The sequence below is a fragment of the Pyrgilauda ruficollis genome, unplaced genomic scaffold (assembly GCF_017590135.1).
Source record: "Pyrgilauda ruficollis isolate IOZ18807 unplaced genomic scaffold, ASM1759013v1 scaffold22, whole genome shotgun sequence".
Classification (NCBI taxonomy): Eukaryota; Metazoa; Chordata; class Aves; order Passeriformes; family Passeridae; genus Pyrgilauda; species Pyrgilauda ruficollis.
The window spans coordinates 192,897-337,075 of NW_024521428.1; the positions used below are offsets into that span (position 1 = coordinate 192,897).

At 42.4% G+C, this 144,179-nt stretch overlaps 1 protein-coding gene across 1 annotated transcript; it reads right to left on the reverse strand.

Moving 5' to 3' along the window:
- Positions 1-6,788: 6,788 nt before the first annotated feature.
- SH3RF3 (SH3 domain containing ring finger 3) lies at positions 6,789-99,319 on the reverse strand. Its single transcript, XM_041468403.1, has 10 exons — positions 99,293-99,319; positions 98,903-99,178; positions 92,128-92,223; positions 69,135-69,503; positions 54,062-54,162; positions 49,852-50,022; positions 46,374-46,621; positions 42,021-42,325; positions 19,743-20,080; positions 6,789-9,999 (listed from the first exon to the last, which is right to left on the reverse strand). Exons 1-10 carry the CDS (start codon positions 99,317-99,319, stop codon positions 9,831-9,833), a joined length of 2,100 nt encoding a protein of 699 aa, XP_041324337.1. The 3' UTR covers positions 6,789-9,830.
- Between the last annotated feature and the right edge of the window lie 44,860 nt (positions 99,320-144,179).

The following is a 144,179-nucleotide window of genomic DNA, read 5'->3' on the forward strand; positions in this document are numbered from 1 at the left end:
TTTATTAACATCTAGGATGTGGTAGGAAGGCTTCAGTACAAAAATTAGCAGAGGCCTCAGGAAAAAAAAAAATAAAATCCCCAGTGCTTGGATTACAGAGATGCACACAAGTATAATTCTGATATTTCAGTAAAATATAACCTGAGGGAAAAAAATCCCCTGAATTTTTTGATCACAAAAAAGTTAAAGAAAATTAATTTGTCCTCAAAAAGGTTAATTTAGTCTATTAAGCCAAGGAAATTAATGGTAGTGCAAAAATGAATATAGTTTAGAAACTAAGCATTAGAAAGCGAGATAAGGCTAATGACAAAATAAATCACTTTATAACCAAGAATGGTTCATGACTAATGAGGTACTGTTTGGGTGTCCCTTTCTGAGCTGTGCCCCTTCTCCTGCAAGGGTGGAGCAGCAGCTCCCTTGTCCCACCATCACCCAGCAAATTTGCATCTTTGCATCCTGCTAGGGCTGTGCTGAACAGGGGGGATGCAGTGCTGGGCATCATCAGCTGCGAGCTGCAGGGCTGTGAGACTAGCCTGCACTGCTGCAGGACCAGTCTGCACTGCTGCCAGCCCCACCAGCACTGAAATCAGCAGGACACTTCAGTAGAGGGGCTCCAGAGTGCAGTTTCCTCTCCTCACTGCTGAGAAGAGCAGCATGATAAAAGCTTCTCTGCATCTGTGTGAACCTGAAGTAGTTGGTGAGAAAATTGGCTGACCTGGGGAGCTCCTTCTCCAGCTACAGCCATGCCAGCAGTGGCCCTTGCCTGCACCCACCCTATATCCCAGAGGGAGTTTGGATGCCCACATTTAGGAGTCCTGATTTTGGCCTGAGCCCCCCAGGGGTGCCGTGGTTCAGTAGCAGTGACGGCTGTGCCCGGGCTGGTGGGTGCCAGCAGGTTGGTGTCTGACCCAGCACTGCCCAGGGTCTCAAACCTGACCTGACCTGCCCCCTGAGTTGGCACAGGGAAGGGGCTGTATTATTGATAGATGAGCCCCATCCCAGCACTCCTGGGGCTGGGCCAAAGTGCTGTGGGCTGCTTCATCCCTTCCTGCTTGTGCTGAACCTCAGGAGTTGCCTGGCAGTGCACAAGGGGTGGTGGGAGATGCTGCCCCACCAGCTGCTGGAGTATCCAGCCATGTCTAAGGTGGCTTTGCTTCAGGCACCAGCCAGTATTGAGGCAGTTATGTGATTTTCCATATCCTTGGGGCAGCCTCCTGAGCTGCTGGCTCCCCTCCCAGCACAGTGTCTGGCCCCCAGGATGGGGAATGTGGAGGCTGGGAGGTGCCTCGGGGCACTCACTGGCTCTCTGCTTCATGATCTGATCCCTGCCCCAGTTACTCTCCCTGGCTTTCTTGTGCTCCCCTCTCTCAGCTGATGAGTATTTATTTAGACAAAGCAAAGCAGTGCTTTTAACGTACTGTCTTGGGCAAAATCTAGCATTAATTTGGTGTGAGTTTCCAGAGCAATTTACTGTCCTATGGTCAGGGTAAATGGATGGAGATACAATATGGCAGCTGCTCTTCATATTAAGCCATGGGAAATGCTCAATAATGCATTTTACTGCCTTTAAATTTGAATGAGTGCTGCTCTATTTAATTAAGGGCTCTTCTGTGAGGAGTGGAGAATTGAAGGAAGGGGGACTTAATTTTGTGCTTCAGTTTCCTTTTAAAGTACCTGTTTCAGAGTCCTCTAACATTAATAGAAAGTTTGGGCATTGGATGGGATCCTATTGCTGCATCTCCAAACTGGTGGGAGGTCATCAGAGGAAATTCAGAAACTGACAGAATGGCCATGCCCTTCAGACAAGGGAGTCACAGCTCACACCTCAGGGTGGTTTTCCTCAACTTCCTGGTGTTGCTTTACAGCTGAAACTGTTCCAGTGCACCCCATGCTCTAGCTGCAAGCAAAGGTAGCTCTGGACCAGCTTAAATGACATCAATCAAGATGGCATGCAGCTCAGCAAGACCACCTGGCTCTTTTCTGGTACTGAAGGAGAGATGGTGATATGCAGAAAGAGATGTGTATGTAAATGCATATATACATGTCTGTGGTTTATGTACTACGTATATGTATTTACCACAGTAGTGAAGGCAAAGTCCGTCATAAGCTCACAGAATGTTCATGGAATAAGCTGAGTTGCAAGGGACCCATAAGGATCATCGAGTCCAGCTCCAGGCCCTGCACAGGACACCCCAAGAGTCACACCCTGTGTTCAGCTTGTGGAGCAATAACCACCATCTGGAGCAATAACCCTCATCTCGGCCGCTCCCAGGAGCTGCAGGTTGTCAGCCACGTCATCCAAGGCTTTGGAAAACCACCTGCTGTGTTTTCTAACAGCAGTAAGTTAAACAGGTTTTCTAAAATCAGTTGAATTTGTGAAACTGCCCATGGTCCTTCTTCTTCTGTGGTTCAGTGAGTTCCTTTCAAGGGATGCCCTGGCTGGTCCCTAAAAGTCTTTATCACAGAGGCAGTGGGTGAAATCAAAATCCCCCTCCTAAATGGGGCTACAGTCACTACTCACTGATTTCCCTTTCTGCAGATCCAGATTATTGTGGCCTTTCCTGTGGTGCCCACTTACATTCAAATATCCTTTTATTCATAGCTTTGTGTGAGTTATTTGGCTGGTCTACACCACGTGGTCTCCAGGCCCAACAATTTATACACAGACAACTTGTGTCACTTTCACAGATCTATTGCTTTTTTCCTGCCTTGCAAAGATTCACGCTCATTTTTTTCTATGAGACATATTTAAATGGGAAAATAAAAATGACACATTAATCCTTTCCTTCCTTTGCCTCCCAGATGAGCAAAACTCTTGGAGTAAACTCAAGCCTGCTTCTTAATTTATGGAGAAATGCAGAAGTCTAAATCAAGCTCCGAGAAGATTAGATTACAAACTTGGAGTGGAAAAACTTCAAGGAGACCAGTTCCGCAAGCTGCTGAAAGCTTCAAGTTATTGAAGGCCCCAAGCTGCCGTGGACACCTCTTCCCTCCCAGGACAAGACTAAATAAATCTATTTCCCTGTGGAAAATGCCACAGGGCACAGATGCCAGCACGGGCACCGCTGCAGGTGCCGGCCTGGCGTGCTGCCCATGTGGCACGGTGCTCTGGTAGCGCGGAGTGTTGTGCAGGAGTGCTGTGCTGAGCAGGTCTGAAAGTTTTGACTTTTGCACTGACTTTTTTTTTCACAACCAACTGGCACAAAAGCTGCTGCGCATCCAGCGTGGGGCATCCAGCAATGAAAGTAACCCCAGCACATGGTGGTGTCTGGGGAAGCAGCTGGTCGTGGTTGCATTTCACGTTTTCAGTGGTGTCCTGTAACCGTTCCTGTGTAGGAGCACTGGAGATACCCGAGCAGTGCTGCCATGTATAAACCTGGTAATCTAACAAGAGAAACAGGCCAGGAGTGCAGCAAATGTTTTCCTACCTCTTCGAGGCACAGCAGTGTGTTTCATCAGAGGAGAACAAGCTGGGAGCAATAGACATAACAGGATTAAAATGATGGCTGCTCTGTCATTTTCCACGCTAACCTGGGTGCCTGAGAATTGCTGAAATATGGTTGAAACGCCACCGTGATGCATCTCGTTTAAAAAGAGATTTGTTAAAAGAAAATCCATGCCAAATAACTGAATCTGCTCCATTAAAATAAAATGTAAACACTAGCCCCATGGTTTAACCATCACACTTTTTGATAGCCTTTAGGAGTTGAAAGGCAATTCTCTCCCCCCCTCCTTGCATTATTATATAACCTCATCAGAAGATAAACAGCCTCCTTACCCCCAAACACTTTGCAATTTGCATTTAGATTGTTTGATGCCAATGTTCAGGATAAGATACTTCCTAGCTCTGTCAAACAAAACCTGATTGTCATTTAGCAGAGTGGCAGTCAATTTATGTTTCCATTAACGCAGATCCCAGACAATTATCTGGGGAGGGGAGAAGGAAAAACCTTAACAAATTGCCCTGCTGTCTTCAAGGCTGATTTTCCAGTGGGCAGCTATAGGGCAAATTCGACACACCCATGAGGAGGAGAAAGGGAATGCCTTTCTGCTGTTGCTGGGGAGAAAAGGGTAGCTCCCAGACCCCTTGGCTGTGCAGCATCACACGTGAGAGCCGAGTGCCTCAAGGAGGCAGCAGTGATGTGGGGCAGGGTCACCAGCCCTGGGCCGGGATGTGTCAGACTTTGACTCCCAGCCTGATTCAGTGGCAAAGCCAGGGGTGCCTGTGGGTTTCCTTGGGCGTGTGTACACTCAGTAGCTGGAGATGCCTGTCAGACACTGCCCTGTCTCCAGAGTCCTGTGCCGGTGCCAGCCCTGGGGACCCTGGCCCTTAAGCACTCCTTGTGGTCCTCCTTGGCCTGGTGGGATGGCGGAGGACATGCCCTCCTGGCGATGGGATTGCCCTGCACTCCTGCCACGCACACCCCACAGCTGCACTCCTGGGGCCAGTGCGGGGTGCACACACTGGCATGACTGACAGCAGCTCTACCAAGCCCTTGTGCAGATGCAGAACGCAAATGTAATATGCTTTCCTTCTCTGACAGTAAGTTAAAGACACTTCTCCCTTCCTTCCTGTCTTAATGACTTCATTTTTCCTCTGCCCCCTTACTTATCTGTGCCCCATCACTCCTGTATTCCCCACGAGGATTCCATGGGTGACAGCAACCCCTCCACCAAAGGCAGCTCCCCCATGACTCATCCCTGTCGTTTGCTGGAGTGCAGCACCGATGGCATTGACCAATCCAAGGTTTCCCCTGGCCAGGCACTTCCCCCAAGGAAGCTCACCCTTAACTAAAGCCAGTCCTGTCCTTTCCGGTGCCCTTTCTGAGAGGGGTGGGCAGCTAGCACCAGTGCAGCCCCACTCCCTGGCAGCACTCCTTGCTCACGGGCTTTTCTGCATACACGTGTGTGTCACACAGGAGGTCACAAAGCTCAGAATCCTGTGTGCAAGACTATTCCTGTTGCCTTTGTAAAAGCACTGCATTGCATCTTGTCTGGTGCAAAAGAGCCATTTGTGTTGGAAACAGCTTTCAGTGACTCCCTGGCCAAGTCAGCAGGATGCTGGCTGTCTTTCTCTGGAGCTGCTGGGGTCTCCCTAGGGAGCAACGAAGAGACCCAAGTAGAGGTGGGCTCACCTGCAACTGACATGTACTGTAAACCTGGGGGACTCACACAGGCTGTCAGGCACGTGCTGCAAGGGGACCACCTTGGTACAAGCTCCTCGGTGTTCTGGCTTGTGGCCCCTTTGTGGCACCGTGGGGCAGGTGGTGCTGCTTGGTGGCTGAGAAAAATCAAGTGTTTTTCTGAAGGGAGGATAGACACCCACGCCCCAGTGAATGGAAATACATCTGTGACCACTTGGAAAGTTATTTTTGCTACATGAAAGGCTGGGGCACGAGGACAGGGCCTTCTCCAGACTGTAGCACCTCTTGGCTTTCCTTCCAGTACAGCTCATTTATTTGGTTTGGCACCAACTAACCAAGCCGTGTAGCTGCCAGGTTCACCATGTATAAGGAGCTGCTGATGTCAGGAAGAGCTTTTGGCTGCAGGAAAGCCCTGCAGATGTTGTCCAGGTGGTTCTGCTCTCGATGAGCATTTAGAAACAGTCAAACCATGTAACAATTTTACAATTATTATTTTTCTTTCAAAACACGGCCTAAATTTCAATCAGGCACTGGAGCAGAAGCACAGGGTGACATGCAGTATGAAGGCTGTGTGAGGTGTGCGGTATGTGCTGGCAGCAGGGCACACAGAAATGCCAGAGGAACAGGACCTGGCAAAGTGTGGAGGGGACTGGCACGCCAGACCAGCTCGGAAGTAGCTGGCAGGCTCCTCTGTGCAGCATTTTGCACCATGCTGCTTGTCAGACAGCCAGCAAGGCTTAGCAGAGGGAGAAGTGCTGCCTGCCCACATTTAGATTCTAGTGGTTTCCACATTTCAGAATTTTGACTCAGGATCCAGCTGGGGCAAAAAGAGACTTGTGTCACCTCTCATGCAGATGACCTGGTGAGTTAGCTGTGCCTCACTAACTGTGCAAAGAATCACCACCCGTAGGTGCCTTTTCCAGAGGTGTCTATCAGCCAAATCAAGGTAAACACATCCAGATCCGCTCATGGACTCATGTTCCACCTTCAGATGCTCTGCACTGTGCTGCTGAATGGGAATCTCAGGCCTTGTCCAAAAACGGGTTTACCCTTCTCACCAGAGTTGCCCAGGGTACAACCTGCTCCTTCCCTCTCTTGCAGTTCCTTGGCTGTACACTGCCTAGAGGACACATGGACTCTGCTGACCATGCCCAAGCCTACCCAGGCCATGAGGAAAGGGGTTTTCCTCAGCCCACAAACTTGCTCAACCCACCAGGTGACCTCAGAGCACCCCTGAAGCCCATTATCAGAGGCTGCTCTTTTCCTTGTCAGTTTTTTGCTTTCACATCCCTTCCTGGCTTCTCTGCCACAGCCTTATCCTTGCCACCTTGCTGCCTCTTCCTGGCCTGTACCCACTCTCTTTCTCTGGACCTACACACCTCTTCTCCACAGGTAAGTTGTTAACTTCTCAAGATTTTGAAGAAATCCCAGTTGTGCTAAAAGAAGAACCGAGATTCTGACTCCTGTTCAGTCATTTCTTACCCCTAACAGGTTTTTATGTGGGAATTACTACAGGGTTTGCAGACCAGTTTTCCCTATTTTCTTTGCAAACCTCAGAGCCGCTTGCACTACTTGTTCACCTTGTTGTCTAATAGAGAGAGAAACCTCAGTCAAGTTGCCTTAATACTTATTTTATTTAAAGAATCAGAAACACAGTCATTGTAGTTCATTTGTACTCATATCTGCCAACATTTCCTAAACCACGTTAACATTCATGTATAACAAAAACATTTTCTGAGCTGTGCAAAGTTCAAAGGAACTGTTCAATTACTTGAACCCATTTCTAGAATAACAAATCTGGCATTTTACAAACTGAGGCCACCAGAAGGAATCTTTTCTCCGCCCTGTTGCAGGAGATGGAGATGCCCCCTCCTCCCTCTTCCTGGCATGACAGGCAAAAACGAGACCACAGTATGAGTCAAACCTCTCTCAGTCCAGGACTTCCTGAATGGCACTGGGTCATGTTTTTCTATCACTGGGCTGTATTAAGTTGACCTTAATACTTGTGCTCCTGGCATGGAAGTGATTTGTCCAAGAAGATCACTCAGTAACCCAAACTGTGATAAGCAATAAAGAGGGCCCAGAAACAGCTGCTATCAAAACAGAACACCTCCTCCCCCCTGTCCCCATATTTTTCCTAGAAGAAAAATATGACTGGAAGGGTTGTCGACCATTCAAAAAATCATCATCCTCCTTGCAAAATGTATTTTAAAGCACTGATTTAATGATATGACATCTGCATGTTTTCCTTGATCCTCACACTCCAGCTTTTGTCCTGTTAGAGTTAAGCATAAAACAGTGGAAATCTGGAACCATTTTAGATCTGGCTAAACAGAATAGGCAGCATGCAAGTTGTCATCCTGTTTTGTTTTTCTGACTGTAGTAAATACACCACAGAACAGAATTTTAAGAGCATTTTAACGACTGTAAGTTGTCAGAAAAAAATCTCATCTCTGACAGATCTAAGCCAGAATTTTTTTTGGAATCAATAACACCCATTTTGGCATTGCTGACTGCCTAACTGTGCAGTTTACTGTTTGAGGTGCAATGACACCAGTTCTGACCTGGACCAAATAAGTGGAACAGATATGGCTCTAATCTCAAACAAGTCTTTCCAGAAGACGTTTCTTCAGTCTCTTATTGGTTATAAAAAGGCAATTTCCTCTTAACAGTAACTAAATTTTTAGTGACTGACTCATTACAATCTGGAATATCAACAAATGCGGCAACATCAAGTATAAAAAGAAACACCCTGAAAGTGATGCCTCCTGGTTTGAAGGTGCTATACTTGGCCACGAACTGTGTTTCTGGAATTGGTTTGTTAACATGTGACAGCAAGAAGAACTTATTTTACAGAGAACAAAGTCACAGAGCTGAACTTAAACATGAATGCTCACTTACATGGGTTTTGATATGTACTACACACAGCTTGAATGAAAACAAAACTTACACCTTCGCATATGAAATACTGGTAACGCAGTGATGATGTTCACCCACCAGGCCTCTTTGTTTTAATAAGATCATCTCCAGGTTACAGTGCCTCTGACACTTCTAAACACCCACCACATGTGGGCTTTGGCAAACAGCCAGCTGCTGTCAGAGGCAAGGTATGGATACAGTTATAAAAGGCCTTTCAACACAATTCACTCCTCAAGAACCGATGTCTTTTTAAATACTCTCAACAACTGCATTATGACCTTTTTTTCTCATTCCTTTTCATACAAATTACTGGCTAAACTCACATTTATTGCACCTTTAAGTCCCTGGTAGATGGAAGCTTATATTGCCTGATACAGTTTGTATTGTAGCTTGACGACATTAAGAAATCCAACAGTCTCCAGAACTGTACATTTCTACAGTAAGAAATCACATTTCCATAACACTAATTACTGCTGTCGCAGATCAGCTCTTGTCTCCGTCATGCAACGACAGAGGAAAACTCCACGGTCCCTGCGTGTGCTAGAACCTGCAGTGTTCTTCTTATTGCCACGAAAAAGTCAATTAAAATGACTCCTCTGGGAATTACTTCCAATTCTGGAGTCATTATCACTCTCCAGACAGAACGCTGTGCTTCAGCATGGGTCTTCAGCCACTCTAAATATGTAGGAGAGAGCAAGCATGTGTATGTTCCACAGGTGGCCCCCCCAGGTATATTTATCGGTGACCATGCAGCTTTTTCTCTTTTCCTCTATGATGCAAGAACAAGCAGTCTGATCTCTATCTTCAGGTATGTTTTTAATTTCATATGTTGAATGCAAATCTTGTTGCAGCCTCTCTGTTTAACCAAATCTTTAACAATTAAAAAAAATAGCACCAGATGTATGAAAAAGAGGAAATGTCTGATCTAGTAGGAATATATATAAAGTAGAGCAATTCTTACAGTAAAAAGGTACGTTGTACAAAAAAGCAATGGAAAGTGATACCGAAGGACAAAAATCCATGCTGCATATAATACGGGCAGAAGACAGGCAAAAGGGATTCTGCTCAAATAACCACAGTTTAATGGTGGAGCCGTGCTTCCTCCAGGACCTCCCTGGCAGCAGTGCCAGGACACGGGGTGGTGTGGCACTCTGAGTACTGAACACCGACACACACCAACAAACCTGCGCAGCGTATCTTTGAGGTATATAGAAAGCATGACATTAACATTTTTGACTCCTCATTCTTACTTGCATAATGATGCACTGATCTTTAGCTGGGGTTTTCTCCACCCTCCCCTCTTCTTCCCTTGGTAAAAACAAAATCCCAGTTTAGAGCTTCCTAGCACACCTCCTTGAACTCTCAAATCCATCTTGCATAGGCCAGTAATAAGAACACTGCAGCTCTGACAAATAAGTTACAGCAATATAACAGCTTTCCTCTTAATTTTTTTTAAAGATATCTTCTCTATAATTTACACAAAAGGTTAACAGCCAGAGTTTAGGTTACTACAGTCCAGATGGGCGTCCTTTCAGTCTGTGATTCCAGGTGGAAGGCACTACTTCAACATACCACTGTATGCACCGCACACGGTCTCGGGAGCACAGCGGGACACTGTGTCTCCAGAGCTGCAGACTGAAGGGCCTGGGGGAAGTCTTTGGAAATAAAAATGGCAGTGGTTATCAGTCCAGTTTCTCTTTGCTGTCTCTTCTTGTGCTATGCAGTTTCCCCTGAAAGCTCCTCAGTTGAGAGAGCGGCGATTTGTCCTCAGAAGCTCTCGACAAAGCTCCCGGGGAAGAGGCCTGTCCTGCCGTTCCTCTGCAACGTCCCCTTGTACCAGCCATCCTCCCGCTTCTTGTGCACAAACACAATGTCACCTTCCTTCAGTTCGATCTCCGCCTCGCTCTGCGGTGGGTATGGCACCACAACGCGGTACCTTTGGAGAGAAAAATGTGCAAACACTTGGTTAATCTGCACTTGATGGGAGCAGCTGGGCACCAGTACCAGAGGTCTTGGGAAAAAAAAAACAACTTTTGGAAATATCAGTAAGTTACATTTTCACACACTAGTTGTATGCAATGCAGCTACATTTTCTACTAAAACTGAGTAAGATGTAAATTTCTTGCCAGCTTGGTTGGACAATTGACCAGGATGACTCTGGAACCAGTCCATGAAAGCAGAAATGTCTTGTCAAATGGGTGGACCACTCATGGTATCTCTGCTCCCAGCTGTGTGCTGAGCCTGTGCCAGGACTTGGCTGCTTTATCCTAGTGTTGCATCTCTGCTGTAACACGTCTTATTCAGCTCTGTGTTTGCTCCATCCAAAAATCATAGAGTCATAGAATGACAGAACAGTTTGGGCTGGAAGGGACTTTAAAGGTCACCTAGTTCAACCCCTTGGCTAGAGGCAGGGACATTTTCAACTCAAGCAGGTTGCTCAGAGCCCATGTGTCAACTGCATAAATCAGCTTGGTGTCATCTGCAAACTTCCTGAGGATGCCCTCAATCCCACCATCTATGTTATTGATGAAGGTATGGAACAGCACTGGTCCCAGAGTGGACCCCTGAAGAACACCATGCGTCACCAATATCCATTAGGACATTGAGCCACTGATCACTACCCTCTGGATGTGGCTGTCTAACTAATTCCTGATCCACTTAACAGCCCACCCATGAAATCTATCCTTCTCCAATTTAGAGAGATGTTGTGAGATGTTACAGAAGTCCAGATATATGATATGCTCTCTTCCTTGTCTACTGATGGAAAATGGGGTTTGCAATGCTCTCACCGCCTGTGACACCAGCAGATGTTAGCTAAAGCAGTTCACATTTTTCTTCTTATAATATGTCTTGAGAATGTACTTTGAGTCCCTCAAACCTGGAAGGGAAGCTAAAATGGAGAGGTATCAAGTGACTTTCAAAGCACTCTCCAAACCAACGGGGAGCCCCAGTCCTGAACCATTCCCAGGGCTCTCTGGGAACTTAGTTGTCAAGTGTCACTTCATTTCAATGAAGTAATGATGTGTCTGAGCCTGATACAGCTATTCTGCACTCAGAGCTTATCAGCAGGCGTCCTTCTGAGAGCACAGACCAGGCCATTTTATATCAACGCACTTGTATGCAGAGCAGGGAATATATTTCTACTGCATGGTTGTTTTTTTCCTTCAGCACTTCTGCAGTCATCTGGCATTTGGTTAACAGTCAATAAATGTCTTGCTAATTGCAAAGTAATGAATATAGTAAGATAGTTAAAAGTTGCCAATTGATTACCTAAAGTCCATCTCCTGAGAATTAATATGTTCACAACTGCTGCCTGACCGGCAGTGCTTGAGTCCTGTTTGTAACAAGGTGAGTACTTATTTAAGATAATACCCTGCCCCTGGGGACTTTAACACGCCCTGGAGGCTGTGGACCATGCCCTGAGGCCATCCCCAGTGAGACAGTACTAAAGCAAGGGGCTCTCCAGTGGCAGTCACCCATTTTATTTGCAGATTTTGCTCAGGTGCCTAGTGACTTCAGCTCTCAAACTAGGCACTCCACTTTGGCATGACACTGGAAATATCAGCTTTTACTCTGTGTCTGGACATCTCCACAGCCAAACAACCCATTGCTTGGAAAAGCAGTAAACTCCATTTGGAGCAGGGCTTCTGTTCTAATACCTGACCATGGCTATTTTATCTTGACAGAGCAACATAGTTGTGGAAAATATATGTGTTCAAGTGCCATCAAAAATTTGCTGATCCTCTCTGTACCTTGGTTAATAAATCTAGTTGTCACTTCCTTCCTCTGCGGAAAAGCAAATAACAGGGGTTGAAACGTGTGCAGGAAAATGGTCTATCAAGCTATCATCTGTGGAACTGCTACACTTATAATATGAAGCTTTGCCAATTACACTCATTATGCAAATGAATGCACACATTATTTCAAACACTCTGCTGCAGTGTTGATTAATTAAATTATCAGAGTGGAACAATTTCAGCTAAGATGATGCCAAGTTTCAGATCTCACTACTCTTATGCACAATCACAGCACATCGGAGCTCTGCATCAGGAACTCAAGAGGCCTTGAGAAACAAAAAAGGTTGGACCTCAACATTATTTGAGTGCTGTGGAGGTACTCACAGACTATTCTGGCAAGTCAGAAAACAGAAACTCAGAAAAAGGTGGTGTCTTGGGCAGGGTCACTCTGAAGACCCAGCTGGGACTGCCAGCACCTCATGTTATACCAAAAGCACAAAGATATCCTTTTAAAGCAAAACTACATCCTCAGAGTGATGAGCTGCTAGTCCCTAAATGGTTCACAAGAGGAGGCAGGTGACCACACTCAACAGGAATGTGCCCACTGTCATAAAAGGGGCTCTACACAGCATCTTCTTAGCAATTTAGAGAAATAAATCTCAGTCACTGCATTACAAAATGAGGCACTTTCCCCCATTCAGGAAACCCTAAACGCTATGGTTTAAATTTAATTAACTACAGTACCTCACAAGATAGTACCAAAGAGGTTTTTGATAGAATAACAAAATACTAGCTACAAAAGACCTTGCAAATCAGTTAAGAACTCCTGTGTGAGAGACGGAAAAAGATGCGATGCCTTTTCCCACGAGAGGTCTGAAGCAGAGCCTGGGAGAGGCAGCCCGGTGGGGGCTGCAGGGACAGCATCCCGGCACTGCGCTGGCACGGGGAGCTGTGCCGCCCCTCCACACCTCCAGGTGGCACCTCAGCCCCGCTTATCCTCGAGAATGGAATCCCAAGGACAGCTATTAGCTGTGTTTTTTTGGCAGAAAAGGTCTCTTCTCCCAGACATCCTCCCTCACTCCCAAAAAGGTAGTCCGGGATACTTCTATTTATATCTCCACTTTTAATTTCCCCTTTTCTCCCCTTTTCAAAAAGATGCTATAAAATTGTAGGTTTTCCTATACCAAACTGTCGCTTGGCATTTTAGATGAATCTCAGTCTTCTCAATTTTGTCTGTGTCACATTCCACCTCTAAATTACCAACTTTCAAAATGCTGGGCAACAATTATGATGACAAGTGTGGCAACCACCTCTGACCACCATTAACAATATTTGGTGTTTTCTGTTGTAAATTGTGTAAATCTGTCTATAGTTACAATTCTGACAAATGTTAATAATTTTGGCCCAAATTCTCCGCAGCAGTTGGCTGTATTGGGCTGAGGGTCCAACATACAGCCCAATGGCCTCATCACTTCCAAGAATAACATGAGGGGTTATGCAGCACCAGCAGGACCCATATGAGCACTTCCACAAACTGCTCTCAGGTCCTGTATTTGGGAGCAAAGACCTGTCCTGTGGTCCCACTGGTCTGTAAGGGATGGTGTTCCTTCCGAAAACCATCCACTCACAGCCAGGTTTAAAAACATTCAAACCACCCCAAAATGGCACATGTTTAGGCTTGTATGACCACTGAAAGTAAAATCCCTGCTGATTCATGCTCCAAGCTGTCCTTGCTCTGTGGGACCTCAGAGGCTGCATTTCCCTTCCTTTCTTAGTACTGGGCCCCTCTTGTATTTTTCTCTTAGGGGACAGACTTGATGTTTGTCATCCCCACTGCTGGCTGCTGTGGCATCCTTGGATTGGGCACTTCATCCCTGGAGGCTACTGTCCAGGATGGGCAGTGGCCTGGGAAGGGTCCTTGGTACACAAGAGATAATACCAGAGGAGAGGCTGCAAGTAGTATCAGCAAGGACAGGGGATGGGTTTTTCCTAGGCAGGGAAACCCCAGGGAGCTGGAGAGTGGGGTAAAGTAAGGGACGAGGTGGAGGAAGAGGGAAGCTGATGGGAGAAAAACTGTGAGCAGAGGAAGAAACGTGACTGTGATGAAAACAGAAAGCCCTGATAGAAGGTGTGGGCATGGCTGCTGAGGGGGGAAGCTCTGCTGAGTCTGGGAGAGCAAAAAGCCTTGGTGGGAGGGAGCCTGGGGCAGGGACATGACATCCCAAGAAGCAGGAGACTGCATCAGTAGAAGCTGGGATTGAGGCTGAGGGTGGGATGGGCACCTTGGCAGCAATTACCTCACTGAGCTGGGAATAGGTCCATCCTCTGCTGTCAGCAAAGACCTTGCAATCCCTCTGTCCCCTGTCTTCATAGCACTTGTTTTCACAGCCAAAAGAAACACCTCTCCCACCCAGCCCTCCTTTTGCTACTCCTACTGAAATCTGGAAGGTGCAAATAAGACTCCTAACCTCAAACAGATGTCACCTGATGGAAGCTCTGGTTTTGTTTCTTTTAAAAAAGCAAAATGATTAAAAATATCATGTGTAGATACATAAAGAAATCTACAACCTTACAAGAACGCCAAGTGTTTCACACCCATGCATCTGAGATGAAGAAAAAGGCAAATAAAATTGTCCATGACTTTAGTTCTGCTTGCAATATAATCTTTCATTATATGATTGCATACTATTTTTCCCGCAGGATGCCTGCTTCATTTAGTGCACAAGATGCTGCTCTGGATGTGAGTCAAGGCTCTGACATGGGAGCCATCCCACCTTTTGTAGAGGTTGGAATATCTCTAGCAAGTGACCATGATGAAATGCACTGAGTAGTGCAGATGTGGGGAAAGTGGCTTCTCTGACTCCTTCAGCTGCAAAGCCTCGTGCCACACTTTCCACAGAGAGAGACTCATCTCATGCACACTGGCTGCGTAGGAGTCCTGTCTGGACTGAATGACTCATACAAGCCCTCTGTCACTGTGCAGGCACGCACTGAACAGTATTGATCAGAACTGATCAGTAATTAATGGCTGAACTCAGCCATGGACACTAAAAAAAAAAACAACAACCCAAAATACTCACTGAGTAAATATGTGTATCTGGAACGCTGATGGAACTAGACTAGAGCAACTTAAGAAAATGTGCAATGAGGTAAATTAGGTCTGCAGGGCTAACCTCCAATTTGATCCCATTTAGAGTTCTTGAATTTGGATGCTTAATGCAAATTCTTGTTTCTCAAAGTATCATGCACTAAGGACAGGTCTAGTCCTGTGACTCCAACAGTCTCTTATGAATTAGGGATATGCAGTTTTGGAAGCAATGCATAATCAGTGCCAAAGGACCATCTAGCCCAGTTAACCATTGCTCTTGTTTACCAGTGAAGCTTTTTCATCCTTTCGCTGGCAAATTGCAAGGATCTGCATGGCACCTCTGTACACTACAAGCCAAAACCTGCTTCTCCATAGTATGGGGGCTGAATCAGCAGCCTTAGAAGAACAAGTCTTAATTGGGTCTTTTACCTTTCTGCTGGAAATATATTAGGATTCAATTTCTGAGACGGTTGATGGTTGATTCCCAGTCCTAAGGCAGGCATACCTACTCAGAGAAGCACTTAACCACGTGAATACATGTCACTGTTCAGTCAGAAATTACTCCTTGGGTCATTTCTCTAGTATCACTTTCCAGGAATGAAAAGAGCCCTTCCTCTGCTTTCCTTTTTGGCAAAGAAGACATATGAGCACAGCAAAATTGAAGTCAATGGGCGTTAAGCACATGCTTGAATGCTTCCTTGAATTGGGAGCTCAATTTCTAATGTGGCAGTGATTTGTAGAAAGATACATAGAAACATGGAGGGATCTATTTTAAAGGTTAAACTTACTGCTCCCATCTTATTCTGCAGCACTGTTGTGGTTATAACTGGGTTGAAGACTGCACAAAAACCATAGAAACGCAGCACAGATATGCCAGTCGTGACAATAAGTCTGGCCACAGCTGCTTTATCACAATATAACATGGCAGAGTTAGTGCCAGCTACTATAAAAGAGTCAACAACGCGTGACATGTTTTACTCAGGTTCGCCTCTGGGAACAGTGCCAGGCAGCGAGGGGAACATGACTCATGCACACACACATGCACACTCAACTCTCCTGTTTTGCTTAATGTACAGTCACATTTTCTTGAAGGGGGTGGCAAGGGAAGTATTTTGTTTTGGTGCTGCCAGGCACACAGCACACCCCTCCTGTGAGCCAACAGCGTGGTGGGATGTGGGCAAGGCTCTGGCCCAGTGCCTGCCTCACCACAGTGTGTCCCTGTACTGGTCCTGTTTCTCATACCAGCAGAAACTGGATGGAGCTGTAGGTGGAAAAGAGTGTGTGGGGCACACACAGCCTGATGGGGTATTCACTTGGCAGTCAATCACTGCCACATGAAGTGACAAGGATACCACCTGGGAAATTTCTCTGCTCTGCTGCTTGGATTGCTGGATGCTTTATGGCAGAGAGCATCTGAAGGAATGTGGTTTTATAAACTGGTAGTGGAAACTACACCCAGAAGGCAGAGATGGTCTCTGACTATCCTAGCAAACTAGACGAATTTGAAAGCTAAATGACAGGAGAGCTAGGAGCAATTTCCTTCCTAATCCAGTCACCCATAGCCAGGCTTTGGAATATCAAGAAGAAGATAATTGTTTTCCTCTCTCTGTAAAAAAAACCCCACAAAACAAACAACCAAAAAAGACTAAGAGTGCAAACATTAACAGCACCTCCAAGAGGGTGACGCTTGCTTCACCTTTCTGTCTACCTGGCTGCAACTCCCAGAAGGTCTGCACTGTCAGGCAGCAGAATAGGCAATTCATCCCTTAAATATGAGTGAGTGCAAGCAATCAGAGCCCTTTAATGCACCTCCTGGTGCACTGGGTTTGATCAGTAACCTGGATGTGGCGAGTGCTGGAGCTGCAAGCCAACCTCTATAGGAAATGTAGCAGTGCTTTGCTGCCTGCATGAGCCTCACTTTGAATGCCGTAAATATTAAGGAATGTGCTACTTCTTCCAACCTTTCAGTGCTCTGTTTCTGTGTGCACAGATGGGCGTTGGGAGACAGAAAGCCAAGTACAGCTAAGTGTACTGAAATGCTTTGCAGCTTTTTAAAATTTCTTCCAGCATCTGAATCTGTTTATCTAACCCTTTTTTCCCTCTCCTCCCTTTTCTTTCTCAGAGAATTGCTCCTACTGTGCGTATGAAATGCACCAAAATTCAAACAAGCAAAATATGGAGCTGAGTGACGCTGAATGCAAGTTGCTCCGTTGCCAGATGTGAAAAGAACAAGAGGTTTGAAAACCGTAATTTGTTTAAAAAAAAATATAATTTGGTACTTCTGAGAAATTTGATGATTTAATGAGCACAGATGGATGTGGGATGAATTTCTAGCAGACAAGTGTTTAATGTATCTGCTCAGATTATTCCAGGACTAAGCATTATCCTTCCTAGTGCATGAAGGTAATTAATATTTCCCATTATGGACATGAAAAAACCCATATGATCAGTTAAGGAATGCAGATACACCAATGATATGGAAGTTAATTCATAAATCAATTAAAGAATCTTGCCTGCTGTGTATAATTATGGTTACTTCAATTATAGCTTATTTTCAGATTTAAGACTCAGGAATCAAAATACGTAAAATCAGAGGAAGTTCCTTATCATCATACACTGCAGCTGGAAATATTTACTCAGTTTTAGCACTCTAAATCTATTTGCTCCTGATTCCCGCACAGCTAAGAGGATCCAGGTAACCTTCGTCTCTCTGGTTTTATTCTGCCACTTAAAATAGTCATCAGTTAAATGTTTCCCTACCTGGACCACCTGAGGTGGACTGAAAAATTCGTAGGGTATGGGAGTAGCCCTGGCATATTACACAATGTGTCTGGAGTTCTCTATAGTGAAGCTTTGAGAGCAGCATATTAACATCCAGCTCTGGAGACGTCAGGGGCTGTACTCCTCAGCTTCCCTTCATGGTTACATTTAACTAAAGGTGCAGCAGCCCACTGATTCAGTTACACTGGTACTAAATCTGGTTTATATTGATTTAACTTTTCTTATAGCATTAATCTGAACTGATGTAGACCAAATTAAGTGTGCCTAAATAGGGATTGGTTTTTCACTCCTTTTACTAAATTACTTTTTCATGGATTTTAAGAGCAAGAGACTACTGTGATAGTCTGTTCTCACTGCCTTCATTACAATGCTGAAGGACTTGCCTGTATTTATTTCTGCTTCAAGTCTAACAGCTGCACCTGAACAAAAGCATCTCTTTCAGAAAAAATGCCAAATCTAGTGTAAAAATATTCCCATGCCTATCCTGACTGCAGTCTCTTACAGACTGTTACCATGCATCCCTACACTCTTTACCAGGTATGCCAGAGTGACCTGTGACTCTCATTGCAAGTATATAGTTTTAAATCTTCCATTTTTCTTAAGATGCTTCTCTGAGTCCACTTCACTTTGCATTAGATTTGCCTCTTCTGAAATATACTGTTACTTTGTTTTCACCTGACCAGGAGCTGAACTAGCTCTGCACCAACAGATCTGCCCTACCCATCACCCACTTCGCACTTCAGTCCTCATTCTGCAACAGCAAAGGTTTTATGTCGACAGTTCAGGTCCAGGACCCCACTCCTGTTGGGCTGCACTACATACATTAATAACCATTTTCTAGTGATTTCTTACATAGAGTTAGATTTGATGCCAGTGAATCAATGTCCAATACACTTACTATCTGCTGGGTTGGTTGTGTAGAGTTTACTCAGGAAGGGGTTTTATGGTAACAAACCAGATGCCTTAGAAAAGTTTATGTTATGGTGTCACTGTCACCTTCTCAACTGAATTCCAACCTGCATTGAGTAAAACACTGTATTTGGACAGTCCTGTAATGTCTCTCATTATGCATCATCTGCTTCATGATCCCAGCAGGATTCAGGGTCAGGTGCCTTGCCCAATCCATTCCCTTCAGCCTCTTTCATATACTCAGACAAAACTAGTTTCTTTCCAACTTCTGTGATTTTAATGTTATTTCAAAATTGTTTTAAATACCAGTTCAAGTGTTTTCCCTGAACAGCTTTTTGAAAATTCCTCAATGGTTTTGTAAAGATATGTTTTTCTCAATCACCTTCTGAGTTAAAAGCATTTCAACAGCACTGTAGCTGTGTATTATTTATTCCCTTCCCAGTCTTCAAGCTGCAGTCTTGTAGAAAACATTTACCTGAAGCCAGTGTGACTCTGCACATAGAGACCTATCTCTTTTCTGCAACCCCCAGCTCTTTTCTGGTCAGTTATCCCTCTCTCCACCTGCTTTTGTATTTTGGTATTCCTATTCTTCTTTTTTCAGGTTTGCAAAGTCAGTTAATCTGAGGTACCAAGGTAGAGAGCAGGCTGCTGAAATGAACTCCAGAATCACTGGTACATCCCCCTCTAGAAATGAGCTACATTTTTGGTAACAGGTCACTGAAGATGGTATCTGTATGTATTCTAAACAAGAAGAATTTGAAACAGTCTTTGGTATTGCAGAACAGGACAGATGGGACATAATATGCCAATTTCTTTAACTTATTCCTTAAGTTAAAATACTGGAATTCCATTTAAAATGTGGCATTTGCCAACAGCATTTACACCATTTGGGCTTAGAAAGCACTGCTGTCCTCCACATTTAGACCAGAGCTGTGGAGTGTCATGGACACGTGCTCTTAAACACTTTAAACTTGCACGGTGTACCAAATTATTTTCAATGGGCAGAGATGCATGTAAGCCCTGTCTTCCTAAAAGACAGCTGAGACATGTACAGTCAATCCACAGGACACCAAAACTGCAACAACTCCTGAGCAAATTAAACTTTCATCCCTCCTCCAATTGCTCCCTGTGGATGCAGGCAACCTCAGGAGAAACACTACTTACCTTTCCCGGGGCAAAGGCTTGGGTTCTGGCCGAATAGCTGCCATGGAAGAGAGGGGTGGCCTGGCAGGTGAAGGGATGGAAAAATTCAAATCCAAGGAGCCTGTTTTCCTGTGCAGAGGCTCCAGCCCCATGGCTCCTTGCATTTCACTCTCGATGGGGCAGGAGCCGGCTCTGCCGTGACTGGAGAGGGAGGACAGCTCAGGCCCCACTGCCCCTTGCAGAACTCCTTCAATGGCTGTCTGGGGGTCGTGAGTGGGGGACACAGATGGTGGGGAGCGTGACTTCTTTTTTGTTGATGCTCCTGCTAGAAGTTTCAAGAGCCCGCTCTTCTTCTCCTTCTGCAAAGGAACCAAACAAAACAAGGGCAGTGAGCAGACATACCAAGTCTCTTTGCTTTCGTTTTGGAGAACCTCAATGTGTGAGGCAGGAAACCTCTCAAAAGTGCCACAGAGTTGGATCCAGGTAGAACTTGAACTTCCTATAATAAAGATCCTATGAAAATCCCACCCCATTGAAAAAGGCATCAACTAATCCAGTAGAGTAAGGACCAAACATACTGCAAAGATTATCCCCATTTTCAAATCCATCCAGGCAGTGATCATGTGCCTTTTGAAAGACAGAGTGCAGCTACACTAGTGCAGCAAAGATACAAACTTCCCATGCAGAGAGGAGAGCAAGCAGAGTGCTGCCCTCTCTCTTCAAGGAGAAGCCTGTCCCTCAATATAGATACATCTCAAGTAAGAAACCCATGGCTAAAAACCTCTGCTGGAAAGCACAATGGGTTGAGGAGAGATTTCAGATCCCAGCCCACTGTAAGAGAAGCATTCATCATTACTGCCTCTTACTACCTGATGCAGATTTACAGTAGGGAGAATGGAGGCATAAGAATCTGGTTTAACAACTCTTTCCAGAACATGCTACCCTTCACATCCTGCATCACACAGCAATAACTATTCACGTCTCCCTCCCAGAAAGGGGTCACTTCCCCTCATGTGTTAAGGTAAAGACATCACCTTGATGTTTGAAGACAGACCACAAAACTCACAATTGGCAATTGCAGTGGCAGTGCATGGGAGGTTTCAAAGTTCTACAAGGGTTTCTGACACAGAGAAATTAAAAGATGATAATAGCACCCTTTCAATTAATGGGAAGAAAAAAGTTTAGCCTGCGTTCCTGAGGAAACCTTTTGGATTTTACAACAGTGTGAGAAATCCTGCTGCACATTTACCTCAAGCACACATAAATACTAAATACTATGTCCTTAATTTAAAGTTTTTTGGCTAGAGGTTTATATGTAGAAATTGGCCATCCTCTGGCACATGCTCCACAATGCTAGGTTAGAGCTGCAAACCAGCAATGCTGTGCAGTAAATTTTTCCATTTTTTCAAAATGATACAAGAAGTTTTGCAAAGGTCTATTAGATTTTTTCCTCTTTTGTCAGAAGTGCAAGCCATTACCCAAACTATCTTCAGAGGCTCAGGGCTGTGAAGTTTAGCTGTATTTGATAATTTGTTCAATAATAGGATCCCAGGGGATAAAATCAAACCCAGAAACAGCAAGACTTATGGAACAGAAACTTTCTCTATATATTCAAGTAGGAAAATTTGTTGGAAATACAAGCCAGTAATTTATTTATTTATTCTCTGTAGACAAAATGTCCCATGCAAGGTTTAAAATTATGCTATTTTATGTTCTGACTGCTGAACTAATTTCTCAGAGCAGCTTTAAAGAATAGAAAGTCTACAATAAAATGAATATAAGATTTTAGAAGATGCTTCGATTTACTACAGTAAATGTACTTGGAGTATCTGGTATCTCTGCTTCTAAAGTTCTTGTCTGCACTCTTTAACTGTCATGGACTGGTTAGAAAATAGAAATACCTTAGATGCCAAGACACAGAAGACATAAAACGAAGCACAGTTGTTGTCACAGAGCCAAAGTCCACTGATTTTTGAAGAGCAGAGTCTGAACTGTTGTCCTAGGGCGATCTGTGCATCCGGATCCTGGTCTCTTGCATACCACTGGTCATGTTTTAAAAGAGTGTTTTGCACTTACAGGATGAAAGGATGCATCCTGTCAAGATGTTCACCCAGGCAGAATCCACTGAAGCTAAGGCAGGCTGGCCATATGGCTCTACCAGGTCAAAAAATTAAATCAATTCCACTGGAAACAACAGAAAAGCAGACCAAATGCCCCTGATGAATATCTTCTTTTCCTGATGGAAAGGGACTGTATGGAAAGTGTGCATTCTGGAATTCATCTGAAACACCAGGAAAAACGCTGCAGTTTTTCTCTCACTGTCTAATTAAGAAATATTGTTGCTGTCATCATTATATAAAATTTTAAAGCTCTTCATGAAATTGCAAAACTCTTCTTTCCCTGTGGCACACTGAGACAATAGCTCTAATGATCCCAGCATCCTGTGTCAATATGCATTTGAAGGTGTCCAAAGGTCAGTGACAGAATACAATAGCCATTGTGGGGCTCTGGAGAAACGGCTATTGTGCAGCAGTGAGCACTTTGAGCCTCTTTAATTGGCAGTCTTGCAAATGCAAAGCAACTATGTGAACTAAAGCCCTGTATAACAAACAATTAATATTCCTATGTGGTAGCAGCTTTTCTAACTTTTGCTTCTAATTTAAATAACTTGGCAAATTTTCACTAGAAAAACCTTGTGCAACTTAGACCATTTAAGGCACAGAAGCAGAAATATTTGGAATGAAGGAAGTGCATATACTCACACCCATCTACACATTAAAAAGCAGATGAGTGTGACAGTCATTCAGTTTTGTCTTCAAAAACAGCTTCCACTCTACAGGGTTAGCCCTGGCATAAATTTCTACTCTTAAACTGCTATCCCTTAGAAAACAGAAAGCTATAATGAACTTGCTGATCTATCCTTTGTTCTACTTTAATAAAAGGAAAAATAAAAAATTGATTTTTAGCCCCTGCTGAGCATTTTACTGAACTTCTGAAACGAAGATCTGTGGTCTTGGAAGAGAGAAGATGACTTAATTCAATTGCTAAGCCTAGTCAAAACCTGAGCAGCACCATCCTTCAAGTAGTGGCCTTGGGCAAGAGACTTAGAGGTGACCTGATACCAACCACTTTGTGTGTGTGGAGATTAGACAATATGTGCAGCTCTTCTCCCTTTGAGTCTGGGTCTCAGCTGTCTGGTTATCACATGGCCAAATCCTCTGCTGACGCTGCTCACAGCATTTCAAGCAAAAGAAGCACTGTCAGGAACTGATAATTTACTGTGACGTCACCCATGAGAAACAGATTGGGTTTGAACCTTCTGTGATCAGCAGTTCAACCTAAACCACTACATGCCTCTCTCTGTCTGTAAAATGGGACTAAGCTGAAACTCCTCCTTGTGCTGTGGGAATTTGTTCATGATTCTAGTGTTACAAAGCTCTACATTTCTTGGGGAACAACCAGCTCTTTTCCATGGTTTTAATATTAAAAAAAAAAAGGGAATGGGATAGTAGCATGCAGTCCCAGAAGTGATTTATTGCAAATGTCCAAGTATTATGAATTCATTTAATATTTAGTGTAATAGCAGCCATCCTTCACAAGAAATTAATATTAATATGTCTATTCAAGACAGTCCTTCAGCAGTTTCAGTGTAAATCAATGAAGCATTAATGGACATAAATGCTGTAGAGAAATCTACACCGATTGGTTACCGACTGTGTTGCTTTTGAAAAGAGATAAGAAGTTTACAGGGGAGATATCTGATGACTTTCAGAAATGTTTTGAATTAAAAAAAATAGTTTACTTTTTTTTCCATTCACAGATGGTTATTTTATTGTTTTCTAGGAAATCTGTAATCTACTGAAACAGCTGTGTAATTATTGAGTTTTCTTTGTCTAGTAGCTACATTTCCAATTGACTGCAAACTGTGTTTGACATCCCCACCCCCTGAATCTGCCAAGGTCAGACCTTCACATCTGTGTTGATAGATGGATTCACAGTGTGGACAGCACTTCTCCCATCTCCTGGTTACTGCCCACATGTTTATATGAATTTAAATCATCACCTTTGTGTTGCTCAGGTTTTATTCTAGGACGTTCAGAGTCAAAACTTCCAAACCATTAATTTCAAAAGGATTCAAAGGAAAACAAAATAACAAAATTAGCCCTTACAAATAAATTCCAGGCTGTTTCTAGTTAAGAAAAAAACCAAAACTGACTGGGAACACAGACAGTATAGACAATTCAGAATTTTTTCTCTGGCACAGCTGACAGTGGAGGCTCTGTTCCTACGGTGTAGCATGAAGGAATCTCAGAGGATGTCAGTCCCTAGCAGCACAAGGATGGGATGGGCAGCACTTCTGTGACCCTGGAGCATACCCTTAGGGAAGCCAGCACTTGGACAGGTGTAAGTTCCTCTTGATATGCCAGTGTGAGAATGTTTGGGAACGTGAATACTGTCTGAGCTTAAGAACTCATGAAGGATTAGATCAAAATTAAAGTCTGAGATATGTAAATGTTGAAATATTTTGCTTCACAGTAATTGGGGATGATTTTTCCCCTCATTAATAACTCACTTGAAGATAATAACTAGCTCTTCTTTCAGCTTCAGAGATGAGATGAGCACAGAATGCAGCTACTTCATTGATGACTGAGTGATAACAGAGTCCCCTGTCTGCAAAGCAATAATCATGCCATAATCTAAATACCAATTACATGTACTGGCTATATTAATACAGATATATTTTTTTAAGCCACCCAATACACAGAACATTCTGGTTTAGTTTTCTTCCTCTGAAGCTCCTGATACTTAATTTTCTGCCTATCCAGGTTCATTAAACAAATGAGGAAACCTTACTGCAGCTGATAGAAAAGCTGTCTCCGGTCACCGAAATGAGGTAATTTCTCATGCAACACCAGTTACATCAATAGATAAGACAGCCAGAGGGAGAAGAAGAGGTTTCATTTAAAAATGGAGAAAAAAGAAACAAAACTGCTTAAATGCTGCCCTGAGCCCTACGAGGGCCCAAAAGCCCTCACAAATCAGGAACTCATCTATCAGTCAGTACCCTCAAAACACCACTTTTATTGCTTGTTTAACTTGGTCAGTGCCTGCTTGAGTAAATGTAAGTTAGTGGCTGGAGAACAGTGCATTTTTATTCTGATTCCAACGTGGTTTCTGATGATTGATGCTTGCATTGAAACAGCAGATCATATTTTGGATTATGTCTCTGAGAAAGAAAGCTATCTAAGTTTTTTAAATCTGTAAAATTATTTGACTTGAGATTTTGACAGTCATTCAAAAAGCCCTGACAAAATCCCCAAACCAATAGCATCTCAAAGGGAAGCTTCAGGTCTGAAATATCTTTGGATATGTATTTATCATGTGCAATTTGCCCCTATTTCTCATGAAGCATTGCTGACATACTGAACAAGACAACAGCAATTACTTACTACACAATTTCTTCTGATTTTAGGGAAAGACTGGTCTGATATTATATATTGTACGGAAATACTTGCCAAAGATTTAGTTTTTAATGGAGACGACTGCTCCTGGCCACAAGGCTGTACATTAATCTCACTATACATGTTACAATGCCAAGAAACAAAAAGGATTTTAGGATCACAGTATCTTAAGCTTTTCAATTCCAGTGACAGTAACATGCAGATGTGCACAAAATATTATATTTATTTATTATTAATTTGAAGATAGATACTATTAAAACCAGGGGAAAATAAGTTAAATGTCTTGCTAGACCTGACTAGGAATTTTAAATGTTTTGAAAACAAAACTGAGAATAAGAAATTAGTGTTCAGGTCCCAATACAGCAAAGCACATAGGCACTTTATCATGTGCTTCTGTTGAGCTGAGGCAGATGCAAGGCTCTAGAGACTATAAAAAGAGATAAAGAGGGAATCTAAAAATATATTTCAATATTCAATTTAGATGGAATATTAGATCTTTCAAACACTGGAGTAAAGTTAAAGGCTAGCTCAAAGGAAAGAAAAAAACAAAACCAACTGAAGAGGAAGCAGAGAGTCTCAGCTATCGCTAAGCTTCCTGGAAGCTGCTGAATTCAGAAGAGGTAGAAGGTAAGAGACTCTGACAGGGTTAAGGGTGAATAAGGGACAGATGACCTGCTCCACTGACACTGTAGCAGTTTTAGGGCTACTTTTTCGTGGGAACAGCTGAAACACAGCACAGGGAGTTTACAACTACTGCTGTGATGAGGTAACTCAAAATTATGGACAGATAAACTGAAATGCAAAGAAAAGAAGTGAAACTGAAATGCATCACCAAAGAAGTGATGAGACCATGGTTCTCAAGAAGAATGTGTGACATTTCCACTTACTTCCAAGCAGTCACCTTCTCCACAACTAAGGTCAGATGGATGTGTTTTAGTCCTAATTTTAGTCCACCTCTTCCTCTGAAGTGTGAGCAACCTCTTTGGTGCACAAAATAAAGAAGCAGGTCTGATATCCTTGTACATTTGACATTCAGCTTCTTTCTTTGCTCAGCAATCTACTGGATTTCAACTATCCTACAAGTAAGGGAAATTGAGCTCAAAGCACAGAAATCTCCCCTAAGTGCTCCAGTCTCCTGCCCACCACACTGTCTACATAGAGAGGCATTAAGTATATACTCTCTTTGAAAGCAGAAGACTGACAGGAAATACTGACCTACAAAATCCCTTCCTGTGGAGAAGGTACTTGGGAAATGGATTGATTTTTTCCCACAGTACAGGAATTAGGGGGAACCTAAATGAGATTATCAGGCAAATGGTTGAAACAAAAAAATAGGAAGCACTTTTTCAAACAACACATAATTAAATGGAGACTTCATGAACATAGTATTGTGGAAGCCAAAAGTATGAAGAGGTTCAAAGGGGATTAGACAAATTAATGGAGAACAGACCTAGCAAGGGCTATTAAAAAGTGGTATGAATCCAAACTCTGCTTCAGTAAATCCCAACAGGTAAATGAAACAGTACTTGGAGCACACACAGGGTAACTCCACCTTGCTATAAAGAGATCATAAAAACAGTAACATTCTCAGAATTATTGCTATGCTAAAAAATTTAGGTATTTTGGCAAAAGTTTAGGAAACAGGACAAAACTAGGAATGAGCCCTCCCCTGTGCCCTCTCAGCTTTGGGAAATCAGCTGTTTAGGGACTTCCTCAGCTGTAGGGGTCTGAGAGAGGGCAAAAGGCAGCCATCAGGATGCAGTGTCAGCCAAGGAAGAGACACAGAGGATTGGGAACTGCAGCCCCAGAGCACTTTCACAGCCCTGCAACTGCTATGTGGATTCCTCAGCTCCATCTCTGCGGTGCAAACCTCAGATCCAGGGCTGCTGCACTCACACTGCACCAAGGAGCCACAAAAGTACTGGTGACAGGGCTGACAAGGCCCTATTCCTTCTTGGATACCAGTTTGCTTCCTAACCTGACATTGCACCACCTTTTCACATGCCAAGGGCTTCCTTGCGGCTACCATGGGGGTCTCCTACGCTATGATACACTGTGTCTTGAGGACCAAACCTAATCTGAAGCCTAGAAATGTTACACCTTTGTTTTAATACAAATCAAGGTGCCTAAATGATTTAGGCAACTGTGGTAGATGAACTACTTTCTAGAGAATTGCAGCAAAACAGCAGGACAGACCATGAGCATTCTTGTGAAACTTTAGGCTGATTTATTCAAACTAGAGGATAATCCATCACAGCTTGACTGACAGCACAGGATTCTGAAATGAGAAAAAGATGTACAATTAAATTAACTGCTAGATGAACTACTTAAAATTAATGTTTCTAAATAAGATGGTTTAGACTGACTGGTTAGCTTGCTGCTCCTTGTCTCTCATAAGGAAGTGAAAACGATTTACTGGCCCTGGGAAGCACTGGGAGCAACACTCAGATTTTGCAGTAAGCCAGAGCAACTTCACTCACTGAACACCTGAATGAAAGAGAATCAGTGACAGAAGTCACAATGTGCTTTGACATACTTTAGTCTTACACGTAGTTGGCTCTGGCTCTATTCATGAGGGATAGATTTTGTTTCAGAAGCAAACAGTTAAAATTGCTTGGCCTTCCTTTGTAATCTTGTTAAATGACAGGCAAGTGACACTTGTACTTTTATGGAAAGCAGAAACACGAGGGTAAATGGTTTGGATTAGTGGAAGCCATCTTGTGCTTTATCCCTGATGAATCTATTCCCACTTGGTTGATCTTGTTCGAGCAGCTGTGCCACCTCAGGCTGTAATTTCAGCACTTCCAACAAACCACATGGATTGGGCTGGCCTGCACTTAGAGGGAAGATTGCTTGTGGAAAGATCAGGTATCACAGGAGGTATATTCTCCTCTCAAAATCAATTCCCCACTGGAAGAAAAAGAAGGTCTGTCAGTGGACAGTGCAAAACTGCCAGAAATTGTGGTATACTCATTATGGTGAAATAATTCCTTCCAAGGATTAAACAGCTCCTAAACAATGCATTTAACTGGAGGCAGAGGAGTCAGCTGAGACTGACACACTTGCATGGACTGTGGCCTAGAGGGGATCAAAGCAGAAGCTCCTCTTTCCTATATTTCTGAAAATTATCTGGGCTTTGCACTGCTGCCCTGGACTGAGCAAGGGACAGAAATGAGAGGGTCCCTGATGGTCCTCAGATGGTCTGAAATTTTAGAAGCAGGTCCCTGACACCATCAAAGCCACAATCATGAAAATTTTTCTCTTCCTGAAGGCTGACCTCTAGTTTTGGCAGTTATCACAGCATCAAATCTGAGCATTCCCCAAACATTTCTGATTTATTTCATTCATTAAAAACATCAAGACTTGTACCTAATCCCTCCTATCATCATGACAGCACATCTCAAACAATGCAATACTACTAACACGCTCAAGCTGATGGCATCTGTTCTGGGTGTAAGAGAAGCTCAGCCCCTGAGCACACCGGGGTGTACAGGGAGTCACAGGTGCTATTTTTCCATGGGCATCACAGGCCCCACTGGGATGTCTCTTGCACAGGGACAGAACTGTTGTCTTGCACATTGATTTGTGATCAATTACTGAAGTGCATAAGCTTTACAGGCAAAGCAGCTGAGGTTTCTGTAGCCTCCCCTGTCAGCTGTGTTACAGGCATTTTCAGTCTTATTGTATGTCCAAGCAGCCCTGTGAATTACGCCCAGTACAAACTTAGATGGCGGAAGTAGTTTTATCTCATGAAGATCAATTGATCAAGTATACTCTTTAAAAATATGAAGAAAGAAACTCAGAATAATTTTAAAGTATTGCAAAGAAAGTGTCTGTCAGTGTCAGAGGAACGACCAGGTATGTAAATGACAATTTCATTGGTAAAGTCACCAAGGAACTGTCACTGTCTAAATGCCACAACACTTGGGTTTTAATTACTAGAGAACTTTGTCATGGCAAAAAGCTTGCTTTCTCAAGCATGTCATAAGAACATGTCATAAGAGCATCCTCTCTTCAGCAAAAACTAATATTTCATATTTTTTCCTAGTTTCATCTTTTTTTTCTGCTTAAAAAATATACCCTCCCCCATTTGCTTAAAATACTCTATACTAAATACAGATCTTTAGGAATATAAAATTCCTCTTGTTAAATTAAAGTGCAGAGCAAGAAGGATCAGCAATGAGAAACAGAGCTAACCAAAGGGAATAACTAGGGCATAAGCAGGGAAGGGGAGCCAATAGCGCTGTGACTTTTTTTTTTTTTTCACTTTTGTACTAACCCTGGTTTTACTTTGCTATCCTGTCTCTCCATTTACCTTCCCTTCATTTGTCTGTTTAGCCCTCTTCTTTTTCCCTGCCACATGACCTGCAGATACAACCATGAATGAAATGCAACTGAGTTACACTGATTTAACTAATTACCACTTGTCATGTGTGCTTCCCAAGCCAATGTTCTCCATTGCCTCATTCTATCCCAACTGTGAGACAAAACATGTTAGCTCAAACATCAGGCTTAGACTGATTTGGGTAACCCAAGATGTGTGAGGATATGCTTTATGCCAGAGCTGACAGTAGGGTAATATCAGTGATGCACCCAGTGAGAAGCAGCTCACACAGGCTGCACACAGACTCACATCTGTAACCTCAAGTGCTCTCTGAACACAAATTTGTTGCATGTCTGGATTCTATGCAATAAGGCAGTGACATCTGGTTGGTGTTTTCATTTGCAACTACTGCAGAAATAATTACCAATGACAGCACATACACAGCCAGCTAGTTGACTGATGCAGAAGAGGCCAGTGTGACCTAAAATAAATGGTGAATCCTGCTAACCAATGGAAAGAAATGGTCAATTTTAACATGTAAGTTAAAAATGCTTCTGTGAAAATGTTGGGCAAATATATCCCACATCTGAAAATGATGGAAACTATATAAAGATAAAATCACTACTGCACTGGAGCAGAAATGACAGCTTTGTCATTCCATCTCTGAGCCTGCCTACCACAGATGAAGATGAAACACCCTTTAAACAAGTCAGATAACGGTGCAAAACCGCAGGGATTGATTGACAGACTGGCAGGCTTTCTGATTTTCATTTTAGCAAAACAGAGAGGGCAAACATTAACTTATAATTGTCCCATCCTCAATTTGATCCTGGTTGATTGGAATGTCTCTGCCTATAAAGAAAACAGAATTAGTAGTCCATCAGTTAAGCAATCACAACTTCTATTCAAGGTCCTGTACTATGATTACTTTGCTGTATCTGACAATCTTCCCAGAGCAGAGTAGGCAATATGATGAATATCTTGCAGTCTTCTTCCTGCCAGAACAGCAATGTGTTTGTTTGAGGACTCCCTTCCACTCTCCTTCTTTTTAACTCAGCAGTATTCATGCTGCTTCAGAATTCCAACTACAGATAACCAGATGCTACCAGTTGCTTTGCAATGTTTTCCAGTTAATGATTTTCTGTCAAACCATGAGGACATTTCAAGTAGGTACCATCAGGGCTTGTCTCAGTCCCGGTGCTAGTCAATCTTTCCATTAGTTACTTGCTATGTGAGCTACTGAGTGTATTCTAAAACCAGCAGTGGACACTGAGCTGATTGAGTCCCCAAGTGTCCTGGTTTTACCTGGGACAGAGTTAATTTTCTTCATAGTGGCTTGTATGGTGCTGTATTTTGGATTTATGACCACACAATGGTAATAACACACCCTGTTTTAGTTAGCAAGCAGCCCTTGCACATTGTTAAGGCCTTTTCTGCCTCCCACCCACCCCACCAACAAGGGGGCTAGGGGTGCAGTCAGGGACAGCCAGGACAGCTGACCCTAAGTGACCAAAGGGATACCCCAGACCATATGGTGTCATGTTCAGCAATTGAAAGTCTGAGGAAGAGGTAGAAAGTGGGGCACATTTAGGGTGATGGTGTTTGTCATCCCAAGTCAACATTACTGTAACAAGAGCTGAAGATCTGCCTGTCAGTGGGAAATGGTGAGTGAATTCCTTGTTTTGCTTTGCTCGTGTGCGCAGTTTTTGCTTTACCTATTGAAGTGTCTTTATCTCATTCCATGAGTTTTCTCACTTTTACTGATTCTTTCCCTCTTTCCACTGTGGCAAGGAGTTGAGTGAGTGGCTGTGTAAGTCTAAGCTGCCTGCCAGGGTTAATCCACAACAGCAAGATTAACAGGGTAAAAATTCAAAACAATTTTCCTAAAATGGAGAAATTATCCCAAATCCCCATATTGAAATCTGCAAAGACAAGCATGATATGCAACTGCTAGGAATAAGAAATCAAATGCACACTGCAATATGAGGAGTGACTGGCCAGCCAGCAGCTCTGCAAAGTTACACTGGATCACAAACTGGGAGTTAGTCAAGATGCTGTTGTGAAAAAGACAAGCTTTATCTGTAAACAACTTATATATAAGTAATGGGAAGTGCTTATTCCACCCTAATTCGCACTAACAAGATCTCAGCACAACTCCACTCTGGGACGCTACTCCACTACACTACTTTAAGACTGCAGCAAGTTGAAGACTGCCCAGAGAAGAGATGAAAAGTGTAATCAGAGGTCTAGAAAACATTACTGTGAAGAAAGGCAAGGAACCGGGCTCAGTGAGGTTGCAAGAAGAGAATTCTCAAGGACTAAACACATTATTAGTTCTCTAACGTGTGAAAGGTTGTCAAAAGAAAGCTGATCAGAAGTTCCATCTGGAGCAAGACATGAAGAAGCAAGACTGAGTTATAACCATGAAATATTTGTTAATAGGGAATGGGGATAATAGGGAATTTTCTGACCTGAGGAATATGAAAGGACAGGAATGATGGTTCAGGAAGTTGCAGAACTGTCTTAACAGAAAAATTTCAAGAAAAGTTAGACATCTGTGGTGGGAAGTTGGCATCCACCTGATTTCCTCACGGCTGATGAATGGAAATCCATTGCAGGCCTCAGGGTCACCATCCTTACTACCTCTCCTGTGCCACTGTCTCTGCTGGCCAGTTGTATCTCTTTAAATCTGCCAACCAGGAGTATCTGGCTTGGATACAAAACCTGTCCAGAAAAAATTTAAAACTTGGAAGATCAGTTCCCTCTTTTATGTCCTGGTCAAAGTCTAGCTTATGCATTTCCCTTGCCACAGCAGCGACCATTGTGTTGAGAGGATCTGTCCGCCTGACCTCCTCCCTTTTCTGTCTCAAAACTAAAGATATGAAAAATAACATGACATTGTACAGGAGGGAATAGAGACCTCTGAGGTCATAAAAAAAGCCACCTAGTTCCATCAAAAAATATACCGGTTCCGGATTGATCATGAATTGGGACAAAAAACTACAGCACAGGAAATGTACTTTACTGCAAAATAAATTGGCCATGGACTTGCATTAAATTACTTCTCTACCTGAAGCATCTGGTGATGAAGCCCAATACCAATCTGCTTCCAGTCTGCTGAATACAGTGATCTGAGACTGAAGGTTAGTATTATAGCTTCAGTAGTATTAACTTACAGAAGCATGTCAGTGAGTATGAACCAAACAAAATATATGCAAAAAAAAAAGGCAAAGCAACAGGTTGAGTTCTGCCTTTATAATAAATTGCTTTTTAGAAGGTTGACTGCTTGACACACTAAATTAATCGATTACAGGCAGCCTGCAGATGTAGTGTCAGAAAAGTGACTTTTGCATGGTGTGCTTTTTGAATTCCTGAGACTGATCTTTTCTCCAGAGGGCAAAATAGTAATTTTTTTCTTTTTCAGTCCTTCAGAGACAGTCACTGACTCCATGTCTTCACTTGGTCTGAAGAGAATTACTAGATGCTTGAGACATTAGAGTCAGTCTGGGTTGTCATTTTTTTAACTGAAAGTGGCTTTACCATTTGGTAAAAGAAAGGCCGAGGGTTTGTACATTTTAATGCTACTTCTGCAATATGAATAATAAACAAAACTGTACAAAGTAAGATAAATATCCCTTTGCTATAACTTGGTTATGCCCTCAAGTTCCATAACAAAAATAGAAACATGCCACAGATATTTGTTGACTGTTTCAACATGCTATTCCTGCAGTATTGATGTTTTGTCAGAAACGGCAATTTCTTTCAGTTTACGTAATTCTTCTAGTAGAGATTGCTGGAAGATTTCTGCATTGATTGTAGATATTTTAACCCACCTAGGAAACAGAAACATGGGCACTGAAAAGTTGATTAGAGACAATTTTCACAGGAAATTCAGGCTTTGTCTCCATAAAAAAAACTGCATTGGCACTTAAATGTCTTGTAGCTTACTGAGTAATCTCTGTTGCCTCTTGGTGGTTTAAGACTTATTGGCTTGTGAATTCACAGTTGGAAAACCACTGAAGAAAACAAATGAGTCCTGAATGTGTGGGATGCCAAGATACCATCAACTCTGACACACTGCAAGTTGTTTCATTGTTTTCATGTCTTCCAGCTTCCTACTCTGTTTTTCTGTTGGAATGGTTTCATCCTGCATGTCTTCCTTCCTGAGAGTGGTGGGGTAGTGTCAGCTCATGCCAGCTCTGTGTGTTACTGCTTCAAGCAGAAAGGAGAACTATGGGGACAGGAAGATCATTCATACTCTGGGCTTTTGAACCCATGCATGGAGGCTGGGACCTTTATGCCATGATGGAATGAGAGACCAAAGCATGTTCTTCAGGAACAGGGCAGGGAGAGGGCAGAAGCCACGAGGGGATGCTCAGCTGCAGAGCTGTGTGGTCTGGGATAGGGATTGGCCCCTGTGATCCCGCAACAGGCGGAATGTGTCAGTGTCTCCCACTGATAGCACAAGAGTGCTTACATTTCACCCAACTAATCCAAGGACATACTTGCCATCCCCACCCACAGCCTGGCCCCATCCAGCCATCTGGTCCTGCATGATTTCTTCTGCAGGCAGGGGAATGCCATGGGAACGCCAGTGCTGGGATGCTCACACGCAGACACACACTCGCACACACATACGCCTCCAGCCTTCTGCTTCCAGTGCTCCCTTGCATGCTCTTTCTTTTGTCAGTTCTACTTTCTTCCTCAGGATTTAGCAAAAGCTCGTGGGTCCTCTGTGCTATAAAATTAGGTCTCTACAGGTGCCAGGAGAATTCTGTGCCTTGGCATCCAAACAGCTTCATCTCCAGTTAGTAGATAAACTGAATTTCCTCTTGAAGTTAAAGCACTCTCCATCTTCTCTTCCCCAGGATCCACTTCCCCTTAAGGCCATAGAATGCAGCACAGAACCACTCAAAAGAGTGTTAGAAAAAGAAATCCACTGCAGACACTTGAGAAATCCTGTGACAGCACTGTGAGGCAGATAAGCAGAGGCAGGAGGAAAGGAGAGAAAAAAGGAATAGCTTTCGGAGACTGCTTGGCAGCAAAGTCAGCGCTTGAAATATCTGTGGGGAGTTTGAAAGCATTTCCTAACATCAAAAATGTGAGGAAGAAAAAGAAATTTTGATCAATGACTTATTGCCCTTGATCTAAGCAAAAGAATCCTAGCCAGTCAGAAATAACAGAAATCTGTTTTATTGTAAAGCTTAAGTTTTCTATGTTTTGACAGCTGGGGCTCATGCTTTTGGCTGGGTAATTTGCCAGCTTTAAAATATTCATCACTGAGTTGCCAGGTTTTTGTCCTTTCAAACTGAGCTCTAACGATGAAGGAGAAGGTGCTGGAGAGATTTTAAGCATGAATTTTCTGCCCTAAAACATAACTTTGTGGCCTGAGTTCACATGACCAGAAAAAGAGGTTTCTGCTCCCTGGCCAAGTTTCTGGTGAATCACTTGCTGGTCACTGAGCCAAGATTCACTTTCTGGAGCATGGGGAGCAGTGGCTCATTTGTGATGAAGACAGCCCCCTTACCTTTGTTGAGAGGAAATGGATTAACAGTACGTATTCTGTGCACAAATCTTGAAAGAACTGAACTAAAATTCCAAACTAAAGCATCCTTACCAAGAAACAAACTGGAACACGTTACACTGAAAAGTCATAGCTGATTCTGAAAATGATCAGTGAAATGCTGGTGTTGGTGGCTCCTGGATCAACTCAGATGTCTTACAGAGTACTCAGCAAAATTAGTGTCAAAGAATTTATTCTTTTTGATGCAAACCTTTAGATTATTATTCCAATGTTGCTCCCTCTTACTGCATCCTACACTTACTCTAAAAATTCAATTCAGGCTTCTGGTCTTGTGCAATTTTTTTATTGCTATGTCTTGCACTGTGTTCATTTCATCACTCAGTTGTTATCATTCCATTTCACACCTGTGCAACTTAGTGGGCTTTCTTAGTTGAACATAAAGGAAATATTTTTCCCAAATTGAAAAATGTTAAATAATTTCATATCTGCTAAGAAGACTAAATTCCTCTTCCAGAAACTCGGGGTCTGCCTTATAGACTTGATATCTGAAAAACCTGCTTGCATCAACTCCGTCCTTAGCTTCCTCTACTCGTCACAGGTGACCACTATTTTTGTCACATCATTTTATATCTACAAAGTCCTTGCAAATGCTCAACACTTCACTTTTGAGACTGATCTTTCATTTTCTGGATAAGGAATTAAAATGTCTTTGGGGATATGAAGTGATAACAAATCCCTTTCAGTCAGGGACAAGTTAATACGAGAAGAAGCTGCAATGCAGAGACTAAGAGTAAGTAAAAACTGAAAGTGCAAAACTGTGTAGGATCTGGTTCTTCAGGCAGTTTCAGGTTGACCATCTGACAGCTTAATTGGACAGCTAATGTGAACTAAGGTCAAAGAGCATCTCAAGAGTTTACGAAGCCAAATTTCTAAAAGTCCTTTGATCTAGTCTCCAATACTTCATAAAGCCAGGGTGGGCAACTAAGTGCGCAGGCAGAAGGCCTGCACTGAGGGATGCTGCCAGGTAGGAGTGGACACTGGGCTGCAGTTTAGGAGAAGGATGAGAAAGGCACTGACAGGAAGGGGGAGTGGTGGAGAGGGAAGTCTCTCTGGTCATTTCTATTCTGGCATAAAAGACAAGGTCAGGATTTAGCAATAAACCTATGTCTGCATCCATTAGCCTTTGTGAGTTTGGCTTATATCAGCTTCCTGCTCTACTCTGCACTGTGCAGCCTCACCTGAATTTCTGTGTGCAAGTTTGGGCCCACAATATAAGAAACATATAAAGCTATTAGAGGACATACCATGAAGATGGTAAAGAGCTTTGAGGGGAAGTCACATGAGGAGCTTCTGAGGTAACTTATCTCATCCTGGAGAATGAGAGGAGACCTCACAGCAGTTTACAGCTTCCTCATGAAGAGCAGTGCAGGGGCAGGCACTGATCTCTTCTCTCTTGTGCCCAGTGAGAGGACCTGAGGCAATGGCCTGAAGTTGTGCCAGGAGAGGTCTAGGCTGGAAATCAGGAAAAGTTTCTTCACCCAGAGAGTGGCTGGGCACTTCAACAGGCTCCCCAGGGAAGTGGTCACAGAACCAGCACGACAGATTCAAGAAGCATTTGGACAGTGCTCCTGAGTAAGTGGTGTGCATCTTGGGGTTGTCCTGTGCAGGGCCAGGAGTTGAACTTGATGATCCTTGTGCATCCCTTCCAACTCAAGACATTTTATGATTCTATAAACACTCTCCCAGAACAACACAGGAGCATGATTTCTGTCACACCACTTACCAGGACTGTTCCTGATGAGCAGTCTGGATGTAGCCATCCTATTTTGGGCAGAAAAAAAGCTTAGAAGAATGGATACAAGTCATACAGGGACATCTGCAGGGCCAGAAAATAGGCTTTGGATTGTTCTGTTTTGCAATGTAGTTCTCACACCAGCATCATGCCAAACATACTGTATCACTTGAGGAATGCATTTATTCTGAGCAGGACCGATACTTGAGAAAGTGAGTGACACTGGTGAAAACAGACAGATGTTTACTGATTTAGTCTTCACATGCAAAACTGCTGGTGTGTGTTCAAAGTAATTTTCTGAAGATGTATCTCTTCTTATCTTACATCAGGAAACAGCAGCCTAGTGTATTTTCCCATTTGTTGTGACTTGTTAATCTAGATCCACTATATATTCCAGGGACACAGTTCCTAAATTTAAAGCTGCAAACAGACTTGTTCTCTCAGCATACTTGTAAGAAATGTTTCATTTTACATTGCCAATTTTCAAATATTTCAATATACTCTGGCTAGGTAAAACAGTAAGGAATTGCTGTAACACAGTGATGAATTAATGACTTGCCTGATAGCGCAAGCTCTTATTTTCCTCCCTGTCAGCTCTTGGGCCAGACATTTTGGAAGAGTTTAATCAAAATCCCCATCAAAAGCCAAATGACTGGATTTTAAAGAAAGTTTAATTACAGTGGTCAAACCACCCAGCATGATTTGCTTGATTTGATTAACATAATGAGGAGCTCATTTAACGAGAAATGCATTAATTCATTCAAACAAGTGGTTTTATCAGTGGTATTAAGCATCAACCCAGATTATGTACAGCAGAAACTATTAGAGCAAAAATTGAACAAGGTCAAAGCAGTAGTCATACCATAATTACAAGCTCTTAGCTGTAATCTACCAGTTGAACTGGGTAGTAGTCCTGCCCAAAAAAAGCAGGATCCTTATTTTACAAAGCCCCCAAACCACACAGTTTTGCTCCAGTTCCACAGCTGAGATCTCCATCTCTTTCTTTCAGATGTTCAGAAGATTTGGGAAGCAGGACTCAATTTTTTGACTTTCAGATCTGCACTACACATGCAGATATTAGTAACAAATGACAAAGAGCTCAAAGGAACCCTGATACCATTCCACAACCTTAAAGGAAATGGATGTTGTCCTTTTGCTCTTTGTTTTATCTCTCTCCTGACCCTATGATGTCTTAGGAATGCTCCCATCCCTAACCTGTCATAGAGTGACTCTGGGGAAAAATTAACATTTTACTTCTGGGGAAAGGAACCTCCTTTTTGGAAAAGGAAAAAAAAAAAAAAAGCCTCAAGTGGGAAGTATTTGAGAAAAAGAAGAAAGAGTCTCCTTTACACGTTCCTCTTTTCCACTGCCTTCTTTAAATACATTTCACACCCTATATTTCAACTTTTTTGTTTCAGTATGCCTTCCTCTGGGCTTTGCACAGCATCCTTCACCTGGACCCCCACTGGCACCCCTTCTCTGGTGCTCTCTGCTCTATCTCCCAGCAGCTGCCAATGCTATTCTCTCTCCTATGCTGCCCTGACCACCGTTACCTCCTTGACTTCTGCTGTGCTCCCTCACCTTTACTCAGGCCATTTGGCATTCCCGCAGTGTCTGTGCTGCCCCTGCGGGAGCCACCTTTCCTGCTGCTTCCTACTGTGCCCGTACAGCACTGAAACTTCTTTGATTTTCAAGTGCTCTACTTCTCAGCCTGCTTGGCTGCCAGACTACTTTCCAAGTACTGCAGAACAGTGGACTTCAGCACTGTCTATGGCACAGTTTTTCATCAGCTACTATCAGCAGCTGGTAAAGGAGACCATGCTCAAAACTGTTCCCTAAGGAGACAGGAGGCTGGTCAGGGAGATGAGATGTGGAGCCCAAGCCCAGTTGCAGATGGGATATTTCAGGATTAGATGATACCAACAAGTGAAGACTGGCATGGAGGCAGAATTTTACCTCCTGATTAAGTCAGCAGGAATGACAGTGAGACACTATTATTAGGGTACCTAAATGAATGTAAGTACCAAGGTTCACCTGCAGCTTTGGAAATTTGGATCAAGATCTTCAAGAAATAAGCTGAAGCAGAGAACTAGGGATGTCAAAAAATAGACATAAGGATTTATTTGCTATATTAATAGAAAATGAACAAGAAAATCATTCATGCTGATCTGAAAACCATAATCCTTAGGATTATTTCTGCCAGTTACCTTTAAACCACAAGGAAATGAGTAGAAGTTGGAATTCGAGTCCCTCGATTTTAGAGAAATCATGGGATTTGCCATGACTGCTGCACACCAACAGGAACCTGTGATATTGGCATATAAACATTTGCACAGAGGAAAGCATTAATAGTGATGACTGCACCATACACCGAGCAAGGCTACTTCCGAGCTGAAGTCAATTCCATCTTGGAACAAGCAACACAAACAGCATACATGGACTCACCGCAGAAGTTGCCCCTTGGTGTCACATTTAGTATCCCTGAGTGGAATTGGCATGGGAAATCATAAAACATAAATTTTTACAAGATCTTATCTTAAAACACTTTCCCCCACTATCTCCCAACCCAGCCTTCAAGCAGACAGTCAACATTACTAAAGTTATAATCTGAAGAAAATTCCCCAAGGACCAATATATCTCACTATACTAGAGTGATAAATGCAAAAAATGCAATTTATCTCCACAGCCCTCAACATAATCAGGAAAAACAATGGATCCTCGTCATGTCCATCTCTGAATGCAAACTACTTCCTGTGAACTATGTGTCCTCTGTACTACAGTGAACTCACACCAACAATTCCTGCATGAAAGAAAACCATGGTTAATAACAACAAAATGTCTCCTAAACCAGTTATTCTCTGATTATTCAGCTTTTTCCTCAATGATATCCTACAAAAGACACTGGAAAGACTAAACCAGGATTAAAGTTAACAACTTCATGGGACACCAAAAATTGTTGATTCTAACAACAACACTAATTTTATGACACATTACAATTTACATCACATATGACTTGCTAATCTCAGTTTCTCAGGAGATAATTACCTGTGCATTTCTTCCATCCTGTGTTCAATAGAGCTGAAGACCTTATTACCTCTCCTCTTACTAACTTCCCCTCTGCTCCTTTCATCTCAAAATACCTGACTGATTAATATAATGAAACTGAACTCAAAAAAATTGCTTCTGATCTTTGCTTATCTGGCAGCTTGCTAGCTACGCCCCTCCTGTTTTTCCTCCTTGATATTTTCTGATTTTTTTCCTATTATGGGTACTGATAACAGATACTGCCTTTCTCCACTGATATTCCCTCTGAGTGTTATGACACTTTCCTATTTACTAAAAAACCTGTCCAAACAGCCTTCACTCTGAAAATATCAAGGCCTGTTACAGATATGGTTCCAGTTCTGACTCACAGATGCCTTTCTGAATAGTTACATGCCTTTCCTTCTGGCATTATCCAAGCTCTCAATTTCTTCAAAGAAATATTTGGGCTTAGCAAAGAGTAAGACAACTTATCTGGCCAAACATCAGTCACCATTTCTAAAAGGAAAGGAAACATTGCTAATTCAGTTCTTTCTAAAATGAAAGTGAACATGGACAAGATTCAGGAATATGTTGTTCAGCTGGGGCAGTTATGTATTGCCCAACTGAGTCAGAAATTACAATTTTTACTGTCACTTCTCTCTGATACTTCCCAGATAGTGAACTGGTTTTTGGCAACACCCATTGCAATGATGTTGTCTATTATTTCCTTCTCCCCTTCATGCATGGAGATCAAAACCCTCTTAACTTTACTTCTCTGCATCCCAATTCAGTAACTTTAGGCTGTAACAGCTTGGGAAAGATTAACCAGTATCTCAGGACTGTCCTCAACATAATTTTGCCTACAGACTTGCAGTGTGCAGTATCACATGAATTAAAATATATGGACCTATCACTTAATGCATTTTAGGAAGTAATAAATAAGCCAGAACACAATGGTCTGAGGCAATGTGCAGCTCTACCACCTCCTCCACATGCGGCTCCCTTCCTTGGACTTGCAGAAGTAGCAGGTGTTCTGCTTCCACCACATGCTGACCTTGATGCACACTTGAGAGCTGTTCTTCGTAAGCAAGTACCTAAATGTCACATCTAGGGCAGAATTTCTACCCTTCCTCTTTCACCAAAATGCATTCAGAGAAAATTCAAGACAGGATTAAGGAAAGCATTTTAAAACTTGTGTTCCTCATTTTGTGCAGCTAGGGGTTGTCTGTGGCCTGGAGGACACATGAGACCGGCCACCTCAGGATTACCATGTACAAAGAAACTGCTTACTCCATACATGTCTGTCACCATGGAAAAGCTCAAGGAACATATGGAAAGGATTTTTTTCAGGTTCAAAGGAAAAGCAGGCCCCCACATCTCTTCCTCCTACTCAGATACAAACCAGGATCTTGCTCTGCTAGCCAGTACAGAGATAATCTTCAGCATTGATGTACGGGAACTGCTGACACAATGTAAACATTTGGGAAAAGTAAAATATTTGCCAAGAACCTAAAAGGCTGGGTGCTTAAAGCAGCCCTCCTCGCTGGCTTTCCTTAGCAAGGTGTGCCAGGGAACACGTACCCAGCTGTCGGTCCCACTGCTGGCCCCTAAGATATTGACACTACAGTACACTGTACCTGCATCCCATCGAGCAGTATCCCATTGCCTTCTTCTCTTTTGGCGGTGCCACTGCAATGAGAGTTTCTTGAAGAAACTGAGATCTTTCTAGAAGAGCAAAACAGCTCCTATCACTCAGAAGCCAGTGTTTTGCTGTGCCTGAGGCACCTGCTGTGTGGCTGGAGCCACCATCAGCCTCTTTGACATAGGGAGGCAGAGGGATTCTGACACAGCCATCCGGCTCTGACGGCCGAGAGCCCGCTACAACATCTCTCTGCACCACTGCAAATTTACAGATCTCGGCGCTGACCAGTGGAAGAAACACACAAATTCAGCCCATCCAGCCTTGTTTCCCATCCGCGAGCAGGCAACACGAGAGCAATGTTGAGTACGGTGGTGGGGGGAAAGATGAAGTGTGGAAATAGTGTGAGACGAGGATGCCCAAGCCGCCTGGCGATGGAAGCCAGTTTTTGCAAGGTACCTCCCTGTGGGAGGGCGATGCGGCAGCAGCACGAGGCACGGCCGAGGCACGGCGGCCCTTTCTTATTTCACTTACCTTCTCGTTCTTCCTCTCCTCGGCTTTGCCGGCAGGCCCGGGCGCGGCGGGGCCGCCCAGGGGCCCGCTGCCCACGTCCCCGTTGAGGTGCGCGGCGCTGACGTTGGGCGGGGTGATGGCGGCGGCGGCGGAGGTGAGCGGGATGAGGGGCCGGGCCCCCGGGGCGGGCGGCTGGTGGCCGTGCTGCGGGGACACGGCGGGGTGAGGCCGAATGGCCGCGGCGGGCAGGCGGGAGGGCGAGCTGGGCGTCCGCAGAGGCGAGACCGTGGCCGTGGGTCGCTCCGGGGCCGGCACTGCCGGGTGCGCTGCGGGAGGAGCACAGAGCACGGTTAAATTGCCCTCGCACTGCCTCGACGGGCCCTTCAGTGGCCACGGCTCACTCGGGCAGGGCACGGTGTCAACACCACCGCGGTTCGATCCCCTGAGGGACCATTCGCTCGAAGGGCTGGCGTCGATGGTCCATGTGGGCTCCTTCCAGCTCAGAATGGTGTGTGATTCTGTGAAGGTGCCAAGGGCCCGATGGGTGTATAAGCTCTGAGTCTTTGCCCAGGATATATCACCCTGCAAGTTTTTTTGGCTAATTCCCCTCCTGGCTGCAAAGCCCTGTCCGAAGTCAGCAAAATTGGCTTGTTTCCCCCAGTGATGCTACTGGTGAATGGCATTCACTATCCCTGCCCATGCCTGGAAATAAATACCTAACCTGCTGCCTTTTAAAAATACATTATCTCGTTCCAGCTGAGCTGTTTTCTGCACCCCCAGGCCCTCCTCCTAAGGTGATCGGTTCTGGAGCAATGCAACACGGGACCTACGGGGTTAGCCGAGATGATCCACGCTGCAGACAGCAGTTACAAAAGGAGGTGTCTTGTTTCAACCTTAACAAAATGATCAACATCACATCACTGTGCTGCACAGGATAAATTAAGCAGAAATTCACCAGAGGATTTCTGAGCTCAGCCTCCTCTCTGCCAGCAAAATCCCTAAGGGACTATGCAGTGCCTTTTAGTCTGGCTGCTCCTGCTAAGCAAACCCTGCCTGCAAGCAGTGGGAACCAGGAATTAGAACTCGCCCGTTTAATGGTGACTGTGACATGCTGATGAGGTCAGCTCCCCAGGGATGCCAGAGCATATTGCATGCTTCAGGATGCAAAAAATGTGACAAAGCTCTGGGTCTGTTTCCACAATGATCTTGTTGTCTATGACTTCCAGCTTGGTTGATTGCTCAGGTGTTACCTAAATACAGCTCCACTTCAAGTATGTGCAGCCTAAAAGCCGTGTCCATACTCAGACATTCCGTCACATAAATGATTCAATAATAGGAAAGTGCCTATTTCATAAATGATTTCAAGGTTTCATAATCTTGTTTAGTTCTGTCTCAGTGCAAAATTTTAACCTCTGAACATTTTTCTGAGCACAGCATGCTCACTCACCCCACAATAGACTCTATTTTGGTCAGGTTATTCACCTGGGATGTGAAAACATAGAATGTGATCATTGCACTATTCTCTTATGTGGAAAACAGCTCTGGAAAGCCATCAATTCCCTTTACATGAGCCACTAGAGCTTCGTGGTTGGTCTGGTTGAACTACATTCCTGACAAAAAAACTTTGACTCCAGCAAATCAGTTGCATTTTACTGGAAAACTTCTGACTGACTTTGATCTGTCATTTTCTGACGAATTCATCTGAAGGACAAACTTTTATGCAGCTGGAGTTCACTCAATCTAGAACTAAACAACAATGCTAGAACAACTCAAACCACTAGTTTCTATCCCTGTGGTTATCAGTGGCACCCATTACAGGGATTAGATTGATAGAGTGCCATTAATCATACTCACTACACCAGCTGAGCACTCCTGCCAGGAGGGAATTTCATCTCCCAGCCTTCCACCCTATTGTCTCTTGTGATACTGAGCATGATGGGCCAGTCATCATCAGATTAGCACCTCCAAAGTTTATATGATTCTCCCTTACAGAAGCTCCTTGACTCTATAACATCTTTTTTTACTAATGGTTATAGCAAATCAGCTACCTATCTTTAGCCACTCTGTAACTTGATATCACTTTACCATGTAGCATGGAAGGCCCTAAAAGTTCTTATTTCAGATGCCTTCAAGACTATTTTTACTATTAGTTATCATCATCCCCTCCCAGGACTACCAAGAACATGTACTGAAAGTGCAGCTCACTTCCAGAAAGCCAGGCAAAGTAGCCACTAGTTATCTGGAAGTGATTCCCTCCTGATCTTCCCATTTGGAACCAGAGTGATAAGCAATTTTGCTATGAGAAATCTAATTTTTTGGGGTTGGTTAAGTTTGTAGGATCTAGGTTTTGAACTACTGTTTGTAGGGAGCAATGGCTTTCCTAAATTTAGAGAGAAAGCACACTAAAGGAATTTCTCTGCATGCACCTGGATGTGGAACACTGATTTGATAATAATATTAGGTACATCACCTCTTTCATGTATGACTTGGTGTTTCCAGACACAAAGGAAACATAAAACATGAGAAACTGTAAAAGAGACGGCCTGTGAAAAACCAACTCTGAGCAGAGTTCTCACATTTTATTCTGTAGTTTCATCTGCATACTGTTACAATGTATGCCTTTGCTCTGGGATCTCTGGATCTGGACTGTGCTGCATCAAACATGCTATTAATTAGCAATGCTCACTGAAGGCTATTTTTGTTCTACACCACTCGTATTTCGTTTTGGGTGTATTCCTACATTAGTGGCCTTGTAGAAAATTGATTTGTTACTCATGTATATTTCAAGCCAATGGAAACGTGATTTGAATACTGTGCCAGCTTGCCTCTCTTGGAAAGCTTTTCCAGAAGTCAGTGCATTGACCTGTCCTGCATGGGCTCTGGTCCACAGGATGCTGGTGAGGACAGCCATTATGGAGATAATTACTGATAATCATGAAAACTTCCTTTATTTATCCTGGCAAAGATTTATTTAATTAAAACAACAATCTCATGAACCTTCTGGAAAGGTTGGAAAACTCCCTGCTTGGGAGGTTTTGGAATAGCTCTGTGGTCTCTTGATCACCCTGCCTGCCAATGCTTTGGTACTTTAGAGATGTCAGAGTGACCTAGAGGAGCAGTCTTAAATCAGGGAAGCTGCTGTAGGTGTGGAAAGAAGGTGTGGCGAATGCCAGGCCTGTGGGGCAGAGCAATCTGTCACCTTGGTTTCAGGGGAGTCACCTGCCTGTTGACATGGGCACAGGAGGCACTAGGAGCACCTGAACACTTGTGAGCGCTGCACCCAAAAGGGGACATTTTTGCCTTTGCACTGTGGGAGCAGGAGACCTTTTGGAAGGGTGTGACTTGAGAGGAAAGCAGCGCTTTCTGAAGTAGAGAAAAAGAGGATAAATTGATTATTCCCCAGTGTGACATGGATGCCATGTAAAGCCCTGCACTGTTTGTTGAGCAGAGGAGTCTCCACTGTTTGAGACTGAGATTTCCAAGTACTTGATTACGTTTTCTTCCCATTGGTCTGGACTGTGGAAGAGGTGAGATTAGATGGTCATCGTCGTGCCTTCTGGCTTCAAAAGGTATGAATTCATGACTTACCCTGCAGGGTATTTCTCATTTGTGTTTGCTCTGTTTTGTTTCTAAGACCTCAGTTTTGAGCAGTCACAGTCATTACTGATCTTTGTAAATACAATAGCTTACATCCCTATAAAATATCAGAAACAAAATGTTTTAAATTTTGCTGTATAAAGTTCCACCACAGGATTTGCTTTTACTTTATTCAACATCAGAAGCTGTTTAACATCAGGGAAAGGGGAATAAATTGTACTCTAGAAAATTGTGCTGTACATCAGAAAGGGAACCTAGAAAGAACAGAGGCCCCCTGGTGCAAGAAGCTCTTATTCTCACTTCAAAAAGGTGGCAGCAGTTTTCAGATCTTTTGCTTTACCACTAACACAGGGTCTCATTCTGCCTAATAAATACCTTTCATCCCTGAAGCCCAATGAAATGCTTCTTAATTTCAAGGCATGTATTACTTGCTCTGCAATAAGGGCAGTATTTTTTATCAGCAAGGCAACCGGACTCAGAACTGTTAATCTCCTTAGTATACAGAGTGTTTGCTTTCACTCAGATAGATTGTATAAATATTTGTAAACACTACAATCTATTTCAGCTGTAGCAACAGAACAATCTGATAAACACAATGTGGTTCCCAGAGATCAATAGAAACCCATAAATATTGCAAGCAAAGAAAACATACTCTATCAGCAATGGACAAACTCCACACTGCCTGGGCTAAAGCGAGGAAGAAAGCTGTGGGGACGGGCACATTCTAGAGGGTTGCACTGGAGGGGTACACAGCAGTCCTGCAGGGTGAGCACTTACCCATCTGCATGGCGCTGCGGGGCTGGCTGCCCGGCTGCTGAGCCGCGTACCTCAGGCAGTTACTCAGCTGTGGAGAGGCCGCCTGCAGCTGGGGATGCGTCGGGGGAGCAGTGATGGGAACAACTGGTCTGACAGCCGTGGTGGCGTTGCTGTGACCAGCCACAATGGGGTGGATGGCTCCTGGGGCTACTTTTGTTGGAGCTCCTACAGCTCCGCTGTTCCTGGGCTGCCCAGCTCCCACTGGCACCCTGCATGGAGACAGACAAGTGCACAGCGTAAGCATGCTGCAGAGACCCCAATACCCAACCACAGTGCTGATAAGTACCCCCAGTTACTTAGGGGGTTTAACATGACACCCTGTCAGTTGTTAAAGTAAACTGAGGTATTGAAATACTTATCTTTATAGGATCCATTTATAAGCACGCTGGGGGATATTTTCACCCCTTTATTCTACAGGAAGAAGTGCAGGATAAAAATAGAAAAGATAATTTTTCTCATCATGTCTTTTATTACTCTACATTTCTGTCTGAATAGTTTCTAGTAAAATCACAAATCTTAATTCAGAGGAAATGGGTATCTCCCAGATGTCATTTTGTGTGCCAGAGGCTATTTCACGTGGAGTGATAATTAAAACAGACTCAGATATCTTTTCTTTGGACCAAACCTGCATACGGCCCTACCGGGAGAAACAAAGAAGGATAACACTAAATTTGTGTCTGGCTATGGAAGGGGACTGAGAAGCTGCAGACTTGACTGGGCTTGGCTTGGCTGGACATTCACACTATTGATGTAACCAGCCCTAGCTTAGACTTGCTTGGGGAATGCAACAGGGACAGGAATGAAGCTGACCTGAATGAAAAAGAAGTCCAAACTGTTGTTGACGCCTCTCTCACTCCTCACTTTTAACTGCATGCATAATTTGTATTTCACCTGAGTGGACAAGTAGACCTCAGAGGGAAGGGACAAGACCTTTTCTCCTATGAACTGAGTTCAGACTACAGCATGTCTTGATCCTCTTACCACTGAGCTAAAAACTCTTGACTAGGACAGAAGAACACTTAGGAAGATAGAAAGACATCAATGGACAAACTCAGCTGCTGCTGAGGAGCTCTTTCTCTGTGTTTCATACTCAAGTTCCTGAATAATTTCCTTTCCCAGCTGTAGATGCCATGAAACAGGTGAGATCATTTTGTGCTGTTTTCTTCTTGTGGGCTACTTCTTGTGCCAAGGTCCTCTTCCAGGAAAGGACAGCACAGGGGATATGAGGCAGAACAAAGTAAGGTGGAGGAAATGGAAATGAGATAGTGCAAGGGTTTAGCAAGAGAGGAGAGAATAACAGAAAAACTGTTAAGAGTCAGCTATGGAGTATAGAACTGGGAGAAACTCTAGGTCCCCAAGATTGCATGGGAAGACAGAGAGAAGAGCAGAAAGGAGTATGTTGAACAATCTGGTCTAGTTCCGAGGACATGGGTGACAGAAGAAATAACCCTAAGAAAAGAGCAGAAAGCCAAAAGAGTGGAATTCTGATGGAAAAAGACCAAATCACAGGCTGGAGGATATGGTCCAAAAGGGCAAAAAATAGCTATGCCTTCTGCCCAATCCTCCCTCCCCCTAAAGTCACAAGAGGAAAGACAACACTGTGGTGTCCTTGACTTGACTCATCTCATGGTGTGAGGTTTGCATGGATTACATTTTGCTAAATAAATCTGATTTTTTATTTTCTTCAATTTTTTTTTCCCTATAAGTTCCCAGGTTGGGAAAAGCTGGGAATCCCACCAGATGGAAATCTTGACTGTCTGTCATCTGCTGTGAAGAGCTGGCAGGGTGGCAGGAAGGTTCAGCTGGAGCTGGCTTGGCCATCTGCACTAGATTCAGTTTGCCAGAAAAGCACATCTAACAGTCCACTGAGAGCTGTGTTCAGGCAAACATGCACACCAACAAGTACAGAAACTATCTGTGACTCCAACAGAGATGGATAGGTGTTGGATGTGGCAAATATTCTCTGCTGCCCTGTGCCTGTCTGCCCATCTAAAGAGTTTTGTTCTTTTTCCATAATGCTCCACTCACACATGTGTTATGGCAGCATATAAATCTAGTTCAGTGTCATTAAATTCACAAGTTCTTTTCCTTGGGTTTTGTAAGGTGTGGCAGAAAAACATGTATGAATCTAATCCTATGCTTTTCTGTCAAAGGGGAACAAAGTATGTTGAATGTAGTGCAAATAGGAGATTGTTGCTATCAGATTTTTATTGCTGTTCTCACTGAGGGTGATTTATACAGGAATTTAATTAGCCTACAGGATCATAAATATAATCATAATGATGCTTTCAGGTTTTGTGGAATGCACTTTTGCCCTTTAGCACTCCTCTGTCTTTTTCTAGCTGTGACATGCTGCATTTAATAAAGTCTTGCTGATTCAGATAACCGACCCTTCAGCACAAACATCTTTACTAATTAAGAGCTGAAGAGGCGAGGAGTGAAGGCAGCCAAGGGGCTCTATAAAATAAGGTAAATACATTTAGGTTGATGAACAGTGAAGAACCAGTGAATTAATATTTGGGGTTTCCTTACTGAAATCCAATATTAGGACTGTCAGCAGGCTTAGTTATTGCCTTCTATCTGTTCTTAACTTTTGGTGTTACTCAGAACACATGCGGCAGACTTGACATAAACTTTAGATGCAACAAATCTGGATCAATTTTTCAAAATCAGCAGCGTCTGAGTTGTGAGGTGCCGTTTTCTAGAGAGGAGTCAAAGATGGTGGAGACAGTGTGCATGTGGGAGGAGAGACTGAGGGCACATGAGAAGGAATGAGTTCAGTTTGCAAATCCACAGTTGCTCTAAAGGAGATATGGGCATACATATGCCAGCATTCACCTGCAAGGAACACGTAGGGCAGACAGTCTGGGACACAGAGATGGACTTTCTTCTCAGCTTTGATTTGGTATTGTCCAATACTGAACTCTGACAAATGGTATTTCTCCCTCAAATATGCCTTTTTTCCTTTTCTCATCTGCTGCAACTGAGACAGGGGTAGGTAAAATCAGACAATTTACTCAACTCCCCTACCACTTTAGAATTTTAACTGTTCAAACATTAGTCTGGATCCAAACCATCCCAGATCTCTGCTTTAAGAACAAAATTGACATGAGGAGCTACTGAAAAGCAAGACACAAGCATTTCTTATTTTGTTACACATCCATTAGTTTTATAACAATAAAATCATTAGCCAACAGATTATTTACAATAGTAAAACCTACACCTATCAGAGGTTATAAATGCCATAATCTAATACAACTAGTGCATTCTCCTGAGGACATGGATAACTCAAATGCCACAACCAGCAAGTCTCATTACTGAAGTCCACAGTGCTACCAGAGAATTTCTGGAAGGGGAATGTGACTTAAAAGCAGAGCTACACTGTTTTCAGTGCCATCCAGAATCCCACTCAGCCCCAGTACAGGCCAGTGGTCCTCACCTTGACACAGGTGTCACGTAGTTGCCTGGGAAGACACCGGACATGCCGCTCCTCAGAGACGTGCCCTTGAACCAGCCGTCCTGGCACTTCTCAATGACCCGGTACATCTCCCCTTTGCGCAGCTCCAGCTCGTCGTTCTTCTGAGGCTTGTAGGCGTACAGGGCTAGGTAGCTGTGGGGACAGGTCACACAGGGAGAAAGCACACAGATGACATCAACCACCACCTGTCCTGCTCCAACTCCAGCCCCACAGAGCAGAAAGTGCTGTTCAGAAGTTGTGGTTAAAAAGGGACATCGTTACATGCTGCTTCACAAACAAGGAAGGGCAGACTGGATTCTAAGACAATAAGGGAATAACTAATCAGAGTAAAAGGTAATTTAGAAGTTGATGAGACATGCTTCTCACTCAGGGCATTACCAAAGTGCCACAAAGCAGCACTGAAGTTAAGGACGTAGCAACGGTTTCAGAAAAACATGACAATTACAGTGACAGCCAGAGTAACAAGGGCTCGAGTAAGAGGGCTTTGCAAATCCTGACATCTGGAAGAAGTATACATTCATATGCTTCAGGATGGGATCCACCTCTGTTGTGGAGTTTAAGAAGAAAATTTTCTTGTGGGTAGGCTATTTCAAAAGCTTTTCTTGCAGCTTTCTCAATGCTATTTATGCTGGCCAAGTTTAGAAACAACACACCAAATTGTTCTGATCTGGTATGGTAATTCTTGTACTATGTTGGTAGAACAAAAAGTGAGAAAGGGCCACATTCCGCAGGGGTTTTTTTACTTAAGTAAGTGAAGGGGTAGAATTTGGTTTTGGATGTTTTGCATGCAAGTATTCTAATAAATCCTTAATACAGGATCCAATATGTAGAACTTTTTATTTATTTAATTACAGCTTTTATTTATTCCCTTTGTTTAGAACCTTTCTATTTATCTCTCTTTTGTTCTTCTGTTACTACTTCAGGGATGTGTCTAGTGTTGTGAAATGACTACAGCTTAAAATCCCGGCAGAGACTCTCTCTGTTTAGAGAGATTCTTGTTGAAAATTAAGAATGATTGCTTGCACTTTGGGAAATAATGGAAAGTCAGGATAGAATAGCAAGAGTGCACACACAGAACAACACTTTCTTTGTAAATACTGAGTTTTTTTGTATTGTCGTTTTTGTACAGATACAAAAAGGGATTTCTGGTAATTCTTGATCAAGGTTGTGCCTTCCTGAGTTTTTTTTTATTTGTCATTTACAGGCAGTGAACATAGAGTAAGAGAAATGGGAAAACAGAGAAAGTGCATTTACACTAGAAAGTGCAGCAGAATGCTCTTGGGCTCAGGGGTGGTGAGAAGAGGCTTGCTGCCCACCTTATAGCAGTGAACCAGAGGCAAAAAAATGATAGCAGTTGTGACTGTAGATTTTCAGCCAATAAAAATGATACATTATTTTTTACTTCTGCTCTCCAGGAAATATAATTGAGGAACAAATCCTGCTATTTTCTTGATTCTATTTCTTTATTGTACTGTAGATTTCCTTATTTTTGTTCTGAAGGTAGTAAATAAACAGCAGTAATGAGCAGAATATGAACTATTTGGTAGCATCTCCTTGGGGAATCTTAGGCTGATGTGCCTGGCTCTGTTTACCACATGCATGGGGTACAAGGACCTAATCAGAAACTGTGTTTCATTAGTCAACAGATGGGAGAAACCACCCTGTGCATCCTTTTTCAAGCCTATATAATTGGGTGGTCTTGAGCAGGTCTGTAGCAGTTCACCTGACGGAAACATGAGGGTACATATGATCTGAAGGACATTAAAATGCGTCACCCTGACAAGAAATAAGGTTGCATGCTTCAGTGCTAATCCTTCAGCAGTGTGCTCTGCAAGGACATAACAGAAAGTGCCAGACTGCTCACTTGAGGGAGCAGAAAGTGTGGCTTTGACTGTCCCTCTTGAAATTGCTGCTTACACAGGGTTCAGATTCAGAAACTATGGGTAAAGCAGGGGGTCAGGGATAGAGCATTTTAGATAGACTCACTTAGCCTTTTCCCCCAAGGGGCTACATGTAATAATATAACTTGCAAGTGGAGATCCTGGAAGCAGGTGCAAGGAAAATTACCCTAAGTGGATCATAGGCTGTTGTGCCTTGCAGCTATCTCCAGATCTCCTAATAGTTTCTTTTTCTTCTCTCCTACTAGCTTCACGCAGCAAATTCCCCCAAATCAGCTACCGGCATGTCTGAATATCCAATATCACAATAAGCCTAAACATCCTTTGGATAGTGCATTGAAATCCTTGCAGAGCTTAAAAGAAGGTGTACAACAGCCCAGCACAGACACCACACCAGAAAGACCAATGTCTGTATGGCTAAAGTGATGAAGGCTTGTGTGTGACAACCATATAGGGTGACCCTGGCACAACACAAGTGATCAGCAGTTTCTTTGTGGACCAGCAGTCCCATCTCCTGTGTGGGGGGTAGTGAGGATGCCCATCCCTGGGGGTTTTCTCTTTAGCTGCAGAGGCACAGGGCTCTCCAAACCCAGTGGCAGGCCCAGCCTGGGTCTGCAGCTCACCCTGTGGGCAGGCATAAACTCCACTGCTGGCAGGGAGGTGGTTGTGGGAGAGCTGGGGGGGATGCCTGCTCTCATCCATGGCTGAAAGCAATTTCATTGCAGGCAGCTTCCCTCCCCAGAATTTGTTTCTGGGTTTTTCTTCTGGCAGGAAATCAGGTCTAGGGGTCGCATTTGCTGAGGATGATTTTGCCTTAAGGCGAAGTCTTTGGATTTGGACACATTTCACCGTTCTCTAGATTTTAGGTGTGAAACTTCACCAGCTAACTCTGTACAGCCTAGAAGAAAGTGTTAAAACAACAGTCTGAAATCTTGCAAAATGTAGTATCAGATTATTCTGGGCTATGTGAAACAGTGAGGCTAAGGCTTGGAAGTAGGACCTAGAAGAACCCAAAATGTTTATTAGAAGTTCCCTGAAAAAAGGTTGAAGTGTGAAGTGTTCTTGGCCTTGGGTAGCTGGCTGTGACTCTGCTTACAACGCAGAAGCCCCAGGGCTTTGTCTAGAGTTGCACCTCCCCACTAGTGCTACAGCTTTCAAATAATGCATCCTCTTTGACTGGAACTTGGCTCGCAAATGCAGAATGACAGACCGGATTACAAGGCTGCTTCACAAGGGAGATGACAGGAGAAGCATGGGAGGGAGAAGGGGAGGCTTGCTGAGGCATGGAGTCAGTGGCGTTGCCAGAGAGCTGGAAAATGTCCTGATTCAGCAACCAGGTACTTCAAATATTGCCAATTACCACTTCCTAGTCAGGGCAAAGCTTGAAATAAACATGTGCCCCACTATGTGCCACACAGGCCATGCAGGGTGAGCACAGGGTGATGATGAGACCTCCCTGTGGGGCATTCAGTGATATGTGGCATCCCTCAGGTATAAAGATCTCAAATAAGTAGCTAAGAAGAAATTTGGTTCTGATCCAACACTCCTATTGTTCTTAAAGAAGATCTCTTCTATTATTCTTAGGATTTTGTGAAACCTAATTTTGTGAATTTTGTTTTAGCCATATCATAAAACCCAAAAATATGGATGTGCATATGTGCTTGTGTGTGTATAGTTGTCCTGATTTTATGAGGTATATGTGTTGAGAGGAAAGGATTTAGTAGTTAATTAGAGAAGTATCAGATAAACCAACCAGGCAGGAAGAGATTTGCTATAATGAAGTCTACTCTTTTTGTTCTCTGAACCTTCTGTTATTCTACGCACTGTTCAACAAGACCATATGCCAAAGATATGAAGTTCATTCATTGACTTGTTCATTCATTGTTGATGGCACCAAAAAAGCGCAACTGGGCCATTTTTTCTGGTTAATCGTGAATATATCAAGTGTTTAATTGCATGGGACTATACCTTTTTAAGAGCTTTAAATGAAAGAAGATTTTCTCTGTCTCAGAGGTACTCAGTTTTCTTCACAGTGATCCATACAGCTACAACAAATAAAGTCTAAAAGGGCTCATACAGAAAGGGGGAAGTCTTGCCCTTCTCTATTAATTTTTCAATTGCAGCAGGGGCTGCCTCATGTTTGAAATTGCAATCTCTCTCTTCTCAGAATGCACCTGAGCTGAGATTTGGGCATTCAGGTTTTAAGCACACACATGCACGCACACACACAACTGGAAACAAAGAGTACACAGTGACTGAGATGAGCTGCTTACATATTGAGGGGGAGCTGGACCTTCGGTGGTGTTCCCTGATCTCCAATTATTGCACTTGTCCTGGGACCAGCCACTGTGGCTGTTCCAATCAAAGAGGAATCCTGAAAATACACAAAGAAGAACACACAAGGATTTAAGATGAAGCCCATTATTTCCTAAATTGCTACGGGGTGAAGGCATAGAAGAATAAACCACATATTTTATAAATTCCTAGATTTTCTAACTTCATTATATTGCCTTAAAAAAGGCTTATTCTAGCATTACACATTCCAAAAATACATTTCTGACACAAAGAATTAGCAGAATTTCCATGTACCTGTCGGAGAAATTTTAGTTGTATGCACATCTTAAAAGTTTAACAATGTATAACTACTTAACTTCTTTGTAAAGTCAGCTCAGCATGTGCATCTGCAATTGTACCTTCTCTGATAAAAGTAACCTTTTCCCCTCAAAAACTTGTTTTTAAATTGGTACTCTTTTGGTAGTGGTTATGGATCTCTGGAGAAGAAGATATATTCAATTTCCAAAATGCACTCTCATTTCTATGTACTCTTTTTATCATCAGGAATATTCTTCTCCTTCAAAAGAAGGTGACTACCCAACCCAAAACTTTGGATGGAGAAAGTAGTTCACTCCACTTTTACCCCAGAAAATAAATCTCCACTCTCATATAGACAGCTGGACAGATCTTCTCCAGCTATTCATGCGAAAGGCAATTCTAAATGTAATCATTCATTTCTCAAAGCCTAATGCTCAGCCAAATTATATAGGGCAATCTCTTTTTGAGTTGTCTTACCAAAGTCCTCATTCATCTATGTCAAAAATGAATCCTGACTGGAAACGTCTCCTGAACTAATGCCAAGGCCTGTAGCAACAGATCTTTATTGCAGGTAGGGCAGAGCTGGGCTGATGGGACTTGTAGTGGTTTACTTGAACAAAAAGTTTTTTAATAAGTCTAACCATATGCTGTGTGCACGTCCATATGCAGAATGGCTCTACAAAGTAGGAACCAATACCCACAAATTGCAGGTTCAGGCAAGGTGTGTTATACTCAGCAAAGATTCTGAGCAGTTCACAGGCCTCCACTACAGCTTTTGTGTTTCAAAATCCTATCTAACAAACAGTAAATATTGATTTTTGGAACACAAACATAGGGACAATTTTTGCACTTAAAAATGACACTGAATTAAGCCAAGATACAGAGTTAAACCAAAACACACATTGTTACTTAATTACTGGATTTCAAGGTTATCTCACTCCAAAGAAGCCACATAATTATTAGTGTTCTGTCTTGACAGTGCATTGCTGAGCTATATTGCTTTGCTGTGTATGAACACATTATCATTAGGAAATTGTGCAGCAAAACATGGAAACACTGCACTGTGATTCTATAGCTTTTGGCAAAAAGCAGCAAGATGTCTCATCTCTCACCAACATCTACACTCAATCATGAAATTGTATTGACAAGTACATCTCCTTTTTCTCATTATTTCCTCAAACTTTCTGGCTGTTTGCTCAAACAAAGAAGTATCCAAGCAGCTCTTGGTCCTATGTGTAAAAAGCATTCTTTCCAGCTCTGTGACTAAGGCTTTATTAATACTGCCTGTCACGTCAGTGAGCTAGTATCAACTTACAGAAAAAACACACCAGCCCACTAAAAAATTTAGGGATAGCTGGAGAATGATCCCTCATTTGTTATGTTGAGCTGGTTAATGGGGTTAGGGATTGCAGAAGATGTTGGGCTGAGACACCTGGCAGCTGCCTCATCCAAGAGGTAAGTGAGAAATCAACTAGTTCAAACTTCTTCACGTTGTTCTACCACTGCATGCCTGCTCTGGATTAGAGAAACTGTCTTTAAGAAAACAGAAGATGCATCAGTCCCCACCCTTCCTTGCTAGGGAAAAAAAAATTAGATTATTACCTCATGAAAAAACAGATCTGAATGAACAGCCTCAGGGTGCAACTGTAAAGGCAGAGAAGATCACAGCAGGAAAGGACAGAATAGGACAGAATGGAATAGAGTAGAATAGAATATTTATATTGAAAGTGGCCTTCAACAAGTATCTAATCCAACTGCCTGACCACTTCAAGGTTGACCAATTAAGAACATTGTCCAAATGCCTCTTAAACACTGACAGTTTGGGCATCAACCACTTTTCTAGGAAGCCTGTTCCAGAGTTTTACCACCCTCTCAGTAAAGAAATGCTTCCTGATGTCCAGTCTGAATGTCCTGTGGGGCATTCCCTCAGGACCACTCCCATGAATCCTGCCAGTGGAGACCATGGAGAAGAGCTCAGCATCTCCCTCTCTGCTTCTCCTCCTCAGGAAGCTGTAGAGAGCAATGAGGTCACCCCTCAGCCTCCTTCTCTCCAAAGTAGACAAGCACAGTGTCCTCAGCTGCTCCTCTTAGGACATTCCTTGCAGTCCTTTCACAAGATTTGTTGTCCTCCTCTGGATGCTTTCAAGGGCCTTCACATCCTTCTTCCATGGTGGGGCCCAGAACTGCACACAGTGCTCCAGGAGAGGCCACACCAACACTGAATACAGCAGGATAATTCTGAGTGACTGTGATGCTCTGTTTGATGCACCCCAGGATGAGGTTTCCCCTCTGGTGTCTCACACTGAGCCTGCTGTCCATCAGCACCCCCAGATCCCTCTCGGCAGGGCTGCTCTTCAGCCACTCCTCTCCTAATCCATACTTATGCCTGGCATTACCCCATCCTAAAGGGATCAGAATTCAGCATTTTGAATTGTTGTATTTCCTCCTGCTAATCACTGGCTAATGCTCCAGTGTATCTACATCCCTCTGCAAGGCAACTTGTCCCCACTCAAGAGAGTCAAAAGCACCTCCCACTTTGGTATGATCAGCAAACTTGCCAGTGGTGCATTCAACTCCTGCATCCTAATCACTGATATATATGCATATGTGTGTATATATATATATATATATATATATATATATATATATGACAGAACTGGCCCTAGAACTGAACCCCAAAGAACATCACTGGTGACCTGTCAACAGCCAGCTGTAGCCCCATTCACTGCAACCCTTTGAGATCTGGCCTTTGGCCAGTTCTTCACCCAGTGCATCTCAAGTCCGCTCATTCCATGGCTAAGCAACCTGTCCAGAAAGATGCTGAGGTACAGTACCAAAAGCCTACTAAAATCCTGAAAAAAACTGTATCCACTGCTTTCCCTTCATCCACTAGGAAGGTGACCTTATTATAGAAGGATATCAAATCAGATAAATGGGACTTCCCTTCTATGAACCCATATTGACTGTTCCTTATGACTGCATCATTCTTTAAATGCCTTTCAGTAGTACCCAGTATAATAATCTCCATAATTTTTCCAGCAGCTGAGGCTAAATTAACAGGTCTGTAATTCCCTGGGTCTTTTTTCATGCCTTTTTTTTGTAGACTAGTGTAACATTGTCAAGCTTCCAATCAGCAAGACCTCCCTAAACCTGCAAGATCTTTGACAGATTATTGAGATGAGTCCTGCCATAACATTCACTGGCCCCTTCAGAACACTTGGATGAATCCATGAGGCCCCATGGACTTGTGAACATTCAGCTGATACAGCTGGTCCCTTACAATTCCAGTGTCCACAAATATAAAGTCACTGTTCCCACATTTGTGGTCCTCACTCCAACTCAGAGGACTGGAAAGCTGGAGGTCTACTAAAGACTGAGACAAAAAGTGCATAGAATGCATGTGCTTTTTCTTCTTTCCTGTTAGTCAGATTGACCAAGTACTATCAAGTATTCACCACCTTCACCAAGTATCAGCCCAATATTTTCTTTAGACCTCATCTGAAAAAAGAGCTCTTCTTGTTATTTGAAAACACTGGCCAGTTTCAACTCTAATTGAGCTTTGGACTTTCATGTCTTCTCCCTGTGTAAATGAACCACAGCTCTGTACTCAGGTTCCTGAGAAGCATCACCTTGCTTCCAGAGGTCATACAGTTTCTTTTTCCTCCTGACCACACAAGGAGTTCCCTGTTCAGATAAGCTGGTCTTCTGCTCTGCTTGCTTGACTCACAGCATGGTGAAGTTGTCTGCTCCTGTGCTTCTGAAAGGTGAATCTTAAATACTGACCAGCACATGTGAACTCCAAAGTCCTTAAAAGCACATTCCCAGGGCACTCCGCTAAGTAACGCCCTGAACAGCATAAAGTTTGCTCTCATTAAGTCCAGGGAAACAACTCTGCCATCGTTTTTTGTCTCTTTACAGTGAAAATCCTAAACTCAGCCATTTCATGAACATAGTAGCCAAGACAGCCACCTGCTGTTACATCCCTCATGAGTCCTTCTCTATTCATATATAACAAGTCCAGGAGGGCATCTTTCCTAGTTGGCTCACTAAGTATGAATGACAAGCAGTTTTCTCCTAAAAGCCTCAAGAATTTTCAACACTTGTCACAGAAGTATGATATTTCCAGTTGATGTCTGGGAACTTGAAATCTCGCATAAGGACAAGGGCTACTGATCCAGAGAGTTCTCTTAATTGCCTGTAGAATAATTCACCGGTGCTTACATCCCAACGGGGCAATCAGTAGTAAACACCCTCTACAATACTGCTTTGTTTTCCTTCCCCCCAGCCTTCACGCAGAGGCTCTTCACCACACCATCACTAACTCTAAGGGCTGTGCAATCAAACCTCTCCCTTACTTACAGTGTCACACCTCCCCCTCACCTGTCCTGCCTACTCCTGAAGCCCGTAGCCCTCGGTGCCAGCACTCCAATCACAGGACTCATTCCACTAGTAGCAATGATATCCAGCTCTGGGAGCTGACCAATGCTTCATGTTTATTGTAAGACACATGCTAACCCTTCTTTAGCTCCTATGATCCTCCCTCTGCACACTGCAGCAAAGTCAGTTTGCAGAGGTGCAGCTACCCCAGCCTGGAGTGGCCACTGCAGGCACCCTGGGCTGAGCCTGACTGACTGCAGAGTGATGAGTTCAAGCCAAGAGAGCAGAGCAGCAGTAAAAGCATCATCTATTTGCCTGTTTGCACTGACAATGGGGCCTTCTGTGTCTTCTATGTTACTGAAAGCGTGATCTCAAATGCTTTCTATTATGCTTGTACTAACATATAGTCCAAGGGATTAAGAAATAATGTAAGTGCCATTCACTGTTGCTGGATGACAATTTCACTTTCTTTCCTTGAATAATCCCAAAGATGTCTCCACAGTTCTGTATATATCTATCTACCTGATATTCAGTTTCATGCCTGTATCTGGTTACTCCAATATTACTGTGTCTGATGCCAGCCTGGAACCTACAAACCATTCATTTTTGCCACTTTGTACAGCCTAGTATCCTATACATCCAAACTCTAAATCACTGCTTCCTGATTGTGCTCTGGTTTTTCTTTAGCTGCTCTCCCTACAGACTTTGACATCACTGTGTGCTTTCCAGTTTGTCTATGACCCTGCATTTCATCATCAGGTTTTACTCCACAGGACCTGCTGGCCTTCCACACATTGAATTCAGCTCCTCTGTTCACATCTTGACATTTACTATCACAGAAGTATTCTGCTCTTCAGTTTCATGTGTCTCTGTGCTCCTTGCTGTATTCTCTTGTTGGCTGCTTGATTGCTACTATGCATCTGAATGTTCACCAGCTTTGCATTTAAACTACAGTCCCTGACACAGTTGGTGAAGTCTCTCTAAGCTGATTCTTTCAAGGTCCTGTTGTCTCCTGTATGTATCACTAATTAGCTCATATTATAAAATACAGTATTGCTAGATTATTTTGCAAGATTGTATTTGCAATAAGATTTTGAAGAAACTAGTTTTTGCAAAAGAATAATTTCCTTTATACTTCTGATATTACCTATGTTGGAAGTTTACCTTTCTACTCTTCACACAATTTTATGTGCATCTCTCCAGTTACCAGTAACACAAATAATCCTCCTGGAGAACACAGCAGACCTTTCTCCATCACAACTGGTAGAAGGACTTAGTACATTTTCCTTCTTTATTTAGCCCTGTAGCCAGGTTGTACTTTTGCTACTGTGATCTAAGGAACAAGGTACTAAATATGTCCACCTTTCCTCTTCATCTGCTCAGGGGAATGGGATCCAAGACAATGCTCTGATTTTCTTGTTCTCTGCTTTGATACCTTTTAGGAAGTCTATGTGCCACATCCTTGCTTTCTGATGGCATGTCCCTACATGATCCATCTTCCTTGTGTGGCATCAGACACACAAATAGAGCCATACACAGACATTACACAGGGAGGGCTCAAACACTGTAGCATTTGTGTCTTAATCCTTCTTCAATCTCTGCTACTCAGCATTGCTAAAGCCTTACAGGTAGGAGATGTCTCTGACAGCCAGGATTTTAAGAGGCACATAGGCACTTACTGATAAAAACAGGCACCTTGCAGAGTTTCTCAGGGTGGCACTAAGTACTTCACTGCCTGATTCCCACAGATTTTATTGCAATTTAAGTAATAGGAGTCACTTCTGAAAATACCATTTGGTGCTCCTCCCTATCCTTATAAGCCTCTAATGTCTTTAAACATTTGGCCATTGAATTTCCAGATGTGACCTCCTCCTGGGTGATCACATGTGCACACCTCTTGATTAGGAGGCCATTTAATGGTGGCATGCAGTTTTCTGAACCAGGCACTGCCAACTCTGATCCCATTTACTTAGGCCTGTGAACAGCCAAATCTGACTTCTTCATGCTCCCACTTCCATCTGGCATCCTCCAAGCAACACTTACCACTGTTTCAGCTCAACAGCACCAGCTCTTTTCCTCTGGACACTACAGACCCAGATGCCAGCCAGCAGGGAAAAGCAGCTGCACAAAGGCATGCTGAAAGCCACCTCCAGATCCTTCTGCACTAATTTCTGCTTCTTTGTGACTCTGGTAGCACCACCTGTACTGTGCAAGGCTGAATCTTGAGTAAAACTCCCAGACTATACACACAGGCACCACAGTGCTGCATGACAGGTATTTCACTTCCAGCTCATGCTGTGCCCTCTGTTTTTATCACCAGCTGCTCTGGTGTAGTAGGTGATTATGTACTCATGGACTGGAGAATAATATTAAAAGGACTTTTTGCTTTTTTTTTCCCTGTAAACACAACAGCTTCCTTATGACCACTGAAACATTACTCCCCCCAAACATTACTGACAAGCCCAGACACACCAGGAAATTAAAGGTAACAACTACTCATCTGGGCTGAAACATCTTCTCACATTCATTGCCTTTCTCTTTTCCCATCCATACCTTTATGGAACCTTTACTAGTTTGGACTTCCAGCATAAATTAAATTTTTCTTTCCCTGGCAGATTTACTTTAGATTTTCACCAGTACTTTAAGGCCCCATTTGTGGTTTAATTTGAAAAGACGTGGTGCCTGTAGGGATTAGTGAAGTGCCTTGCAAAAGCAAGGGACTCAGTCTTTTAGTGGAATAGAAGTCTAGAAGACAGTGATAAAACTAGGAACTAGAGTACAGTGATATTGCAGGTTGCAGTAGCCTTCACTGAAAAATAATTGTTGCTATCAGAAGAATGTTCTTATCATCTAGAAAATCAACCAGAACTCTCAGTTTTGACTTCAAAGAAAATCCAGCACTCTCTCACCACAGGGCACTTATCACATTCATTAATTCTCAGGAAAAATTCTTTTAATGTCTTGAATGCATATTTACAGCTTACTTTAAATTTCTCTTTAATATTACTTTAAAATAAGAGAAAAACACCCATTCAACTCATATAAATTGACATACCATCCTCTGGAAATATCATAAGAACAGGATAATGGTCTTTAAGATTCTTGTGACTCGTTTCTCTAATTTGCTGACTCCATAAAACAATGACTGTGGCAATCATTCTGAACCTTAATGTTCCTAGAAATAATGTATTAGCACTTAATGCATGGTAGTGACACCAAGTATTGATGAAAAGTGTTACATGCAAGATCAAGTAGCCTCATCAAATGCTAATTATCAAAGTGGGGGCTGAAATGGACTTATCAATTCTAGAGGAAAAATTTTTTTTCCGTAACAGTGTGTGTGAAAAACAAACAAATGTGCAGGATAACAGCTGCAGTTGCACAAATAGCTGCATAAATACCCAGTTCCTTCCTGCAAAGACTGGAGCTAAATTTATATGATTTACTGAGAGGTTCTTAAAACCTGCAAGTATCTGTGACTGTGAATGAAGGTGAGGCACAGTGTGATGCCAGCTTTTTCTAGGACCAGGTTGGACCTGATTATTTTTGGTTTGTAATAGACCAAAAACTCTAGACCATGTCTTCTCTCAGTAGCTCATAGAGCCATGCAGAGAGCTAGAGAAGTCAAGTAAATTAATTTCCTTAGCTTCTATTTCCCCTATCCTGCAATCTAATGATGCCTGAAAGTTAGAAGAAAAAAAAACCCAAATATTTTTGTCATTTTCTTCTGAAGATTCATCTGACATTACCATCCATAAAAGCACTGATTATTCTGGCTCACAGCTTCTCAGCTTCCCCAAATGAGGACTAATTAAGCATCACGTGGATGAGCATCATGAGAATTATATTTTATTCAGCCTTGTTTCTCTCAGACTATACTCAGGGTATAGCTTTCCACCACAAGGTTTTAAAAAGGTTTATAGTAAATAGTTTCTTGAAATTCTGGGATCAAAGAACATAAAAATCAAACATAGAGACACAGGAAGGCTTCAGGTGAAAGCTTGACCAGTAAAAGATCTTAATTTAATCCCACACTCATAATTGTCCTTTTGATAACTGTACAACAAACTCATCAGGATCCTGTGCAAAGCCTCCTGTAAGAAGTCCCTGTCCAGGGAGAAAATAATGGTAAACAAACAAACGAACCCTCCAAGCAAAAAAAAAAAAAAAAAAGAGGAAAATATACACTTTAGTAATTTCTGCTCAAATGTCATACATGTAGACATAGTGTGTGCTGGATGAACAGGATTTTATGGCATGGGATAAATACCAAGACAGTGTCTCACTTGCTCTTGAGACTTCCAAACCAGTAGTTGACTGGCAGGTACTGTAAAGTCTCAAGATTAGCTGTGTGCAAAAATTATTTTAGTGGCAAAATGTTTTCAGGTTACTACCCTGAGGAGCATCTGGGAAAAAGTATATTGTTTTTCTTTTTCTGGCAATGGGATTTCATGCACAGTTGAATAACCCTTCTAAAGCACAACTTTCTCTTCCTAGTTCCTGTAAAAAATTAGGTTTTATGTGGTTCTTGCAAAATCTTTCAAAATATATTTGTGATGAGGCATACTGCAGGAAAAGGGAAGATTTATGTGGTTCTTGCAAAATCTTTCAAAATATATTTGTGATATTTTGAGGCATACTGCAGGAAAAGGGAAGACACTGTCTCTAACCTGGTAGTTCCCTAAAGACAATTTTGCTTTGACCTGGATTCCTGGTAGCTTATGTAATCAGTTCATAGACTGAGTCAGCTCATGAGCCTCATTTGCCACAGTTTTGACAAACAATGTAATATATCCCAATATGCACAGAGTGTATTCAGAGACCTATTGGTAGCCCCCTAAAACAGCTGCTTACATTCCTGCCTAAACCTTTCTGTTTAAAAGAAGTTAACTCCTTCCCACGTACAACCATCCCCGCCCCCAACAAGATAAAGTTATTTAGAACAGGCAATGTCTGGAATTAAGTATGAATAGAACTGGAAATGTACAAAGAGAATTAGTTTATATTAGACCCTAGCAAAAGCTCTTATGCATTTTTTTGTGACATATTTTGATCTAAATTACAGAAAGAGGTTGGATGAGTATTTCTTCTCTTTTGCCATTTTGACTGGTGCCACCTCCTGAAATAGCTGCCCTTGATTTCACCTGTCTTGCTCTTGTATCCAGTCAGTTGTCCTTCACAGTCAGCAACAGAGCAGGTTGGACGGAACTTGGACTCCCAGCCAAAGCTGAAAAATACCTGAATTTGACTTATTTTCTCAGAGCTTGTTGTGCACTTAAAAATTCAAGGTTCATTTTTAGTCTCTGGATTTTAGGTATAATCTGTACGCTTCTCATGGTCAGCACATTTAGGTTATCAGCCAAGGCTCAACCAGAGTTCTGCTATTACATTTTCTCAGCTAAAATTCAGCACTTCTAAATAACTGATAAGGACACACTTCCAAATGATTTATATAGCAAGACACTTCAAGGAACATTTTTCATTTCAAATACTGTCAATCTTTGGGATTGGGAGTGTGCAAGACATTGTTCTCAGCTTTTCCTGAACATGTGTCCTCCGGTTAGGAGCTTGAACTAATACTTGCAGATACAAATTGACTTCTTGTGCATGGCGATGAGTTGTTCAAAACACACACAGAAGTTCCTTCTGTGGGGAGGGTCCTTTCTTCCTCACTCAGCTGTTACCCTGGTGTTCACAAAGCCATGCTTCATTATTCATGAGATGCTTTTCTGTCAAAATCCAGGGGATTTGGAGCAGTACTGACCCATGACCTTTTCAACTAGCCGGGACGAATAATTCATAAGGGGTGAAAATGGAAGCAAGACAAGCCATCTGAGGCCTAGGCATGATTACTTTCCAGGGGGACCTTCCCCACTCCCCAAGGAGTCTCAGTTATGAACCACTCCTCTGCACCCGTAACCTAATTCAGCTTCAGCTCCATCACAGGCCTGCAGCACTACTTACATCTTCAATAAAAATCCATTTTGCCAGTATGATAGGACATGCTGCACGATGGAAAGACACTATTACCTTTCAGATGGAGATCTTACATTTAATGAGTGATGCTCAGCATGCAGCAAAAATCATACAAGCAAATTTAGTTGCAGGCAAAATTAGGATTCCAGCATTGCCCCTTTTAAATTAAATGCTTCATATCCTGGCTGTTGTGGAATTCCAGTCACTATTTTATCCAGCTGAGGTGACTTCAAGTTGATTCTTCTACCTTTCAAGCATGCCAAAGTTTGTAGTCAGTGAAGATGTTTTTTAAGACCATCATTCATTTCAAAATACATCTTGCCTTTTGGAAAACAGCGGAGTTGGTTCTGCTTAAAGAACAATGAACACATTATGGACGGCCAGCAGTCTTCGATTATTAAATTAATGATATGCAGACCTGCTTTCAAAACATGTGATTTCATAGTCTGGTCTGCATGTCAGTGCCCAAAATGTAGAAATCTGTGCCTTCCTGGAGGCTTATAATAGTCTAACGACTCATAAAACAAAAAAAAAACGTGTCAGCTCAGTGTGGAAGTCTGGTTTCAATTCACAAGAATTGACAAAAGCCACAAGAATAAAGCACCACGCATGAAATAACTTCTAAGGGGTGGAATATATGCTACGTTTACTGAAACGTGTAAAATTTGCACCTAAATTTTAAGTTCCTGCAGTAACTTAGGCAGTAAGCCCTAGATGTCTCTGTTTCTTCTCATGTCAGCAGAGAGAGAGCAGGTGCTCCAGATGTAGGCGCCTCAGGTCTGCAGGGAAAACTGATGCTTGTTTAGAGGAGACTGCTTTGCTGGGCACCAGCCACTTGCCTTGAGGTAGGGGACTGGATGTCATTCAAGAACTCCTGTAATTGAATTCTGCTTGTTCAAAGGACAGGCTATAAGAAAACTGTGTTGAACTTTTTCAAAATGTAGAATCCCCCTGCAAGCTAAACACCAATCCTGATATGTTTCAGAGAAACTCATACCTTCTGAAAGGAATAAAGTTCCTTTATTTCTTTTTATGAAGAGATCTACTAAATAAGCAATGAAAAAGTGCCTGGAAATTTCAAGTGTGGGATATAATGACACAATAAACCAAATTTACATTCTAGTTAAAAAATAGCATAAAATTGCTAGATACTGAAACTGTAAATTTGTTGTTTCCCTTATAAGAAATAAGCTTTGGCTGAATTTGCTGTTGCAAACCAGTAAGGGCCTGAGGTGGTTAGAGAGACAATCACTCAAGGGCTGTGACAATGACATGCAGGACAGAGAGGTTCCTCTTCAAGTGGGGAAAGAAAAGGTGAGACATTTTCCTGCAGCAGAGCTCACGGGTGAGTTCAGCAGCTACATGCACAGCCTTCCTACAAGCTGCCCATGCTCTCAGCAACGCCCCTGAGCGCTTCTGAAGCAGCAGTAGAATCAGTTTGCAGATTTGTCAAGATGTCAAACGCTGAACAAGACATACAGGGCATTTACCTCAAAAACGCCAAATGCATTTTAGAGCAAAAAAATCTGAAGACAAGATTCTCACTGCCCTGAATGCCTTGATGTAAAGCTCATGGGGCCCATTGTTTATGCTACTCTGGCTGGCATTCAGCCATGTGAATAAAAGAAAAGTGCTGAACTGATATTCTGTCTAAGGCTGAAGCATCATTAATTGCTTCAGAGCCATGTCAGGTCTTAACAGATGGCAGAGAAGAGGCTGAATTTCTGACATTTTTAATTGAAATGTTACCCCTATTATTATGGGATTAATAGTTATATAAAAATAGCTGCACAATTTTAATGGACATTTGATAAGAACTAAATTCTGTATTTTTTGTAGACTTAACTAAGAAGCCTTAAAAACAGGTGAATGCGTGTTTGTAGCTCTTGTGATTTCATTCCTAATATTACAAGCATTTTTCTGAAGGTTGCTCCTACAGTCAAGAGAACGTAGTGAAAACTTCAGCCCTACCTTTTTTTCCCCTATAGATCTAAATTAATTGCAAAGCTTTCAAAGGAAAATGTTTAAATCCCTCAAATTAGAAAGCAAGGTTTCCATAAGCAGAGATATCTATTAAGACATGTAAATGCCACACTTGTGGTGACAGGGTGCAATGACACTTTTGACAGAGGGAAGCCTCTTTTCACTAAGGTTGATCTGAGCCACCAAGACTCTTCTTCCCTGGCTGGATTTTGGCCAAGACAGTTTTGACCAGCAGTGATAGAGGCATGTGCTCAGCTGCCTTGTCTGCAAACTGGCTCTATGCCCTGAGGCAGAACCACTCCCAAAACCTGTTTCCACCATGGGCTTCATTACACCCCAGCTTAGACGAGCTTTTGCCCATGGCACCAGGTACATGTCTTCCCATCTGCTGCAAAGGACCCAACCAAGCTTCCTGTGGGCTGGATTTTGATGATCATAAATTGTCACCAGCAACATCAGGCCCTTCTTGTCTTCTACCACTTGTGTGCAAATGACAAAATTGTTTGAGAAATGAGTGGGGTCTTGCATACCAGTTGTTCTGTTAAAACAGGGGAGAATAATCAAGGCACTTTTTGTTTCATGGCATAACTTCTGTGGTTTAGTAGCTCAGAATGAGTCTTCAACATGACTCTAACAAAAAAGGGTGAGTGTTGTGTTTCTCTTGACTAGCACAGGACCAGAAAAGTCAGTATCCTGTCTCTGTAAAGTCCAAATGTGTCACTCTCAGTGCCAAAAACATGGGTGTCATTTACTTGACGAGTTTGAGACCCTCCCTCATGTGTAGTGCTTATGCTGCTTCACAGATGTCCCAGTACATCTTGACACCCTGCTGCTTTGTGTAGGGGCTATATCCTCACCTTCATCCTCCTGCTGGGGGCTGAAAGCGGGGGATGACCTTACACCACGGAAACCCTTCCTGAAAAAGGCATGTGGAAGAAAATGGGTGCTATTACAGTTGGACTGAGCTTTCTCTCTGGCTCCTACATGTGGATGGGCAGCAGAGGGAGGGGAGCAGCTGAGTCAGGAGCAGAGAGTACTGCTCCAGTGTGACAGTATCCTCTCAGTACAGTTTTTGCTGGACCTGCATCACACATGGTGTGCATTCAGGCACCCTGCCTCCCCCAGAGCCCTTGCAAACCTGTGCTGCAGGGGCCTGGGGCTCATATCGTGGGTCACAGCAGGGCACAGCTACGAGGAGTGACTCCACGGTCTGGTGCACCACTCTGGCCTCATAGGAGAGACCCACCAGCACTACAGATGGACATAAGCAGGCATTTCTGCCCAAAGCAGCCCCTACAGTTTGCTGCTTGTCCCTCTCCCAGCCATCTACATGCATACCAGCATGGGCAGTGGCTATAACATAGATTGCCTCCTGCTCTGGGCCACCACAGGGTTGGCAAGTGATCCATGTTTGTCCCTGTATGGGGACATGGATGTGAGGGGACAGGGGGAGGAACAGGGCAAGGATGGTTTTTTTCAGCAGAGACATAATGTGTGGGAAGACCCTGTCATGCTGAGGTTATCTTGGCACTATGAGACTATGAGACACAGCCTATGAGGAACTGGTCTATAAACCACCTGTGGGTGCTCATCTGCACACACACTGTGTAGATGACTGGGCAGGAAGGACAAGGCAGAAGAGCTTTGGGACTGTAACTTTTCTCCCTTCTCTTCTACACCTTCAAACTGCAAATTGCCAGTTGAATTTCCTTATGCATAGAAACAGTGGGCAATTGCAAAGGGTTTCAGTGTACCCCTGGTGAGTTTGGCTTCTGTTTCTGCCAGGGCCCCAGAAGCAGCCTCTTGGAAGCTCCTTTTGGGACCTGTGGGGATGTCTGGGAGGATGCTCTTCTGCATCCTCTTTTGAGAGGAGGAAGGATGGAGAGTGCTGCACTCTCAGCATGTGTGATGGTTTAAAAACTCCTTGGGTTTTTCTGAACAGCAGCTATTTGCTGGGTACAACACTTGTCAAAGTGCAGTGCATTCGCTCGTCCTCCAGTGATCTGTACAGAAATAATTATTCCAAAAATCTTTTTTTATCCCCAGTGTGTGAATTTCATACTGACACTGCTACCCTGCAGAGTAACAGATATATTCAGGGTAATGGGATCACTCAAAATTATTCCCTTCTACAACAGAAACTTCTGCAATAGTTGCACTGCTTCTAACAGATTGTAGGATTACGTTTTGTTTTTTAAAGTGTTGCAGTATTGTGAATCCAAATTAGCCTTATCCTCTGGCTTCTCACGCCTGCCCAGTGATTAATGCAAGGATAGGAATGGCAGATGCCAAGTACTGTCACACCAGGATGACAGCACCATGTGGCTGCTTCATGCGAGGGTGAGCCATTTTGGAAGAGGTGACCCAAGGGCATGCCACCTGCTAAGGATGCCCAAACCCCCCTGCACCCCACCTTACCTGGGCTGGGGCACTGGAGGAGAGGTGGGTCAGGTCCCCGATCCTGGCAGCTGCCCGTGGGTCACTGGAGCTGATGAGGACAGGGGCACTGATCTCCATGGAGTGCCGGTTGCTGGCAGCTTGGGAGGATTTGTGTGTCATGCTGAGGGCGGTGAAGGAGTGGCGCTTCTTGGCGTTCTTCTTGCCTTCCACCTGCCTCTGGGCCGCTCCAGCAGCCCCCGCACCGGCCAGCGTGGAGCAGGGAGCCAGACCCACCGCCGCCGCCGCTGCCACCGCCACCGTCTCCGTCGCCAGCGGCATGTCACAGCCAGAGGCGGCAGCCGAGCACGTCTTGTCCATCTCCATGAGCTGCTTGGCAGATTCATTCAGCTGTGTGGGGAGGAAAAGGGAAAGATAAAAAGTTGTTGAGAGTGATAAGGTTCCCTCCACTGCAGAAAAGGAGGCTCAGTGAGACTTATCTCTCTCTACAACCACCTGAAAGGAGATTGTAGCATGGGGAAGGTTGGCCTCTTCTCCCAGGTAACAACTGACAGGACAAGAGGAAATGGCCTCACGTTGTGCCAGGGGAGGTTTAGAATAGGATATTAGGAAAAAATTCTTCACTGAAAGGGTTGTCAAGCACTGGAAGAGGCTGCCCAGGAAAGTGGTGGAATCACTGTCCCTGGAGTGCCAGGGGAGGTTTAGAATAGGATATTAGGAAAAAATTCTTCACTGAAAGGATTGTCAAGCACTGGAAGAGGCTGCCCAGGAAAGTGGTGGAATCACTGTCCCTGGAGATATTTCAAAGACTTAATAGACATGGCACTTCAAGACCATGGTTTAGGGGTGGGCTTGGCAGTACTGAATTAACAGTTGGACTGGATGGCCTTAGAGGTCTTTTCCAACCTAAATGATTCTATGTTTCTATGAATTTATTTGATTTATGAGGCCAGATGAATTATTCCCATCCACTTGTTAATGCCAGGCAGATCAAAAGAGGCAAAGTAAGCATCCAGAAGAGTTAAGCTAGAATCGGGCACCATAAATTGGTCCACATGAAGCTACAACATTTAAAAACACAGCATTTCCCAAAACAGCTTGTCCTGGGCTGCTCAGTCAGAGCCTGGGGAAGGAGGCAGGAGCCTCCTCATCAATGTTTTGCTATTCTCAGTTCCATCACAGGCCTGTGCTTGACGTTTGCCATACATGCTTTTGATCCAAGGGTACAGCTTCCAAATCTTCCCAGTTTCATTTCCCTGCCTCCTACCTAACACAGGTTATCCAAATGCAGATGCAAACTGAATGCATTTTCCCTAGCTGTATCACCTAAACTTTGGAAGAGCTTGATGGCCATTGCAAGATTTGCTCAGGGTCCAGCCTGAAAACATGGTCTCACCAGTTCTTTTGAAGGGTTTAACACTTGACCTACAGCCCCTGAACTCCACACTGGGAGGCTCAGGCCAGCTTTCAGCCCACTGCTCCTCATCCAATCCACACTCACAGATAACCTCGTGTCTATGCAGGCCAGAGGCATGCTGGGTGGCACAACGCTGTCACTGTAGTCTCTTACTTCCCATCCTTCATAACTCATCCAGGAAAGCTACACTGTACATGGCTGGAGAGATTTCAGGTGCACAGGGATGCTACCATCACTAATGATACATTAAGTGCGCTCTGAAGTCAGCAGTGCTTTCTGCACAGCACTCATTGCCAATACATCTTCCCTCAAGGGATGTTAACAGCTGATAGAAAATGCCACATTTTGCCAGCAGACCTGTATATTAAACCAGGATACACCACAATGTGTTTGCATTTAATGAATAAAAACAACATATGAGAAAGGGAGCCACAGCTAATGCACACATGCTTTTGCATTCCCTGCTATTCTGAGACCCACATAAACCAGAGGTGTATATAATACTATTCCGGACCAAAACGAGGCCAATTTTGTTTTTCTATAACTACTTTTATGAATTATGGCAGCATTCAAGAAACAGTTGAGGACAAGGTCCTCCAAGGCTCTAAATAATAATAAAAAAAAGAATAATTTCTGCTCCAAGCCAAGCCAATTTTGAAACCTAACACAAGTGGAAATAAATGAGAAAAAGAGAGGGAAGGGAAAGATAACAACAGAAACGTGCAGTTAAACAAACATGTAACTGCGTAGCTTTTATAACTCCCAACCATGCTGAAAATAAAAAAGTAGATGTTGCTAGCCTTAGGCCAGTCCTCCTGAGTTTGAAAGCACTTCTGACTCCATGAGGACTCATTCAGTGTAACAGAACACTAACCTAGAAAGTAAACCTCAACTTGCAGGATCATTCTTTCTGTGACAGCTTCCACTAAGTCAACCAAGAGCCTCCAATTAATGATGCTCCACTACTTTCAGAGCTGCTGGGAGTCCTGCAACCATTCAATTAGCAAGTCATTTTCCCAGCTGCACTGTCCAACTTGAGACTGCACTTACAGCCAGCATAGTGCACTGCACCTGCCAATTTTCGCTGATAACAGCTGATCCTATTTCAGATTCTTCAGAAATGTCCATTATTTCCCACTTCATCATGCTCTAAATTGGTACAACCTAATATTTGCCAGCAGGTTCCAAGTTGCAAGGAAACCAGATGGCTCCCCTCTCTTAAGTAGGTGTTACAGCTCTGCTTACCCCATTGATGAAGATAGTCTAGCTGAATTACTTGCAATATTAAGGAGTAAAGGATAAAGCTATCAAATATGTATGACTCTTCGACAGCAGAGGGTGAGGAAATTTTTGCTAATCAATAGCAAGAAGAAAAAGAATACATTTTAACTCTTTGAGATAGGAAAAAATAGATTTAAAAAAAAGAATTTAGAACTTCTGATTTTACAATGTGCTACATGTGGACAATGAAGTGCTCCTGCTCTTGATATCAAGTTCTGAATCTCTTGTAAGAATTAGATTATAAATCCAATTGTCTGGAATCCAATTTAACACTGAAGCTGTTCTTTTTAAAACAACAAAATCCCTTACTTTTTTGTTCAAAGTGGCAGCTAGTTGAAATGTCAATAAGAAAGCATGCATCTAAACATGAATTGATAAAAAATAACCCTGTATTGATATAAATGAAAGTAAATCTCTATATCAGTAGAAGATTGAAGACAGAAAGAAAACTCTTCCCCAAACAGTAAAGCTAATGAACTTTTGAGAATGTCAGAGGCTTCCTGAAATACTGGGAAAAAACTATTTTGGTCTGCCAAGATAAAAAATGCTTTATAGCCTTACAACTTTATTTTTGTAAAGAACTGTTTTTAAACAGCTTTGCCCACAGAGGCTGGAAAGTACTTCCAAAATAGGCTATGAATACCAGAGAAAAGTCTGCTTACTACTTTATAAAAGCAAACAGTTCTTCCTCTTAAAAAAAAAAAACAAACTTCTAGAAACCTTTTTTTTTCACTTAAACATGATTGCAAATTTCTTATTTTAACTCTGAATATGTAAACAAGCATTGCTTTCTGGTGTCTGTCATCTGATCTTCAGGCAGATTTGCTTCCAGATGAGAAGCTTAATGGAAAGTTCTGACCCACAGTCAGTGTCAGGAATTTGACATTTCTGGAAGCCTGCAGCTCATGACAATCTCTAATACCAGAACTCAACTTTCTCACTCAGTTTTGAGATCTTCTCTAGAAAGATCCTGTATTTGAATTTGTGGTGCTGCTAAGCCCAAAGTGACTTGAGACTTATGCCCTTGAGACTGCAGAGAGACTTATTTTACCCCAAATCCATTCTTTGCAAAGGGGATGTCCTAGAAAACTTGACATAGGATTTAGAAGGATAAGGCTTGGATTTGAGTGCCAAACTAGTCAAACATTTCCAGCAGCCCTGCAATCCTGTCTAGAAATGCAACATCTTGCAACAGCAAGCCTTATATTATCTGAGGGACTTTATCATGCAAGAGATGTGATGAGACGGTGCAGTAAAACTGTTCACAGTGTCTCAGTGACTACTGGCTGTGAGTCCTGCATGCTGAGATAAGGATGCACCAGTCTCAGTTCATGGACCTACTGTGCCTATTTCTCAGGAAGACCTTCCCCAGCTGTGAGTAATCGTTCTGGAGACAGCTCTAGCTTATCTGGTTTTGGGAGTAAAGAAGGATGGGAGTGGAATACCTCTGTGCACAGAGGCTTGTTCACCTCCAAACAACCTTTTCTTACAATGGGAGCAGTAATCAAGTGCTCTTCATTAAAAATTTAGTGGCCTTGATCAGGAAGCCATACTCTTCACCCTGCCACAATGCAAGCTGTTATGACATTAGTGTCCAGGGAGAGAGCCCATGCGATATGAACTAAGGGAGAGATTTTTTCCTTCTTCTGGCTTTTAGATATGACTGTCTTAGATACTCTACTTGTGACTTTACCACATAGGTGACAAATATTAAGCTACATCATTCAGGACTTCTCCACTGCCACAATATTTTTTTATTACTCTCCACATAAATCTCATTTTTTTTCTCTAGAATGTATTATGGTGAGTTTCTCTCAGTCTCTGTTGCACGTGCTTGCATGCACAGATATACACACACTTCTAATACATGTGGGTTTAAAAGGGACCACCTGTAAATGCTTTCAACTTATTTCTCTTTTAAGGATGAGTGGATACAGGAGAAAAACTGTCATCTACAGTGACAGTCCCATGTGGGACCAAATATGTCCTTTATATCCCAATATAACTTAATGAACTACAGTTTCAATGGGCAACATTACGCACCTACTTACATACCCCAGATGGAATGAAGAGTAAGGAAAACCTACTTTTTGTCCAGTGTGGATGAAAATTAACTCTAGGTTTAGTTCAAATAGCAAATTATTACTTTGGAATTTATTGTTGCTATTATTATGGAACAAGAGAGAAACATGGGAAATGTAGGTCAGATTTAAATAATTTATCCTTACTACATCTCCCTTGACAAATATGCCAGTGCATTTACTAATCCATGTTAGTGGCAAAATTATTCTATTCCAGTTTAGACTTCCAAGGGACACTTTGATACACTGTGCTCACAACAGCAGCTCCTGTGTTGTGGCGTTTCCTTGATAGTGCTGTCTTCTGTAAGAAGGAGGACTATTCTGGTATTGAATACTCTTACTTTCTAGTCATTTAGGTCTGGGTAAGGGATTAATTTCTGGCTGACATCTACCCTACCAAAGACAGGACCTCACTGTGTGTCTTACAAATATTCTTCAGCATGTACTTGACACTGTGCAGACCAAAGTGGTACTAATGTGTGACTAAAATGTCATTCTTCTCTAAATAAGAAAAGATTGCTTAAATTCTCAGTTTTACACATGTGATTCAGTATTTTGATAAACTGGAGCAAATTTGGACCAGAAAGTACACTTTATTAAGACTTTCACTTGCTACAAAATCTTTTTTTTCTGTCTTGATGGAAACTATTAGCTAAAGAATGGTGCTGTTCAAATACAGGTATAAGACTCAAACAAGTTTGAAAAGCAAAAAGTTACATATCCCCTCAAATCTCTACATATCCAATACAAAAGAACAAATTGGAAAGAAAAAATATCATGCTCAAGTTTTTAGAAAGGAACCACTGAGCAGAGCAGAAAACAAAATTAAAATTATTAATAAAACATCTTCACAATGTCCCCCTGAAAGATTGAAAATATTTTCACCTAGGGACTGCTGATTTTTATACTTTATGGTTCATAAATATTGAGAAGATCATGCACATCCCTATTTTATGCCTTGCGGAGACTTTGGCAACTTGCAGTCCCATATCTGATTTTGTGATTAAAATAAACAGTCTGAATTTATTACTGCATTTTCACTTCAGAGTAGGCACTTTCAGGAAATACTAAGTTCATAAAGTGCCCTCATTAAACTAGTTTGCTAGTATTATAATTTATGTTCTGAAGCACTGTGAGATTATTAAGTAACTAAGGGCAAAACTATACAAGATTCTTCTGTCTCTGCTGGGTTCCTGAGAGGACTGCATCTGTAAAAGCATTTTCAGACCCCAAAAGTGGTCTTTCAGAAAGCTAAACCAGCTTTTCCTTACTATTATTCCGGCAAATGCAGGATACAATCTTTCTTCTGCTGTAGCCAAGTAAAAAAACAGCCTTTGACTCAAATGGATATTAGGAGGAAGTACTTAAAGTACTTAATTTTCTTTACCTAATACTTTACATGTTCTTTGGTAGGTTAGTACAGAGGACACACAGCAATTCCAAGAGCTTACTAGTGGGATATTAGCAGACAAATTTGTGCCAAAAGCTCTTTGACCAAGTCATATTGAATGTATCTATAATTTTAATCTTTTATGTTTTGTTAATTCTGATTTAAAAGTGTTTAGAGAAAGCCTCCAAAATTCTCTATGGACAGTTTAAATTCATTCAACAAAACCTACAAAATCCTACCTCAATTATTCATTGAGGCACCATATTATGAAGAGTAATTAGTGAGGCACAGTTTAGGAGGAAATATTATAGACATACCAAAGCAGTACTTAATGGTTTTGTGTTAATCTCTAACAATCCACTATTGCCTTTTCTAATTTATTGCCAGAGAGAAACAAGAAAATTTGGAACAGATTTTCTGCAAGTGGTTTATCCATCATGGAAGATAGATTTCTGAAACCCACACTGTGATTGAGAGCAGAGTTATTCCATGCACCCAGAAAATATAAGAAGTGCAGTTACATGTGCTTGCTTGAACAGATTAAAATGAAATGATAGCTGCAGAAATACTTTCCTAGGACACATCTCAAACTTCAAGTCTTCTGTTCCTCCAGCCATAGGTTGAGGCATAGGTCTCATTTTCTTTTCCAAAAGCCTGCTAAATATGTTAGCATGTTTTCACGGAGTGAAGTCCCTAAAACCCTCCAGCAGATAGCCTTCCTAACCAGGGTCATCCACATACACAGCAATGTATAGTCCGGAAAAAGCAAGCCAATAATTTTTGTCTACAACAGGGGCCTTTGAAAGGCAGCAGTACTTAGCAATCTATTTGCCTGTCCTACAAGATCTTTCTCATTTAGCAGCAATGTCACTTCTAACGCACTGAGGGGCTGAAGGAATGTGGCATATTAGAACAGCATGTGCTTGGACGAGCGTGTCATCATGATCTTGCAGAATGAAAATAAATGATGCGTGCAGCAGAAGTAAACACTAAGCCCTGGGTGGTGAACTGGGATTTTTTTTTCTTTCCCCTTTTTTTCCAAATAGTTTTAAGAAGGAAAATGGTTTGCAGTGGTGGAGAACAAGTCTGGTGTGTCCCAGAGAAATGCATTATCTGCTGCAAAGTCTGTTCAGGAGTTAAGCACAGCAAGAAATCGTATGGAAACTAATGTCTAAAGAACTGAGAAGAAAGAAAATAAAAATAAATGCAATATCATTAAAAATAGATTACCTCACCAAAAAGAAGTGTGCCTTCTAGATCCCCCTCCACTTCCTGAAACAATGCTAGCTATTTAGCCTTCAGCTCCAAGTATGAGTACTCTCTTGCTCTGATCTGTCATCTCTGAATCTCTGATCTGCTGTGTACCTTCGATATGCCTAAGGATTTCCTTTTTCCTTCTATCTGTCCCCTATAGACACCCTTTTCCATAATGAGACACTCATGACTGCACCAAAGCTACTTTGAAAGCAAGAAGTGTAACCAAATACAGCTTTACTCAACATCAGAAAGAGTGGGAGAATACAGCCTATTTTTACTTATAAATTATTCAGAAAGCTAAATAAAAAGTGCAGTCATGAATTCATGGGCTTGATCCTAATTCCTTTGAAGTCAGTGGCAAAACTCCAGCTGCCTTCAACAGTGGAAGGACTGGTGCCCATCTGGCACAAATTTCAGTACCAGAAGAGTCCCTGTTGAAGTTTGTGTAGATTTTACTGACAAACTATTTTTTCATCAAAAAATGAAACTCACTGGAACTTAAGTATCTCCCAGGAACTTGTTTGTTTTGACAAGATGTCCATCAGGAAATTGTTTTGCAGATGATGTTTCTCAGCTAAGACAAGAAATTACCAAAGTCCCAGTGGTTTAGGAGTTCAACGGGGTACTTGGACTCCTGGCTGAAAGCCCCTGTGCAGGGGAAAGGCCATGGCAGACCTGAGACAACACTAACACTTTCCAAATAGAAAGCCACCAGCTTTCTGGCTATGCTGAGTATCCTTCACTCTTTTTCTTGTAAACTGCAAAACCTTTGTGACTCCCCTCCTGAGTCCAGGTGTCTGCCTGCACCATGAGGGAAGAGGCTGGTGCTAGCAGAAGTGTGAGCAGCCTTATCCTGGGCAGTGACCTTGCCTAGGGATCTGGGTGAATCAGGAGGCTTTGAGGAGCAGTTCAGATGATGTCCTCATTCCTCACCAAAACCTGGCACCTGTATGAGCCCTGTATCATTACAGCCAGTTACTGCAAGGAAAGGAAGCCCTCTGAAGGAGTTTTGTGCTGAATCTAGAAAGCCCTTCACTTGTGAAAACTTCCACTGTGAGCCAGCTGTACCTAAAAACTTCAGCACAGGCTAGGAAAGACTGTTTAGATCCTGGAGCAGACCTGTATGGATCACATACAATATCTTAAAAAAGGGTCAAGTTTTGTGGTTTTAGAGTTTTCAGGCAACTTTCTACCTCCTTCCTTCCTTAATGTTCCTGGTGCTATTGCTTACTCAAGTGATCAACAATACCTATAAAATTATGAATTAACTTAAAATTGAGAAGTTAAATACCACCAACTAAGGAAGTTAAATACCAACAACTAAGGGCAAAGGATGTCCTCAGAGTCATACTTCAAGCCTGGGAGTCTTAAAGTAAATGGCTTCCAAATTACGGTGTGTGGCCCCAAGTAATTATAAATGGGATTGTGAACCAGGAACATCATGCTCATGTTATTGCAGAGACCCTTCTCTTCCTGATAGCTGCACTGTGCACACGTGCTACCAGACATGCCATGGTGCCCTTCTGCTCATACTCTCAGATTTGTTCCTGGAAATATAGTTCTTGAAAATGCTGGTTTTGGAATGATCAGGGTTGTGGGAAAGGAGAAAGAATACCACATCATTTTTTTAAGGAAAACACTTGCTTCCAGCTTAATGAGACATAATGAGGAAAGAAAAAAACATATATTTGCTGAAGTCCTATATACATTTGATAAGAAAAGTGTTCTGGTGGGTAATGAGAAAAATATCTACACCATCACCTCACACCATCAATGTTACCTGCAGAAAGCATGAAGTTGGATAAATCTTTGGAGATCTTGGAAGCTCTTTGAATTGTAGCACAAGGAGCCCATGGGAAAGCCAAAGTAATTTTTCAAGCAATGCAGGGCTTTGCCTACACTAAGCAAGCAAGGAGTCTTTTTAGCAGTGATTTACAACATTGTGTAGAATAAGAAATCTTGTGCAATCAGGGAAAATTAAGTTTTATGTGCTGCAACTGAAGATTACCTGTGGGGAATCGCATACAAATAAATGCACTGTACTCTCTATCTCTGATAAAGCAGAAATGAAGAATGAAAGCAAATGCCAAGAAAATGTTTTGGTTCAATTGCTTGTAAAAGGAACCAAGGTATACACAATTCAAGCAGATATTAGCACTAAAGGGTTGTGATAAACAGCCTTTGCCCTGTGTGTACTATATTTAGAGACCTTTTCACTACACAGTGTTCTGGCTTCTGCTTCCCAAATACAAGACAGAAAAGGGCTGCTGGAATGTGGTACAGGACATTTGCAATAGTGTGACATCCCATGGGGCTGTATAGTGAGATTCTGTGTGCATGGAGCTCCTGCTACAGCTGGCTGTAAAGCAGGGTTGCTGGTTGTGGTGGAGGGCTCCTGCACCAGCTCCAGGGTCACACTGCATGTTTCTCTGGAAGCAGCCAGTGGATGTCAGCCGTCTGTCACAAAACTGCTGCGTCTTTGGAGAGATGCATCCAGCCTTTGGGTTTGCTATTTGCCACTTGGGGTGAAAGTATGAGTCTTGTGCTGCTGTTTCACCAAACTATGGGATGACTCCCTAGAGGGAGAGTTGTGAGATGTTTCTCTGAAATGGGAGATTAATTATATGTGTTTGAAAAGGGCAGCTGCACCAGGATGCATGAATCGTTTACGTGACAGGGAGGCTGGTCTTCTTAACTATGCACACAGATGAAAAAAAAGGAATTGTGCTGAGGGAGACATGACTTGACAGCCTGAGTTTGTGTCGCCTGTGGTTATCTCTGCTTTGAATTGCCTGCACATTTAAAGTACCTTCTACCCACATAGATGTGCTGATGCCTGGTACAGCAGCATGGCTCTTTTTCCTCAGTTGGAGCATTAATTTGCATCCTTTTTTGTTCTATGCAGTGACCAGTTATTTTAAAATGATTTTTACATAGCCCTGTCTCACCTTGGAGACCTCTGTACTTTTGTCAAACTGCTAAAAAGCAGACAATGGATTGGGATGGCATTATGGGGCAGGGGCTGTTGCACATGGCATATTGCACACTGCACAACAGGCACATCTCATTTTTTTTGGAAGCCTGACCAGTAATTGAAAACCAGTCTGTAAGATATGAAAATAAGTTTTCTGTGCTATATGATGATGCAATTGGGTTCACAACCCTCTCCCCTGACTTTGTGGAAGAAAAGTCTGACAAGGGTGAACTGTGATAAATTCCCTAAACTCTGCAAATTCTTGACTGAAAATGGCAGCACTAGACCTCACACTTATGGCATGACTCACTGCCCCTCACATCAAGCAACCATTTATAGACCTCTTTGGAGAATCTGAGATGTTAAAATATGATTGGGGGCAAGGTTGAGTCCAGAGTGGGAGTTCTCTTCATTGACTTGCCAACAGCTGCAGTCAAAAGTACATTGAACTCTCTGGCTATCAAACTAGAAATGTTACTTGTTCAACTTTTTGAGTTTAATTTCTGGTTTAGGGTAAAGGATGCATACCCAGTGCAGTGGAATCATGCAGTGAAGCAGCTAGTGCCTTTGCTATTGTACACTCATCTGGAGCTGGATCAGTGTTCTGGTTTCTGTCCAAGCTTGCTCTGCCACAGGTGTCACTGCTAGATAAGAGGTGTGCCATTTCTTCAGCCCCAATGATCTTGGAGCAGATAATTTAGGATGCTCAGGCACATGTGTCACATTACTGCAATAAAGTACGATGATTGCCAGCATTAGTCACTTTTATGACATCCATATGCAAATGTTGTTTATGCTAGTATGCTACAAGTGGAAGGAATTTGGAAAACCACTGCTCTAGGCCATGCTGTTTGAGCTCTGAGATGGCAAAAGCAATGGGCTAGCAAAAATTCTGCACAGTAGGAAATCTTTCTGAAACTGCAGAACACTGGGGTTTTTTTCCTGTTTGTGGAATTACTCAAGCTCAAATATTTTCCTAACGCATTCCCTTCTGAAAACAGTCTGCCCTGCATTGCACCTACATTCCGTAGGCAGAGAGACAAGTTGTCTCAAGGAAATTGAAATTTTGCAAACTGTGACCACATTGTGTGATGCAGTCACACAGAGACATTTATCCATACTTATTTTTGTCATTAAATGCTGAAAAGCTCTTATCACACATCAGAATTCCATTGTGAGAAGCATTATGTAAACATAGAGCAACATGACAGCTCTTAGCCCTAAGAAAGTACAATTTAGGATGGGGACAAGAGACAATGTATAGTTACAGACAAAATATACAATGCAACAGTCTTATCAGCAAGATGGACAGAGGATTTTGCATCCTACATCTTCTCTAGCCATCACAGCCAAGAGCAATTTTAGAGAAGAATTGGGAGGAGCAATTCTGATGCAGATGTTTGAAGCATTCATCACAACAGTGAAGAACAGAGCACTGTGGAAGAAAACTGTGATTAAAAAAAACTGACAAAGTGATCGTCATAGCTGGCATCCAATAATAAATAAAAGACAATAGGCAGAGAGTAATGAGTAAGCAAAGGGTTGCAAGTAAGGGTGAGTTTTAAGGGTTCTAGAGGAAAAGAAAGGAGTAGCAGCTGATGACCACATCAGATTGTCAAGAATGAGGCACATCTGCATTTGCTAAGGATGCAAAAAGGATGTAATCATAATCAGGGTATGACCTGATGAGAGTTTGATCTTTTAAATGCTCAGCAATCAGGTTGGACAAAGACTGGTAGAACTGCCAGCCACATGAATGAATGAAACCACTCAGGAGGATGTGATTCCCACTGGCAATATCTTAATTACTTGCCATGAAAGTACAATGTTCCCTCTTTAACCAGTGACCAAAGAGAAAGTAACACGCTTAACTGTGTACTGTGCACTGCCCTGAAAACTCAGGAATGTGCTTAGTGAGAGTTCCTCTGTGCGAAGGCAGACCTGTGTGTCACTGGAATGGTGTGAAGCTGCCTTTACTTTGACCTTTAACTCAGCCCTCAGGAGTGCTTTTGTGCCTTCAAGGACCCCCACAGGACTAAACCTTGTGCTTGAGAAGCAGTAACTCCTAAGCAGTAGCTGGCCAGGGTTAAACCATGACAGCCCCCCAGGTGCTTAAGGGCAGAGAAGCTCAGTGCCAGTACCAAGAGCTCTCAGATCCCATTTGGCCTGGGAGATTTCCAGGAATTCAGTATTAATCATCTCTGTATCTCTTCTTTTATTCCCATAGTTCATATATTGAGGGATAATAAAATCTTGAATCCACCAAATCAATATAACACATATCTCTTTCCTAAGCCATGCACCTATGGAAGTGAAAGGCTTTGGCTGGGAACAGGCAAATCTAAGCACTAGACTGGAGCAAGGAGGGAAGATGTTGAAGAAACTTTTTCTCAAAGGTTAGAGTCAAAGTCCTTCTTCCTGGGCTAGGAAAAGAAAAAGGATACAAGAAGAAGACATTACTATAAATTCCTTACTATGCTGTTGAGGCTGAAGCAGATCAGAGAAAAGGGATCAAGGAGTTGACCATCAGGGAGTGCTCTCCCTCCTTCTGCATGGTTGCTTTCTTCTTGAGAGACAGAGTTGCCTCTTCCCTCAGTGTCATCCCTTTAGCCATGTGGCAAGAGAAGAATACCTCCAGTGTGAGTCTATCACTGAATAGTCTGAATGCTCTGGCACCTCTCCTGCTCTGTCCCAAGGTTTCCAGAAAAGTTCTGTTACAGAAAAATTCTATTATAGAAAGCTCTCTCATGAAATTTCCTGTCAATTTGATTCAATTGTGTCTAAACAGTTTGGAAGACTTCAAAGTCAGATTTAGAGCAGGATACTCCCTGCAACCTCACTTAAGCAAAAACTAATATTATTAACCTGGTTTATGGAGTAACTAGTATACTTTGTCATAAAATTATAATTTAATAAAATAATTAGATAAGTCAAGGGACAAACAGGAGGTGGAAGAGGTTGCTTGCACAAAGTTCCACATTCCTCACCTCACCATTTTTACCTGATGGCTTACAGCACAGTGCAATGGCAGCAATTGCTGCAGGATTACTGTGGTGGGAGTTGCTGCCCTCATAGACAAGTTTTCCTGCAGTGTCAGGTACCACACTTCCCATCTTCCTCCTTTCCCATGGCCTCCTTTCCCATCTTCCCTCTTTCTGCCCTACATCAGCATGGATGTTCATGTGACTATGCAGTAAAAGTAACAGATATGACTGGAAACTAAAACAATTCCAAACTGAATAGCTTTCAACAGGATGACTTCCCTGATTCATCTCAGCATGCAGATATATCTGGTAATCCTGGAACATGGAAAGAAAAGAAAGGAAAGAATTGTCACACATGAGTTAAAAGCAGGACAATCCCTTTGGCAGCAGCCCTTGCTTTTATCAGATTAAAATAATGCCAGTATTACACTCAAAAATGATGCAGCAGGAGATAAAATAAACAATGGCTGGTCTACTTTGTAAAGGAATAAAGTAAGCAAAACCAACGCAATTTCTTCTACAGGATAGACTAAACACAAAGGGGTCAGCCTTCAAGAATTCTGTGTGTTCTAGAGAAAATCTGGAAAAGATAGAGATTCCCAAATTAATTCCAACTATCTTCCCCTGTTTCTGATTTTTGTTTTTAATTTGCAGATTCTTCCTCTAGACTTTTTAATTTGGTTTTTTCAATGTTCAGCTCTAACACCTAACAAAATGTCAGAGGATTTCAGACTGCAACATCTGGTTTTGGCACAGCTAATGACATTTTTAGGCAAAAGACCAACTTCATCTGTTATTTTTATTATTTGAAGCATGCATTCAGCATACACACACACTCACAGATCTTTTTGTGCCTAGAATAAAAGCAGATTAACCATTCCAGCATGTGTGACAATAAGAAGTAAAGAAAGACGTTAAACCAATTCATTACTACATTCTATCAGGAAACTGTTATTCTTCAAACTACTCTTCTTTAAAAGTTCAAGAGGTCAAGTTCAGACACATTTGTGACTATTTACCATGACAGAACATAAACATAAACATAAAAATACTGAATGGTTTGGGTAAGAAAGGACCTTAAACATGATCTAGTTCCAGCCCCCCTGTCACAGGAGAGGTGTTCCAGCCCTCTGATCAACTTTGTGGCCCTTCTTTGGACTTCTTCTGACAGGTTCACGTCTTCCTTATGTTTGGGACCTCAGAGCTGGATGCAGCACTGCAGATGGCGTCTCATGAGAGCAGAGCAGAGGGGAAGAATCATCTTCCTTGCCCCACTGGCCACACTGCTTTGGATGCAGCCCAGGATGTGTCTGGATTTTTGGGCTACGATTGTGCACTGCTGAGCCATGTTGAGCTTCTCATCCACCAGCACCTCTAAGACTCTCTTTTAAGGGCTGCTTTCCTTCTGTTCTTCATGAAATCTGTTACTGTGATTGGGATTGCGCTGACCCAGGTGCAGGACCTTGGTACTTGGCCTTGTTGAACTTCGTGAGGTTTGCATGATCCCACCTCTCAGGTCTGTTCTGGTCCCTCTGGATGCCATCCCTTCCCTCCAGTGTGTTGACCACACCACAGAGCTTGGTGGCACCAGCAATCTTACAGAGGGTGAACTTGATCCCATTCTCCACGTCACCGACAAACATTTTAAACAGCACTGGTCCCAATACTGACCCCTAAGGAATGCCACTCATCACTGCTCTCCACTTCAAGATGTTGACTGTCACTCTTTGAATGTAACCACCCACACCATTCCTTATCCACTGAGTGGTTTGTCTGTCAAACCCATGTCTCTCCATCATACTTATGCAACATGCTATCTTCTGAAAACAAAGATCAGAGGTGGCTCTAACAGGTACTCCTTGGTAATTCCTTTTTGGTGTCACTCTCATCAGCTGTCCCTCCTGTCCCTCTGATGGAGAGCATCTTACCCACCACTGGCACAACAAATCATAACGTGCTTCCACCTCTGCCAGGTCCTTTCACATTTTGGGATTTTAATATAGGACCCAATTTTCTTCATCACTCCCAGCATCAGGGCTGTGGCAGACACATGGAAACATTTTGCTCTTTGCTCATGAGGCTGTGGCCACCAGCAAAGGGGCAGAGAGGACAGCCAGTCTGCCAGGGCCATCTCCCAAAACCCTCCTACTGACCCTCCATGTCTATATTTGGATTTAAGATCCCCACTCAGAGTTTTAAGGCATTAGGAAAGCTCCCCAAGAAGGGCGCTGATTCCCCAAGAAGGAAGCTAATTAAGGTGTGCAACATGCACTAACAAGGACACTAGGAAAAAAGATGAAGAATGCTGGTGTGAGAAATAATGAAATCCTCTAGGATTTTATGTTTAATTAACTTCTACTAGACAGTGTATCTGTTGACATATAGCTTCTTAATATACATTCATGCATTAGCTCTAGGTGAGACTGAAATATACTTTCTTTTCAAAAGAAAAAAGATCCCAGGAAGTCATCCGTGCTGAAACAATCTTTAGAAGCTGTCAAAGGTGATCAATGTCTGGAAAAGACAAAAGATCTCTTCAGTACCTTCCCTAGAGAGCATGGACTACTGATGATAGGCTCTAGACCCCACTCAGAGCCCTGGGACAGTGGGTATGCTCAACTGGGAATGCTAATTTCTAGTGCTTGGAAACCTGCACCATTGCGGGAGTTTGTCCAACATGCTTGTGTGCTGTGGAGGCCTCTGAGCACCGCTGCCAAGTCCAACACATTTGTTGCACAGGCAGAAGTAATTTCTAAGAGATGTGCTATCTATTTACTTTTTCCTTCAGAGATCATCACTAGTGATTGTTTTGTAGCACAAGCAACCCTGCAACCGTAACAGAAGAACAAAAGCTTTGAGGCAGAACCCAAAACTCAGTGCAGAAAAAGAGACAGAATTGCATCCAGGACCAGAAAACATATGTAGAAGCACAAGCCTGGTTCAGGTGATCTGGAGGTGAAGGGAAGGGCTGATGTGCTGAGAGCAGAGGGAAGTGGCAGCAGATGCAAAACACAGTAGGCCAGACCCCAGTCCATTTGCACCATGCAGGATACAAACAGGATTTTGCAGGGGAAGTGCCAGAAGTCCTTCCATAGATTGTGGCTATAGACAAATGTCTTAGCAGATCAGCTTAGATACCTAAGGAACTTAATTTTTGGTATCTAGGAAGCAGCACTTCAAAAATGCCCTGTACAGATATAGAATTGATATATATGACTCTGAAAGACTCAGGAAATGAGCTTATTTGCAAAGGTTGTGTGCTTGAGTTGGTTGTGCTGGAAACCTTTTTTTTTTTGCTATAAATTGCTCCAGAGAGTTATTTTTACAAAACACAGTCTAGGAAATTCAGATGTTACTCATAATTAGGAGGGGTGGATGGGAAAGATATTTTTGGATATGACAGCTGACAAATTTCTGGTTTAACGCGCCCTGAAACAATAAGAGGTGATAACAACTCGGATCTGGTTTTGATGAATAGAAATATTGGTCATAACATATACATCCAAATAATTTTGAGCTCATTCAAATGAAAGTAGGCAAGAGTAAAATCAAGAGAAAACCTGTAACTAAAACTGTCAGTTCTCAAAAGGCAAATTTTCACAACCTACAGCTGTGTCTAAATTTACATGCTGGCTCTCACCACGGCTCACACAGATCTCATAATTGTCTGGGCTGGAGGATGACTCAAATATGACAGTACTCCTACCTATTTCTGTATGCAGGCTTCCCCTCTGTGGCACCCACCTGAGATGAACTTCGGAGTAAACGTGGTGTTCCCTGACAAAGAAACCAGAAAGCAGCTCTGCTTTGACTTGTCCAGACACAGTCTGAGGGGACTGAGCGACACGAAAAGGTCTACAGAGCTGAGGTGCTCAGCTAGTCCGGGGGAAACCTGACATTTAAATCAGAAGGTGACACTGCAACTCAGTTTTGTATCCTGAAGATGGAGGAAAGTGTTAGAGAATCTCTACGAACGATCACTTTATGAAGGGTGCTAGAAATCAAGAGAACTTGAAAGAAACCAGTCGAAGTTAAAGAAAACAAATTTTCTGCCCAATGTCACGCTAATTTACATTTTACATAGGAAATTAAATCAAAGAGCACAAGGTTCTTTATTTATAGAGGCAAAAGGGAACATAAGAAATCAAGCCGTTATGCAGAAAAATGGGCCACAGATTAAAAATAATGTGTATATATATAAATAATATATACATAATATATGAATACATATTTATATATTGTAATATGTTGTATTTTTAATCTTTTTCTCACCTCTGACAGCTAATACTCTTAGTTTTCCTGACTAACATAATCTTTATTTGAACTTCTCTAGATTGTTACTTTGTATGCATGTAAGAGTACTATAAATCAATGAGTTTTATTCATGGATTGACATGAAAATAGAGGTCCCTCTTGCAGCCTACAACACAATTCTGTATGTTTTAGTTTGAATATGAAACATGAGAACTGTAGTTTGTACTCCATTCACATAGAAATCTGATACCAAGAAGTATCTTGGTAATCTTAGTCTTGGTATCTTAATATTCTATACAGGATAAAAACAAGTGGGACCAACTTTTTAGGAGCTATGAAGATGCAGGAATGAAATTCTTGAAACAATATATGCACAAAACTTCAAATGCATACAAAAATGCATATCAATAAAGCTTTTTAATAGAAATTGGCTGAACATCTCTTAGCACTTGCATTATTGTCAGCTTTACAAGGTTCTTATTCCATTTTTATCTGACATACAAAAGGAGAGAGAACAGAAAAAAATCAATTGTGATGTTAATGGGTATAATTCTTAACTCATTAGTGTTACACCTACTTACTACTGGGATGAATTTGCTCCTCTGAGATTTAGTAAGTCAGCTTTTCTAAAATCATCTACACTAGTTTCCATCTACCCACCTTTCAAAAGATTCCATTTTTATTCACATTAAATAATACTTGCAAGGCTAAATGAACCATTTTGACAGTCCTTAAAAATAGAGATTGCACATTCTTTTTGAAAAGGGCACCAAACAAATGTTAGTATTTAACGAACATCTAATGCTTCGGGTTTTTTAGAAGGCTTTCGTAAAAGATACTCAGAAAGATTCAGAGTGTGCTGCCACCGAGACCACACAAAAATAAATGATGGGTCAGACATCAAGGTTGAATTAATTATGAGAGTCCCATAGGGACCCATCTGTCCTGCAGCTGAAAGGAGAAACCAAACAGACTGAGGAGAGAAAAACAAGAAGTGGACAGGGCAACAATTATTTGTTGAAAATGGTCAAAATTGCTATTAGAGCTAGAAATACACACGCAGGCACATCTGAGTTTTCAATAATGTAACTGTGATGACTGCCACTGGGGACACCAGCATAGTGGGAATTGGCTGATGGGAATCTGCCTATAGAGAAAAAAAGGACAAAATCTGCCATCCAGACTGAAAGGGTAAACCATCTGCGTTCATTTGCAGCTAAATAAGGCTACTCTCAGCAAAGTACATGGTTACACAGCTAAGGACCTTCTTCTGCTGGGAAGATGGGTTTCTGTGACACTGCTGGACAGCCTCAGCTGGGATCCTGGTAAATGTGCTTGGGTTCACCTGTATGGTTAAACTGTTTTAGGATGACTGCTAGATCCTGCAGTACAGCACAAACTTAAATGGATGGTCTGCTCTGCAAAGATAATTTTGGAATGAAAAATCATTGTTTTCTTTAAGAAATGCATTTGCTTTTGGATTTTGTTTTCTTTTCACTTCTGCTTGAACTCTTTTCAAAAACTGACTTGCAAGAATTATTTTCCCTGGGAAGTCTTCTGGACCTATGCTGCAGGGCATTGAACCCATCGGCTCTGCCCATTCTCCTCCTCCCTCTTTCTCCTAGACCTCCTACATTTTTTTTTTCCTTTTTGACTGTGAAGAACAGGAGAAGATCCTCATTACCCTGCTTCGCTGCTCTGTAAAAAGAATTTTAAAGCTCCTAATATTACTTAATCACAGCTTTCAGTGCTCCTGCTGCCATAAAACATTATAACAATGGGTTGGCACTTCATCAATTGTAATTTGCTGATATTACAGTCACAGTAGCGCCCAACATAATTGCCATGCTCTCCCACTGACTCATAAGGCTTCTTGATCTTGGTCAATCTTCTTCTTTGCTCTGGGGGTTGCAGGCAGAAATTTTGCTCTAACAGCTCAGATTTTTGAATTTCCAGTTCCTGCCCATCCGAGCAGGATGCCTCCCTCCAAATACTCAGCACACCATTGCCCTCAAATTTCACTCCCAGTCACTTAAATTTATTAGGACACACTTTATTCTTCATTATTCTCAATTTTGCACATAGCAGCAGAACACAGCTTTCAATCAGAGATAATAACATATATGAAGAATGAAGGAGCTAGCTTGAAGACAGTAAAATAAAAGAAATTTTGTCAGGGCTTGGAATTCCTTAGAGGTCCAAAACACCTCATAGCAAGAATATGACTTCAAATACAGATTATTAACAAGATGTTTATTTCAGGACAGAAGGTACATTGAGGATCAATTTCATTATGTTGTGAGTTTTTTTCTGTAGACAAATTAAAACATAAATTACCAGCCCAAATGACTTCTACTGAAGATGAAGGAGAGCAACAAAGTAAGAAGAAACAATAGTCCCAACTCTGTGATGGAACATATTGTTTGTGACTCATGCTGTCAAAGTAATCATTGTGAGCTGTGAATATTTGCTCCTTATCCACTTGTAGCTGCTCTGATGTTGGGACAGAGATGATACTACAGACACAGGAAAAAGCCTCTCTGCAGACATGCAAACACCCTTGTTAAACACTTGTAAGGAATAGAGAATAAGATCCATGCCACATTGCACTCATATGCCTGTACAGACAACCAAACATGATGCTGAGATACAGACTTTCTAAAACACTGCAGGGGCAAGGTATCTTTTGATGTCTGTTGGTTTTTTTGTGCCTCCTTCTGCCACCACGGTCTCGCACTAAAAGCTGTGTTTCTGGGCTTCCTCTACAGAAGTGGTGATCCAGGTGAGGAATCTGCTAACCACCCCTCCCCAGCACCCACTGCAAAATCTTTGTAAGCCCCTGCAAAAGCCTTTTGTGCACGCACCTGTGTGAAGGGTATGGCAGCACATTACCAGAACAAAATGCTGCCACAGGGGGCCACAACAAGGATTATATGCACTGTCTGTAGCCCTGGCATGCTAAACCCTGAGGTCCTCAAAGTGACTGGCTTGTTTTCTAAAGCTCTGGCTTGCATAACAAGGGTAAGAGCTCTTGTCTTGGCGTGGGAGCAACTGGGGACATCAGAGCCTGCCAAGCTGGAATTCACTCTGTCCAGAGTGCAGGGCTTAGGATACCATGTGCAATCCCACACACTTCAGCCAATCAACTGACACAAATGGAATGCTACCGTGAGAATTAAACTTTGCTTATTCTACACATTTTGCCAAGATTTTGAAAACCACTTAATGGACTTAGATAGACTTGTGGAGTGTTTTTAGATTCAAGTGCTACTTGTTTAATGGATTTATTTTATAAATATCAGCACTGATATTTTCAAAACTTCTTTGGGACTTGACCTGCTGATTCCTTTTAATTTTTAATGCAAAGTAACATCTGAAGCTGGCAACAGCAACATAATTGTATAACTTGAATACTTGCATAAGCTCATCTCATATTCAGAACAAGGCCTTCATCCACTATGTGGATGAAATAGGTGTCCAGTATTGTAGTCTGGAGGATCATTTCCCTTTGGTTTTACAAACCACTGCACAAATATTATGGCCATGGCACCCAAGCATCTCATTTGAATAGGCCTTTCAAACCTCCAGATTTCAAATTTATACAGACAAAATACATGTGTGTATATACACATGAATATACACATAAGTGTATACAACTGTACTTACTTTACCTACTCTGTGTGTGTGTCTGGTATGAATGTATATGCATGCAGACCTTCCTCTATGCGTTCTTGGCCCCAGGTGTTGGCTACCTGGCTGTTTGCATCTCTTTACAATCTGCAAGCATCACTGTTCTGACCCCACACAGCACTACCTCCTGCTCCTCTGTGGCCACCCAGGATGTGCTAGTGCTTGGAGAACTTCAGCAAGTCTTCAGCAAGACTTCCCTACAGGCTGTTCTTTTGAGGTTATGAGCCCTTCACCCTTCAAGAGCAGTAATAATGGAGAACAGATACCTAGGAGTGGGAGAAGGATCAGGATGCTGCACAGTGTGTAGGCAGTGCCAGCCTACAGATGAAACTAGAGCTGGGGAAAGGTGGTGAGGTGCAATGGTGGCTGGCTGTGCAGAGGTCCCCAGTTCACTCCTTCTGCAGCAAAATTCAGGACAGTAATATCGCACTTTCCCAGGACAAGAAAAAGAAGGGGAAAAGGATGAAATCTGGGAGAAACCCAGCTTTCTCATTTAATCACAACAAACTGAACATGTCTCACACGTTCAGAATAGAAGAAAACTAGTCATTAACTTATGTGAGGCAGCTGGTTTCCCAATAATGGCTCCTACACATTCTGGTGTTAATATTATTGTTCTTGTCAACTGTGGGAATGCAATGTATATTAATGACAGTTTATTCCAAATTGGTCATTTTCAGAGTTAATAATTAGGTAGTCAGGCACTAATTATCTCTATTTTGTCTCCAATCACTAACTAAGAAAACTGGAGAAGTAATTTTGGAGGCAGGCAGCAGAGCCACACACAGTAAAGCAGGCTCTGCTGTGGGCACAAGAGATTCTTCATTACAGAGAGACACCAGACAACATCTAGAAGCAGAGTTAGGGAGATGCTGCTCTGAGCACTGAGTGCAGAGTGGCAGCACCTCACAAAAATACACATGCACGTGGTGCCGTTCTGCTCTTTGCACTCCTGGTTTACTCATGAGGGAAGAAAGCTCCTTGAGGACACTGCCTGGCACCTGGACAACAGAGCAGCACCAGCAGGACCACCACTGTGGGCTGCAGCCCTGATCCCAGGAAACCTCTGCCTGGAAGGGCACCACCAGCAGGAGGAGGGGCAGCAGTGGGAAGAGGTGGAACCACAGGTGTGCACAGAGGAAGTGAAGTCTCAGCATTTACTCTGAAAGAAGAATCCTGTGAGAATTACAACAGGCAAGAGCTCAGGATAAAGATGGGTCTGAGAATGGAATGAGAGCCCTTGGGCACATGGGAGGAGGTGCCTGAGCCCCTGCTGAGGCAGAGGACACCCTCAGCCCCACTCTGAAGGTCTGTGCATTTAGATCACAGCTGAACCTGCACTGCTTCTCTCCACCAGCCCAAAACTCACATCTCTCCTCAGATGTGTGCAGGGTATCCCAACTACAATCCTCCTCCCCTATTTCCTCTATGCACTTGGGAGATTACACCAAAGGGGAAACCTTTAGAAGGAGTTCATGGAGCATATTTTGCTGACCACTTTAAATTGAATTGGGGGTACCCCCATAGTGCCTTAGCAGACAGCAACCAAAACAATTCCCTTTTCAGTAATTCTGTTTTAGTTTATCCTTCTCATATAAGAATATTTGAGGTTATCCTGCCCTTGTAGGCACAAAACCCCCACAAGTTTTCAAGACCAGAATCCACCACCATGTGTTATAAACTTACCTCAACATAGAGGATAGGAAAAATGCCAATCTTGTCACCCAGCATTCCTTCTGCCCAGTTGTCATCCACCCTCCTGATGACTGTCAAAATTTCGTCCTAAAATCAGAGATACACAAAAGACATGATCAAATATTTTCAGTAGAAAGATGCCAGTTTTTGGTTACCCACATGATAGCTTAGAGAGTGAGTACACAGAGGAGGTCATAACCCAGGTAAAAGTGTTTCCTGAATCCTGGGCTAGCAGCATCTCTGGCTCAGGATCTTATCCCAGGCATCCCACTCAAAGTGCACTGAAGCACCCTGCAGACCAGAGCAGCTCATGCTGGCTGTCAGCAGCTGCAGGGGTCTGGGCACAGCAGGTGGGAACAGATAACTCTTGGCTTCATTAGGGGGAGAGAAGAATGTCTGACCCAAGAGGTCACCTACAAATCATAGGTGAAACCTCCTTAGCATAGAGTTTGCCCTGTGCATCCAAGGGTCTGTTGTGATACTTGTCTGCCCTGGAACACAATTCAAAGGGAAGTACCAGTACAGCTCAGGTAGTCCTGGAAACACTTCCAACAAGGAATAGTACAAGGTGCTCAGCAACAAGCCTACACAGCTAGCACACTGAATGTCAGTTTTTCTTTAAAAAAAAATTATAAGGTAAAACAGCAAAGCAGATAAAAAGCCAAAGATAACATGAAAAAAAGCCAAATTGCATTCACCTGTTGGATCAGCTTCAGTTTAGATACAAGTTTATTTCCTAAAACCAATGGTATTTTGATATCGTATTTAATCTAGGGGACTTTATAAAAAATTCAGCAGATGATGAACTTCTTTGTGGTTATAAAACAAGAGATAAAGCAAAGTACAAACAAGATTCATATTGCTCAAATTTTCACTTGAGCACACCCAGAACGTACAAGTCATTAGGAAAGCTCAAGTGACTAAAACAAAACCCTGACTTTTCCCAGTTTGAACTACTCAGTTTTTCTATCAATTTCTGCCACCATCCCTGTCTTCTGGGGTCATCATACTAAACCCAGGCTTAAACCAGCAATGCTTTCTACAACAGCTGTGGAAGGCAACTCTCTCAACAGGGCTCTGCCTGAATGCTCAGATCTCCTATGAGAAAAGGAAGGAGAGGGCTGAGAGAAGCTGGGAAGTCAGATTTGTTCCCTCATGGCATCCAATCTTCCTCTGCTCCTGTGCAGGAATTTACTAAAAAGAAGAAAATCTCTTCCTCCAGAAAGCTGAGACGGAGTTGCCTGCCGATCTCACTTTATTTCCACTACTCACTCTGTGAAAATAAGAGCTATGTATGGTCTACCACGCTCCATGTAACAAGATACTGATGTCAAATGGCCAGGCAAGGGCAGCTGCTTTTTTTGCAGATACTTCTCACACAGAAAAAACTCCCACAAATTCCTGATCCAGGATGTTCAGACCACGGATTTGCCTTGATAGAAAAATGACCAGAACAGATATGTGATGTGATGTACTTAGTAGTTTTTGAACATGTGCATTTTGAATACGTGCACTCTGAAATAGTTTAAATGTTTCCTTTGCATTATTCATCTGAATGATCCATTAGGGGAAAGCTCATAGAAACAGCTACAAACTGAGTCCTTCAGCTATTTATTACAGCTGGAAGGATGCAAAAAGAATTTGTGCATTTAATTTCCTGAAGAAACAGATAGCATTCCCTTCCAAAGCCCTGTCTGCACAGACCATTTTTGATCTGTTTAAAGAACTGACAGTAATGCATCTCTGCAAAGCTTCCACACACTCTTACAAAAGACCGATTAGCATAAATTTAGAATCTAGGTAAAGGGTGTAAAGGAGGAAAAGAAACAACTGCATCACTTCAGGGACCTGCTATAAGCGTTCCTACTTTTTATATTTGCTCAGCTATTTCCCTAAAAGAGTTTCTTAAAAACACAGAATGTGATGTAGTCTACACTGCATGGACATATATAATCTTATGTGTGTGTAAGTGCACACACATGGGTATGAATAGAATCATAGGTTGCTCAGGTTACGAAGGACCTCTAAGATCATTGAGTCCAACCGTTAGCCCAGCACTGCATATAAATGTATATATATTTGCAACTATTTAGACATGTAAGAAATTAAGAAAAAAAAATTTAAACTGTAAAACCCCAGAAGCTTTTGACCAGGTTTTGCTAGAGGCACTGTGTAATCCCATCTCTGGAGCAGGCTGTACAGACACCTGGCAGGAAAGGTTTTTCCTGTGTTGACTTTGCTCAAGGATGGGGTGGGGAATGGCTGACTTTTGAAGATCCCTTTCAACTTTACCTTCCGTGGATGTATGAAATCTGGAAGCATTTCCATACACGTTCGGCTCAGCCAAGTCTGGCTGCTGAATATGGTCCTATATGAGAAATGCATTCTGAGATATGCTGACATTCCAAATTAGTATCTTTGTGGGAGAGCAAAGTGCAAATTCTTGAGAATTCCATTACATAATTAGTTTTAAGAAGGGTGTTGAAAATCTTCAGAATTACAGCAAATCCTAAAAAATCTTTTGAAATTTTTTTATTACTAGAAAGTTTCTTTGAATTTACAGCCAACGACATCATTCTATACACTGAACTGGTGAAAGCTTCAGCATGAACTGTTTTAGAACCTTATATTAGTTGGATAGCCATGCTACTTATAAATTCCTAGAAAGGTTCCCAAAAGGATCATGAATAGCAAAACGCCACAGATCTCTTGGCATACCACTCCACTATTTCACATTGACTAAATTGATTTCCAGGCAGCACAAAGGAATCCAAGCCTCAAATCTCATTTCAAAAGCCAATGGTATCCACTGTAGTTTGGACAAAGATATGTCGTGCTCCTTTTATGCCTGTTGCTAGACCCTTTAATTATTTGCTCTCTCCTTTTTGCTTGAGTTTCTCTCTATTCATCAGGGCTGGATCAGCCTTGTGACAGGCATGTGGGACCTGCAGTTCCAGTTTATAATCATTATCAGAAAAGAAGTCAAAGATAAATCACTTAAAAAGCTATCTGATTGACAGAGAAATGAATCCTTTTGCTGAGAAAACAGCACAAAATTGTGTCCAATAACAGTCATGATTCACAGCCTGATTTTTATTCTAGTCATTAATGGCCATTAACGAAGCAATACAGAGCAGCTGTGCCTGCTATTCTGCAGAGATAACTACTCCATCTAGAGCACTGGGGAGATCGCAGTGATGGCAGGATGGCACCATGAGGTGCTTGGTGAGTCCAGTGACAGCGCTTGCCAGCTGGCACCAGAATCCCTGTCACCAGCTATTGCTGGGATGGTCCCTCTGTGAGCAGCAAACGCTGCAGGAACTGAGTGCTAAGGGGCTGCTCCACAACCAGGAACAAGTATTGGATGTGATGGTCCTGGGATTGGCACGGCTTGTGTTAGACACCACTGCAGGCTGGGAACGAAAGTGTTGGAAAGTGAGGGAAACAGCTGATGTTATTAAAAATGTGATGAGCAATGGAGCATGGTGAACAGCTGATGCTACCTCGACAGGTTGGAGACTCATCAACCAGCATCACTCAGCCTTCTGACGGCCATGTGAAGACGCATGCAAAGGGTGGTTGAACACCAAAACAAACGTGTGGGCTGAAACTGGACTCACTATTAGTCTGGAGCAGCTGCACAGACAACCATGCAACTACTTCAGATTTGCACTACTTGCTACACCTGAGAGCAGAATCCTCTTGCAGCGTTCACAGCCCAGAGAAGGATAGATTATTTTTTAAAACAGAGACAGAAGGATCCCATGTCCATACTGTGGTATCACGTTAGGAGAGATTAGAAAGCTGAGCCAGTAAGTATATCCCAAGAGCATGCAATTAAGCTCTGTAGGCCACAGCATGATCCCAGCCACACTAGAGAACATCAGGAATAAAACTTCTGAAACTACTGGCATTAAATTGGTGCACAGTTGACACAAGGCTGGAACCAGCTGCTACAGAGAAAAAATAACTGCCTGGTTTGGCTAATCACTGCCAAAGACTGAGGGAAAACATATTAAATAGGAAATCTGGGTAAGTTCTATCATCTTACAGACAGCACAGAGGAGAGAACAGAGGTGAGACCCTATGCCTGTGTGTATGGCTTCTCTGGAAAGAGGACTTGAGGGAGCAGCCCAAATGGTGCAAAAGAATGTGGGAGCTTTGTTTTTTGCACTGGATACTCAAGACAGATTTTTCTCTGCCCCTCATGATTTTATTCTTACACATAAAAAATATTACATTTACGTCTTTGGCCTTCTGTTTGGAGAGTGTTGTATCTACAGGAGATGAAAATAGGTCAATGGCAGGAGTGCCCTGCAGCACTCCTCATGAAGATCTGTATAAAGTAGACTTAATTTCCTCGCAATACACATCTGGAACAATGAAACATTTTCATTTTGAAAAATGTAACAAATTAACAAGAGGAAACACCAAATATCCTTCCTTTGTTTTCTTTTACTGTACTAGTAGGTATTCTGAGTGCATAGTAACAAGGGGGATGGGAAAAAGCAAAGCCCAGTGAAAGAACAACAATACAAAATTATACAGAATATCACCATGTTTGAGTTTCCTTCTTGTAGTTTCTCTTTAGAGGAAAACTCTTCTTTATCTTATAAGTAAAATCCAATCACAAGTGTCTGTAGCCTTAAATTAGTTGCAGTACACAAATAGGTTATATTAGTTTGTGTAAGTGTTATGCCAATGTAACCCCTCCATCAGAGGAAGGAACAAATAATGTAAATTAAACTGAGATCTGGTCCAGGTCCAGCATCTTCATATGCAAACTGAGACATTCAAGTGATGCATATTGCTCAAAGTGACAAATCACATCTACAGCACTGCAGTGCTCAGGACTCTGTGCAGAGGAGCTGACTGCATCAGCAGATGATCTATAATCTGGGCTAAACAGGAACCTTCATCAGCACAGGTGACAGCTAAAATTAGCATTGGGAAAACTGATGAAAACATGACGGTGAAGTCCCAGGATGAAAAATAGATTATTCACTGTCAGGGAGAACAATAGGCAGGACATAAAAACTGTTACAAGGTGACAGTGTGTGTAGTGGAAGGAGCTAAAGAAGAAAATAGCAGAAGAAGAGAAACCAAACCCCCTTGGGAAAAACACAGTCATCAGGGATAAAAGGATGCTGACAGTAACAGGAGGGGTGAAAACAAGGAAAATTGAGAGATTGAGAGTTGAGCTATACAGCAGGAAGAAATGCTCCATGTGAGAATGACATTGGACAGCCAAGAAAATGAGAACTATCGCTATACAAAGGCAGTTATCGTAAAGGAGGTTTTCTGATATATGGCACCAAATATATCAAATACAAAAGTGTCTAGGAAAGGACCTGCTGTAACAAAAAAGACCACAACTGCCTGGCATACCTATTAAATTTCTTAAGACTGAGCAAGCAAGGAATACTTTAAGCAGACAAGGAAGACTGCATCTCAGAGCCGTCACCAGCGTACCTCTGAGCAGGCAGCGAGAAAAACAACGCACCAGAAAAATATATATTTACTGATAAGGTCTCAGAGGTAACTTCTGGCTAACTTTCTGTTAGTGCAGGGCTGTTACTTCTCACTAAGCAGCCCACTTTCTCGCAGAGATTCATGGCTCCAGGGAGGCTGGATAGTCGCAGGGTTTGCAGTGTTTGCAATCAAACACTTCACTTGCTGTGGAACAAAAGTGCTTACAAATCCTTTGTTAAATAAATATGAGAAAGTATACAGTCTAGGAAATTGCATTCTGCTGAGAAACTCTGCATGAGTGAAAAAGATGTTACATTCGGTGAGAAAATTATATGCTGCAAATAATTCATTCAGCTATAATAAGTAGCTTCAAAAGAGGAGGTCAGTAAAATCCTGGTGAAGGATATTTTTATCGTCTATTTCATATGCATTTTCAGCATAACTGTTATTACTTTATGTGATACTATAACAGCCACAGACAGCTGAAATAAAACAGAAAATGACAATGAACAGGTTCTCTATGGCATTCACTGCCATAAATTAACAACAGGGGATGGGCTTTATTTTACTGTGGGTTTCTTGATATCCATGAAACCCATCTAAGGTCAACACAAATTGCTAGGGAGGGGAGTGGGACGCAAAAAGCAGGTGGGGAGGTGGGGGTGAAAGGGAAAACGTGACATTTTAAATCCAAAGGAAATTACAATATCTCAGTTTTCTCTCATTCCAACAGGAATTTATTAAACATTTGGTTTTTAAAAAACCACCAAAGACTGTTTTTTAAATGTCTGGTTTTTACTGTCGTTATGATCTTAAAATAGGAAATACTATTATGATGATAGTGTATTTCAACTGCTAATTGGTATATGGTATGATGCAATACACATTTTGAAGCTGAATGCAATTTTAAAGCACTGGAACATCTGATTCAATAAGGAACATTAAAAGACGCATTTCCATTAGGGTTTTTTTTCTGAAATTTGAGTAATTCTTGGGGAACATTTCAATGCAGATGAAATGCATGCTTTTTAGAGGGAAAAAATGTTCTCAAAAAGCGTGTAGCCAGTTCTACTTGTTGAGCTTCACTAGCTTTACACCAGCCTTGCTATTCATGGCAAAATCTCACAGAGTGCAGGGTAGGCCAGGGAGGCCAGGAAGGCCAGGGAGGCCAGGAAGGTGTCCCACCAGTCCTAGTACCCTTGTGTTCCTGGCTCAGCTGCCAGCACCGCATGTGCCCCATCACTCCCTACCAAAGCAGCGTTCTGAACATTTTTTAAAAAACCTATTCCCCTACCTTGGTGAAGGTCAGGCAATCCTTGTCTTGATCTTTATCCTTTATTTCAAAGTCATAAAGTGCTTTGCCCTGAGGTGGAGCTTGTGGGAGGGGCTTGATGCACTGGATGTAGCTGGCGGGGAAGAAGCCGTGGTTGCCATTGAGCTCCCCGTGGTACCAGTTCTCGTCCACCTTGCGCCGCAGGATGATGATGTCCCCCTTGTTGAACTTGAGGTCACCAGGCTCCTTTCCCTCATACGTGTACAGGGCTTTGCCATAGGGAAGCTGAGAAACACTCTGGGGAAACAAAACAAATACCTTTAAGCAATCTCCAGCCAGCACCAATATCATTCTCAGAGTCATTGTTTAGCTAGAAGCAAACTGATCAGCCATGGTCATTTACCAAATTACCCCAATGACCGCAGCAGACTGCCCCATAATGCTACGTGCTAGGTCACAGGAACTAAGATGCAGGTAATGATAAGCCTGAGAAAGTAGGTGTGTTACATCAGAACAGGCACTGTCCATCTCTTGTAGATCAGCTGAAACCTGCAGTACCTCTTACACCACCCAGCAGCATCGCTTAATTTGCAAAATATCCTATGTAAGCAGAACTATATGTTTAAACAACTAAACTTGGACAGGTTAAAAGGTAAAATATCAGACATTTTGACCTTCAGAGTTGCTTTGGTTTCTGAAGCTCAGAAGAGAGACAAAAGAATACATGCTTGATGATTCACAGGGTTATAAAAGCTGGCAAATTGGTAATTTTTCATTGCATTTGTTTGAGCATCTCCAAACATTTTTGAGTTTGAAGCCTTTTGTTTAGCTTTTGATTCTGTAACCAAATACTCTTTATTTCTTTCAAAATCCCCAAGTCTCATGCTACTCACTGAGGGCTACTGTAAACAGTTTAATATTCTTTGTTGCTTATGAATTAATGTCCTTGTGGAAAAGTGGAATAGGCAGAATGCCCCAAATCTTTCTTTTAGAACTAAAAAGAGCTCTGAAGCTTTCACTGTCATTAAAAAAATTAAACAAACTTACTAAAAAATCATGGCCCATGAGAAAAAAAGAAGCCTAAGAAGTTCATTGTTTGGTATGATAAATAGTGAAACCTATTTGATGGAAGCCACTTGAGTGTGAAGAATTCTTCCCAGAGTTCATTTTGTCCCAGTGAAAGGTAGGTTATCTCGCCCAGGCTGGGACTGCTGGACAACATTTTGGTGGAAGTACTGGTTTATGCAGCCCCTGTCCTCCCCGACTACTTGCTCCTCTTCTTGCTGAGTTGCACAGAGCAGGGGGTAACTGTGTTGGACACAGCTTCCTGCTGCTTTGGTCCTATAACCAATAACCTTTAACCTATACTGGAGTGGAAAAGGTGTATTGCTCTATTATCCTATACCATTTTTCATTTTATTTAATTTGAACTAAGAGTCAGCTTGCAAATATATAGCAGCACATAACACAAGGGATGTTAGAGAGGTCCTTTAAAATCAACCTCCTGTAAGTCTTTTTTTTTTTTTTTTTTCGGAGTTGTAGCTACAAAAATGACACCGTTTTCTTTGCATACACATGCCTTTGAGTAGTCTGCTCCCTGCTGTGCATCATGCTTGTCAGTGGGCTGTCCTATAGGGACAATGAAAAAGTAAAGCTATATTTAATAAAACACTCTGGTATTCCCCCAGGTGTTTCTAATGCCTGTACTTCTGGATGACATTCCTGTGCCTAAAATAACACTCAGATGCTTTCCCCAGGGGGAGGGTGGAGTGGCCCAACAGAAACACTGCACTTCCAGAAAATGAGATGCTGGGATGGCTTTTCATGGTATTTGTTAAAGCCACAAGCAGAGGCATTTTTCAATTCCGATGGGTGCACTAAACAGACCTGCTCTGGTGGGGTGGGTTTCATGCTCTTACACCTGCGTCTCTGGGCAGGAGGAGGAGAAGCACAGCCCGCTGCCTGCCGGCGCCTCCGCCCGCTTCTGGGCGCCAGATGGTCACTGCGGCAGGCACACACCAGCACACCATCAAAGAGAAACTTTCTTCAAGGCACCTTCACACACAGGCGTTAACTTACTCATTTTTATTAGGAAAGGCTTTAGTAGCTGTGCAGGTCTGGGAATGCTGTGTGACAGATCTTTTTGCCTACAGCCCACAGTGAAGGAGACAAGCAAAGAGGCACAGCTCTTCAGAGCACGATCCATGTTGTCTGGAGGGGGATTTAATTTCATTCAGATGTGTCTCCAGTTCTAACTTTTCTCATTAGCAATTTGCAGTTCCTCTGCAAATCCTCTGTATTCTTCTGGATTTTGCTGTATCTGAATGGAGCTACCCTCTAAAAGACCAGTTATTTTGGAAGCTCCTTTAGACATAACTAAAAAAGCATACAATCAACAGCCAGCTAACAAAGCATCAAACAGTCTCTGCCAAATCAGTGGCAGCATCCTACTGATATTTTTCTCTCTGCCAGGATGGTTATTTCCCTTGAAAGCAAAGCACTGCCCCCCTACACAGCATTTTAAAGATTAAGCATACAATACCATCAAACTCCTTAGGTAAGGCATATATGCATTACTCATTTGAAACTAGAATAAAAACACCACACTAACCTGAAAGACTACAAAGCCTTGTAGTAATTTAGAAATAAAAGATCCATTACTTTAATTCATGCTGGGAGAAGACAATTTATCAAAGTAAAAGTAAGACTTCTGCCAGGTGCACACTGCTGATCCAGAAACATGCCTGGCAAACACACTCTGCATCACTTAGCCTAGCAGGACCTTCCTATTCCCAAGATCTTTGTAGCAATTCAAAGTCAGATCACTGTCTTTACTTTTTAGCCACTTTCTCTTTCCAAGCCTCATTTTACTGTGTAAATAGGAAACAGCCCCCAGCGCTACAGAAAAGAAAGTGGATTTTACTCCATTGCACACTTCATCAATGAAATTCTCATGCATTACATGCTGGGTTTTTATTGATAATTAATTGGTCTGGCTAAAAGATGGTTCAGGTCACTGTTTTTTCCTTCACCTGATGCAAATGAAGACTTTTAAGAAAAACAAACCAACTGCCAGACATAAATTTGAAATCTGGCATTGTTTTATCTGGAGACCTTAATGTGGGAATTTTGTAGTTTAGGTGCTTGTGTTCCTCTTCTCTTTCATGGGCTTATCTGTGGACCATCCTACCAGACAAGATCTGGGCAACTGACAGTGGGAAGGACTTATAAAACAAACTGTTCCAATTATCAGCTACAGCTTTTCTAATTCTGAATCACAACTTTTCAACAAAAAAAACTCTGTGGAGGCATTTTTTAAGGTGAACATGTTATTTACTGGAAAAGATACCCTCCTACTGAAAAACTGAGACATTTCCCAGCCTTTCTGTCAGGCTTTATGTACCCATTTTGATTTGAGCATCCCATATAAATCTTGCATTTACTGTGGCCCAGGTACCACTGTCCTCTAATCATTTTCAAATAAAGCTACTTCCTCTGTTCTAAAGCTTTAAGTGTCTGCTCAAATCAACCAAAAAGACAAATTTTATATCACAATTACAATAAAAAATTCAAACAAAACAAAAAGCAAAAAACCAAAATATCCCCAAATAACCAACCAACCAACCAACCAACCCCAAACACTCGAGATAAACTCTTGAAGCTTCTTTGATTATATATTCTGGCCCAAAGATCTAGCTTTCAGTGGACTTTTCATGGTCACATTATATTAATGGTTCCTAAGAAGCATATTTTTGGAAGTTTCCCTTTATTATTCCTATTTTTGGTTAATTCATAAGTGAGAAGCAGATCAGATTCAGAAAGTTCCTCTGAAGTACATCTGAAAGGAGGGAGTATTAAGCATATTTTAGAAATAGAATGAAAACAATCTCTGCTGCTGTTTGCTAGTTATAACGTGGTTCTTAGAAATCTTCCTCTGATCTTGATTATCTTCCTCACTGGCAATCTTTGTGCAGACAATTCTGGCCTATCCACTCCCCTCTTCTTCCCTTGACTCTCCCAACTCAAAGGAAAGGAGGTTGGCCAGGACTGATATCCGACTGACGTTCAAACTCCCCAAGCCCTGCTGGTGAGCATGTCCTTCCCATTTTATGTTCAAAACCTTGGCTCATGCCCCGTCCTATTTCCCCACAGGTCTTTGCTCTATGCAGCAGCATTTCAGTCAGAAATCATCACCTTCAGAATGCCCAGGTGGTCTTTCCTACAAAACCTTCTAATCTAAACCAGGATATAAAGTATCATCCCAGAGATCGGATTAAACAAAGCAGAGACAGGCAAGGTTCAGGTGAGGCAAAGCACATAGAGGTGTTTCTCCAGCAACTGCAAGAGGCTCACACCTTCCCCTTGCTCCCTGCTTCAGCAGAGCAAAACCTCCTTACCCTTCCTGTGCCCATTCCCGGCATGAGCGCTGCCACAGCAACTGCTGGTGGATAGCACTGAGCCTCTGCACTACAGCCTCGGCGTGCACTTCATCCCCTGCTCCTCCACCTAAGTCCCTGCTCATTCATGGGGCCCCATCTTGGCATCTTCTGCCTCACTGTGTCCATGGAGGGGAACCCCCTTTCCTTGCTGCCCGGCCCCAGCAGCATCATGCTGCTCCTCTCCCCATGCCACTCAGCTTCACATTGCCACTGCTGCATCCAGGGACCAATGTGGCGGCAGCCTGGCTGTCCTGTGAGGAGCTCGTCAGAGACCACCAGCCCACTCCCTTCCTCCAAGTCAGCTCTTGACCTGTGCTTCACTGTGAGGAAGCCCTGCCACCAACCCCCTCCCCAGATGCCATGAAATCTGGTCAGGCGTAACGCAGGTGGCTGCAAAATTAATCAGCCTCCACATCTGATTGCATCAAGTAGCTGATTTGCCCTGCTGGTTTATTGTGAGGCTAACTGGCATTTGGCTATGATGTGTATTAAATTTCATTTTCTGTGTGGGTGTGTATAGAAATAAAAAAATTAAGAAAGGAAGAAAGGAAGAGATGAAGTCACAGTCAATGGCAACAGCCAGTTTCTTTTTCCTGCCACTAAATCCATGCTGGCACGATGCTGAATACTGCCAAAGGTTTCTTTTCTATTTCAGCAATCAATACTGACGTGAAAGCCTGAAGCGTTAATATGCTGAAAATCCCCCTTGCAGAAGACTCAATGATATGTTGGCAACTCAATCATTCTGCATTTGTGTTTCAGCAATGTCAAATAGCAGCAGTTAAGCAGAAACCTGCTGGCAAATTGACAAATAACAGCCATGAAGCAATTAACTGGCAAAGCTGGAGCATTCTTCATTATGTATCCTGAAGAACAAAAGGAATGGGAAAAAGCCCAAACATGCTTGCTTCCAATAAATTCTCCCAGTAGAAAGCTTAGCAGAATGTGAGCTGCCCAGATAGAGTAGGTCTTCAGTTTTCAAAAGTTACAGAAAATAAACCTTTCCCAATGTGCTCAAAACCAATGCAGGCTCCAACAGGGTCAGAGCCTGCCAACTTCTGCATGCAGGACTTGGTGGAGCAGGTCACTACTTCAAAAAAATGTCTAATGTTTGCCCAAAGTGCTATGCGGGTGTCTATAAAACAAGAAATCAAAAGTAAAATAAATAGGGCAAGGCATCCAGCTATTAAACCCAGACAGAAATGCTATGATCCAACTCTTCTCTCAAACTAAGTTTGTGTTTAGATCCTTGAAAGCCTAGAAACCTCTTGAGGCTCCAGCTATGGCTCCTCTCTACAACACCAAAGCAGAAGATTGTTTTTCTGCAGTGTGAAAGCCATGGTAAAAATAAAATTACCCAAAGAAGGGTAATTTTTCTTGCCCAAGCTCTTGCCTTGTGCAGCACAAGCTGTGCAAAAACCTCAACTTCACTGCTTCAAGGGGTTCCCTTCCATGGAAATTCCCCACAAGAGGCAAGTGTGATGCTGCCTGCCCCATGGGGAAGCAGTGTCACCTGACCCCTATGTCACGGGGTGAAAGAATCAAAGAATTGGAGAAATGCAAAAGGTGGAGGAGTATTTAACTCCTCTTTCCCTTTGCTCCATGAGTCTTGATCATCATCTGAGCTAGAGGTGAAGCAGGAGGGGATAAAGCCAAACAACCTCAGAAGAGACTGCTGGAACAGCCTGATAAGAACACTGCTAGGGACAATAATTTTTTGTTTTTTTAAAAAGTCTGTAATAAGTCACTTCAGCAAAACACACTGGCATGTTACTTGTTGCAGTCCTTCAAAATTCTCCAAGATCTATCTCCATATCCTCTATACTCCAAATATATTTCTGAAGAGTCTGTTCCTCTGCATGAATGTATATACATTTATCTCTTTCATCAAGCACTATCAAGTGTAAACATCCAAAGTAAATTCAAAGTCGATAAAGAAGAAAAGGAAAAAGTAATGAAAAGTAATTAAAAGCATCCACATCTCAGTGGTAAAATACAGTTAAACACTGTAAAATACAGTTAAGCTATTACTATAGAGCATAAATAATAATTAAAACACATACTGCTAATTTTTTGCTCCATTACTCTGAAGCATCACGCATTACTCTGAATTTCCCAGTATGGTCTACACAAGCAAAGATTCAGCAGCGACAGTTTGGACTGAATTTACGTTTTCCAACTGGTAGGAAACTCCCCACAAGCAGGCTGGGTAGCACTTCAGCATATGGTTTCCTGACACCCATAAGAGCTGTGCAGAAATCCCAGCAGCTGTGCTGGAGAGGACCAGGGCTGCGTGATGGAGCATCCATCAGCAGGACTGCTGAGGAGTAGACGGGCTACTCTACTCCCTATAACTACCCAATTACTGGGATCTTGGCATCCAAAACTCCCATTCAAATCAGCTGAGAGCAATTTAAATCATGAGCCTGCTCGGATCCCTTTAGGACACAAAAGTGGAAGGCAGTCTGGCACAATAAACAGCTCCATTGTGGTGGCAGTGACAGCCGTGTCTGCCGGACTTGGCAGGGCAGCAGGGACTGTGCACTGCCCGCTTGCACTTGCCCGGCCTGCCGGCTGTGCTCCCTGTCAGTTTAACACCTTTCCAGAGCAACACCTTTCACCTAAATTAGAACACGTTGCTTGGTCAGCCCTAGGAAGCAGCAGACAGCACTTATTCCTGCAGCGAGCTGAAGAAACAAGGGTTTGAGGCAAACTTTAGCCAGTGCAGTTAAAACAAAACATGTATACTGCCACCAGACCTGTGACCTGCAGAGTTTTTAGTGGCTTTTGTCCTCAAGAGGAACTTTCAGGGTGACACATCAGAAATCACCATCATATCTCACAGCAAAAACTCTCAAAAGTGCTTTGTCTTCTGTGTTAGATGGTTTGTCTTACGTGCAGTGATTCAGAAGTACAGGTCACCTGTCCAACATATCTCAACAGTGACACTGCAGCATTTTCTTTCACAGAAAGCTGATTACAGGAAAATTAATCAAAGAGAATCTAAACTTGCACAAAGAAGCAAAGACAAAACCCAGTTATATGCGATTAATCAGCTCTGCGTGACAGATCAGTAAAAGTCACACTTTGCATGTACAACCTTTTTGAAATCAACTTTAAGAATAAATGTATTTGAAATTACAATAGAAACAGCACCATGGAGAATGAAAACTGAATATAATAGTTTATATACTCCGGAAAGTGGCATGTTTATTGATGGTGCCATATAGGTATTAATTAATCACAAAAAAATTAAAAGTTCTTAACTAAAGCTTTCCTGTATTATTTGATGAAATGATTACCTAATATTTAGACCCTGACCCTCACTGATGGTGCTGCAGGTAGGCTGCAGTCCTTGTGACATCTGAAGACGTGCAGGCAACGCGGGCTTGAGGTGGGTATGCCTCCCACCTGGAGTAGAAGGGAAAATGTTTTCCAAAATTAAAAGGTCTTGGGAATGTCTCTGCACATTTGCAAGAGGTAGCCTTTATACATGGAGAGGAAGTGTCCAAGCAGATTAGGAGCCTATCTGCCATTTCCAGAAATGACTTCTGCAATTAGCATGAAGATACCAGGGGAATTGCTCAACAGATGGAGCATGAAGGCAGGCAGGTACAGCATCATTCTAGCACGTTGACATTGCTCTGCAATGAACAGGGAACAACAGTGCTCACCACCCCAGAACAGCACAGGATGGTGTTCATCCCCTTCAGCAATGGGCCAGTGGAGCACAAACTGATCTTCCAAGAGAACAGTGTCTGCTGAGGTTGTTTTGTAGTTTATCTGGCAAACAGGCACAACTTGCAATTCACCTTATAAGGTCCATATTTATACATAGCAAGATTAAAGAATGTTTCAAAGTTTCTCCTAGCAAATACAGTTCATGCATGCAACACAACTGAGAAAAAACCAGCAGGCTTTCCACTGCACAGCTTTTCACATAGGTCTGTCTGGGATTCTCCACTTTACCAATATTAGAGCTGAGTTAATTTTACAGTCCAATGCCATTTCTCTTAGAAAGATTCACAACTGGAATGGAAGAGTGCATCTGATCTCATAATTGCGGCTAATAGCTTCATATCCTCTGCACAGCTCACATTACTTCAGCCCCTCACTCACTATCTATCAATATTTACACATTCAGAGATCTCTGTTTTTTTAGTAACCCGTTGTTTAAGTGAAGTATTTTCAAACTACATGCTGTCCAATATGTGATATTCAGGGTCAGGTTGGATTTCTAGCAGTGAGTTCACAGCTATGGCTGCCCAGAGAATTAGTGGGTAACACCAGCCAGCTGTTTAACCATGCCAGCCCAAAGTCCCTCCAGTTCTGCAAAATCCCAATGCTTCCAAACTCTCTGCTCTTTAATAAGTGGTACAGTGAACAAAGTGCTGGAATTGCAGGTCAGTTTCTGGTTTCAGTTGAACCACTTTAATTCCATTGATCTTGATGAAGTGGTGTGGATGTATAGAAAATTCCTACCTGGTAGAAAGCTGTACCTTACAAGTAATCTTCTCTGAAACAAAGCTGAATGTCTGGCAGCCTCTACCGAGGAGAATATTTAGTGGTCTCTTGTGCTGGCCATAGCCTTTACAAAAGCTAGGTATGTTCTAAGAAACTGTTCTTCACCTTTCAGGCAGAAAACATTCACTGGATCCTAAGGACCAAATTTGACCCTTATAATCCTGTGCAGGGATCTCAGTGAAAGGATTGTCTGCTGTGCACAGACACTTCAGAGCAGAAGCTGGTATACAAAACATCCCAACCAACAGCCGACACAACTTCTAACCCAAGTATGCAGTGTGGCTTCCTGTGTAAAGACAAAATATGACAAAATATGCCTCAGCTGACTGCCTCACAAGGGCAAGTGCCACAAAACACTTCCTGAGCTTCAGGAACGGGTGGTGGGTTAACACGGAAAAAACAACAAATAACAGAAGAAAAAAATTTCCAGTGCAACTCTACTAAGCAAACTGACAGCCATGTGCTATTTGAGCAGTTCAAAGAGGAAAGACAGCACAGTTGGCTACATTTAGCCTGCCAGAGCCATCAATAGAGGCAAATTAAATAGGAGCTCCCTTGAAGCTCCTTGAAGAAACACAAAAAGGCCTCCTTATATTCAAGGCACTACAACATTATATCTTTAAGGTTGCCTTGTGTTCTCAATTCAAAGTGTCTTAAAACCTTTAAATAAACATGAAATCTCTCATTGATTACTCCCCAGATGACACCACTTTGGTCAGAACCATGACCCAGTTTTCCCAGCCCCCTGACAGAAGCAGTCCTTGCTTGCTTTAATAAAAGAGATGAGTTAAAGTCAGTTCCCTGTGCAATTTTGAGAGCCTGAAGTTTTTTTCAGGCTTCTTCACTTCCACAATGGCAGCATTTACAGCTCTGGAATTTTCCACAATTCCTTATGCTGTAGGTCACAGCAAGAAAAAAAAGAACACTTTGGGGAAAATACAAGAAGTATTGCATAAAAGCCCATAACATGAATCTCTGCTGTAACTGCTTCATTTGATCTTTCCTGGTGGAAGCTGACGAAGCACGGGATAGCTTACATTTTCCAGCAGTGTCTTTGTAACTCTGCTAGCCAACCCAATACCTCTGGTTTACTTCCCAGCCTTTCCACATCTTTCTTTTTTGGCTCTTTGCCTTGTGACTCAAGTGTTTCCTAAGCAGAAACCCCCTCCCACCCCAGAAAGGACTTTATGGTCCAGTCCTGCTACAACTCATCAGAGCTGGGTTTCCTCCTGACAGAGACTGGGCAGGTCACGGCTCAGAGGTCCTACTCCCAGACCCTGCTTTTTGGGACTTTTCTATTGCAACTTTTTCCCTCTCAGCTGGACCACAGGGAGGGGAGAGGGGTAAGGAAGGGCCAGGAGATGAAGCTGCCCCAAAAATAGAGTGGGCAGCTGTTTTTTACCATCTGGCAAAGCTCCCAGAGCTCAACAGAGGGAGCCCCACTCCGGTGAATCTTGCCGGGATTGCTACCAGTAGAGAAGAGACTTCATTATTTCTTTTTTTTTTTTTTTTTTTTTTTCCCTTTCCTTTCTTTAACATAAATAAATTCACACCAGGAAAATCTTTGTCCTCTCTTTCTCCCTCCTTTTTCACAAATGTTAACTTAAAGGTTACACAAGAGCTTCTTCCGGAATTTCAGTCACTGAGAATCAAGAAAACTGGTGCCTGAAACAACACAAGCCACTTTGGCAGCCTCAGCTCATAGGTTGCAGTGCCCAAAGAAAACAATCTAGAAAAATTTAAAAATTAAGGATTTTTTAAAATTAGCTTTCTGAGGTGACACAGGTGGGGATTACTCCTCCATATGGACACCTGCATTCACTGAAAAGCTGAGGAGTCTCTGAGGCAATCCGAGTATTGCAAGGCCTGAAGGGTAAAAGAGGGATGTTTTTTTACAGGGGACAGAGCAGGATCACTGCCAGGGTTTCCAAGGAGTATGGGAGAGGCAGTGTAAGATAAAAGACCATTAAGGCCCTCTGATATGGGAATGGAATGAAAAGTGCTCACCCAAAGAACCTGCCTGTGGTGTCAGGGTGCCCTGTAAACTGAAATGGATAAACGGATGAGAAGCCAGAGTTGATTTTTATTTCTGATGAAGGGGAGGACCTGAAATTCCTATTTAAACCCCAACTTTGCAAAACATGGCATTTTATTTATTTATGCAGCTTTTACTTTTTGCTTTATGATAAATAAATGTGCCTAAGAAGCACGTCTTTCTATTGTATCTTTTTCACTTCACGTGACCACAGAGCAGATTCCGGCACTATAAAACTGAAAATATATCCTCTGCTTTCCACTCGTCCAAAGTTTTCATAAGACAGCTTTAAAAAATGTACTCTAAGAGAACTTTCTGAGGTGGTATTCACAGTTTCATAAATACTGTATTACCTGAACTGTGCCTTCCCTGAACTGACAGGGCGTTTGATAAATGCACCGTGGGCTGCATACACAGTGGAGCTAAAGAACATGTTTCCTTGGTAGCTCAGTTGTAAACTTCAATAGGTGGATAAATTCCCATATCACTAGAGAATATTTACAACTGAACCTTATTTATCAGCAGCGTGCCCTTACCAACAGCCCACACAAATCCTGTTATACAAAAATGGCTATGGCTCTTTTTTCATACTTAAATGAAAATTACAGAGGTTTCTTTTGCACCAGGACAGGTCTTATAGCCAGTGAGAAGAAACTGCATTAGGAGATGCTTATGTTGAAATATTCTTGGCTCAAAATGTCAGTGTGAGAGGAGCTAGCTCATCCACATCTGCACTGTGTGAGCAGCCTCCTCGTCCCCTTGCTGTTGGAGAAATTCTCAAGTGAGACGCCATTGGGAGTGTCCATCCTCTCATTGTCTGAAGAAATGTACATGATGAACCACTTGCCAGGAATTTAGAGAAATTATTTTCCCTCTGTTTGCTGTGATTAGCAATATGAAAATATCTTCTACGCAATAAAAATGAAAAATTGGTGCTTTTTAAATCCCAGCATTTCAGCCCTGTTTATCAGAAGTATCCCCATGGTTGTTATTCTCCCTCAAAGAGGACCTTATTTTTCAGAATCCCTGCCCACTCCTTGGAGGGACTGCAGGCTCCCTGACATCCCCCACCCTGCCTCCACTTTGCTCTCCTACCCAGATCCCGTGCCCTGAAATGATTAATTAGCTGCAATTTACTGGCACACGCTTTCTTCATGCAGATGATTAGGAGCTGCTTTCAGGCCTCAGTCCCTCTGACAGGACAGGCTGGCACCTTCCTGCATGTCAGCAGCTGCCTGCCAGGAGGGCTTTAATCAGCTCTGACTCTGACGGGTGCTGGGCACTCTGGGCAGGGGTGCCCACTGTGCTGAAGAGGTCAAAGAGCACCTTGCACTCTTGTGCTCCCAGTCCCCATCTCCTCTGGGCTGGAAAAGGCCCCTCCACTGCTGTGCTGGGCTCCCATTAGGAGCAGTTCAGCTCCTTCCCTGCGTGGAGCAGACCTCTGTGCAGTTTGATGTTCGGAAGCAATAGCAGTCGGAGCAGACAAGGAAAACATCAAGGAAGATACAAGGCTTCGTAATGCAAATCATGCTTTTATATCATTCTCCCAAATCCCCTTTGGGGAGAGGAAAGTTGATTATCTACTGAATATGGGTCAAATTTATGCCTTAAGGATCTTCCAGCGCTTTGGCTGCTTACTGATATAGTTGGGGCTCCTTGCTGCCTTTTCTGGTTAATGCTTTCAAAGTGCTGTCCCTGGGCATCATCATCATCATCACCATCCTCAATTTCATAATATTACTAAAAAAATTAATTTCCTACACCCACTCCCAGGAGTTTCTCTCATGCTGAACTTAATTGATACTTCCTCCTGCACTCTGAGGAATGATTAAAATGAACGCTGCACATGTTAGGAAGCACCTTGGATTTCAAACTCTGCATGGTTTCTAATTAAAGAGACACACACAGGATGCTTGTGCTACATTTCACTCCTCTCTAAGGCTATTATTATTACATACATTTCAGCAGTAGTCAAAAAAGTCTCCTCTACCTCACATAATAGGATCCTGATTTAGACTGGATAATCACCAGTCGTTGATCTGGGTGAAAAATGTCTTTAGGAAAGGGAAAAGAAAAGACTTGTGCTGTAACCAGCCCCCTGGCAGAGAGATTGATATTAATGACAGAAGTGTTTGAATTTCTGGCTAACCTAGAGTATATAGTATCCAATTGTAAGCACTGGCTAATGAAGCACAATAAATAAAAAAGAAAAACCAGCTAGAAAATCCCCATCACAATCAGGGGTTCCTGATGTTCAGAGATTTTGGAGGAAAAATGTACAGCTACATGAATGTCAGCACTATTCCCATACTTCCCTACCCAGTTTTCTGGTGTCTCTGTGTCTTGATGATAAATACTTGATTCCCAGATAAAACTGCTTGACTTCAGGTACAATTTTTGAAATGCTGGTGACCTTTACCTACCTCAGGAAATCTCAGGACCCAAGTGCCAGGGAGGAAACAACCAGAGCTGAAATCTTGCCCCAGTCAGTTAGACATCTGCATCATCAGTACCTGCATTTGACATCAACAGGGCTGCACAACAAAGGTAATACCCCTGCTTTTCTGTGAGAAGACATGGGGCTGTAAAGCTCAGAGGGGAAAATATTTCACATAGATGTGTTATTGATACAAAGTCAGCTCATAAACGCTATCTTGCAAAGCTGTGCAGTCATTTTGAAAACTGCATTTACACCTTGCTAGATGCAATGACCTTACTGTTTTCCAAGGCCAGCTTCTGACTTTGCTTACATGAATGCAAATAAATCAAGTGCTCTCCCACTGCTCATAATGACAGTATTCCTGATTGTCATTGTTGTGGCAGCACACTCAAGTTCTGTGGCAAATGACACCGGGGAAATGCTATGATAGCAATCCTATACTGCATTGCGTGCATGTTTTACCACAAAGTAATACTTAAAATATGGGATCCATTTGCTTTTCCAATGTCTTGTGAAATGCTACAGGTTATAAATAATTCAAACCAATAATAACAGGATGTCTGGGCATTTCTTTTTCAGGTTTAAGAAGGTAACTGTCTAACTTGGTGAAATAAACTGTTTTTACTGAAATAGTTTCCTCCTGATAAGTTAGATTCCTAATAGTTTTCTCCTAATATTTTTTTTTCCTGATAAGGAAATGATTTACAATTAGACACACTGCATATTTGCAATGGAAAAAGACTTAACAAACTTAACAACAAAGCAAAATAGTGCTGGTGTATACATTTTTATTACTTATTCATCTCATCTTATGGTTTCAAATACTTTCAGAATAGAATTGAACCCCTGTACCTCTGCCTTGGGTTAATGCTACAATCACAGGGATATTGTATGAAACAGGCTGCTTCTCTGTCCATGTTATAAACTGAAAAGTATTTTTTGCTTTTCAAAGATAGGTTTTAGACACAACTTTGGGAAAGGATTCAGGTATATCTCACAAAAGGAAGAAGAGACTTTGGCCCCTGAGAGGGGCAGAAGTAAGACATGCAATCCTCAACACTTCCCTGGCAGCTAAATCAGCACACTAGCTTTACCTCTCCCCTCCTTCAGCTACCACCTCAGGCTCCCAGCCTGCCCTAACTCTTCTCACTGGGATCCAGGACAGTGATTCTGGTATGGAAGCAAGACATCTGCAAAACACAGGTGAAGTATGGAGTTCAGTGTTGCTTGGAAAAAAATATAAATATACTTTGAAAAAGACTACATCTTGCATTTCCATGACATCAAAACCAATTCAGCTTTATTTCTCTGCTCCTTATGCTTAATTATTCCATCACACTGCCTTCAGAAAGCTATTCATAGTTATGTGTGTCATATGAACTCGGCACATCTGAAGCCCAAGTGTATGTAAGTGCATTTTGTGAAATAGCATTGAGTGCTCTGTGGTCAAGTTGTGTCTCTCTGAACTGCTGGAGAAAGCTGCAACTCCCTGGACTCTCCCAGCAGCGGGACCTAGAAGAAAGACTTTGAGAAAGAAGCGGCCAAGGGTGCAATTTTATTATATGTGAGCCCATCTTCAGGCAAATCCTTGCTGGTTAGTATGTCTGTGGATTTATCTCCCTGAACTGCTTCCTCTGGCTGTGAGATGAGGACAATGTGCTGCTGCACAAGGAGTGCAATGGGACTTCACATCTAATGGGAGGGCTCAGAAGGGAACCAGAACCCCCTTTTAAAGCAGCAGCCCCTAAATGGGCTCCATAGGCTCATCACTACCCTAAACACACAGTTTGAGTATGACAGTAAGTGATAGCTCCAAGTCTGAGAAAGCACAGTGGATCTTTCACTTGAGCAGATGGGAATTACCGTGCTATATTTCAAAGGATGGGAATTTAATTTCCATATCATGCCAGTGCTTTCTTTTCACCAACTTATACCCCTGCCTGCCAGAATCTCAACTAAGGAATTGTCCATATCCTCATTTGAATGTTTTTATGGATTTAGAACTTGAAGGATTGTATCTGTGCTCAGAAATTATGTATAAGTCCATTACAGCACAACAATAATTCAGCTGTAATTGCTTAGCAGTGCAGGCTGGAACAAAACAAGTATGAGCAAATCCAGAATCTGAGCATATAGGAGAAAAGTCAAGAAATAATGGACAGAGACCCCTTTGAGACTGCTGGACTCCCACATGGCCTCTGAGTCTAGTCCTCTGCAATCAACAAGAAATGTTGTAATAGATTTATTTCTCAGGTTCTCAGCCATTTTTTTTCCTATGTGCTGCACTTTGCCACAAGCACCAAAGCACCTTCAAATCCCTCTCGTGAACTAAACGCCAAGCAGGAATGACCAGAACCTTTTCAACCAGCAACTTTCACACGGTAAATGAAGAGAGCAGGACATAGCAGAAGCAATGTGGATGTCCTGCTCCTGATAAAGAAGGGAGCTCAGCAAATTTTGGTAAGAGGGCTGGGTCACCACGAGATGACAAGTACCAGGAAGAATTGAAAAAATTATCACCAATGTACCTTGTAATCTGAGTGGAAGAGAAAGCTTCTTTCTGACCACAGATGTAAAGAACAATGCAGGCCTGAGCAGACACTTGATATGACTCTGTGCCCCAGTGCACCCTGACCTGTGTCCTGGCTCTGGATATGGACAACACCCAAATCCTTGCAAGAATGCCAACCCCAATTAAGCTTTTTCATGCAACGTGCAAAAGTTCTGCAGCATGAGATGAAGGCAATGTAAGCATGATGCAGTGTGACAGTAGTTTTAAAAGCCCTTTGGGCATATCAGTGTAGCACATACCTAGTGATTCATATTTCTAGAGCATTAAACATGCCATTACTCCTGCAAGAACCTGGAAACTATAAAAATCCCCAGATATATAGAAGGACTGTTCAGCCAGTATGATCCTGTAGCTACTAGATCAATGTCTTCTCACACAGGTAGGAAATGAGAAATTATGTGTTCAATAGTTCAAAGACACAAATCTCTCCGTAGAAAAAAGGGGGGAAAAAAATCAAACCCAGTTCCAAAACATTCTACTATGAGGTTGTCATCCCCTCAATTTGCTCTCTATTATAACAATTGTTGGCTATTTTGACACAAAAAGAATTGCACAGAACTTTGCAAACTTGCTGTCCCACAGGGTTATTTCAGTAGAAGTTGAAAAGTGCTGATGGCAGTGGAAAGATCCTGTAGACTGAACTCTAGATAAATTATTGGCACTAATGATGTCCAGCAGAAGCGACAGAAAATGATCCTTAAGGGAGATCATGCCCATTTTACCTTTGAGTAGATACCACATGAAAGGACAACAAAAGTTTAAGATTTTCCCTTCCATGTTTGCCAGTATTGACCTTGTTCAGGCAAATTATCAGTCTGCATCTCCTCTGAACTTCCATCATTATGAGTGCACACACACCCTCAATGTCTGATGTGCATACATTATCTACATGAATTAAACCAATTTGCATTTGTACACTGAGCAGCTGGTCTGAAATTTACTCCAGAATATTTTTTTTTAAAGTCCAAAAACCATATATGCAGCTGGGATTGCTTATGAGTGAAAAAATGTGGTATCTTTATAGCCAACAGCATATGTATTCAGTATGCAGATCTACAAATACTGGATTCACTGCCAAAAATCATTGTTAAGCAAACTGGCTGACTTGCTGCATTTTCCTGATGAAACAGAAGGAACTTGCTGAAGAGAGGTAGAGTACTTGCAAAAATTTCAGATCATGGATTTATAGTGTGCACAATGCAGTGTGATCCAGCTAGTCCCAGATGAGCGCGTATGTCCCTGCAGCAGAGCACATTTCTGACTGGGATGTGAGCGTGGATCCTGGGGAAGTGGATCCTGGGGAAGTGTCAGCAACATTCTGATGAGCCCTGATAGTGTGGCCATATTCTTGCAAAGCAATCTGTGTGGAGCAAGGTCAGGGGCCTCTGCACATAGCTGAGGTGAGTGCTGTAGACCCACCTAACAGCATCCATGAGTGACACTGGATGAAGGTCTTGTTTTCAAAGGGGTTTAGTGGCCTCTTGAGGTACAGAAGATGGCACATGCAACAACCTCTTCCTTTGCAACACTTAACCAGAACACCTATTGCTTAGTTTGCAAAAATTAAAAGTAAATAATTAAAAAAAAAATCAGTCTTCATTTATGTCTCTCTTCATAACATTAACAAACACTAAATTCCCCCCTACTTATTTCAGATAATGGAATCTACATAATGAGAATCATTTTTAATAGACCTTCTCTGTGTTTCTACCATGGGCATATTTTTACCCACTGTGTGGAGCTGACTTTGCACATATTCATTCTGCTATTTTAGCAGTAGGAGACTAGGTTAACACACCAGTCATTCACTCCTGGAGATCTGGATTCAGTTCCTGGCCTACATGACAAGTGATAATGAGTTTGGTTATTGAATCTCCAGGGGATATTTGTTCGCATTACTAAGCAACCGCATAATTTGGCAAGATGTGTTAAGTATGTGCTAAGGATAAGACCAGGGGCCAATTGCTCAAATGACTGACACAATGCAGCCTCCCGCACATCACTGCACCAAGCCCCTCCTTTGTGCAGTTCTGCTGGAGGCCGGGAGAAGCGTGCAGGTTTTTCAGCCTGTCCATTTCACTGTCGGTGCCGACAGAGCCCAGTGCGCAGCCGTGCAGGTGAGATCTGAACCTGCAGATACACAAAGAAACACTACCTGTGTCCCTGCTCTCAAACTCAGCACATAATTCAAGGCTACTTTAATCAGTTATGCATACTTTTTTCAGCACTTGCTGAACTCAAGAAATAATAAAACATAATTAAAGCTGGGGGGGGGGTGGAAGGGATGTAAAAAATAATTACATAGTAGTAACTTTTGCTTACCTATTGACATGGAACTCTGCAGGGTTCGCATTTCTAGGGCTTTCTCTGCAAACACAATGCTTACGAAGCCTAATTTATTTAATTTAAACAAATGCGAATTGATACTTGTATGTTCACAAAACTCCATAAAAAAAGTATGTTGTCCATTGCAAGTACCAGTAACACTGCTATGTCACACTGGCTAAAATTTCAGGCTTGAATTTCCTTGGAACGGGCGGATTTGGCAAAAATAGTCACTTATCCTAAGGCTACTTGCAGTTGATCTTCTTTTGACCCTAATCTAGCTGACTGTGCCTCAGATTCAACAGGAGGCACAGGCAAGATTCTATAGATGTACTCTAGACTGGTGGCACAACCACGTGGAGAGACTGGGTCTTCCATGGATGATACCTGTGGGTGAGTATATAATTGCTATGATATTTTTAACGAGTTGGGCAATCTCCTTTCCCTGGGCCTCCATCTAATAGATCTGTGAACTCTAAACACAGTGTCCATCCCAGGATTTGGAAAGAGAAAAGCAGACTTTGCCTTGTCTCTGCCTTGGGATAGCAGATGTGTGGATGCTATGTACCCAGAGCCCAAGAAGGACTGGCTGTGTGCTCCTGCACCTTTGGATCTTGGAAACTTTGGAGCCAAAACACTGAGGTGCATCAGGAGATCTAGATACTTAAGGACAAAAGGTGTTCTTCCTTATTTTCTGGGCTGAGGTGTCTACATCATTTAGGCAAGGGATAGAAAGCAATCTGGATCCTTTCCTTGACATACTGCAGTAGAAATAAACCTGATTCATGGGCCATAGCCATCTGCTACAGATTAAGGTTCAAAAGGGGTTAACACTTCCAGAAAATAGGAAATCCAGATGTCACTTCATCACCCAGTTGTATGACAAAAGTCAGAATTCATTGATAGCTTTTGCAGGAATTAAGGTTCAGCACCTGGCAGGTTTAAACCTGCAGAACAGAAGGAAAAAAAAAACCCACAAAAGGAATAACTCTGCTGCCATTCTAACAGGAACAACTCTCATTGTGGAGGTGACTGGTAGCTGAGTAAATCTGAAATGGCTGCGAATCAGGAAATTACTTGTCAGCCAATTACAAGTCTTTTTTTGGCACACAAACCTCTTGGGGGGGATAGTGGCAGGAATGAGGCATTTCTGTGTGATCATTTGGGAATTTTATGAATAAAAAGATAAAGTTCACTTGCTATGAATCACAGAAAACCAGAAAACTCTCCCTGCCACAACCAAGAAAGCTTATGAATAAAACTTCATTGAAGAGAAGCCACGGTAGAGCGTGATGTTACTCATAAACAAACAGCAGTCAGCTTATGTTCACCATGCTCTGGGACATGCAGCCAGCAATTAAAGAGCTCCCATTTACACTGGAAATAATGCAATGCCACTGTTCCAGCTTTCAGGGAAGGTCTGGACAGTGACAACATCTGAGCTACCACGGAAGGTGAATGTGAGAGTGATGTTTCATCTCATGCTGGTGAGAGCACGGGGCTCCCCCCACGCCGCCCCCACCTTCTGGCAGTGCCTCTGAAACACGGGCAACCACCACACTAGCAGGAACCTCAGTACAGCACTGTGGGTGAGAAAGATGGTTACAGCCCACCTGATTTGCCAGCCCACCCAAGAAAACATTGAGTCGTGTCAGAAACGACAGATAAAACATTTGCTTTGATTTAGAGTGCCTGCCTTCTATTTAGGGGATGCCAGAGACTCCCAAAGTGTGAGCAAGCAGCAAAGAGAGGATGGCATCTAATCTAGTACTTGAATTTATTTTATATTTATTTTTCTCTCTTCTCTCATAACACTCCACCTTCCTCAGATTTCCTCTAAATCAAGTTCTGCTCCAGTCTGATGCACTTCTTCATAGTTGTATAAACCTGTCTGCCCAAATGTTCCACCTGCAGAAAAGCTGTGCCAGCTCTAACTTCATCAAGCCAGCCATAAATCCCACATGTGCCAGAAAGTGCTGAAATGCCAAAGCAAGCCACATTTTCCAGGTCTCCTGCTGGGAAAATGAAGAGCCTTTAACCCCAAATGAAGAATTGTAAAAATCAAGGAAAACTTGATTGCTTTTTGCTAATTGAAAGACCATTGACATACACACCACTTTCCTCATGTATAAAGCTGCCCTCCCTCCTGCCAGATTCTAAGGATAGTGTCTTCATTTATTAGAGCATTAAGCTGCATTCATCTCCTGCTAAAAAGCTCAAAATTATAATGATGGGAGAAATGTGAATATTCATCTGAGATGGGGGAGCTGTGAGGCCATGTTGGCCAGTATCTTCTCCTGGGAAGAAGGTGTCACTGAAAGGATCCTTCAGCCCCGCCAGAGCCTCAGGCAAGTGTCCCCAGAATAAGCATGTTGGCCACTATGGTGTCGACCACAGACACTTGACCAAAACAGAGCTGGCACCTGTCTCCAAAAATAACAGTGCCCTGAAACTCCCAGGTAGATGGGCCTTGTGATCCACTGACAGTACTGTAAATCAAGGTTAAGCCATTGCTGAAAAGGCAGCTCAGAGGAAATAAGTGTCAAGAGCCACTTTACTTTTGGCACATCAGATGCTGAGAAATGCAGGCATGTGTTAACAAAGGGCCTCTTCACTCGAAAATCTGCCTCTGTGTCACATGAAACACGAGCCGTGACAAATTCAGATAATTAGGGCCTGATCTTATGTATGGCATGATTCAGTATAATGTTGGTGGTGTCACTAGAGCTGGGGCTACTAACACCAGCAGAGAAAGTGGCCCTATATGTTGAATATACCATGGCTGGACATCTCTGACTCCTGGAAGCTGCTGAGACAGCATCTGCTGCAGGTCAGCTTTCAGCTGGAGGGATTAAGAAGCTCAGGAACTTGGTAACAGGATATGGGCACGTCCATCCCCACTCCTGGCTGCAGTTCAGCCCAGGTTTACACTGATCTTTGTGAATGAATGGCTGTGCCAAGAGGGGGACACAGCCCATGTGCTCTCCTTGTGCTCCCAGCAGACGAGCTTCTGCACCATGGAAGTACAGCCCAGCTCAGCTTGGTTACCTTACCAGGGAGAAACTGCTGGGAACGCAGTTAAATGGTCTCATCTGCCCCTCACAATGAGGTCAAGGCATACTGGTGGGACAGGCATGGGGTTCTTCTAACTAGACTGGGCTTTAGAGATTATTTATGAAAATTACTAGTTCAGCACAGCCTGCTCAAATGAAAGCTGGCATTTTCAAGCAATTCGTGAGAAACAGAAATCTTCAGAAATATTTTGTTCTGACAGTAAAATAAAATTAATTTTGTTCAAAAAAAAAAAGTTTAGCTCTTCTAAGCTCCAGATTTCCAAGGTAAAAACCTGTTTATACTGTATCTGAATGTCAAAATAACCTGGTTAATCCAACAGAAAAAGCAATCCCCTAGATTTCCTTCCAAAATCAAGAAAAATTTAGCTGGAAAACACACCAAACATTAGGGATCAGCAGACTGCTTTGGGTGCAGGTTGTCTCACTGCGTCAGTATTGAAAGGTTAAAGGGTCCAGGTTCCCCCTGAACTCACTGAGAGCCCAGGAGCAGCCATGTCCCCAGGACTCCTGTTCCCTGTAGGGTTTCCAGAGTTCTGGAGAGTGCCGGTAGCCCTGCTGCTGCCCCCATGATGCTGAGTTTGCTGCGAGAGGGAGGAACAGCTCCCTCGCCCTGTGCGCTGTGCAGGCTCCTGGGGAGGGCAGCTGGAGCCTCCCAGGACAGCTGGCAGAGACCCTCTGCAGCTGCAGAGCAGGACCTGCCCCAGCAGGGTGAGGTAATGACACACTTGTGGTCTATTGAGTTGTGTAGCTGGAACAGGAATTTCTCTGGAATCATTTGCTGCTTATAAATGTAAAAAAGTAGTGTGCTTATACAATGCCGAGACTGAAGGCTTGAGCAGTGGGACAGATAATATAATACTCCTTCTGTGGCAGTGTCATTAAATAGAACTTTGCATAGAAGCCAAAGAACAGCACTACAAATCTCCCTCCCTGGCAAAATCCTCACTGCCTGCATTTTTCTGTGTTGCTCATTACCACCAGGAGAATGATTTATTTTGAAATAGGAGGGAGAGGAGACACTTGGCACTGCAGCTTTGAAGAGTTCCAGTCTTCTGTTCTGCAAAAAGTATTCCAGCAAAAATACCATTAAGGAAAAAAGATAAAGGACAGCACATTGAAAGGAAGAAAAAGAAAAGATTTTGTACAGTGTGAATTCCTAGTTGATTCACATCCTTTCCCCACCTCCTCAACACACATCCTTACAGTAGTGTGACATCTGTAAAGACTCTTTCCTTGATGGGGAAATTCTCCAAGGAAGGTCAGCACAAGGTGTTTATGCAAAACAAATTCTCCCCCTGCTCTGATGTTAATAGTGCTAATGGGAATGACTGGTGAATGACTGGTAATATGAGGCAGCAAATAACAATGGCCTATCACATGGCTAAAGGATGGAGGCATTCAATGAGATGGCAAATGTTGACATAAATTCTGAGTACATGACACATATGACATCTGCAGAGGGGAGGGCATGAGACAGCTGGATACTCTGTGTTTGAGAAATGAGAAACTCTAATTAATTAAGCTGTGGTGACCCCTTGGCATAGCAGAAAATACCTTCGTGCAATGTCTTGTCTCTATTTTAATTCAGTTCCCCAAGGGGATTCTAGGCACATGGGGCACCTATCAGTTCCCCAGTCTCTTTTAAAAAAGGTTCAAAAGAATTATATCTTCGGCTGGTCCAACACAGTAATGATTTTTCCTCCTGAAAAAATAAATACATAACAATATTAAAACTCCCCTCTGCATTTAGTTTTAATTTATTGTGAATTCCTCCAGAATGAGAGGAAATGGCCTCAAGTTGTGCCAAGGGAGGTTTAGACTACATATTAGGAAAAATGCCTTCACTGAAAGGGTGGTCAAATATTAGAATTAGCTGCCCAGGGAAACACCACACCTGGAAGTGCTCAAAAGTATATGGATGTCACACTGGGGAATATGGTTTAGTGGTGAACATGGTAGTACTACAAAAATTATTTGACTTGATGATCTTAGAGGTCTTTACCAATCTGAATGATTCTGTGATTCTGTCATCATCTAGTCATAAACCAGAGGTACCTTTGACACCAAACTCACTAAAAATGCAGTAACTCAGGGTAACCTGCTCTGGATTTCTGATGGCTACCAAATTATTCCCGATCTCTATAGTTACAACTTCACCTTCCCTCTTTTTTGAATGTCTCGGGGAGCCAAGTCTGGAAGATGATTTGAAAAGTGCATTGGAGATGCTGAAGATGAGCAAGTTTTTGTTCTCATCCTCCACAATGAAGCGGCCAATGCTGAGTTGTGCAGGAGGCATTTGCTGTTTCTTGGACTTCCTGAGCAACCCCCCCATCTCAGCTGCAGAACTTTGCTTACCCCTCCCAGTCAGCATTTCTGCCATCATTAGCTGTACAGGTTTCCACTGAGTTTTTCTCACTGTTATCTGTGTGATGGGAAGTTGTCACTTTGCTGCTGCCCCTACCCTGGCTAAGGAGCCCTGGGAGTTGGGTAAACTGGATAGCAGGGCCGTGCTGACCCATTTGTCAGGAATGAATCACTGGCTGCACAGCTCAGGGTTTATTAAAGGATGCCATCATTTGATCATGTACATGTAGGACTGCCAGTTAAATCAGATTGACAACCCGTTGCCAGCTCAGTACAAGGGGAAATACCAATGCTGACAATATGACAGCTTTCGGTCAGGCACCTGTGGGAATGGGACAATGTGACAGGGAACAGGCTATTAGAGTATGCCGTGTCACAGCCCCAGAAATCCCAGAGCAGAGCAGTTTAACTACTACAAAGTCCTTATGTACTTGTCTTCTTTCATTAGATCTTGTCTAATCTCATTAAGCTAACAACTTAACCAATGGCAGTAAACCCCTCCCTCAGCAAACACTGTGTAGCTCTAATTGGCATTAAGAGGAGATACCCTCTGGCCCCTCTGTGTGACTGAAAGGTGCTGTCCTCCAGCCCGGGCTCCTTGGTGGCAGCCAGCACTGCCCATACCTGCTACCTTCAAGGCCAGGCAGCTCCCACCTTCTCCAGGAGCCAAGACAGAGGGAGAGGCACTCATGTAAACAACAGCTCTTCCATAGGGCTTGGAAAGGGAATTTAGGTACTATTTTGCTATACCCTGCCAATCCTGAATCCTAATAAGGTTCTCCAGCAGCCGAGTGTAGACCACTGCATGTCCTGTGAGACTCTGCCTGGAGGACCAGCACTGTCAAGGATGCTCCTACAACTGGGAGAGCACTTGGTCCTTGTGTACCAAGTTTTTACATTCTTTAAATATTGTACAGAATTATATTTCCACATCCAACTATGAGAAAAATTGGCAATACACAGCAGATTTACTCACTCAGATTTATTCTTGTACCAGCAACACAAAAATTTGCCTCATTGGTTTACTCCATGTAGTTCCATTTGTGGAATTATTCATTAGCACTTCATTTATAAATCAGACTTTAGAAAAATTATTGGCAGCATCTCCCACTTTCAAATTCCAAACTTTAATAAAAATAGATTTCCTTTTCAGTGTTCTGAGTACACAGTATCTAGCAATAATTTTTTAATAATGTTTGTAAAATTTGGTCATAAATCTTTACCACCATTTTTTGTCAGTGGTAATGGCCATGGATATGCCATTGAGCACAAGTTTTATTTAAAAGAGAAGGTGCAAGGAGAACAAGTCCTTTTAGTCCCCCACTCTTTCCCTAAATTTTTGCCCAAGGAAGAAGGACTATTTTGCTTCACCTTTCATAACTGGTTAGACATCAGCTTTCTGACTTGCTCCTTGAGGTACAGCTGCAGGCCTGGATCAGGTGCTGCCAGGGGCTGGTGCTGAAGAGTTAATTGGGGTTGGTGAAGCCTCCCTGGTCCTCCCTGCCTGCTCCCAGCCCACCCAGTCATGAGGTTAAGGCACCATTTGACATCTCAAGGAAGGGCAATCACTTGCTGAGATGATGTGATTTGACCACATGCCAAGCCCCCATGCCTCCTTATCCACTTAGATTAGCACAGTGTGCATTTTGCTCAGAAATATATGAAAAGATTAATAAATGATGAGATTGATAGTGCAAACTATTCCTCACATAAATGCTACCCTCCTCCCAGCTAGTGCCAGCTACTCTCATAAATCCATCAGAAGTCTCCAGGTTTTCAATTTCCATAAAAGACTAAGCTCTTGGAAGCTAGTGCAGCCTTCTGCTCCTGCTCTGGTGAAGAGGAAAATCCATTGAAGGCCATGACAGAGGCATGTCCATTGGCCATTTCTTCTCCACAGGCACAGGCAAAATCCAGTGGCAAATTCCCTCTTTAATCAAATTTGGTGTTGTAAGTGTATTTTTTAAAATACAAACATAGTTTTACAAATCAAGAAGGTTTAAATTCACATCTTTAGGGATATGAGTAGATCAAGCTTGTCTGCTTTAGTGGTGAAACACCACCAGTGATTTTCCTGTCTAACAAGGAGAAGGCAAGTTTTGCTGAAAAACAAATTATCTCACAGTGCATGCATTAATTGTAAAAATTTATTTGGTTAACAGAAATAGTTAAAAAGCCCAGCTACTCATCTTATGCTCTAATCAAGCAAATACTGGGAGATAAATATTGCTGTTTACTATTTATAAGTGCTAATAAGTCTCATCCGATGAAGTAAACGATTTTCATTTCCAGTCCAAGAGATTCTCTTTACTAAAAGAAAAAAGCACAATCTGATTTTTCAAAACACACCAAAAATGGTCAGTATTAAAGAGGCCAGTATTTACTTATAGAATTTCATTCTTTTGTGATAATCCCCATCATTTCTCATCCTATATGACTCCTCCTGCATATTTCAATTTACACGGCACATTTGCTCTGATGATTTATTAAATTAAATGGCAAAAGAGGAGGATGGGGAAGAGAGCCCTTATGTGGGAAGAGAGGTTTAGAACAGATCCAAAAGAAATAGAATAGATCCATGTGAGACACATGGGCTGGCGCACTTCTGTAATCTGTTTTTCAAGTAACATGAATTTAAAGTTTAGAATTTTTTCCCCTTTGATCTAACTATACTGTGGTGTGATGATGGTTTTTTGTTTGTTTCAGGCAATTTGTTTTTGTTTTTTGTTAATTTGGGGTATGTGTGTGTGTGTTTTGTTTGTTTGTTTTTTTTTTTCCCAAGGCATACTTAAAGTACAACAGCAGTGAGCAAAAATGTGGTGGATGTAAGGAGCACTTGATACCAGGGTTTCAGCACTTCACAGAGAGAACACTGAGGGCAAGGTCTGTGGTTTACAGATCAACACCTCCTATTACTGGCACTTTTCAGGAAGCCTCTTCATGCTGTAAAAATGGTCTAAAATTATCAGGCTTGGCTCTGTGCTTCCTTGAAAGTAAAACAAGATTTTATACCCAGCGAAGAAATGTTATCCACCTTCTGCTTCCACATACTAAGTGCCCGTATTACTATTCATCTGTGGCTATTTTACTAGCAGGAAGATGGAAAGGAAAAATGTACAAATTCAAAAATGTGTCTGTAGATGGAATGGAGTCATGTACCTATTCCATTACAGACTCTGTCGTCTGCTGTGATAAGAAATACGTACGGCAGCAAGAAACCCGAGAAACCCCGCAGACCCGTGAGCAGATCACCCTGTGCACAAAATGTGATCGGGCTATTGCTTAAGACCTGTCTTAGAGGATGAAAATATTTCTCTGTCAACGCTGTGAAGGTAAAACCAGCTCAAATTATCTGCTGTGTAAGCACCATTCACATGAATGAAATATGCCCAGGGACTATGAATCTTGCGACAGACCTTTCCTACGTGTATTATCCACAGCACACTCTACATTTCCAGATAGAAAACACATTTCTTTGCTCCTTTGTGTTTGTTTACCTTGGTCTTCTCATTTCTACTTCATATTACTGATATCTGTGAGGCAGCTGGCTCTGCTGGGATGATAAAACTGACAATTTCAGAGCCACACATCCTTGCTCTAAAAAGAAAGCAGTTTGCCCGTACCCCTCATAAGAAATTCAAGCGTGAAGGCTCACTCGTGAACATGGTCAAACGCCTTTCTGGGAAGCACTGAGGACAGGCATTGTCAGTTGCTGGTTGGAATTGTCCATTGCAAGAGCTCTCAGAAGAGTGCACCTGAGGGGACGTGCTAATGCCCAGCCAGAGCCTTGTGAGATGCTACTTGTGACATGGCCAGGCTGCGGAGCTTTTTAACAACACTGGCAACAGTGGAGCTTTTTACCAACACTGCTGCACTTTCTGTAGTGTACACCACCACTTCTCCTAAACACAAGACCAGAAGCAGTGACAAAAAGGAAGAGCTATGCCATACAAGCAGGAACAATGTAAGAATTTGGTATGTGTACAGAGTGAAGAACATCACAAAACCAAATTAACCACTTTAGAGCCCCCAAATTACATAGAACTGTCTGAAAAATAGTTAGGATGACTATAGCAAGCAACACTCTCACTAAAATTCTTTAAATTTTAAATGTAAAGAATTTTAAAATTCCATCGCCTAAAATTTTAAAATTTTAAATTTTCCCTCTCCTAAAAATTAATTTTAATATTTAACCTGAAGCATTGAAGGCACTCATAAATAAAGCAGCCATCAATAAGTACTTTTAACTGCTACTTCTCTATGGAGATTTGCTGGCTTACCTTTACCATTGCTACATGCAAGCTGAAAGAGTAGGATCATCCCAAGGAGGACAACAGGCTGGCTTCTGCTTTGGCTGCAGCAGGTGCTCCCCAGAACTGCCAGCCCTGCACTGCCATAGGCACAGTGCATCCCACAAGCAGCAGCAAGAAAAAAAGTCTTAAATGCAGCACAAAACATACCAAGAGCTGAACAAAGGAGCACTCTGCAGTCAAGCAAAAAGAAACTCAAGTTCTTGTTCCTTTCCTATAAATATTTGTACTAGTCTAAGATGATAGTAGAGACATTTTCCCAGGGAATAAAGTAATCTTGTTTTTCTGAAGATAACAGTACAAGCCTAAAACAAAAAGGGTATGGAGTTATTGTATCCATTCCAAGAACTTAATCTACTGAATACACTTCCACACAAAACCAACACACTAATATGAAATCAACTCCTCTTTATCCATCTGACTTGTTCTTATGAGTCATACTAAAAGAATAGCAAATGTTTTTCAGATTCAAAATCTGAAAAATTTCAACATATCTCAAAGCACGAACTTTTGAATGGTTCAGTGACATACTAAACCAAGCATAGTTCCTTTTATTCCAGTTTAACATCAAATTCCAAACTCTCCTGGCAGATCCTACATTGACGATCTTTGCCCTGTTAAGTCTCATTTCTGCTAATCATCTGCTGAAAGCTGAATAAATATGCTTTCAGGGCAGCCAATGTGCTCTGAGGGTTTTGGCTGTCTCTTGGTATGAAGGATCCAAATTTTCCTCGTTCCTGGTTCTTTTGGTTGTTGTTGTAGTTTTGAGAAAGATTATGTTAATTCCTTGAGAGTATGCCAAGCTTTTTTTTTTTTTTTTTTTTTTTTTTTTTTTTTTTACTTCAGTAATTATTTCCACATCTTTGAGTGCTTCCAGCTTTAGAAATATTTCCAGGATTCCTCCTGGTGGTCACTTTCCCCATCACATAAAAGGTGGTAAGCATGCCACATTTGTTTTTCAGTAACTGGAAGGCCTACAGCTAGCTGTGGAATAAAACTACTCCAAAGCCAGCCTTGGCTGTATTTCAGTTTCAAACTTACTTCCACACAGCATTAATTTGGGGATACAGCAAACACATTTGTCCTAATTTTGAAATCTGACTCAAGGGTTTCAAGTGTTGTTTTTACTCACACTGCAGTAGATCTCTCCACTTTAAGGAAACATTTACTACATATTTTCAACCAATTTGAGGTTTGAAATCTCCTTAAGGTGATGACCTTTACAATACTCCATTTCCATTACAGCTGAATTTAAAATACTTCTTTGAGAATACACTGTACTTAATTTTCCATGCTGAATGAGACTTGGTTTAGAAAGCCACTCTTTTGGACAGGATGGATCTCCAACATAAGTTTTGAAGCATATCACAAAAGTTAGGGAGAGGTAGGAAAAATGAAAACAGTAAAGAGACTTTCAGAGTGATGGGCATCCCCTGGCAAGTAGGACTAGCTGGTGACCTGCTCATCACAGCAGGGTTGACGTGGCTGTCCTCACTCATGGAAGTAGGCCAAGACATTCAAAGAGAGCTTTACTGAGGAAGCAAGGTGAAGTTCAGTGTGACAGTGACAAGAATTATCTTCAGCTGGACAAAAAAGCCAGTCCTCCTGCTCAGTCCTCTTCTAAAAGCTGTGCCTTGACCCACACAACCACACTGCGGTTTTATTTGCATTTCCACTTGGAAGTCTGAAAGACAGGGTGATCTAGGGATCTGTGATGCTTTAATTGGTTCACTTGGGAGCCACCCAGATTTGAAATCCTGATTTATGTTAATCACAGGCTGAAAATTCTCTTTCTGCCAGAGAAGTTCTTCCTATTCCGCCCTCACTTAACGTCATAGCAGGGAAACATACATGAATGCAATTAACATTTATGTTCTTGACTTGACTTGGACAGAAAAAAATAGTCTCTGTCAGCTAGTGTAAAATGTACCACTTCTATTTTTATTTTAAGAAGAATTAAATAGCTCAAGCTTTTGAAAAGTAACAGACAAGGTCTATGTACCCATCAATTCTACTTTGCAGTCTCAAATGTTACATGTATATATTTGGGTGATGAAAAAAATCAACAGAAAAAAACATTTTTCAAAAATGGAGATCAACTTCCCCATTTCTGGGTTTATAATTCCCCGACTCCTCAAGAAGTTGGAAGAATCTAATTTTCACCCCGTGGAAAAACAAGACTCAGCCAACTCTGTTGCATGCTCCAAAAGTTCATGGGGACACTTTGGAAGAGGAAGTGTCTGCCTACATCAGCACATGGCTTGGAGTCACAGAAGTGGGCTGTCAGAGTGGAAGAGCTGGTGCTGAGGACCTAAGGACCATGCTGTAGGAGCTTTGTGAGCTCTACCTCACACAAGTCTCCACTCTGCAGCCATGCACTAAATGTCCATTACCAGCTGGGGGGCACAACGTGTGGTGGATTGCATCTTCCCACTGAGTTTCCTCTGAAAAGCACCAAATTTGTGTGCTTCAAGACCAAAGCACAGTCACGCAGGATGCTTGGATGAAACACTTTAAACACACACTCCTGGTCAAAACAATACTCATGGAGACAAATGGACAGTGACCAGACAAAGCCAATGAGTGGCATCTCCTTCTGCCCCAGGAAATGTGACAGAACAAAGTGCCACCTCTCCTCAGCCCTATTGCAACCTCCTACCCTCGTGTAGCTGAAGGAGGCTGTCACACCTCTTCTTTCCCTGATGTTCATTCTCCTGTACTTGCATCAGTTGGCTTAAAAGAGTCAGTGTGGGTCCACTACATGAAAGAAATAGTCATTCACAAAGCTCATAGTCTTTAAAGTCTGGTAACTTGCACTGGACATAGAACAAACAGGAGTGGTAGGTTTAGAACAGTGTGAACAAGTAAAGGTGTGTGTGAGCCTCCAGCCCAAGCAGCAGCAGTGCCTCATTGATGAGAGACCTTGTGGGAGACCTTGCCCCATATTTCCCCCAGCATTTCCCCCATCAGCACTCATTCTGCCATCCCCACACCCACTGTAATAAGAGCAGCAGTTCATCACGCTTTCCCCACCATCGATGCTGCCCCATGAAATGTTATAATTACCCTGATGCAGAACAATGGAGAGAAGAAGCAGAGGGCTGACTCATCTGACTCACTCATCTGACTGCCTTTGATAAACAGAGATGAGAAACCTGATCCTTTTTGGAGAGCCATGGAGATTTGGTCACTTTAGGGGAAGCCCCAAGCCAAGCTGATTTTTCCTGCAGTGGGGGGCAGAGATATTGCAGGACGGGGAGGACAGCAGTTCCTGAAGCTTCTCCTGCCTAGGCAACAGAAGAGTGCAGTAAAGTCTGTTTGGACCGGACATATTCCTCCCATGTGCTTCCTCATCTCCAGCATAATAGCTGCATATATAGCCTCCAGCATCATAGCCTCTCTGCCCCAAAATCCTGAGTGAATGAATGAATGAATGAATACACAACCCTCTGGCTTGTTTATCCTTCAGCTGCTTGAATTCCATTCTCCTATTAAGCACAATCTACTCAAAGCAGTGCTTTTTTATCAGCCCTTCCTCCTCCTGTCCAGTTTCTCTCCCAAAAAGACTGGTCCAGTTCATGTAGATCTACATCTTCCAGTTTTGCCAATATTATGTTTTGAATTAATCTATGTCCTTTATATAACAAATAATTATCCACCTCTTGTGTCCTAAGGAACTAAGAGAGGGATCTTGATCTTTAAAAACTCATGTTTTTTAAAATCCACCTGTTTTGTGTGTCATTAATTTGAGTTACCGAAGACTGATTTTCCCTTAATAAGGTCTCAGGGACCTGGAGAACCTGGACAGGACAGATGAAGTGGAATTGCTTCATTTCTAATAAACCATAGGCATAGTGCAAAGTGCTCTGAGAGTATTTCATTCAGCACTTATTTATTGTTCATAATTCACCTCCTTCTGACAGAGAAGGGCATGATAGAGCTAATTTAATATTTCCATGGTCAGATTCCATTCATATTTGAGTGAAATATCAGTAAATAAAACTGAAGCACCATTTATTAGGCTTCTGAAATTGTCACAGCTTAGGTTATCAAACATTGTGAGCCGACAGCATGAAAATTAACTTACTATCCTGCTCACCAGACAGTGCCCAAAGAATCACTCAATCTGGGTGACCAGCACTTTTGAGAAGACCTGAGTTCTTCCAAAAATATGGCTCAAATTAAAAACTTCAACTGAGATAAATGAGAAGTGTGTCAATATGGCAATTTATACAGAATTGTTTAATGGAGCTGAGCAAAACTCTTTGGTTGGGGTGGAGAGAAAAGAAGGTGTGTTTGGTGTACAGGAATTGTGGAATGGATTTGTGCCAGATTGCTCCAGGCCACAAAATATTAAATCCTTCTCATGCCCCAAAGGAAAATGTTCCGTCTCAGGACTTATCAACTGAAGCAGAGTTGGGGTTTTTCCCCCCCAGAGACTTATCTATTTCAGTCAGCATCTAATGACTGGCCATTGCCAAGTCCTGGTTCTGCTGGGAGAAATCTGGAGATATCAAGAACATTGGCTTGGATTGATGTTTGCAAGTCCTGCAGCCTTGCCTTTAGCAATTTCCCTCAGATTTATTGAGATCCAGAAGCCTGAAATATCTAAATAAGGATGTTACAGAAAACTTAGGAAAAATAAAGATTCCTTCAGCCACTGCTAGGTTCAAGGTAGAGCTGAACTAATGCTGAGTTTCTGAAATATTGAAAGAAATATTTCCTTCTATCTTCCACAAATACATACATTTCTTTATCTTACTGCAAGGTAAAAAAGGAAAATGTGGAAATTGCATAAAAGAAAGCTTGATCTCAAATATTTCCAGCTGCCTTTGGCAGCTTAAAGAATATTGCGTAGGTTGCTGAACTACTAGTTGTACATCCAGCCTGACCCTTTGAAGTGCACGCATCTTAAGTTCAAAGTGACTTAATAAAGTGATTTACTTAAATTGCCAGTATTTTGAATTCTCAAGGGCCAAACGCCCTATTTAATTTGAATGCCACCAATGAACAGCAATACACTGAAAGTCTGGAAGAGACCAGAAATCTACTAAGGCTGAAAGCAAGGACTTACATAACCCAAGAACTACACCAACATTTCCTACTTATAACCCATTACGAAATAAAAGGATTTTGCAGGCAAGGCAATTAATGTAAAGAAAGGTAAGAAAGACAGAAAATATCAGAACTAGTCAACTGGGTGTTTTAGCTAAATTTATGCTTCTGGGCTATGATTTATTCTAATGGATGTGCCACTTGTTGGACTGTCATAGTCCACCCACAATCAGTGTTATTTGCCAAATCAAGTCATGAAAAGACCAGGCAGGGAAGCATCACTCACTGTAATACAGTACATCTATCAAAAGGATTATTTTCATGGACTTGGTCTCTAATCAAGCAGCAAATCATTCTCCAGTTTCGCTATCAAGGACCATTACTTTTAGGAAGTGCTTAATCTGAAAAAAATGCATCTATTTGAAACTACAGGGCATCTGGTAAGATATACTGAAGACAGAGGAAATGAAATATGTGCCACACAATCTACCCTCCCGGCAGCATTTTATGAATAGCTTATTTGTGGAGAGAGAGGTGAGTTGCCAGCAAGACAGGAGTTTTAGCTTTCTATTTGTCTCGTTTGCTGAGTTATTGCAAAGGTCACTCCTGCGCTTCAACTGCCTAAGTGCCACTTTTGATGGGGGAATTTTCAGATTATATCCCAGGTGCCTCAGATATTTGCAAAAGGCTTCAGGGTATATGTGCCTTTTTAATTTAAGTGCCCAGATAAAATTACAGTAATGTCTCCACGTTAAAGCATTTTCCCATCAAAGTCAGGGTAAAAGCCTGTAAAGCATCAGTGTTGCCCCATCCAAACACAATTGTTCTCCTGCAGGTAAAAACCCCTACCAGCACATGCTGTGCCACCTGAATGTACTTCCTGGGCCACTTACTGCATCCCCTGTGACCTGCCAAGCATCACTTGGGACTGTATACACGTACAACAGTGAGGAACAAGCAGCAATACCAAGGTTGACTCCCAAAAACAAGTTTGTCCTTTCTTTCACATAACAGAGACCCTGCAGACCTCATAATTGAAACAAATCCATTGTGAAGAGAGAAGGATACAGAACCCTCTATGAGCTCTCAGAAACCAACAGTGACAGTGGCACTGGGCTGGCACCATCTGAAGAATTACTGTTCTTGTCTTCTGTGAGTTTGTTCTCAGGGACAGTCTTTTTCAGTGGTCAAAACAGGCCATGGTGTCCCCACCCCTGCACCACAGGTCAACTTCCTGATGCCTTCTGTCATAGGAAAAAAAGATGAATAGACATAACAGGCCTGATAAAATTTGATGCTGGGATGGTTAAATTCTGCTGAAATTCACTGTAGTACTTTGCTCCAGGAGTGATCCCACTGAAATTCATGAGGGACAATTATTTTTTGAGCAAGGAAAAAATGAGATAAAAACAAGCACTAAATACATGTAAGCAACACAGTGCCTTCTTGTACATATCTTCTCTTCCTTATCTCTGCAGATCTCTTCCAGAGTTTTAGGGGAAATATTTTATTAAAAATTGTTCTTAACTGTTTTCACAAAGGAAGAAATTTAGTTGCTGCTTAATGAATCCCACTAGTAGCCTTTTTTTGTTACCCACAATGCACAGACCATACAGAATTACTTTGTAATGGCCATTCAAAATGTGATCTAGATAATGAAACACATTAGATCATTGTGCCTTGGTGCACCCCCTCTGCTGCCACCCACTCACTCTGCCTGCATGTGTCTGCTGGTTCCTGACAGCACAAGGAAATGCCTCTACTCAGTCACCATCAAGTGAGTACATACATCCAGAAATGCCCAGAGGAAACCAGGTTTTGGATCTAGCTCTAAGTACAGATAATCAACAAAGCATATTGTTTCTTTTTCACGTATTTGTTTCAATTACAGTTTATTGAATTCTCTGCAGCCACAGAGAGGGCTCAAGCAACCATTGGTGTTGCTCAGAAGGTAATTCAGGATGCTGTCTGAAATATTTGTCCTTTTTAATCATCTGCCACACATTGCTCTTTTAGGATGTTGTCACTCAGAGACAGAAGAACAAAAAGGAATGTTAAAATGAAAGGGTGTCTGTTTGAATGCAGCAATTCCCTGCATAAAAATGAGTCCCATTAACAGGAAAGCCCAACCTATCTCCAGGCAATATTTCAAATCCTTGTCTGCCTGTAACCTCAGAGGAATTTAATACCTTTATATTATTCAAATTATACACTAGAGGAAGAAATTATGAGATACTGGTCATTTAAAATGCTTTCTTTAAAATATATAATTAAAAGAGCTAGCAGACCTACCAACAGCAATTTTATCATGGCAGTCTAAAAAAAATTCTGAATTTATGGCATTTACAAAGTGTCATTTTCTCCTACAGCCTTTAGTAAGTAAACCACAATTTAAACAACTTCCCTAGCAGTCTCATTCACTAATATCTGAGCATGTAAAAACAGTATATGAAATAGCAGTGGACCAAAACAGGCAAAAAGGAGTCGTAAAAGAAGATATACAGTGCTCATACACTCCTTAGTTCAAAACTTAAGCTGTGCTCAATGCTTTCCCACTTCCTAAAGTAGTTCACTTATGGTTACTGTCTGGTTTGGAAAGTCCTGGGGGACTGAGTATTTGGGCCAGACTTTTATCTCGGTTGTCTGATTGTAAATCTAAAGAAGCTTGCTGATCTCAAAGGTATTATTCCAGTTTATGGGTTAGAAGAAGTTCTGCCAGAGCAGTGCACATTTAAAAGAACAACAACACCCTTTCTAAACTCAGCAGTTGTTCAAACAAGTGAGCTGAAAATTAACTGTGGTGTTAGGAACTGTCACAAAAAGGGTAGGACCACAATTGATAACATCCTATTGAAGACAGGCTCAAAGGACTGGTGTTGTTCTGCTGGAGAAAAAAGGCTCCATAGGCACCTTATAACACCTTCCAGTACCTACACGGGGGCTACAGGAGAGGAACTTCTCACAGGGGCATGATGGGACAAGGGAGTAATGGCTTTAAACTGAAAAGAGGGTAGGTTTAGAATAGATATCAAGAAAAAATTATTTACTGTGAGGTAGGTGAGGTACTGGAACAGGTTGCCCAGAGAAGCTGTGGATGCCCCAACCCTCTCAGGGTTCAAGGCCAGGATGAATGAGGCTGTGGTCTGGTGGAATTGTCCCTGCCATGGCAGGGGACTTGGAATTAGATGGTTTTTAAAGTCCCTCCAACTCAAACCATTGTTTGATTCTGTTTGATTCTATGGCTAATAGCTACCTGTTAGCTTCAGCACTACATTCCTTTTTTTTTTTTTCCCTCTTTAGTCTTGTGCAAATCACTTCTGAAATCCAGGGTGTGTTCAGCAATGTATTAACATTGTGTGCACCATTATGAAACTTGAATGCCATTAATGCTAACACTTAAAAATTTCTTTCTTCTCAAAACAGCAGGAAAAAATGTGTCCTGAAATGGTTATAATAACTATGTAAGAACTTGGTTCAAAAGGATTTTAAAAGGAAGAAAACCCACCACAATCAAGGAGGCTTTTTTGGCTTGCTTATATATATATGTGCATAAAAATGCATTCTTCTCTGAGAGTGAGGCTGTGGAGAAATTCCAGCAAGTGCATGTACCATTTTTAGGATCAAATAAATAGCTTGTAATTTTATTTGTGGCATACTTGAGTAAAAGGCCATATTCAGGGGGGAATTGGGCATCACTTCCAGAATGAAAAGAGATGGAGGGTTAAATCGCTCCGGAGCAGAACAGGCATTTGAAAATCAGATGACCTAAGTTCACATCACCCCCGTCTCTGGATAGGTGTGAGCACACAGGAGGTGGATGCTATTTATTTATTTGCTTATGTACTGGAACAGTTCTACTTTTCTATAAAGCACATGCTCACTGGAGCAGGAATCCACATTGCTCCCTTCCCAGCTCTACTACTGGCATGATGAATACTGTTTCTGCTCTGGTGAGTACATTTAGTACTTCATAAAAAAAACACCTCCAGGACTAATGGCTGAGAGTAACCATGCTGATGCTTAAGGCATAGTCCTGGTTGGGGTGTAAACTTGCCTTGAATTGAGCAGACATGGATGTCTTCCTGTTCCTGTCATGCTCATTGGCTTCTCGCTGGGCTGGCAAACAGTGCTGGAGTCCCATGAAGCACCCACTCTCAGGAAGAAAAATCCATCAGGAACTATTCTCAATATTTCCCCAACCCAATTTGGTTGGTTTTTTTTCAGTTTTTAGCCTGGTTTTATAAGATTGTGTGGTGCTATAAATTGCCTGCTTCTCCAGCTGTCCTAGGGACTTGGAGGCTGCTGGGCACTTTGAGCTGAACCTGCGGCAGCAGAGCAGAGCTCCAGCACAGGAGATGGTGGTGAATCCACACCAGCCAGGAGAGCCAGAGAGAGGAAGGAAAAGAGAGAACAGTCTGAGTTCTTGCATAGTGGAAAAGCTTCAGCTGGACCACGTATTTCTAAACAACAGAGCAACCTCATGGGGGAGCAGCTTTGGCTGGAGAGCCTTCCAAGGGATGTACACACATTGCAGCTGCAGCTTAATTCAGTTAAAAGTCGATCAACCAAGAGACAGGCATCCATTGGAAAGCAGGCATTGTTAGTTTGGCTGCTCAAGGGGCAATTTGCTTATTAGCTGAGACTGCACCTCTCTCAGTGGTACGCTGAAGGAAAAATTAATCCAGCTTGGAAAAGAATATGGGGGCACTTAGGGTTAGTAGGAAAACATAACCTGAGAAACAAATATAATGAGTAGAAGCCTAACAATTTAATATGTCTTTTCTACAATTAAAACTGAAGTAAAACAATAAAAACTGAAGTAAAACAATAGCGGGAAGAGTTGACTTCACAAGCCAAAAATTGAACTCATCTAATTGAACTGTGCCAAAAAACACCCCCCAAATATAAGGAATCTTCATCTTCATTTTCCATGCAAATATACATTTTTTCTGTTTTGCAGGATTCTAAATACCATCTGATTTCTGAAAAAAATCACTATTAAAAGCTTAATTTAATGTCTCAGTGTTTAAGTTATGGAGTTTTATCTGCCAGTGGTCTATAGTGCAGTGTTAAAGGCCTTTTAAGGCTTTCTTAAAAATAAAAATAAAGCATTTTCTGTTCTGCTTCTAATACTGATGCACAGGCAATTGCAGGAGTTATGTGAGGTGAACTGGATTTTAATTGCTCACTTTAAAGATATTAGTGTGTTGATTTATGTTTAAAACACCTTTTTTTTTTTTGCAAGGGAAATCTATACTCCAGCATCTCATTTTTTCTAACCTTTCTATGTTCAAAGGTTCACAGACAGATTGTGCTTCTGGTGAAGCTTCTGGTGAAGTTAACTGAAGTTAACCTCTGTCCTTTATATTTTCAAACTTCTTAGCAGAAGTAAAGACCTCTAAAAATTTGAAAATAATAGGGATCTGATCCTTTCAGATTAAAAATTGATAGAGCACTCTCTGCACAAATATGTATGCAGGAAGGTATTTTAAGAAAGTGAAATCTACCCTCAAAATCAATGGGGGAGATGACTTAAAATATTAAATAAAGAAATTAGCACAGCTGTGAGAAACATGGGAGATCTGTTTACAGAAATGAATCACAACTTTATTAAAGTCTGAAAGCATCAACAAACATTATGAGGGAACTTAAATATCCTCAGCAAAACTTTCTGTGTAGATAATACAGTGTTCCCTGATAACTGTGTTACTCAGTGCAACCATAAAAAAGCCTCTTTCTTTCCCCAGCTTTGTTCTCTAAGAGTGCAGCAAAAGCTCATGATAAAACAGTGTTCCTTTTCCCCTGGAGCACACTGTGTGCCTAGCACTCTCTAACTCCTACGACTTGCCAAAGTCTCTAATTTAGAAATTACAGAGGTTTAGCCTGAGAAACTCTGATATTCAGCTATACATTGTTGAGGGAAATCTCCTTTCCTCTTGGCAAAATATGACTTGCATATATGCAAGCACGTAGCTCAATCTGAATTTCTCATACTTCAGGAATTTGAAATCATCAAGACCAAGCTGCACTTTGGGTTGTGACAGAAAAGCTCATGCACAACTTCATGTCTAGCTGAGACATTAGTTTGGTTTTCACATTACTAAGCTTAAAAACCCTGAAAATGGAGGGAAAAAAAAGCCAGAATGATAGTAACATTTTGGGAGGTAAAAACCTGAAACCAAGCTAAAAAAAAAAAAAAAAAAAAAAGCCTTTTTTATTCCTAGCACTACAAACCACAGCTGATCAAGCTAGAATGACTCTGAAGGAAGGTCCCACGTTCCTCTCACAGTTATGAATGGATAAGTCTCAAGTACTGCCTTGGGCTCTACTTGGATGGAGCACCAAAAGGGTAAATGTTTATTTAAGTCTATGTCAAACACTTTGAATATTTTCAGTATACAAAGCTGAGCTAGAATGTCATGAGTCAGTGAATACTGGGACATTATGGTATTTCCTCCTCTGCTGTAAAGGTATTTAATCTTGGAAACATGGGTTTGGTTCTGATTAAATTTGGGCACAAATTCAGGCCAGTGCTTTATTTACGAATATGGATATTTCCACTCCCTGAAATTAATTCCTCAACCTTTAAAAAAAACACCTCCCACTAGACCAGGTTGCTCAGAGTCCCATCCAGCCTGGCCCTGAACACTCCCAGGGAGGGGGCATCCACAGCTTCTCTGGGAAACCTGCTCCAGTGCCTCACCACCCTCAGAGTAAAGAATTTCTTCCTGGTTTCTAATCTAAGCCCTCTTTCAGTTTAAAGCTATTAGTCCCTTGTCCTATCACTACCTGTCCTTCAAAAAATCCCCCAAAAGCCCAAGCTTTTCTGTGGGCTCCCTTCAGGTAGAGGAAGGTGCTATCAGGTGTCCCTGGAGCCTTCTCCAGTCTGAACTCAACTCAACTCCACCCTCAACTCTCTCCACCTGTCCTGATAGGAGAGGTGTTCCACCCTTCTGATCACCTTCATGGCCCTCCTCTGGACTGACTTTAACAGTTCCATGTCCACATCCTTATGTCAGGGCTCCCAGGGCTGCATGCAGCACTCCAGGTGAGGTCTCATGAGAGTGGAGTAGAGGGGGAGAATCACCCCCCTCAACCTGCTGGTCACACTGTGTCTCACTGTTGTGGCCAGGCACAGTCCCCTTCCTCCTCAGCTGCTCCACCTCTCCTTTAACCCTTGCTTCCTCTCTACCATCTTAGTATGGAACTGGGAGCTTGAATCCCACTGCAAAACTCCTGGCTGTGTTTTGGGTGAGTGTTCCAGAGGAGTGCACTGGCTCACCTGTGTCATGTAACCTCAACCCAAAAGTGAGTAGCAAGGCCAGTCTGGTGTCAGCAGAGTGAAAAGTCCAGCTGGAGGGAGAGTCACACTCTCAGGTGAGAGCCCTCCATGCCAACGGTGCTGCAAAGCCCTGTGTCCTTCCGAGGAGCCGGTGAAGACAGCTCCCAAGCACCAGGAGATTCAGGAGAAAGGTGATGGACAGAAAGAGGAACACCAAGTTTACTGTTTTCTTGTCATGGGGAAACCTGCCAGCCTGGACAACATGATCAAGCAGAGAGCCATGTGACAGAGGGCAAGGAATGAACACTCAGTGTAAGGCCTCCAGGAGAGGTAAATAAAGGTCTGTCAGTCAACTGAAACACCAAAGAAAATCCCAGACACCTTTTCAAAAACCCCTGAAGGGTGACCAGAGGCAGATGACCACAAAAAAGGATAAGGCTAGGACAAGCCTGGACATCATACCTTTATCTTCATCCTCCCAGCTGGGTCCCTTTTGTTTATCACGTGGGACAGAGGCTCATTGTGCCCACTCTCCAAATCCCTCAGAACCTACACTGGTTCCGTGTTGAGCAGGACTGGTGGTGCTGAGCTCCCAGTGTGCTTGCAGTGACAGCAGTGAAACACTCCAGCAGAAACTAACAGTGAGGGTGGGGGCAGGGGGAAAGGAGAGAAAATCATTGTTTCTAAGAGGTTCCATTCTCAATCTATGAAGACAAGACGAGAGCAGTGTGCCATCTGTGTCGGCTCAGAGTGCACTCGGTGGGTATATTCTCTCAGTGATATTAAATAGACTCAATAATTTTAGTTTTTACATTTCCACTTTTTATGATGGTTCAGAAAATCCCCCACAGCCTTATGAAAGTTATTTTGCTACAATGCAATCTAACAGCAATTCAATGAACTTTCCATGAGCCAGGATGGCATTGACACAAACAATAACACCACCATTTGCCAGTCAGAATAATTTTCTTTATGCCCTTGGTAAGTCCATGGCAAGTTCAGCACTGTATCCAAAGACAAAGTTGAGAGGAAAAAATGCCATATCCCAAGGTTTGCATGCAGAAGTGCCAGTCACTTGTACAGCATCACCATCTGTTTTGCCATGTACAGGCATTAAAGCTTCCACAAGCCCAGTAAAGCACTTAGCCATTAAACTTCCTTATAGCTTTGGAACATCTGCTTCTTCATCCCAAAGGTTTCTCTACCTATTTACCCACCTTATATAGTGTTTACCTAAGCTAAGGACCAGAAGAAAAAAGCAAACCCTCTTGAGCAAGGACTGTGCACCTTCCAGCACATACTGGTTCAATGGTACAGTTACAATAGTCCAAATTTTCTTGGACAAACTGTGTTTAAATTCCACATTTTCACAACTGCACATAAGGGTAATGTGACACGTGATGCTTCCAGGAATGCACGCAAAGGCTCAAAACAGAATTATAATGAATTCCCAGGGAATTTACCAACAAAGACTTTTCTCTTATTCGTTCCTTTAGCAATGATCTATCTTAAAGGATAGCACAAGAATGTGTAGAGCCCACAGCATCTAGAGAGAAACCAGATCTTTGTTTGTATACTTTCTAATATAATTTAGATCCCTAGAGATAAATATCTTTTGGATTACCCCTTTTTATGCCTGAGTTCACTGCACTTTCCCACTGAGAAAATATTCTGTCAATCAATGTGTGTCCTGCTTCCTCTATGTCATACGCCAGTTTTCCTCCACAGTGCCAAATCCAGAACTGACAACTTACAGCAGGCAGAACAGATGGAAACACAACTGCCCTGAGCTATGGAGATGCTGCAAACTCTTTTAACAAATACCAAAAAAATTTATGAATAGTTTATAAGCAGCCTCATTTAAAAGGTGAAGCAGTCACCACAGCATCTTCCAACCATACAATCTATGCCTGCAGTTTAGAGGGTACCTGCAGGGCAGCTCAGTTTAACTTATATTTAAATACAACAGAAGAGCCGGTTATTGGCTCCCTGCTGAGTGCCCAGAAGTGCTGCACACAAAAAAACTTGCAGATCTTGGGACTCTGTGTATGTCAGTCACTGAGCCTCCCTCCTGGCCTGTAGCACCAGCACCACCACAGCCCTGTCCCACTTGCCTGCTTACAGAGGAGCCTGGACCTTTTTGAGTCCCTTGCTAAATTCTCATGATACTTTGGCTAGAGAGGTAGAGGCAGTGGTTAGACAATGCCTATCTCAACAACAACCCAGTTTTGCTCCAGCAGACATCAGCCCTGAAAGAGCTGACCCAAATGTTTGCTCTGTGCACGCACTGGCTTAGTTTTCAAGCTTTGAATTTTGTATACATAAGTTGGTATGACATACATTTTTATCTCCAGCATTTGTTTTTTAATGTCATCTTAGCCTCCTGAAACAACAGAGTTTCCCCACTTAATAAATGGTATAACCTGAAAATATGAAAAATTTGCTATCAACACACAAATCAAACAGTTGGGAAGGGGAAAAGAAAGACATAAAAAACACATGGAGTATATTCCTGAGAACAAAAACCAGACAAGCAATGGTATAAGTAAGATTATAGCAAGAAAAGATCTCACTGCTCTCTGGGAAGTAAGATTTTCAGTGTACCACCTGAAGATACTCATATAAACACCATCTGTGTAAATCAGACTAGAGAAAATGATGCCCCTGTCTGGGCAGCCAGTGCATTAAGAAATAGATAGGATTTTATGGCAAAATTTGAAAGCTTCTCCAAATTTCTCATCAGTATGGCATAGAGGTAATTAAAACTAGTGAGAGTTCTTATATATGCTTATTGGCTTCCAGCTTCCCAATACCTTCTTGCTTTATATTACTAGGCCATTTCTTTTTCTTGTGCTAGAGATATATCAAGTCCTTTAAAAAAGAAAGGCTAAAAAGGCAATTCAATCCCCCAGATAAGTAGTTTAACACATGCTTTGCGTAATTGATTGGAAAACTCTAGCAATTTCTTGACTTAGACAACCTAACTTCTCCAATGTCTGTGAGTGAGACAGAAGAAGGGATAGGAGCCACTGGAGAACACACTACCTTTGGGACAGTGCTGGCTGCAGAAGCTCACTCTGGTGGCCCACAACCTCACTCTGTGACCCACAACCACCACTGCCCCCTTGCTCTGCCAATTGCTGCCCCTCCAGGTCTTGCAGTGCTGCCAAGCTGCACTGATCACCCAAGAGATCAAAAACAGCCATCTCAAAGTACCCCATAAAAATGGCAGCTGCAGAGGATTGCAGCCATCCTTTTGCACACCAGCTCCCTCCTGGGAATGGTGCCCCAGGCTGAGCAGAGGACCAGGCCCAGGAGACTGGTGCCAGCTGGGCAGACATGGGGCACCTGGCCAAATTCATGCTCTCCAAAAGCCATCTGTGTCTGTGCTGCTGCCAAAGGAGATGGTCCTCACCTTCCTGATGGACCCACTTTCTTTCCTCCAGCCTTGTCTCTTTCATAAACACACACACACACACACACACACACACACACACACACACACACAGAATATTCTGAGTCAGAAGGGACCCACAAGGATCATCGAGTCCAACTCTTAAGTGAATGTCCCCTATGGGGACACCAGTGAAATCAGTCCATTTGAGGGTTTAGGTGGCCTGAAAACATAACCCTTTTTCTCCTTTCAGTTTTGTTTTGTTGCAGTGATTAACCTGATCATCACAGGGATGTCTGAGTGCAAGTGCCTCACAGGGACATGATAACCCTGTGAGGTTAGTAATAATCAGGTGCTTATTCTTATTGTAAGAATAAGTAGGATGAGCAAACAAATGCAAAGCATTAGTCACAACTGCAGACAAGATACTGTTTCCTCTAGACGCATCAGAATAAGAAAAGTGTTTCCATGTGCAAATGTGTTAGCTAACTTGTTTTAACTAATGTGATTTTAAGCCTGACTTAACATTAAATGTGGACAAGCCACAGGCTTCCCCAGTGACCTAACCACAGCCAACCTACATGTTTTTAAATAAGGCTTGCCCTCGCCTGTATCCCACACTCCTAGAATTTTCCTGATTGACACATTTAAATGTAACTGATGGCTTGAGCATGCAAACCCAGTGATCACGTTAGGAGGATTCACTGGTCCATCCTGGGACCCAGTTTTGCTGGTGGGCTCAGGCTGCAGAGCTGCAGACATCATCGCACAGCAGGGAAAGAGCACCCTGCAGTCTCAACAGAGGGCTAAATGCAATGCATTTAGCTCAAATGCCATCTTCCAAATGGTGCAGAAATCTAATACAGGCCTAATCCTGTGTGCCCACAGTATGGTCTCTAGTGAGAGGTTCCCAAATACTTCGTGGATCCTACACTGTATATCTCAAAGAGAGTAGAGGCATAATTATATGGGGACCATGATAGAATTTTTCAAATGTATGGAACTAAACATGTGGGAAACTGGGGAAAATGTGTGCCACCTTCCTGTACTCAGTCTTTCAGTGTGTCCTATATTCCTGCTTTGACCCCTCTTGCAGTATCACTTCTAGAGGGGACACAACAGGAGCCGAATTACTGGAAGTTGTGTTCGTATACCCTGCACTGAGCATAGCCTTCTAAATTTCTTCAGGAGTTCAAGCTGCCTCAGCACTCTGCCACAGTCATCACTTAGAGGCAGATCTCTCCACAACTCCTCTTGCAAACCTTTCTTTTTTCCCCAAGAGAATGAAAGACCTCATTTGAAAATGTCAGCTGCTGAGCAAAGGCAAGATTTTATCTTATTTTTGACATACATTATTTTCTAAGTAAAGTAAAAATTGGTGAGTTTTTCCTTTACCAGGTGACCCTTCAGAACCGATTTCATCAGCCACCGGAGTTCCTCCAATCCTCTGGGGCATCTTAATGTATCCACTGACATTTGGGCAC

What these genes read in the sequence shown, in the direction of transcription:
- SH3RF3 (XM_041468403.1), bottom strand. Translation starts at nt 99,319, where the DNA reads ATGGGGCAGTCTGCTGCGGTCATTGGG. An exon ending in AGTCTGCTGCGGTCATTGGG is followed by an intron (nt 99,179 to 99,292) that starts GTAATTTGGTAA and finishes TTGTTTCCCCAG; the next exon opens with AGTGTTTCTCAGCTTCCCTA. An exon ending in TACGTGACACCTGTGTCAAG is followed by an intron (nt 46,622 to 49,851) that starts GTGAGGACCACT and finishes GTCTCCATGCAG; the next exon opens with GGTGCCAGTGGGAGCTGGGC.